At 34.0% G+C, this 144179-nt stretch overlaps 7 protein-coding genes, 1 long non-coding RNA gene and 1 pseudogene across 17 annotated transcripts in view; 4 read left to right on the forward strand and 5 right to left on the reverse strand.

The window, feature by feature from the left end:
- Window positions 1-12400: 12400 nt before the first annotated feature.
- LOC148624675 (uncharacterized) lies at window positions 12401-14171 on the reverse strand. The gene is made up of 4 exons (XM_088571171.1): window positions 13994-14171; window positions 13321-13409; window positions 12820-12922; window positions 12401-12562 (listed from the first exon to the last, which is right to left on the reverse strand). The coding sequence occupies exons 1-4, from the start codon at window positions 14145-14147 to the stop codon at window positions 12462-12464; spliced, it is 447 nt and encodes a 148-aa protein (XP_088427297.1). The 5' UTR covers window positions 14148-14171; the 3' UTR covers window positions 12401-12461.
- Window positions 14172-36763: 22592 nt separating this feature from the next.
- On the forward strand, window positions 36764-50131 carry LOC148624676 (NFX1-type zinc finger-containing protein 1-like). The gene is made up of 4 exons (XM_088567511.1): window positions 36764-36903; window positions 40206-40270; window positions 42817-48128; window positions 48512-50131. The coding sequence occupies exons 2-4, from the start codon at window positions 40245-40247 to the stop codon at window positions 48712-48714; spliced, it is 5541 nt and encodes a 1846-aa protein (XP_088423637.1). The 5' UTR covers window positions 36764-36903; window positions 40206-40244; the 3' UTR covers window positions 48715-50131.
- A 2621-nt stretch (window positions 50132-52752) lies between these two features.
- LOC148624677 (NFX1-type zinc finger-containing protein 1-like) lies at window positions 52753-72582 on the forward strand (annotated as a pseudogene). The gene is made up of 7 exons (XR_015919734.1): window positions 52753-53016; window positions 53964-54010; window positions 56659-56730; window positions 57189-57293; window positions 58783-58896; window positions 59509-64744; window positions 66367-72582. The product of XR_015919734.1 is annotated as an NFX1-type zinc finger-containing protein 1-like (transcript).
- Window positions 72367-89983, reverse strand: LOC148624678 (NFX1-type zinc finger-containing protein 1-like). Of its 4 annotated transcripts, XM_088567510.1 has the most exons (5): window positions 84419-84742; window positions 82239-82292; window positions 76370-81723; window positions 74538-74669; window positions 72367-73938 (listed from the first exon to the last, which is right to left on the reverse strand). In XM_088567510.1, the coding sequence occupies exons 1-4, from the start codon at window positions 84436-84438 to the stop codon at window positions 74539-74541; spliced, it is 5559 nt and encodes a 1852-aa protein (XP_088423636.1). In that variant the 5' UTR covers window positions 84439-84742; the 3' UTR covers window positions 72367-73938; window position 74538. The 4 variants fall into 4 exon arrangements, with proteins under 4 accessions (XP_088423636.1, XP_088423634.1, XP_088423633.1 ...); XM_088567508.1 differs by lacking the exons at window positions 74538-74669; window positions 84419-84742 and adding an exon at window positions 89904-89983; XM_088567507.1 differs by lacking the exons at window positions 74538-74669; window positions 84419-84742 and adding an exon at window positions 89590-89713.
- On the forward strand, window positions 89828-104023 carry LOC148624679 (uncharacterized). 5 transcript variants are annotated; one of them, XM_088567516.1, is made up of 9 exons: window positions 89828-90284; window positions 91805-91863; window positions 92776-92856; window positions 93602-93678; window positions 96613-96696; window positions 98730-98803; window positions 100057-100097; window positions 103123-103167; window positions 103806-104023. In XM_088567516.1, exons 1-8 carry the CDS (start codon window positions 89863-89865, stop codon window positions 103125-103127), a joined length of 843 nt encoding a protein of 280 aa, XP_088423642.1. In that variant the 5' UTR covers window positions 89828-89862; the 3' UTR covers window positions 103128-103167; window positions 103806-104023. The 5 variants fall into 5 exon arrangements, with proteins under 5 accessions (XP_088423642.1, XP_088423640.1, XP_088423641.1 ...); XM_088567512.1 differs by lacking the exon at window positions 103123-103167 and adding an exon at window positions 100822-100970 and having other exon boundaries at window positions 89830-90284; window positions 103805-104023; XM_088567514.1 differs by having other exon boundaries at window positions 103123-104023.
- Window positions 104024-104608: 585 nt separating this feature from the next.
- On the reverse strand, window positions 104609-105986 carry LOC148624680 (uncharacterized). Its single transcript, XM_088567518.1, has 2 exons — window positions 105772-105986; window positions 104609-105316 (listed from the first exon to the last, which is right to left on the reverse strand). The coding sequence occupies exons 1-2, from the start codon at window positions 105970-105972 to the stop codon at window positions 104834-104836; spliced, it is 684 nt and encodes a 227-aa protein (XP_088423644.1). The 5' UTR covers window positions 105973-105986; the 3' UTR covers window positions 104609-104833.
- A 1494-nt stretch (window positions 105987-107480) lies between these two features.
- On the reverse strand, window positions 107481-110616 carry LOC148624681 (uncharacterized). The gene is made up of 3 exons (XM_088567517.1): window positions 110505-110616; window positions 109725-109827; window positions 107481-109322 (listed from the first exon to the last, which is right to left on the reverse strand). Exons 2-3 carry the CDS (start codon window positions 109822-109824, stop codon window positions 108487-108489), a joined length of 936 nt encoding a protein of 311 aa, XP_088423643.1. The 5' UTR covers window positions 109825-109827; window positions 110505-110616; the 3' UTR covers window positions 107481-108486.
- A 9635-nt stretch (window positions 110617-120251) lies between these two features.
- LOC148624682 (uncharacterized) lies at window positions 120252-127647 on the reverse strand. The gene is made up of 2 exons (XR_015919735.1): window positions 127513-127647; window positions 120252-122003 (listed from the first exon to the last, which is right to left on the reverse strand). It is a non-coding gene; the product is annotated as an uncharacterized LOC148624682 (long non-coding RNA).
- Window positions 127648-133714: 6067 nt separating this feature from the next.
- The window catches only part of LOC148624683 (tetraspanin-7-like), an 11725-nt gene continuing 1260 nt past the window's right edge, over window positions 133715-144179 (forward strand). Inside the window, exons 1-7 of one of the 2 annotated variants that reach the window (XM_088567519.1) lie at window positions 133715-133916; window positions 136054-136242; window positions 136692-136766; window positions 137765-137860; window positions 140196-140363; window positions 141370-141453; window positions 142327-144179. The exon at window positions 142327-144179 is cut by the window's right edge and continues 1260 nt beyond it. In XM_088567519.1, the coding sequence (XP_088423645.1) occupies window positions 133827-133916; window positions 136054-136242; window positions 136692-136766; window positions 137765-137860; window positions 140196-140363; window positions 141370-141453; window positions 142327-142398 (774 nt within the window). In that variant the 5' untranslated portion in view covers window positions 133715-133826 and the 3' untranslated portion in view covers window positions 142399-144179. Of the gene's footprint in view, window positions 133917-134220; window positions 134239-136053; window positions 136243-136691; window positions 136767-137764; window positions 137861-140195; window positions 140364-141369; window positions 141454-142326 lie in introns of those variants that run through there. The other variant, XM_088567520.1, reaches the window with a different exon arrangement.

Raw genomic sequence — 144179 nt, forward strand, 5'->3', positions numbered from 1 at the left:
TCTGAAGATATTTGGGTTTTTTCCTCGTCACGTGCTTCATATGGACTTTCATTATTTTAAATATGCATGTCAATTACATTTGCCTTTTTGTTGTAAAATTAAGTATACTTATCGCTGTATATGACAACAACATTGCAAGAACAATTTCAATATGATTTGTACTATCGCAGACCCAATGCGAGAGAGAAATAGATAAGGTAAGCATTATTAGCGTACATTTCATGTTATATCAACCTATAATGTAATGTCACCGACAGCGAATCTTAAACCTCTGAGAGATCTCAGACACTTAAGTATAATATTTGAAATTTTGTAACCAGTTAATACAGAAATAATTCTATCGTACATTGCTTTATCATTCTAATCTCAAGATAAGTAAGCAACTTTTAAGAAAACTGTCTGCTGGTTGTTACGTCTTTTCAAAATGTGATATGCGCTTTTTACCTGGACAAAAGTAATTTTTTAGAACAAAAGTAGTAAGGATTGTGTGTTTTAGTTACAAAACAGTTTCGTGATAATTGGTTTTCAAAACGATTTTGATTTTGTTATCTTTGACCGAATTGTTCGTTATGAAACTCAAAATAGCGCCTTCCAAACAATCATATACAACTAAATATGTAATAAGGGGTGACGACGACAACTTTCCATCAACATATTTTGTAACAGTTTTCAAGAACAGAAAACCTATCTCAAAGGGTCTTTTACTATGCTGAATCTATTATTCCAACTTATAGCAGTCAATTTAGACAACGTTTTCGAATGAATGTGAATACTTTTTACAAATTAGTTGAGGATTCAGGGAATGTAGATCTATTTGCTCAGATAAACAAGTACTAATATATCTCAAATAGTTCAATTATTTTATTTTGTACAACAACCTTAGTCTAGTTAAAAAAAACTATTATCATAGAATCTTTTTTTTTCAAGACTTCTAAAATACTTATATCGAAAGCAGAAAGCTCTACTTCAATATGTAAGTGCAAGTATAAGGTGAACAAGAATCGTCGTCCGGAAATGGAATGTCACGGAGAGGATGCAATTAAATAACTATTAAATAATAATAAGAATCTCCAAAAATATTCTTAAAATAAAAATGATGTGATGTACGTAGAAAAAAACTCAAATAGCAAAAGAGACTTTAAGGTATCTACATTGTTAATGGTGTTCACAATGCCCGAATTATGAACAGCTTGAAACGTAAATAAATAAATGTCATTGCCGACTAAAATATATATTTATATATATTTTTCAAATTTCATTTGCCTAACACTATTCGTCATTACTTGAAGCCACATACCGGTAAAGGAAACTGCTGTGTTCTTTTACATAGGAAATGTCCATATTGTGCATTTGTTTTAATAAACGCATCAATTTAATGGGCTATAAAGATAAAGAAATATACAAAAACTTACTTCTAGAATTTCTATGTGGTTTTTCACTATGACTGCAGTCGCAAGGATACTCAGTAGTTGTATAAGGGTAATGTGTAGGTGGCGGAGCTCTTACTCTTATCCACAATACAAAGAGAACAAATAACGGCAAAACTTCCATTATGTAAATTTTCTACGCTGCAAAAGCTCGAAATGTCTCTCCAACTAATAATAAACGTCCACAGATGAATAAAAAAATACCAAGTTATGTGATATAACTAATTTCTGGACAAACCGTGATACCCTTTATGAACAATAGTTATATGTCTCAAAGTTGGTTATGCAAGTATAACTTGTTAAAAAAAAATGATCCTCATTACTTAACTTTTAATCGATTAAGGTCATTAATCTTTTATCCTTTGTCAAAACAGTATTTAGTTTTGGACTATTTGCAATCACGGACAGCGGATAAATTAACGTTATGTACCATATTACGTTAACCAAAATAATCTATGTTGCTAAAAAAACCAAAATCACTCATAAGGGCTAACTAAAAACCAAATTAATACATATCGCATTGCATTATATAAGGATAAAAAGTTTTTACCATTAACTTTGAAACGTATACTGTATGCATTAAAATAAAAAAAAAACAACAAAAAAAACAAAAAAAAAAAAAGTTCCATTATCAACACAATATGCAAATAGAAACACATTTGATTTATCAAAGGAGAGCTACTTGACTTTGCTCGCTATGAAACCAACTTTATTGTAACAAACAAATTCCCCTGCTACTTCTAGTCAAATTCGCTTACCTTCAATTTCCATGTGTCCATATTCACAGGAGAGTTATGTTGCCTATTTATACAAACTGAATGCGAACATATTGTACGATTTGTAAAAATGAATTTTAATCAGTACTACAAGTTTTGTTTCAAGGTTTTGTAGAAGAATTTTGCTGAACATTGAATAAAAGTGTTTGTGTCGTTGATCTTATGACAGGGATGTTCTTGGATATCTTTGAACGATAAGCTTGCCTTAAAACAACAATATAATTATCTTGATGTCACTAATGAGAATGATGATAACTAAGTCAGTAAAATAATCGGAGTGAAACCCACCGGCAAATAAATCTTTTTTTTTAAGTAAAAGCTATCGTAGGGAATGAGAAAAAAAATACTTAATACACAGCCTAGGTACTTCAATATCTAACAGGTGCAATGAGAACCACAAAAAGTATAGGAAACCTTTAAAGTCAATATACATACATATGATGAATTTATTTTACAAAGATCCAAGACGGATAAGGAGTCATTGCCATCGCCCTATACATCAACTAAGATGCATAATGTTTTCATAGATGGTCTTCTTCCTATCATACAAAACCTTTTGCACTTCATCACATTCGAACTAAACTTTATTCTATACCTCACACTTTACTACACTTCCTTTACAAAACAAGTCTTGACACTCTTGCTTCGGAAATTACCTCATCATTTTACAGACTTGTGGCCATCATTTTTTATATTGGTTTTCACTCTTTAAACCAGTTTTTGTAAAAGGTCAGGAGGAAGAAAAAAGATAATATCTTCCACTACCGTTTGTCAAAGGCTTAGATGCAATCAATTTAGCTAACACACTCTATCACAAAAATATCATGAACAAAATTCCCCCGTAATTCATAGACAAATCAATACCGATTATTTTATTTTTCTATAACTCACCTATTGCATTCAAAAGTTTCAATTACATGTATAAAAGGCTATTGCAGGACCTCGAAATTGAGGACTTCAAGGCTAAAACACCTGAATATACTTGCAAACACTCTCCATTCAAATATGATCCTTCCGAACACGTCATCACTGGAGATTTAAACATCATCGAAAACGAATCACACAGTAAGGTCTTTAATTAAGGTCCAAAGTACCATGACGCACGCTCCATAACTTGGAATTAAAATTTTAAAACTCCTATGGATACCGTGGAAAACTATGCAAAAAATGGATAGAAAGAAAACACGAAGACATTGATTTTCAGTAGGAGTGATTAAAAGCGGCGGGGTCTTTAATTTTGAAACGTATGAAAGTCTAAAAATAGGTTAATCAGTGTCAGTGTCGTACAAGCAGACAAAATCCAATTCAAATTGTCTGCAAAACACATTATATCAAATGTTTATTGTCGGAGGTAGACGTAGAAAATAATAGTAGTAGTAAGACCTTTTGTTCTACTACACTCTATAAAGAAGAGATAGCCGAAAACTATAAATCTGTACTTTCCTCTTTCGGTTTCTCTGCCAAAGACGGTGATTGGAATCTACCGTCTATGTAATGAATTTCTCCACAAGAATCAATACAAACAACGCCACACAGCTGGATCGGCAAAATGTACTACCAAACCGCTTTCAAAATTTTACTCAGTTACTGACTCAAAAACATGATACATCCTTGTTACTTGTAAAATAAACGGTACACCTGGGTACAGATATGTAGTACTTGGTAGAGATTCTTCATATTTGTAAAAAAAAAAAGATTCCAAATCATCTTCCAAATGAATCGAAGATGTTTTCTGATGCTAGAACTTTTTATCGACACCACATTTGTCCAGTGTGGTAGACGCGTTTTTCGACAAAAGGTCGGCATTCCAAATGGAACAAATTGTGCTCCTCTACTCGCTGACCCATTCCTTCACTCTCATGAGGATGACTATAGCTGATCCAATCCAAAGGAAGGAACATCTTTTAGCCAGATCCATTGATCTCAGTTTCCGCTATATAAATGACGTATTATCGTTAAACAATCCTATATACGAGGATTTTATACATCGCATCTACCCCAAAAACATGAGATAAAAAATACTACAGTCAGCCTAACATCATGACCTACACTAAGAGATCGATTGTAGACTATTGATTATTCTTTTATCTGTGGCAACGTCCCTTCATCACCTTTGTTTGGAGTTTCCATATTACGACTCATTCGTTATGCCTGAGCTTGCTGTAATTACACAGACTTTTGTACCGCGCTAAGCTTCTAACATCTAGGCTTCTGGAACAGGGTTGTGTTGCTACAAGATTGAAATCATCACTACAGAAGTGTTTTTGTCGTCATCATGAACTCGTTGATCGTTATGGTGTATCCATCTGCGCCATAAAATGATTTGTTCAACGTGTCTTCATTTTTTTTCCTCTTTCGTCTACCCAAGATTTGACTTCTTATGAGCCGATCGGCGGGTGTTTTTAGAAAAGCAGAGGACGCTTACCCTACCGGTGTACCTGTTGCATACTCCCAGTTTTTAGTGGTGTCCGAGTAGCTCATTTACTTTTGTTGCTCTGTACTCGTTGTTGTGTGTGTCTGTTTGTTTTCAAAGTCTGGTCTTTGTCCCTGCTAGAATCTTCGTTCCCTTGGTTACCATTTCATCATAAACATGTTTGCAATACTTATATGATTAAAATGTTTGTTTTTATGACTTCGTCCTTGATGCATTAAATTCAATTTGTACACCAAGAGGCAAAACTGAGGTTTTATCATAGTTAAAGTACTACTGCTTTACCGTTATAATAATATTCTTTTAAACATATAATTTTATTTTCACAAAATGTTTTTTTTTTAACACTAGCAAAAAGATGACACTAGAAATGGAAAGAAAAATACACACAGAAAATACAAAGGCCGTTGATTAAATATACAGTTAATTTACCTAAAAGCAACACACTTTTAATATTGATTTATTGATAACATATTAAACTTGCATGTGAACCTAATATGACATTTAACTCATTATTTTAATACTTTATGCATTCAAATAACCCAATTAGCAATTCCAAGTGAATAAGAAATATTGTCAATTAACTGGTGTGATTTTGAATTTTCCCTTTTAAATGTATTTTTTTCCATCCGAATCATGGATGCATCTCCCACAATGTTATTTAAAGGAGATATTCAATTTCCTTCGCCAACATCACAAAAGCTGACTTAATTGAGGTAGTTTTTTACCATTATATGTCAATTAACATTCCAGGGAAAATTAAATGAATTCAGGCAACTGACTTTATGACATTTCCAAATTCAGCACTTTTTAACCTAATATAAACATAACAAGCTGTTGATGAGTAACAAAATGTTGATGCCGGAAAAAACTCCTGGATTATATGTACCATATTAAAATCAAGCCATTTGAACATGGTTTTGTTGCCAAATCACTAAGCTCATCACTTTAAGGGGTTAACTACCATAATACTCTTGATTAGATTTGTTCATAATGTTGCATATATCCTGCTCTTCGCACTGTATAAATATCCCTCTTTGATTGCATATCTTTTAAAGACAAATCAAAGGAACTAGGACAATAAATCAAAATGAAAGTTTATGTATACACATAGTAAAAAAGTTAAGCTCTCCTTACATTTTTGTTACTCTTTAACTGTATTTAATAAAAATTAAGTGAGTACTTTTCAGACTTAAATGGTGAATGCAATCAAGTGTGAGGGGAAGGTCGTATGCGGAGTTCAACAGAGAGTTAAATATATTTTCCATATATAAGGCACATTTTACTACTTTTGCGCGTATAAGTTATGTACAATGTATTAAAATTGAATGCTGTCAATTAAAAGTTAATAGTCGTTTAACATGGTTCAAAGCAGGATATCGTAGGCACAAAAATGGCAAATTATTGTAATACACCCTGCTGGTATGTCTAAAAATGCAATAGGAGGTCGACTTGGATAACACTACACAGTTGTCAGTCGACTTGTTAGAAAGTATGCAGAGAACAATGGCTTTAAAGTCCTATCGAAACACGGACAACAAAAAGTGACATAAGCTCGAGAGGTCAGGACACTTGGTCTGTTGGTACGAAGAACTTTAAATGCTATCAGTACAGCCCTACAACGTCAATGGATGCTGCACAGTAGCCTGTTCACCACAACCATCAGACGTCGCTTGAAAGCAACTGAATAGAGGTCCGGGATTGTCATCAAACGTCCACTTCTAGACCAATACCATCGCAGGAACAGATTGACATGGTACATGGTAAAAACAGGGTGGAATTTCAGAATATGGAGTGCAACGGTTTGAAAAAAGTCGGTTCGTATTGAATGTTACAGATTGACGAGTTAGAGCATAGGGAGAAAAGAATACAGTCATGATCAATACACCGAGAAACATAATGCCAACTTTCCTTTTCGGCGGTGGTTCCATTGTGACGTGGGGTTGCATTTCCCATGACTGTAAGTTAGATTTCATAACAATTAGAAGTAATTTGACAGTGAAACACTTCATCATGGAGCTACTCGAACCAGTAATTGTGCCTCACTTTGAAAACCACCCACCAGCTAGTCAACCATTATTCATGGATAATAATGCCAGGCCACATCGTTCAAGAACAGTTCAAGCTAATAAAAGAAGGAGTCGGTAGACAGGATTCCCTTGTCAGCAATCATTGGATGAATCCGATAGAGCATCTTTTGGACCCGCTTAGTAGATCCACCTGCTCAAAATCTACAGCAAAAGCATTATACCGAGAATGGCAATAAGTGACTCGTAAACAAATCCGTGGATTGACTTGATTTGTGAGACGCAGGGTTGACGCAGTCCTTCGCGCAAAGGGCAGCAATACGCACTATTGATCTATCTGTAAATGATACGGTCGAAAACTTGACTTAATCCACTGTTTTCAGATAAACTTAGAACAGACATTGTTTTTATGAAATTTGTGAGAAAATTGTTTCTGTGCTTTTCTGATAAGTAAAAAAGATATGTTCGTAGTTTTATTGTACTTTGTTAATGTGTAATAAGCATATCAACTCATAATATTTTAAATTGTTTTTTACGGTCATTTGATTTCACGGTACATATGCTTGAATAAATATTTTTGCCAAAAAATCAGGAATGCTTTACTTTTTCCGATGTGTATTAATGTACACCACACCTCTTATTTACTGTAATAGTCCAGATATTGACCTTTGACAGAGAAAAAACATACAACCAAGCAGCAGGTTGATAAACATGAGTTACAGCTAATGAAAGCTAACATATTTAGACACCTTTAACGTCATGTGTTTTATTAATTTAATACATTAAACGACATACTTGTATGATTAGATACGCACCTTAAACGTGTTTTGAAATAATATGATTTGACGTATTATATTCCGATTAATGAGTTCATCAGCCGTTTAAAACAATACAGTTCACCTCGCATTACATTTGCTTTATATTGAAAGATAATATTGTTTATTAAGTGACTGTGCATGTATGATTTGTTTAACAAACTGATATTCGTTCTAGCCCCCGTTGAATGCAAAGTGAAAACATAATGGTGAAAACTCAAGGCGTACTCACTATGGAAATACCTAAGTATTCAAACAAGGAAACTTGTTTCTATGAACCTTTCTTTACAGTCAAAAATGATACTTAGTGTATAAAGATCCAGTCTGATTTTATTTAAAACATCCTCTCATTGTGTACATTATTTATGTTTCTCTAATTTTGCTTTAATTTTTATACCGCTTGACCGGTGTGGAAAAAAAGTTCTCATCACTAGTGACTTTTTTTTTCAGAGTTCGATTGGCTTAAAAGTCGATTGTTTTGGACTTCATCTTGAATCGCTTCCATTGCCATTGTAGTTATATTTCAGTTTAATGAGATAATTTTGGTGTTTTCATACCTTAAATAAGAATTATGAAGGGACTCGGGAAGATTTGAAGTGAAAAAACCTTTGAAATCGTCTGGTGTCTTTTGTTTGAAAGTTTGCGTTTGTGTGACGACAACATGTTTCCCAAGAATCGGAATCATAACGTTTCGCGCACTTTTAATTTTTGGTATTTTTGACGTTTTTAGGGCATTAGAGAAACAAAATCTACACTCAAAGCTTGTTGATTATGAATTTCTCACATTTCGTGAAATAAATTTTATAGTTTGAATAGCTCGGCAAGCCTTGTGATCAAAGCTATAAAATTTTTTTTCACTTGATGTGAAAAATTCCATAATCAACTCATTATCGTTGCAGATTCTTTATTTCTTATTTTTCTGCTTATTAGAAAATAATATTTAAAGATTTTTTCAAACATATAATTTTGAAATCAACGAAACCCTGTTTTAAGGGTCTAAACTGAATGATACGTTAAGGTTAGTTTATTTAGTTTTATTTATTGTACATGAATTTTTTTTTAAATCAACACATTTCAATTATTTCGTATTCATTGCAGGTTTGGTTTTTATTTTGGAATCAAATTTTTCTGAGAATGACGGACAGATGGCAAATTTAAATATGAATAATAAATAAGGGTTACAACAAAGTTATCGAACACTTATCCGATTCATAATCAAGTTAAGTCCAAAATTAATCTGGCAAAATAGATATTACACCTCCGGAGCAGCTGGCACCGTAATGGTCCTGACTTGGTACATGCATTTCATACGAAATGGTGGGCTCAATCTTTGTTTAACAGCGTGCAAAGTCAACCTCTCCCTCTTTTTCTGTGACAGAAAACATATTATTATTTTTTTGCATTTGCATCGATCAAATTAAAACTAGGAAATATATCAGGACCTTCAATTATTATTTACAAGTTCCAAATTTTGTCGCTTTTAAAGTGTAAGATTACACACGTAAGCCAGTCATAAAAGAGAGTTGTTGATTTCCATGTCGGTGCATACAAATTACGAAAAAGATCTTACAAAACCTATTTTACCGTTACTTTGTGTTATTCTGAAAAAAAATCATTTTGGGTGAATTAAGTTCAATTCTTAAGACATTTTACCGAGAGTATACAAATAAAACGCAGTTTGTCAGTAAACATATACAGAATAAACAGCTGCTTTAAATAATGACGGGAAACAGATCATCAAGGATTTTTCTGATTATAAGCACTAAACTAAAGAAACGAGCTTCAAACAGGTGCGGTAGAGATCATACATACTGTACAAGCAAACCAATTTATAAAGGGCATTCACAAATGGAACTATGTCCATTAGAACACTAATATAAAAAAAAAAACAAAACAAAACAAAACAAAACAAAAATAATCATTCAGATACTTCAAACAAACCTAATGCATCTGAAATAACAATGCAGACCAGTGAAAAAGATTATTAAAGTGCCTGATGAAAAGTAAAATATTTCATTTAAAAAAGAATTTTCATGTTAATGCTGAAAATCGATTATTTAAATTAAGCAATTCTTCTCGGAAGCCTGTTAATGCGAAAAATCGTTTATTCAAAAAGATGTTCAGGCATACAGTTGGTTCCCTTAATTACTCTTTCATTTAAATAAAATATGAAGTGATTGGGGAAAAGATAGTGTCGCTGTGTTAACAAGTACCTTGGATACATCGACTAATTTATGAGGAGTTGAATAGCAGAAAAAATCTACGACTAAAAATGTTAGACCGACTAAAGTTAATAAAGGGGTACTATGATGAGAAAATAAGAAGAAAACACCAGTCAAAGCCTCAGGTATTTAAGAAACAAATATATTTTATGCCAGACACTTTAATGTTCTCTTAGTCCATGAACAGTCAAATGGCGAATTTCAGAAATACTTGGGCAATGTATCTAAAAGGTTTAGTGCTGTACTGTAGATTTGAAGAGGCCCTAAAAGTCTTAACTGCACTCCATCACAACTCTGAAACTCCAGTACGCCCATTGACATGTAGAAGTGCACTGAGAGCGGTAGGCGGCTCCACAGACAGTCCAAAAGATACCTCAAATGCAGCATATGTTAGTACACCTGTAAGCTTATTTGATTAATAACCAAATTACATGTTTGAACGTCATTTACAGATATGGAGATTTCTTTCTTAATATCTGTTTAACCATACAAGCATGACATCTGTCTTGGGAAGTTAAATTTTACATTGAGAATTCCCGAAGAAGAAATTAAAAAAACGATCTTTATCAAATATCTGCTTTGAGAAAAGCTCAGAATCAATGCACCTATCTATGTAATCCGACAGATTAAGATTATAAATGGATGGAGACTCAGCTGCGAGCCGTATTTACAACCACAAAACAATTAATGTACATTCATTTATATTAACCTTAATAAGACAAACACGCATCAAAACAAAGAAAGCTGGTTGACCATTTCCAATCACGATGGAAAGGAGAATATTTATTGTCACTTCGAGACTATCATCAGAGGACATCGATCAAATTTAAGCGAGCTTTTTTTGGAGAGTTGAAGTCATACATAGCGTCATCACTTGGAAGAATAGATTTGCCCGATTTCCGAAGGTCCGTGAGAGCACTGGTGTCACCAACAGACCAATAACGAAGTTGTACTCACAGAAAGGTAACTTGATGGATTAAACACTTAGACGTAGTGTGCATAACATGCATGAATTAGAGACTCGAAAATTCCACTTTTATTTCATTTATTCATGAATTTTATATGTTAAGTTTTCTTTTTGAGAATGATCTTTTTATTTTGAGAGGGATTCATTTTTTTTTATATTTTAGTAACAGTATTTCTAGTAGATGCCACATTTCTGTAATTACCGCTACCATGGCGGGCCAGAATATGTCGGTGAGCCAAGAAAAGTATACTCATCTTGGTGTTTTAAAAGCGCGACGTAACTATATACCCTTTGTAATGTCACGTAATTATTATACGTTGTATTAGTTGAGTATACATTATGTTTGAGTAGAATACACACATGAAGAGAGCTACATATACGTCTTGTACACAGTTTATATACCCGCAACACATGGTATGCTTTAATTTAAAAATAACGCGTGATATAATAATTCTCTCTAGTGCCGCATTCATTTATCTCAAGTTTTTGTAATGCATACGATAGGTTATGTTCCTTGGACCAGATGACATATACTTGATGAAACCTTAAGTGAATTCCAATACTCTAAATCTGTCTAATTAGGAACACAGTTACCAACTCTCTAATTATACTTATACAACAATGCATAAATCAAATGGCAGACCCATGTTAAAGGAGACATGACACAAAAATATTATTTTTTCACTTTTGTGGTTAATTTGATTTATTACATATATATGGTCGTCATCATGAACTCGTCGATCGCTATGGTGTATCCATCTGCACCATGAAAACTGATTTATTCAACGTGTCATAGTTTTCCTTTCCTCGTTTGTCTACCCCGGACTTGACTTATTATGAGCAACTCGGCGGGTGTTTCCAGAAAAGCAGAGGACACTTACCCTACCGGTGCACTTGGTCCATGCTCCCAGTTTTTAGTGGAGTCCGAGTTGCTCATTTACTTTTGTTACTTTGTATGTATGGTTTTAGTTACTTCATGTTCTTAGTTGTGTATGTCTATTTTCATATTTTCAGTATTTAATCTTTGTCCCTGGATTACATTCTTTTGATTACTGCTGGTTCCCTAGACTATTCTTACACCTACTATATATCATAAAAACTCTCCTTGTAGTCACTTATATTGTTTAATTGAAGATGAATTGATTCAAAATCGACGAAGACCCAAGCCATACGAATTGTAATGAGCCACGTGGCCACGTGACTGTATAACGACATTGGTTCTTAATTCATAAATCGAGTAGTTGAATGCGTGGGGCTTCTGCACTTTTAACACGATTTCTTCAACTGAGAGTGAAAATTTTTTTTTTGTCAGCGAATATATACCTACCATTGTATCAATTTAAACCCATCGAGAAGACAATGACAAAAAATGACAGAAATATTTAACTATTATATGTATGAAGACTAGAGTTCACAGAGAGACGACAATTATGAGGTTGTCTTGATAACACAAATAAATCATTTTTAACTTTATTAAGCGCTAATCTGATGAGAAAACGTTTGTTACACTCGTATCTAAACATACTATAATTTTTTATCAATATAAAAGTTTAAAAAATGATATTTTTGTGTCAGTTTCCTTAAAAAAAAACAATTCTTTCCCAGGTATGGGTAATGACATATTTTTTCAAGCAGCAAATTTTCTTTGAGGTCTGCTTATTCACGTTGCTGTAAAATGTATGAATTAAGAAGAAAGCCTTCAAATACGTATGTTTTTAATTCTTTTATTCTTCATTTCACTCGATTATGGATGGCGTCTGCCCAATTTGAAGAAAAAAATGTTGCTTTTTAAACGACTATTTATAGCAGCCTGTTGGTTTGGGACACTCAATTTCTTCGGGTGGGTAACATCTATCAACAATGAAATGATTTATACCACGGATACGTTTACCAGTAACTGAAAAAAAAATTATATATATATTCGTCAGGGCAAAAAGCTTAATACCTGATAAGCAATGCTGAAGATAGGTAGTCATAATTCACATAAATACTTCGAAAGTAAAACAATAGATTGATAAATAGGCTTCCATAGGCAATGCACATTTGTAAAAAAATACGTAGTCATAATATGTTTAAAGGTTGTAATTTCTGTGTATATGTTTAATTGCTATTGCTTACTGATATCTTGACCGCTGTTCAGTAATTAATAAATACCTTGAACTCTGTATGTACAACCAAGTTTTAAATGTGCAAAAGGGCTTTTACAGTTGTCAAGTTTAGCATTGATTCTGGCATACCCACCACTTGGACGGGCACCCTAAAAAGAAATTGAAATAATTACTTGCGTTAAAGTGATAAAAATAGATTTATTATATAGATTTCATTTGATGCTTATGTGTTACACTTCTATTATTATAACCATTTGAGATTCTTGATCATTTCAAAACTTTCTTTAATTTCAGAAAGTTTATCAGAAATGAATTATTAATTTATGAATGGCAACAAATATTATATGCATCTTTGAATAACATTTAAACAACGGATGACCAAATTAGACCAAGCCAACCAAACCAATACTTGCCAAACTAGACTTTTACAATTTGAAAAGGTAGTAATTATTAAAAATTGCGAAAATTCCTACTGGTGAATAATTATATTTATAAACCGTAATAACCCAAGATGTTTCTACCAGATATATAATGGTGAGTGCTGTACCTTTTCTGATTTTATAACACGAATTATGACACCCTCATAACCTGATGGAGGTTTATTCTGTTTTCCGGTTGCAAGTTGGGCTATCCAAACTAAAACAAAACATTAAAGAACAAAATTTAACCCTAAAATATAAATAAGTCAGTAGAATGTATTAAGGAACATGGTTAAAGCATTGACACCTCTTTAAGACTTTAAGACATCCAATCTCCTGCATTGATTGCTACAAAAACAAATGGGAGAAAAAGAAATAATTTTTATCAAGAGATAAAATCAGTCCTTTGGTTTCTCTGTTACTTAAAAACCACTACATTAGACAATATCTCAAATCGTTTTTATCAAATTTCAGATCCAATAGAATAATACTTTCACAAAACCACATAACAAATTATAATTTTATTTAACAAAATATAACTTTGGCGGAAATTCACTTGAACATGATTCAGGTGCTTCTGGGACAGAAGTATCTTCTGCAACATCTTCTCACATAAAACACAAACCAAAACACTGGTTCACATTGATAAACAACTGATTGATAAAGAGCAACAATAATACAACGTTTTAATTACAATATACAAGTATTCTAAGAAATGAAAGTATGGTAGAAGTCTGCATTATGATTTTCTTTGCCCAATAACATGAATAAATCTTATATTATAAATCATATGATATTAACTTCTATTATTGCGTTTTGGTTTTTCTTCGTAACTGCAGTCACAGGAATAATATGCTGTCGTGTAAGGCGGGTATGTGGGAGTTGGTGGCCTTGCTATTACTGCATTCAACAACGTAACGATGAATAGAACAAGGATTGGCATGATAGTTTTCATCGTATGGATCTGGATGTGTTATAAATACTGAAAATAAAAAGCCTTATAATCAATAACCATCTCTCTTTTTACGGTAATTGAACATATATTGACATCTTAAGGTGGTAGACCTAGGGTAAGGGACATAAAAATCAAATTGAAATCAGTGATATATTAATATCATATTCAATTTCACCAAAGCCTATCAAGCTTTCATTTTAAAAAGAATGAAATCAGTTACTTTGATGATTACATGAGTTTGATATAAAATGCTGATTACAAACGTCCCAATGATTTGTGTCCCTTATCCTAGGTCTACCTCCTTAAAGCAAATTGTTGATTCCGGTTAGCGTGTAGGTAAAAGTACAACGTAGTTCAATGTATATCTTACTTTCCAGCTTGTTACTGGAGAAATTATTAAGTTATTAATAAACATGACGTTTAATAAGTATAAAAAGGTAATCCATATAGAAGTTTTTTTTTCAATATAAAACACTAATGTATGCTAGAATACGATGACAATGCGAAATTATGTGAAAATAACTACGAAATATTTTATAAACAAAGCATGTATCGACGAGTCCTGTTGGCTTATAGATAAATCATAGTAAAACACATATTCATTATGTAACTTTTCAAGAAGTAAATTGGCAAGACCCTGGCAGGTTATGTGGTAAGGCCCAAAAGAAGAACCATTCATTTAATTGTAAAAATAAAAATTGTTTTTATAACTTCTTAATGTCTAAATGACTTACCTTTCTTGAGTATGTGTTCCGGAAACCTGATGCCTAAAACAGCGAGTCATTACCAATATATATACCATTACTGGATAAGAACAGATGTCCCGACATGAGAAACTTTAATTTTGACCCGTTATTTCCTATGTTAAACAGGGGTCAACAATCAAGTTTAAATCGTACTGTGAATAAATTTGTTCATGGTAATGGCTTTACCGATAAATTTAGAGAAAAAAAACGTATTTATTAAACTTAAATAATTCCAATCGAAGCAAATGCCTTTTTCGTGCATTATGATTGGTTGTTAACCTTTTACGACCTCAGCTATCATCTTTTTTTTTGCAACAGTGTATTCCGTGTACATAGCGTAAACAACATATCTACCATGTCTTCGACAAAAGATAGAGCCATGTAGAGGCTTCAACTGGTATCATCTGCTTTATTTCAATCATTTTCGACATTGTAAATGCAAAACAATAATTTTTGAAAGAAAACAGTTATCAGTGGCTCGTAAATACTTTAAACATCAGACAGTTAGTGATTGGAATTATAGGGATTAAACATTGTTTTGCAGAATTTATGTATAAAATCGGACCATTCACCCACAAACCTGACAGAAATGCTCTTTGGACTCTATTTGTTTTGTGAGTGAATGGTCCGATTTTATACATTCTGGAAAAATAATGTTCAATCCTATGATAAAAACACAGATCACTTAAGATAATAGAACAATGGAATATACAAGTCTATGTACATAGTTTATCGAACCTTAACTTTATAAAATAAATTATAAATAAAACGTTTCCGAATGACAATTTGATATAAATATTGTACTTTACTAAATGTTAGAAGGTCATGTCATTGATACTTTATATAGAACATATTACAACAGATTATGATGAACTGTAAGAGATTGTCCATCAAGAAAGCAGGCTGGTCCTGAGATATGGGCAGCGCAAAGTAAATTTTATTCCACCAACGTTTGTTTTGTTTCAATGCAATGTTAAACTCATTATTATGTCAAAAACATGGGTTGTTCTGTATCAAATGTGGGTGACTCAGAATACATATACAAAGTCTTTTACTTTAAATTTTAATATTCAAATTTAATCCGCTTAAGGCCTCCTATGAGGAATATTACTACAATATATGAACTGAACTTAAATAATGCACGAATAGATGTATTTACAATGAAGATTTGTGAATACCGATGAAAGTTTTATCGTTCATAGCAATTAACATATATCAGCTAAATATACACATAACAATTTTCCAAACCAAGAAGGGTAAATTTATCATTACTATTCATTACAACTAACAAAATTTCTACAATTATGAAAAAAACAAATTGTCTATTTAAGTACCTATTGTCCAAAAACTTTCACCCGACGAAATGGTCAATATAATAACGATATCTGATTAGTTACCGAATTTTAAAACATCTTTTAAAATTATTTTAAAATTCAGTGTTCCACTGTGTAAGAAGAATGTTAAAGAAACATCCTTGAACCAGACGTATTGAGACCTTATTGCCTTGAGTACTTATGTTATAAAAATAAGTTTGAGACACCCATTTTTCAGACTATACATGTATAAATTGATTAGTTTACACACATTATATTAACTCGGTGCATGGTCTTACTTAAAATAGTGCAAAAACTATCGAATTAACTTTTTTATTTTTTTTTGGTTGAATATGGAATACGTGGTAGCAATGAGAATGCAAAGCATACTAGAAGAAATTAGCTGTATACATTTTTTGTAAAACGATTTCTTTTGAATTTCCGTTGATATGCAAGATTACCAACCACTGTCAATGCCATACACTACGTAGAAGGTGCAAGCCAGTGCAACCAAAACGTAGTAACATTTAAAAAAGAACCACTTTTACACCATCAGAGCTGCCCGAAACTTGAACTTTTACAGTGAAGGAATACACATTTCGGCAACAGGTTGTTGAACATGACATGAAGTTGGTATAGAAAAAAAATCTGTCGTCAAATTAAGATAAATCCCTTTACATTATTAAATAAATTTGATGTAAAATCATTCAAAATATTCATCAGAGGAAATATTTGTTTTGAACTTAGTGTGACATTTAATATACTTATTAGATATATAAACACTACTTTTTGAAAATGTGATGGTGGCTGCTTATAAACAGAGACTTATAATATAGGACACTACACTTTACTATAATTAATAACATCGACTTGAGATTGAAACTTGTCTATTCATTGTATTACATTACGTTAAAAATAAAATCTTACTAAAGTTTTTTGTGGCGACTCTTTCGACATTTGCAACATATGAACAAGATAATTCAGATCCCTTCATGCATGAGAAAGATGTAAGTATAAGTCAACACTACCATGGAAAATTGTTGTTCTTCAAATACAAGAAGACACGGTTTATGCAAAAATTACCGACCACATAAAAAATGTAAATTGTAAATTTAGAATTAAGTGAAATGAAGAGACAATTAAGGCACCAGTTCCTGATTCATTCATAGATTTTGACTTGTACATAAAGCAATAGCACGTTTGAAATTGAAACCCTATGCCAAACGTGATGATTTTTACTTTTAATTGCAATCTTTCCTTTTCTTGGTGGCAATATATCAACATCTCCAGCCTATGGAGTATACATTTCTCAATCGATCTGTGCAAAGGTGTTCTCTGTGCAGCAAAATTGTCAAATAAACCTCTGAATTAAAGATATGTTCAGCCTTTTTCAATGTCATCTTTACTGTCGTCATCACAATTTGATTGGCCAATATGAAGCGGAGAAAATAAAATAAAATATGTCCAGTTATCTTCATGTCTTGCAGAAACAAGAACCTACCGAACTTGGCTCTTACTACCTTCAGTAGTGTTGTGGTTCTGGTTAAAACTGTCAACTCTGCTTTCTTTTTTACCGTTTGAAATATAATTGTTTTTAAATGTACACGTTACAAAATTTATAACACCGGTTATATGTTTAAAGAGTAATCAAGGGAACCAAGATTCTAACCGACATTCTAAAACACACACACACACACACACAACATATAATAACCAAAACAAAAAACAAAAAAACAAAAAACAATACATACAAAGTAACAGAAGTAAATGATCTCCTCGGTGTCCACTAAAAACTGGGAGCATGGACCGGTAGGATAAGTGTCCTCTGCTTTTTTAGAAACAACAGCCGAGTTGCTCATAAAAGTCAAAGTCAAATATAGATGAAAGAGGAAAGGAAAAGTATGACACGTTGATCAAATCGGTTCTCATGGTGCAGTTGGATACACAGTAACGATCCACGAGTTGATGATTGTCAACCATAAAACTTCTGTAGTGCTGACTTCAATCTGGTAGAAACATAACCTTGTTCCAGAAGCGTGGAACAAAAAGTCTGCGCAGTAATGGTAAGCTCTGGCATAGCGTATGAGTTTTGATATGAAAACTACATACGCAGGTGAAAATAATTTATAACTCGTTCTATTTATCTGATAGTAGGATATCAGACTATCGAGTTTTGAGAATTTAATGCATCGAAATATAATACGGCTAAATTATATATCGAAGGAAAGCTAATTTCAAGTTCCATCGAAATATCGATGTCGTACGCATTGATTGTTTGAAAGTGTCAGTTCTCCGTTAGTTCAAATACAAGTTCCAAATTGGTCGTTTTTGTGAACATTTCGTATATTTGCAAAGATACTCATATAATACTAAGTAGTACGTCTCAGTTTTGGATTAAGTTCTTGATAAACATAAGTCTGTATAACTCAAAAGTCAAAAGAGCAACGACGAACCTGCCCATAATTTCTTGTTGTGCTGGCTACAACAAAAACTATCATTTTGTTGAGAAACGGAAAGCATGTATCAATTTTGAAAAAAAAGACAATACCAATAATGCAATAAATGCAACTCCAAGAAAATAGTAGAAATAACACTTCTTTATCGGTTAAAGTTAATTGTATTGCACATAACAAAAAAGTGCATTAATGTAATCCTAATTGATTTCGTATTATTTTTTGTTTTGCTGCATATCGCCGATATTCGTTTTAAAAATGTCAGTCAAGGCCATAAAAAACACTACACTTTTCTGGTCAGTTTGATTATTTGTGTCAGCGGCAAGATTTTTATCGGTTTGAAAAGCTCATTATCCATTGACTTGAACATTTAAAAAAAAACGTAACTATTACTAATTGTACCCAGGTGTCCAAAACAATATGTTCTTAATAGAGTTAAGCTGTTGTTAATCAAAAGCGAGTAAAAATATTGAATATTCTGGCAGGTAAATACGTACCTTTCACAACTAACTCCTAGTTAGTTTGTCTCTGCGTGCTCAGTTTATTTCCCCCTGAGTATAATGGTAAAGCAAAATGACGTCTGCTACAGGAAGCATCAAGTACAACAATATTACGATTTCAGTCTGACATAGGTCTGACAATAATTACTATGGTTTTGATTGCTTAGTAAAGCGTTCGTTCGCCTAGGTATACAGTGGGTTCCTGTTAATCGCATAAGTAATTTGTCAGAAAAAAACGTTGGAATTAACAGGAATATGCAATTAAAAGAAATGATCACTTTCCAGAGATTTTACCTAATATTTTCATTGTTTAAGAAGGATATATTCTTTTCTCATGTTTGATAAGATTTCTGTCTTAGTGTCTATTTTAAGGACAGAGAAAATATTGTTCTAAAAACAACATTCTTCAGAAAACTGAGCTAAATTCTGATTTAAAAAAAATCAACATACATTATTCCAAGCAGAATAAATAGTACACAACATGTCATTAGCAAAAAATGCGTACTAGTTTTTGAGTGGCCACAGTATGCGGTAGATTATACACGGATCACGTGAAATCCTACATTTAAGAGGTAGCTTATACCACCGATATTGACCTTTTTGTTTACTTATTGAAAATACTTCTTATCATTACAGAAAAATTAGAGTTCATTCAGAAGGTACCTGGTTACAAAATCTATACATTTAAACCAACGAGTTGATGAAAATTGGCTTAAAATTACCACAACACCACGCCAATATTTTTTGTTTTGCATGACAATATATAATTCAAAAATCCAGCTTCAAGTAATCCTTAATGCTTACTTTGAAAGACTCTTAGATTATTAACAATTTGTTTAACGTTTTCATAATCAAATTGACTTTTTAACGCTGTATTTGTGAACGAAAATAGGGCGCCCTCACAACACTTTGTGACCGCAATTCTGATTTGATAGTAGAATGATTTTCCTAAAAACGATACCAAATTTAGCCGTATTATATTTCGGTGCATTAAACTTCGTTCTTTTGAAATCTCTGCTATCCTACTTTGATGGATACTATGTTTGAGTTGCAAAGCAGAGACTTTTATATATAATTTAAAAGATTTGTCTATTTCAAACATGTACATGTTTTTTTTTTTTCAGTATGAGCGATTTAAATAACTTCATGTAAATGCTTAGATGCAAAAGTTTCCGAATCAATATATTTAACTATTGTTTGTGCAATACACATCTCATTCACCTAAAAAAAAAAAATAAATAAATAAAAAATATAAAAAAAAAAAAATGCAGAAAACTCGGAAAATAAAAATGTAGAGAACTCCAAACATAAAAAAAATCAATCGCACAAATTAAATATTAATAATTCACTGACTGTTGGTATTGTTTGGCATACTGCTTCATTTCTTTTGGATGATTTATGTTAAATTTTAAGCAAATGATGTATGTTTAGTGCATGTTATGTACAACCCACAACTTCTTCAACAATTTATGTGTACTCTAAGAATACATGTGCAACCTTTAAGATGAATGCTTAATTAAAAAATGAAATAATTAAAGAAAAACAAAACCTCTCATAAACATACAATTCAGACTAAAAAGTAAGAGAAAACATACACATTCAAAGAATATGAAGTCCGACTGTGATACATTTTTGTACTGTTATCACGTCTATAGTATAAGTACATATCAATTTGTCGATAAGGGTATGAAATCTAACAAGATTACATAACCTATATTCTAGGCTACTAGCCAATGTTCAAAGCTGAATTATTACAATATACATTTAAATATTTGATTTTAGTCAAAAGTCTTCAATAGAAATATTTCTATTATCAAAACGTCTGTATCGCCGACCTTTGTTACACTCAAGACATTTCAGTTCACCATTTCTTTTTCGTTTAAAAATTATGTGACCTAAAAAGAAAAGGCCAATTTGAAAATCAATGTAAGTCAATATGTGAATGATATATATCTTTTGATATTAAGGAATTTCAGAAAATAAATATTGGTTTGTTTTATGCTGAAAAATGCAAATGTGTTCAATTGTGTTTTGCTTTGTAAATTTCTGTTTTAATCATGACAATGTCTTCATAAGTTAACATGCTCCATATCATTGTGCGGTCGTCGGATTTAATGAATGTATAACACATTTTATATAATTACATCACAATTAGTCGGTTTCCAGGAATTGACGAATCATTTATTTTTCTTCTTCAGTGTTTCTAAATGTTACCACCAAAAAAAATATGGTTTGTCATTTTTTATGTTCATTGACTTGTTTCCGCTAATTTTAATTTTGAATTTAAAATAAACTGCTGTATTTTGAGATTTAACCTTTATCGAGAAAAAATACTTCTTGAAAGCCGTTGATATACATTAGCAATAACTTACCAAATTTACATTGAAACCAAAGGCCATGTACAGGAATGAGAGGTTCATATGACGACACGTCACTGATAATGCTTTTATCGTCATATAAAGTGAAGACATGGAGGTCATTTCTTAGAAAGTTTTTAATGAGCACTTGCCTACTAATGTCATATGCCTTGCCATCTGTAAGAAATTCATATGGTTTGTGAAACTTTGCTTCAAAAGATATATAACGTTTGCCTAAATGTTTATCGACGCCGTCTTTTTTCATCTTAAAGAACAAGTTAAGTTTACTCATTCTGTCCAACTCTGAAGCAATGTCTTCGATTTCTTGACTGCTGAAACATATGCGATTCTTCAAAATAAAGCTTTCCAATTTATCAATATCATAATCATCTATAACTCCGCGCGTTGACTGTTTTTTGCCTTCTGAAGCTTCGACAGAAATTCAACCTGGTTTCTAATTGTGGTTACCTCGAAACTTGAAAATGATGTTTTGTCTTTTTGTATTAAAATTGTTGACAGGAAATCTCCATCTGTTGATTTTAAATCATAAAAAATTTCTTTGGTGTTCATTTCACTTGAGTTGTAGGTTATGTTTTAACCCTTTCCAAAGCACACAGCCTTTCTTTGATCAAATTACCATATATATGACTTTTGTAAATTGGCTTGTCACAGGACGGACATCTGAGGAGTTCAATTAGTGCAAATTTCTGTTTATCATCAATTTTTTTGTCTAGAACGTTTACATCGAACAAATGACCACACTCTTCTAGTTGAATAAAAACTTTGTCACCGAAAGGCTTACCCTTAAATATTTTTAAAAGTCTCTGTTTATCACAAATTACACAAAAATTTGGACATACTTCACCACAAATACCAATGCATTGGTGCTTACAAATTAATATTTCACTGCAACGCATATTGCAACGAGGACAATCGCATGGTTCGAAGCACTTTTTTGTACATTAATAGTGAGAACATTTCCATGTACAATCTTCGATGCACTGAATACAAGGTTCTTCGCATGCCTTCAGACACGAACTATCTTGACTGCATGTAGTTTGACATGGCTTTGTGCAAGAGAAACGGGTTGAACATTGAAAGGAACATCCATGGTTACAAACCAACTGCTGTCTACAAATATAATCACACTGTGTGTGGAATTTTCCTTGGATGCAGGTCCCACATGGGCATAAGAATAGTTATTTTGTTAGATGAATAACCTTGAAGACGAGGATATTTACAGAGTGAAGCGATGTACATAGCTTCGTGATTGTTAGAATGACTCTTCATGTCTTGCTCAGGTGATTCCTTCTGCAATTGGTTTATGAAAAACACATTTTTTGAAATACCTTTAAAGTCGTTGTATCCCATGACAACTTGATTATTTTGAAGATCGGGATATATTGTCTTGACAATTTCGCCTATCGTAGGTCGCATTCTGTGCTGGGTGTTCAAACAACAATTTTCTATTTTATTATTAATCATTCTTTCAAACAAAGATACCTCGAGGCCAAATTTTCCTGCAAGCTTATAAACTGTTGGAGACGGTTTTAATTGCTGATGATCGCCAATCAGAATCAAATGCTCGCATTTGTTACTTAAAGTTGCTACAATATGGGCCTCCAATACTTCAGCGCCTTCTTCAACAATAATTACCCTAGGCCCAATGTCTTTCCGAACGTTTTGGTATTTTGCAGCGCAGGTTGTAGTCATTCCCAATACTCCAGCTTGTTTCATCATTTCTTTGTCTTCTTGTAATTGTACCTCCACATATGCTTAGCAAGCGTCCCTTATTTGATTTTCAAACTTACTTATTTCTCTGTTTATTAATTCGCAATATCTCTTTTTCCATGCCTTATACAGACGCCATCAATCTTTCGTTGTAAGAAACCAAACATCGCTTATCGCTTCCTCTTCTTCCTGGCTCATTTCGTCAGTGTTGCTCAATTCATTCCTGATATTCTTTCTTAATCTTTTTCTTTCATGACCCTGTATTTGCCATCCTCGGACATTTTCAAACTAATCATTACCATTGTTCTCCCCTTCTTGTGATACGTTAAAGATGACTGTTTTCTTTTCTAGTCCTAATTGCCATAGCATATCATGCACATGATTAGTATCCTTATTTGTATCCTTTTTTGTTAAATCAATGTCGTCTGACTCGTTTATATCTACATCTGTTTGCCTCGAACTCGTACCTACGTCAACGTCATTTTTAACTTCAACGAAATCACTTGCATTACAGCTTTCCGTGTCTTCATTTTCTTCTTGGTTATTGTTCGGTCGGTTTTCGTCTTCACAAACATCCTGAATACTGTCTTTCTAGAAAAAAAAACCCAAACTGAAGCCATTTACTTATTGCTGAATATCTGCTAGCTTTTCCCAAGCAATGATTGGCAGATAACAATATGTTTGCAAACCCTCTAACAAGACTTTCATAGTGACACCAACTTATTACTTCCCCGAAGCAATCTTCGTGAATGATTTCTAATTATGCATTTTTCACCCTTTCAGCTAGTTTATTTATGGTAAGCCTCAATGTATCAAATCTATCTCTCGAAATTAGTTTTTCTTTATGTATCAATTGTTGCAATGCACGACTGAGAGGAAATTGGCGCCGTCGATTTTTTAGACCGTAATTCTGCATAAGTTTTGAAGAAATTCGTCCTCTTACACGAAGAAGATTGCCCTTGCAGAAGGAAATAATACCCTCTAAAAACTGATCTAAAGCATGGTTAATATAACAGACAACTAATATTGGTCGTCTGTCCATCTTTTCGAAGCTGGGACAAAATTCCAGGAGTGATAGTTATGGATAAGAGCTTTTGCTATTTTCAATCCCACATATGTTTTGCCTGTACCAGGCGGGCCTTATATTAATGCGAATTCTTTAGTTAATGCATGTTGCAGCGCCTTAAATTGAGACCTGTTGAGTTTTAAAAGTTCTGACTCAGGCCACAACTGCAGATTTAAATGTTTGATATCGTCAGCCTTTTTTGTAATTTCTAGGAATTCAGTTTGCGTTGAATCTAGATTTTCTTCAACCCGTCGTCCTGGCTCTTTTGTCTCATCCCTAATCACTATAGAATCATCGACTAGAGGTCTTAGATCAAATGCATCTTTAATTGGATTGTTCATTAAATATAAGGGTGGTGCTATTCCAGACTCACAAGTTACTAAGTATTTTTCAAATGACATTTCTCCTGGTTGAATGCTTGTAAGACTCTGTAAAATGTGTCTGTAAGCTTCAAAATACGCATTCGTTTCGGCCATAACAGAAGTTAACTCAGGTATCCGCGGCCTCGACAATTCTGATTGCTTTCCAAAACTAAGTACAATTTTTCACCCTTTTTCGCATCGTCTCGGTTGACGACTGTGGCAAAAGAGAACGTCTAAAAATTGTCAGTTGATATGCATAACAGCGAACCGTAAATAAGTCTTTTGCTTGGCTTCCATCTGATACTCGAAAATCTATGACAGGAAAACCGAACCACGTAAGAAAGCCCATCATTCTGAAAAGTTGGAGTTATCACCTGAGCATCTGTGTATATCCTCAAATCTCTAAATTTTGCCAGTTTTTCGGTACTTTTGATTGCCTGGAGATATTGTTGGACGCCTTCCCAGAGGGGGGCAATGAAGTCTTCCCGTAGAAGTCGATACTGTACATCAAGATAGTGATCTAAGTCTTGATATATCTTCCACGTTCTATATTCCTTCGCAAAAAAGGCCTTGTGTCCATATTTAAATCAGCGTCTTCCGGTAAAACAGGTATGGTAGAATAATGTTCTGGTGGCTTTCTTTTATCGTCTCCGTCCTCTTCGTTTGGTACGTTTTTTTGATAGAGTTTCACTCAGAGAATTCTCACCGATGGTTTTCCATTTTTTTTTTGGCTCAGACATTACCGTGGGAATGTCGATACTGTATTGGTTTTTCATGTTATCAACCACTTTTGACACTATTTCTGTGATCGCATTCAAGATGAAAACAGCATCGGGTATAGCTTCTTTCATCGTAAAGCATATGGTCATAATATCAAGAAGTGATTTTTCAGCAATGAACTCATGTTGATTTGAGCATGCTATAGAATTAAGAAACTTAAATAAAGTACATGTAATGAATCGAAAATTTTACAAACGTTTCCAGAACACTGTCTTTGTTTTGACGCTGAGCTGCATTAACACGCCTTAGCAGAACAAGTCAGTATAATACGCGTCATGTCTTCACTGCGTTTTTTTCGTCTAGGAGTTTTTCTAATGCATTCGGTTTTGAAGTCAAACTGAACAAAACTTCATTTGAATCTTTCTGTTTTAATTCCTGTAGTCTAGTGAATCCATGGCTGACTTTCCAGTATTTTTCTTCTTCGTTTGATTCACTTCTCCCACCATAGTAATGTCTGTAGGAAAATGTGTATAAAATTAGTAGAAAATCACATTGGCATTTATATAATACTTCTGTATTAATAGAGATGTTATTTGTTCTTAACACTAAATTTGGTTGCAAATTATGTTATCTATTAAAGATAGTATTTAGTTTAACTTATTTTTCATGTCAAAGGGATGCTTATATAATGTCTATATATACATACATCAATCAAGATATATTTTACAAAGCTTAGATAAGAGGTCAAGAACGTTGGGCTTAGGGAGTGTTGATTGAGATGCCAGAGTAGGTATTTCTCTTGATTAAAGTCTAGATTTTGACAAATCATATACATATGTACATGTAAAATACCGCGTACAATATAGACACACTCAATATTTGCAGTCGTTAAGACTTCCGATAGAGAACGTTCACTTCATTTAAAACCAAATTAAATGTTAATCTATAAGCACAGCCAATTAAAAATAAGAATTGAACTTTAAAAAGATATCTATCAAATATCAAATTTTTATTTACAAGACCCTTTCATAATAACAGCAAGCTGTTATTTTTGGTGTAAAAAGAGTAGGCACATACCCTTTCTTTTAATTTTGCAGTCACAATACAATGTACTTGTTTTTAAATTATTTGCTAATACCATATAAACGGAAAATTTACGGCTCCACACTAATCCTATCAAAAGTAACGAATCTGCAAGTATTCTGAATTTTAAATTAAAGTCATGTATAGCTTGAAATAAAGCCTATGCAGTAATATTTCATTCATGTAATTAAAACACATGATTTTATTCCTTGGAAAAAGTATTTTGAACAAAAAGTTGTTTTTCAAGTAATAGAATATACGAGTTCTGGTTAATCACAAGTTGGTATCAGTTTAATGTAATTATAAAGTGCTCATGATAAAAACCCTAAGACTTTTCTACACTTATAAGAAGCCGGATATCCTCATTTTGAAATGTTTAAAGTATTTTTCTATGCTTGATTTAAATTAAGTGCATTGATATAAAAAAAACCAAAGACTAAAGTCTTCCAAGCCACTTATCGTCAAATATTCTAAGCCACTGGTTTTGACTTGCTTTAACATCAAGGCGAATTCAATGCTCTACTAAACTTAACTCCTAATCAATCAGTGTTTTTTTTTCATTTTCACCATAAACCCTGACGTTACAGAATGTTCAATGCTAACCGATCATTTCATCTTATAATGTAAACTTCCCGCTCTCATACAAGTAAAAAAACACATGTAGAACACGCGTGCATGGTATTTAAGAGGTACATTTTGATCTCGTGTAAAGCTAGAAATGCCGGTTCTGTAGCACCTATCTGCAACATAAGGTGGTGTCATAACATAATTATAATAATGAAATCACAAACAAATGTACAGTAATTAAATTACGAGTGCAAAAAGTCGCTAACAATATTAACGACTTAAAAAGAATAAACTTTTATTCAAAATCTCGAAAGTGCAAAATCGACACTGAAAGTTTAATTGTTTATCCTATTGAAATGAGTGTATCCAACTTCAGACCAGCATAGAATTATAAAGTATCTGCATCTGTTATTTTAAATATGCTAATTTGTTATGTAAATTTGAGAAAAAAAGTGCGCTGTATTTCCATGCTTTAATAGTAAATATTGTGTTTTTACTGTATCGTCTTTTTAATTTTTACCGTTCTGTCCTTCTTCCTCGATCAGGCCCACGATATGGTCTCCTAGCTCCTCTTGCATTCCTTCAAAACATCGTTTCAGCGAAATGTATGTTATTTTTTAAGCTTTAAATAAACTGAAATAAAGTATTCTAGTATTTTGTTCCTACGTTTTCGATAAAGTTCAAGTGAATAGTATACCAGAGTTGAAATCGGAGTATCAACAGAATGAAAATAAATAACTGTTCTGCCGAAAGTTACCTTGTATTTATGTCTCTTTTTTTACCCAATTTTCGCTAAGAAATGTTGAAGATTTTTTAAGGGACATTTTACATTCAAGTATTCCATAGATGATTTTAAATTATAATAATTCTATAAGTAAGAAAATTATCAATATAATTTTAAACCATAATAAATTTACCCTCTTCCTCTGTTGTATTCTGATTCCTCCATGAGTGGCACACATCACATATTTACCTATGACAGGAAAACAAAACCAGAATATTCTCCATGTTTCTATCGTGTGATATATGTTTATTGTATAACTGTTTCTTACACAATTTACCTAGCAGATGAATATGTCACATTCATTTGTTTGCATAATTCATACAATTTGTAAACAAAAAGCACTTAGCAAAATGTCCGACAGCGTTCACTAAAATGCGAATTAGATTAAAAGCCAATTGTACTGCCATTTGTTCCGATTATAAAACTCATTCCGTAGCCTTTATCATATCTTTGAATATTACTGATGAAAAGATCAACAGACAATGAAATTGGAGGGATATGAATTAATTTTATTATATAAAATCTGATAGCAGTGTTTTATCGGATATTCCGAGTGTAATAAATTTCGATAATTCACACTGTGAAACTAAGTCGGTTATTTCACTCTCGGAATTTCTTTCGCCAAAACTTTCGCGGAACAAACTCCGCACACTCGTGAAATCTAGGCGTTCTTCGGCACTCATGATAATATTTTGGTATTAACTCTTTCCAAATAATTATCCTATTAGTCTCTGTTTTTACTGGAGTTTCTGCCTGTTATGGTGTTAATCTTTGAAGTGAGTCTGGTCGAAGTAAAAGTTAATACTTCTTTTCAGGAGCTGCTAAGAAAATTACGAAATTCATAGGACAAACAGAAAGTTAATACATGACCGAGCAAAAATGTATTATACACATTACTATCTATCATAATGATACTTCTAAACCCATTTTCATTTCTTCTCATGATGGATTGCATACATTTCAGACCAAAAAAAAAATCGAACCCCTACTTAAATAACAATGACGTACGCAAAACACGAAGAAATGCACGATCGAGACTTCCGTGAAGAATATGATAAAATTATGTGTAAAACCCATCGTGGTGAAGCGGATTTAAAGAAAAAGATTATAGTGACAAAAATCAAATTTACGTACAGCAAATAGAAGAACTATGCTGAAGTTGTATATACCAAATTTAAGGACGTTCGATGAACCGATGAAGAAAAGTTGGTGACAACGAAACCATGTATGGATCAAACGTATATATAATAAGTGAAAGTGAATGCTTAATACTCTTGAGGGTAAGGGTATTGAAACCCAATACAAATAAGTTGCAGCTGAAATGATATTTTTAAATACAATGATAAGACTACCAGAATGTTAATTGAAATATCAAATTAGCTTACAAATTATACTAGGTAAGCGAAATGGATGACAAAAAAATATATATCAAGGGATATATTTCTAATTTATTCTTTCAATTAGTTCAACTTCAATTTAAATTTAAATGCCAAATCTTTAAATACCAAATCAAACTGAAAAATTCTAAAGATCTTTTGGAGACAATCAGTTCAAGACTATTATCTGAATATAATATCATTAAAACCTATGATTTTTCAACACCGTATACTTCTATTCCCCATTCTCATTTGAAATCCCGACTTAAAAACATTATACATCGTTGTCTTTCCAAGAAAAGATGACACACATAGATGCAAACATATAGTTCTTGTTTAAGATTCTTCATGCTTTGTAAGAAATAATTCCAAACCATCTTCCAAATATACAAAGGAAGATGTTTACAAAATGCTGAAATTTTTAATCGACAATATATTTGTCCAGTGTGGTGGACGTGTGGAAGACGCGTCTACCACACTGGACAAATATATTGCCAATCAAACATTCCAGCATTTTGAAAGCATCTTCTTCGGTATATTTGGAAGATGATTTGGAATCGTTTTTTTTTTACAAAGTATGAGGAATCTCTACTAAGAACATGTATTTAGGTGTTGTGTCTTTTGTTTTGTTGAGTAGCAACGATTTATAGTGTTTTCGAGTCGAGATTTTAACTCAGTTATAGTGAATAGAAGAAAAAAGAGTTAAAGGTTTTAATGCTATTGTATTCAATCTGATAATAATCTTGAACTGAGGGTTTCCAGAAGATCTTTCAATTTTTTCAGGATCCACATTGAATTAATACCACTTCGGTAATAAAAAATGTGGTAGGACAGGAGACCCTTCTTTGACAGATGTGAGTATAGAAGTGACAAGTTTTGAAAAAAGTTTGTACATTTTGCAGATCCAGCTATGTAGCGTTGTTCTGCAGACAAAAACAATGCTTCTTTGGGCTTTGTCTGGTGGTACGACAACATATTTGCCATGTACAGAAGACAATGGTTTTCCTACATCGGGATCTTTACAAACTGATGTAGCATTGACACTAAATGACCTACTTAAAGCTTTCAAACGCTTCAAATTAATGACCTCACAGCCTTTACCAATTTGACAATGAATCAATGTCTTCATGTACTCGTTTTTGTTTTTTTGTTTTTTTTCTTGTATAGTCCATCCATAAAAATGTTTAAGTTATAATTCCAATTATTCGTGATTCACAGTACATTGAACCTTTGGAAAGGACGTTACGGAGAGATTCGTTTTCTATGATGTTTAAATCTCTGATAATGACGTGATCGGAAAGACCATTATTGAATGGAGAGTTTTTCAACAGTCATGTGGTTCAGCCATGAAGTCTTCAATCTCGAGGTCCTGCTATAGCCTTTTAGAATTGAAAATGTTTGATGCAATAGGTGAAGTAAAGTCCAGAATATGCAATAATCGGTATTGATTTGTCTTTGAAATAGTAGGAATTTTGTTCATAACGTTTTTGTAATGAACTAATTGTATCTATACCTTTGTTGGCAAATGGTAGTGGAGCAACTGATCGTTTGTTTTTCATATTGACCTTTAACACAAACTGGATTAAAGAGTCTGTGGAAACCAATATCCAAAATGATGGCAACAAGTCTGTATAATGATGAGGTAGGTTCAGAAACAGGAGTGTCAAGTTTGTTTTGTAAAGGGGTGCAGTAAAGTGAAAGGTATATAATAGAGTTTAGTTCGCATGTGATGAAGTCCAAGAGGTTTTTGTATGAAGAAGACGATCTACAGGTATGGAAATATCATGCATCTTAGGTGATGTATAGTGGCGATGGCTATGAACCCTTATCCGTCTTGGATTTTTGACAAATTAATTCATCACATTTGCGTTTTTGTTATATAGGCTTGTAAAGTTTTCTATACTTTTGATGTTGTCAATCAAAATGTTACAAAAATGATACATGTACATATAAATGGATATAACATGTACAGATATTTTTTGACCACCACCGAAACAAAAAATATCTCCAGCGCCGAATCCCAAAGGGATTAAGGACGAAAGTAAAAAGGACGGCATTAACTGCAATGTGACGTTCTCATAATGTAAATATTGTATGTATTTCCAATCCTTTTTTGTTATGTAATATATATTTTTAGACGTTCAAGGGTTCGTTTAAAATTTTAAAACAAGAGCCTCTCGAAGAGCCTGAATCTCTCACATTGCAAACAACTGCCATATTAACTAAGCAAGTAAATATCATGCTTTTTTACCATGTTTGACAAAAATTGTTGAAAAAGATTGCTGTAAGTTCGAAAGAGTACCTAAGACACTGTAAAATGTTGGAAAAGTTTACAAAGTGTATTTTTTTAACTTTGGGCAGGGGTTCCCTATGCCATGTCATTCCACCGGGTCTAAAGGGGCATTAGCCCAGTATACATTTGCTAAAAAAGAACACAGAATGAAGTTAAACCATGGCTATCCAACATTTTCATCATCACCATTCAAATCAAGAGACCATGTTTACAATATAAACCAAATATCGTTGAAATCAAAGCAAGTATAAAAATTTAAAAAAACCAAAATCATTGGAATCTAAACAACTGGTAAAATGGTCGCAAAATGGCAGCCATTTTGATTATGGCCGCCTAAAAAAATACATGTAGTTTCAATATTGCCAGTCATCTCAGAATATCATGTTTATCTTATGAGTAGCTTTCATTTTCATTATTCTTCTATAGTGGAGGAAATAATAGCAAAACAAAAACAAAACATTTTGACCTCTATGTTCTATTTTAAGTAACGACGGCCGTGTTTTTGACCGATGAAACATTTTAAATGATCTGTCATTTTGTACAGGATCCTCTAAGGAACAATCATATTAAGCTTCATTTCAGAGGAGAAGATGTTTGAAGAATTATTAACGACGACAACGACAGACTACGACGACGAACGCCCAGTGATAACAAAAGTTCATATGGCCAACGGCGAGGTGAGCTAATAGTTATTGGGGACGTTAATTATTGATGCTCTGTGGAGTATATCACTTCCGGACGATGAATTGTTTTTTCTCATCATTCCAAAGGGCAAAGCAAATTTAGCATTTTAAAAAAGCTTGCCGCCTTTGTGGCTTCTTATTTTTATATTTGAAGTATATCAATGAAAATTGCAGTAAAGATTTTGCATTTTGTTTTCTGGATGTTGAATATTATTTTCGTTATGTTTGCTATATGTATACGATTATTCATATCATATTAATGTAAAGTTAACTGTTTGAGCCATATTAATAGAAGGTGGTGTCAATTTGATGCTTTAGTGTTGTGTTGATCTTAAATGTGCGATGCCTCGACTTTGATATGAAGTTCAGCTTTTTACCTTGACCTTAAAGCTTATTTATGGTACATCTTGTTTTGGTAGAAAACAATCATGCCGTTAATGACCTGTGTATTTGGACCTCAAAGGTCATATAATACAAATTTTTTAAGGACATGCATGAAGTCTGGGCATAAAATTTAGTATAGGAGCTATATTTCCTTAAGCATGACACTATAGCTGCACATTCGACAGTTTATTCTGGATATACCTATGGTGTTTGTTTACAGTATCATTTATTAAATTGTAATAAAAAGATATTTTATAGTTATCATTGATAATGTAACGATTTTAAACATGAAGAGATCTAGACTTAATTTCCGCGGGAAAAATTGACAAGATGATGAAACGTTATGACTTTCTAAATCAAAAAGTCAGAGGGAATTCCGAAGTATCGGTATAGATCCCGAAAATTAATAAAACAAATACTGGTGCTCTCTTTCCGACGAAGTCGGCATATTTTCGCTTTTTACCCTTTGACCTTAAAAAGCTTTTCCATGGAAACGCAAGTCACCTGATCGCAATTCTGTCTCCCGATTGGCCAAATACTGATAACTTAATGGCGTTCGAAAAAACTGTTTCGAAATTGCGTGCCATTTGTTATTTCCTGAATGAAATATAGAATATTCTAAGTAGAAAGAACAAAATTTTACCGCGTCGACTATCTTTTTTAAAGATAGTACTTGTTTTACATTACCTTTCCCAGTCCGATGAAAGTTATCCAATGAAAAATTAACTGATCAAAATTGTTATCCAAAGAAAAATTGAGATCGTTGATTTTTATCGAAATCCCTGTACACTATTGCCGACTTCCGTTTTCCGTGACAAGTCAGAAGCAATCAATTTAAGTTGAATGATGGGTACTTTATTCATGAGATAGTAATAACGTGATCCCCTTTATTGTAAAGGGAGCTAACTCGTCATATGCTGACAAATATAATAGTCTTTACTTCTTTTGGTAGTATTTCAGTCAAAATCGTTGACAAAGCAGCTTTTAGATTATTCTCTATGACAAATGCAAAATGTAGGACTCCACGCTTCGATTTTGTTTTAATTCAAAGGGAAAAGCGAAATGAGTACAAATGATACTGAAAATAAGATCAAATACAATTGTTAAAAACAGTCCATATGCGGACAAAATGTATCCAGACTGAATTTATTTAAGTTTTTTTCAAATTCTTTATTAATAAGCCTTTGGTATGGCGATCGTTGACAGAAATCCAGTATGGCTACTATGCATATTAGTAAATTGCCATTGACTCTGCCATATGCTGCACCCCGATAACTTGTACGTGCATGTTGCCGTAGAGTTTCCCGCTCTCGCTGCGGCTTCAGCTATCCACCAAAAGTCAAGCAACGTACTCTACAGGTCACCACACGGTCTTCAATTGTGGACAAAACCCAAAACATAAAGCAAGTTGTAAAAGACACTAAAGTAAATGAAGAGCAACTATTCATGAAAGACGAAACTCTACCTAATCTATAGAAAAAAAACGTAAAACGAATAATAATGAACATAGAAAAACAATGACCACCACCAGAATACAGGTTCCTGGCTTGGGACAGGCACATAATATAGTCCACGTTTTGAATCATGAAACCCCAAAAGCCATTTTCTTTGTCAAAGACCTTTTATAGTTCTCCGAAAATATTTTCTGTTTAACATTCGCTGGTGGATTTGATGCGTTTCATCAACATATCAGTCCTTTTTTTCTGTTAGATAGAAAACAAGAAAAGAGGTGTACAAAGGCATCAGGAAATAGAAAGTGTTACAGCCATTCATTTCTACACACATGAAAAAAAAACAAACAAAACAAAACGTCCATTACCATTACTTTGAGGTACATAATCCAACCCGCCTGATATTTCTGAATACCATCAATTAACAAGTATACATGTGTACTTACAACTTTCTAATCAATAGCAGACTTGAAATAAGGCATTATAATAAGCTTAAATTGTGAAAGCCGAATCCATTGCCCAACAAAGCAAGATGGGTTTCATGAACCATCTAAATTAAGGAATATTCTCAAATCTTTCAATAATTTAAATACAGGGTCTAGTAAAAGATTTTATAAACTTAATTAATATATAGATAGCAATGTTTTATCGAATGTTCCCAGTGTAATAAATTTCGATAATTCACACTGTAAAATAAATTCCGTAATTTCACTCTCGGACTTCCTCCCGCCAAAAGTCACAAATTTTATATCATTCCGCCATTCACATAATTTGAAATTCATGTTAAAATATTGATAAATAATGAAGAAAATCTATATAATAATTAGGATAATCAATCGGTTATCGTGGATAACCAAAATATGATGACTCGTGCCAAGAACGCTCGAAGAAAAGACTCGTGCGCGGAAAAAGTTCCACACACTCGTTAAATCTAGGCGTTCTCCGGCACTCATGATAATGTTTTGATTATTCACTTTTTCCAATAAATTATCCTATTATGACATAACGCTCATGAACCTACAACACAAACATCCTGTCATGTTGAAACAATAATAATGTACAATATAATTAGAAACGATATCGGTGTGCAAACTTTTTGGCAAACTTATACTCGTTCTACAAGTTGATATGGTCATAGAATTATCCTAAGACAGTAATCCTGCATGAGGTTTGAAATGTATTAAAAGTTAAAACTGAAATCAATAAAACAATCAATCGTCCTTTGACTTTCGAAATTCAATCCAGGCATCATTCCCCAAGATTTTCTTTGAGCGAAAAAAAAACCAGAACAAAACAAACAAACATACAAAATCAATGAAATAACAAACAGCAAAACAAAGGCCACCCATGGGTCTGCATTGAACGACGAGGAGAGCCTCACACGTAAAACCGGGCAGGCTGTAGCTGGCCTCAAAACACTATTACACCACGGGGGCCCCCGGGTGGGGGTGGTTAAGTTAACAGGTAAAAGAGTACGGTTTTGCGCAATCTAATTAATTTGTCCACCACATTTCCTTGAATGCGGGAACGTAGTGGACAAATTACAAGATCTAGTTTTAATTAGATTGGGTTGTGCGGCCCCGAAAATTTTTACCCACCCATTCCTATATTTTGACAATGAAAAACTGACACCCGTTTATATATATATATATATATTTTGCACTTATGTAACCCATTCATATATATGCATGGCATTTATCTGTATCTACATATCACAGCAGGATGCTTGTCAGAACATATTATGACATTGTATCTACGGACTTCATTGTCATGTCAAGGTTAATTGGATCACTTCCTGCAAAAAAAAAATCATGTGTTAATCTTAATTATTTACTTTGATAATTTTAAGGTTCATTTAACCAGTTAATGCCAGATCAATAACCATGTGTAAACACATTGTGTATAGCCTATTTGTTAACCCTTATCACAAATACTACAACTATCTTTTATACCTACCCTTTTCAAATATCACTAATCATAAAAAGTAGACCGATATGGGCCGTACATCTGTACCTATCCATTTGACATAAGTTGCCCCTTTTGCATTATACTCAGGTACAGCCAAATAAATATCTGGAGATCTATATACTACAGCAGCATAAAACTAAACTGAAAGTGAAAACGAACAAAATATACATAGGCCAGAAATTCCTGACTGGGACTAGCGCAAAAAAAAATGCAACGGGGTGAAAGTACTTTGGCGTAATTACAACCCTTCCCCTTTTAAAACTGGCTACTGTGAAAATATACATGTTTGATCCAAACGATGATATTCATTTTCGGAATGTTACAAGCAAATACTTGCAAAATGATGTGATTGCGGTTCTCTTAAACCCGGGGAGGGGGTTACTTTTTTTAAGGTTAATTTTTTGGAATATTCTTCTAGAGTGGGTGCAATGTAGATATCTTTTAGCGAGAAATTAAAGTTTCAATATAAAACCGCCTAAATCTACACCTGACAACCCATGCTTTGCAAATTTTAGGGGACACGCCCTCCACGCCCCGCCCCTGAATAGTAGGAAAAGAATTAAATGCTCTGACTTCAGATTGAAGTTTATAATTGGTCATATAAACTATGGTAATTTTAGCTTTATATTTGAGTATGGTTATCCAGGCTTGGGCTTACAATCCCAGGTAGTTGTTTTTCTTTTATAAGTCTAATAATAGTCCCCCAATAATACGTTCTTTCTATTTTTTTCGATTGAAAAAAACCGGAAGTTTTAGTAAATTGTTGAGGCTTTTGGGAAGTTCAAGTTCTATTTATAGAAACGAAAGTAGAAATTCTTTCCTCGTTTTCTGAAAATTATATAACGTTGTCTGAGTTTGCACAATAAATATTTGGCAATGTTCGAATCGATTAATACTAAAGGATTTTTTTCTAGAAAAAGTAAGTATAGTATTTTACTTATTAGTATATTAACCATGGTACAATAGAAATGTAGATTGTCGTAGTTAAATCGAATGTAAACACTGTCAGTGTCACATATTTTCTGTTGCGATGGATTTTATAATTGTACCTTTTTGACTGTCTGATAAAAAGCGATCTCGTGGTATTTATTATATTAATATATGTGTTTAATTATAAAATCATATGTTTTGCTGACGTGGACTGAAGATCAATGAGGTCCATGTGAACTTAAATGTTATCACTGGGTATCGTTTGTAGTCCATCCATCGTCTGTCATCTGTCATTAACAAGTTCTTCATAAACACCATGGTAGTTATTAACTCATTATACAGTGAAACCTTGCTAAACCGAATCAATTTTGGATTAATTTTGTTCGGTTTGCACAGAGCCCAAATATATTGAATTTTGGATATGGAGGAGTTCAGTTAAGATGTCTGAAATAGACAGGTTAATGGAGTAATGACGGTTCTGTTTAGACAGCTTTCACTGTAAACTACCAACGTCACAGGACTGTCATACTCACGGTACTAATTACATTACGTTTTCTGTACCGTTTTTTTACATTACTCTGTTTACATTACATTTACATTACTTTTTCAGTAAGTTGAGTTTTACATTAAATTTCAGTACTATTTTTTTTTTCATTAATTTTTCAGCAATGTGTTTTACAGTGTATCATTTCGGTACTTCATTTTCAGTATTAATACAATAATACATTGATAAAAAGAAATGATTTGTGCAAGAAAAAAAGGAAAAGCGGGTGATAGCCTACAGCCTTTTAAAAAATTTCTGGATCATAACGCCTTGTATAAATTTCTTTATTCGTCCCAGGTCCCTTATATCGATTTAGCGGTTTGGTCATACCTTTCAGGTAGGAGAGGTCTCCTTAATTGCTCATTTCTGTTGGTTGCTCAAATATTTTGATGGCGAAGGTTGATTTTTTCCCTTTTCTGCGACCGCGCAAAAATTGCAGTCATATAAAAGTATATGGCGCTGTAGTCGTCTTCCGCCTCGTCGTCGTCCATAGCAGGGGATTCAGAATGTCAGGTTAAGGGGACGTTAATAGAATAAAAAAAATTTGGAGGAACAATTCATGAAAATCAAGATTTATAGCAAAAAAAATTCCTAATTTTAAGGGAGGGCATACGATCGGCATTACCGTCTCCTTGGCTCATTGTCTGCACAGAAAATTTGTTTTCGTGTAATAACTTAATATTGGTTGTTTGTTCTTTATAAAGTTTTACGACAAGGTTTCAAACGACGTAAGGAAGATGGGTATTGAATTCAAGGGTTATGGCCTCGAGTGCTTTTTGAAAATTAGGCGCCAAAAAGTGCCACACCAAGCATTTCATAGAATTTATCTGTTGTACATGTAACTCAAGTGGAAGTATGTGGATATTTATAATATTGTTACACAATAGTGTATACCACTAAGGTCATTCTGAGATTGATTTTGGGTCTTTAGATTTGAATTGTTTACGAGTGAGGGTCTAAAAGGGGACAGAAACACACATTTTCATGAAGTCTGGACAACGAGTTCACTATAAGGAACGGATCCTTGGAACAAAACCACAAGGCGTCATGCAACCAAAGGAAGGCGGGGATTTAATTCATCCATATTAGTAATTGTGGGATAAAAGAGGTCTGAAACAAGCATTTTCCAGATGTCTATATGGAAGTTTAATAAGTAAAATAGAATGGACCTCTATAAAATTATGCCAAGAAGTGCCATTCATAGGATAGGTAGGTAGGATTGCATTGAATTACAAGGTTTTGAAAAGAGACAATTAGGAATTAGTGACCAAAAAAAAAGAGAGCCACGTTGATTCTGGTTAAATTCTGATCCTGTGTCTAATGTCTACTTCAGATCTGTTTCAAGCTTGCATGGTGTGTCCATACTTGGCCTATCTGTTAAGGGTTCCATCTCAGCGGTGATATCGAGCTGTGCCGTGGGAAGCATTTTATATAATTGGTCCGTTCAAGGATCGGGCCATTTATCTTTAGTTGATATTTTAGACATTTTATTTTGGACATTGTTGTTAAAGCCATTTTAATTGGTTGATTTGAAAGGTATTCAACTCCGAGATCAAGAAAATTGACCAGGAAATTCGTATGGTAGATGCAATTTGTCAAGCAAGTGCTAAGACATAATTAAGTAAAGGCATACACTTTTAATAACTGTACGCTAAAAATTGATCATCAGGATTTCCTGAAATAGTTGCTCAACGACAATTAGTTTATTTCATACCACTTTTTTTCTGACTTATCCAAAGGGTATGGTAAGGTTGACCTTCCAATGTTTTTAAAAAGCCAATACTTTTTTGTCGTTGTTTTTCGTGTCGGCGAAAACAATGCATCCTACTTTCGTTTTACTAAGTAGCCCGTATAGGATATGTTACTCAGTGGTGTCACGAGAATGGATCCCAATCTAAGTTTAGTAAAAAAGGTATGAATCTCCACGAAATTTGTACTATAAGGTTTCACTCACGCCATTCAAGGAAGGTTTTCATTGATTTAAATGGGTACTAACCAACGGTAGAAGAGGGTTGAAAATGAACATTTACTTCATCTGTGTTTCAAGTTCCAATTTCTTTCGTCTAATTGTAGAATTGACCACTGTCATTCTGGTCAGAAACTTGTACCTTGCGAAGTATTTTATTTATATTAATAAATTTATGTCAGAAGAGTATAAAGAGGGCACTTCCAGAAAATATAAAAAGTCATGAAACGACACAAGATTTAGATATTTATTATTACTTTCAATTGGATTCAAAAATATAATGTAAATCTAAACTCGAACCACTCTCGAATTCAACCACATGAATTGCTAAAAAAAGAAGTTTCTAGGGGCTGAAAATAAAGGTTTTGAATCTCGAAAAGTACTTATAATGTAGTTGGTATCCAATATGTTTATGACATGTACGACTGTAAATTTCTGGGCTGCACAGACATCGGGATTGAGTGGTTATTTTGTTCGATACTTTGCATGAATATCAAATGCATGGACTGAGTATTTAAATCTATTTTAGTACTAAAGTAAACATGAGTTTATTTTCCTGGGAGTATTTGAAGTCATTATATACACGTCACAAATTCATGGCCTCCATTAAAATACAATAAAGCCTGAAATGATGACATATTCTAGCAGTGTACTCCAACTCTTATTTCTACATAGTGAATGCCCCCCCATTTTATTGCTCCCAATTTTTTGGAAAGCGCATGTCGTGCATCAGATATTTCTTATACTACATGCACATCTATCATGTATGTTTTCATTTCAGATGACACCATGATGATGTAGAACACAGAGAAAACGAATTATGGCCGAGGGCTTTGATATCTATAAGTGAGTTACACACTGTTTAAATACTCAAATTAGAAATTATGGAGGAAAAAAACCTGAATTTACACGAAGAGTACATAAGCCACAATTACGAAATCATGCATGAATTATATTCCTTTTACATGCTTGTTGATTAAGTACGGATATGTGAACTCAATTCATCTACTAAAGTATATCAGTGACTGCGGACATACGGGATTGTCCCGAACCCCGCCTAACCTAGCTGTTTTATAAATTTTTAAATGTAGTATCATTACAGATAAAAAGAAAATGACAAGAGCGTATCCAGAGATTTTGAAAAAGGGAGGGGTTCCAGGCTATTATTTGCTAAATCACCCCAAAACAAACAAACAAACAAACAACTACAAAATGTTTCAAAGAAGGCCTCTGGATCTGTTACTGAGCAATGATACATTTTAATGATATTAAATTATTATTATAAGTTTAGGTTGCACTTTTTATAGTAGTTGAAGACATGCTGTAAATATAAAAGAAATGAACGCATATGCACTTCAATTATGTTAATAGCAAGGAATAAATCAACGTACTCTTGTACTGAATGCATTTATATCGTTCGTTTAAATTTTTATGCCGCAAATAATCGTCCAATTGCAAAAATTGGGCCGGATAAAAGGAAAATATGGTGAACGAATTCAAACGTATCTAAACATAAGCTTATTGTTGTAAATGGTTAATATTGAACTCTTTTATTTATTATTAAATTCACCATTCTGATTACGAGGGTCTTTACGAAAAGAAAAAACACACCCTATTCATTATGCATCGTAGCAGTGCGCCAGTTTGCCTAATATTCATGTTCGAGGTCGGTTTACATGGAACGCCTAGATAAATGAACACAAAGCTCTCCGACATACTGTGTAATTGAACAACAAACTACTGGTTGGCCTTTCCCAATTTCTAATTTTTTTTAAGTCGTATGGCCTTTCCCAATTTATAATTTTTTAAGTCGAAATTCAATTTATCGACCTCCATGGTCGAAATTGTCTGTCAAATCATTCAAACTAAAGCCGCCACGATCATTGAAATACATCATCTCCTTTCATACATGTCCCTCTCAACTAGCTACATTCTTCAGTTGATAAGTTATCGCATAGACATCTATGTGGCATTTAAAGTGCTTAGTTTCTTAGGCATCTAGGTCCAGATACATGTACATTAATATAAGCGCCAAAGTCTTAGAATATAATTGAAGCAATTATGCCTGGTGCAGTTACTAGTCATGCCCTTTTAGGGCCCTGGGATACCCGCAGCTCTATTATCTTCATAAATGGCTAAATTAGTCCAATAGAATGATTATTGCAAAAAGCAATATCACCAGCCCACAGACTGACGCCATCCCCAGAAGTGCATTAATTATTGAAATTTCTATGCTATCGTCTGAGCAATGTTTCATTTTTATTTTTCATCTCCGGGCTTCCGATGTCACGAGGCCGTAACCGTAATAAAGATACACGATACAGTGAGTGGTACATCGGGATAGTTTCGGGGGATTATACTACCCTTTTGTACAACATTTGGTCAAACCAAAGAGTGGCAAATGATAGCATGGAACCCTTTTCTCAAAGTCTCTTGATCGGATCCAATGCCGTTTTTTTTTTTTTTTTTTTTTTTTTTTTTTTTAATATTTTGATCCGCCAGGGCCTGCGCATGCATGACATATCAGAAGACAGCTTCAACATTCATCTTTATATTTCATTTCTATTATCAATGAACATTTATAGCCTCGCAGGGTTTTCATTTTTAGCTTAGCATTAAATAGTTTAAAAATAAATAGACAACTTGAATATATCGACAGTGAACGACTTGTTGCATAGAAACAAACAGGTACTGATAAGAGGTTAGAGATCAACTGTTTTAATTGGATCTTTGTTAATACAAATGTACAGTCCTAATTAATCAGCATATTTAGTTCACAGTAAAAGTTGTTGATTGGGTTTGTTTATTGGCGCAAATAACATAGAACTAAATTGGATATATTAGAAATACCTGTAAAATTGACCTAACTATCTGTATTTGATCCTAAATTGGGGTATGCCAATGGGACTTTTTTACTGCGGTAGTGTCAATTAATTGCAGATGCTATCAGGCTTTACGAATCAAAAGGCTCTGGCGACTGTAAATATCAATAATTCTGATCTTCGATCTAAATTGATAAAAATCGAACCCGTGTTAATCCCGGTAAGCAGCTGTACATACACACCAATGTAAACATAATTATACTATGTAAAACAGTTTCTTCTAAGTTTGTAAATATTGGACTTCCGACGGACGTATTATTATGGCACATCGCGTCTACTTCATACAGTTTATGTCGTATGACAACTGAAAACCATTTGAGATATTTTATCATCTTAGTTCTAAAAATATGAAATGGAAGCTTTCTTTTGTTCTCCTTTTTCCCAAAATTTTTGTGCAGAATTTTTACTCTTTATTAATAAAAAAAATACCCAATATGTTTTCAAAACACATTAATCACTTACGTAATTATTTTTGATAAATGTATAGTATAACTCGGTATAATTTTTCAGAAAACTCGGAAGAGGAAGAGGTCGTGGAAGAGGGGATAAAAGGCAGAATGAGAACCTTGACGAAGTTCCATGGAAACGTCTCATGGGATATAAAAAGTTAGAGGAACTACAAGAAAAGGATGCAAACGCCATTGTTTTAACATTTGACAAATACAAAACGGCATTTCAAAAAGCGGTTGATGAAACAAACTACAGCAGCAATAATTGGAGGAAATATATTCTTTTGTTGCGGTGCATGGCTAAATGCTGTGAATGTGAATCGTTGCGTCAACAAATTATTGATATATTTACAGTGGTCGAAAGATCTAGTTTCTTTGACGAAGTCGAAGGATTTATACTAAGTATTGTAAATATTAGAACACCAAGACAACAACTTCAATTTCAACAACCTCTTAGAGATATCTTTACTATATTTTTAAAGATGAAAGTTATGTTACCTAAGTCAAGGATCAAAATCCAGGGACTTTTATCCTTTATTGACACGCCTATCAACGTGTTGAAGTCCGATACTACTATTCTTGACGATGACATGTGGGAAATGTACGAAAACCTCACAAGACGAGGAAATGAAAGACGACCAGTACGAAATGTACACCAAGAAAATAACCAGTACGATGATGAAGACGAACCAGATGGTGACTTTCGCGAGTTTCCACTTTTTCCTACCATGGAAGAAGTCCAATCTGCCAACCCCCCATTACTTCGTCGTAACAAGGTTTTTGGCGGGTACCGAAATCTTGAGCATTACCTTGACGTGCAGTATCGTCTGCTTCGAGAAGATTTTGTTGCCCCTTTACGAGATGGTATTAAAAATTATATAGAAGCAATACACTCCCATGGGCAGAACACAAACAAAAAACTAAATGAACTCAGAATTTATCGCGATGTTCAGATCATCAGTCCAATATGCAATTACCATGGGCTTTGTAGACGAGTTAGTTTTACCTACCCAGGGATGCACAAGATCCGATGGGAACAAAGCAAACATCTTATATACGGATCATTGGTTTGTCTATCTGCCGACAACTTCCAGACTGTTTGGTTTGCAACCGTTGCTAATCGAGATCTAAAAATCGTTCAAAAGGGACTTGTAGATTTGAAATTCGAAAAAGACTACGAGGAGATATCCCAAATTTCACCAGATACTGTGTTTGTTATGGCTGAAACAACTGCCTATTTTGAAGCCTACAAGCATGTTTTGACAGGTCTACAACATATGCAAGCTGGCGATTTTCCATTTGAAGATTACATTGTTAGGTGCTTGAGTGATGTAAAGGAACCAGCGTATTTGCAGCGAATCCCGAATATGACATACGATTTGCGCCCCCTTGTTGATGAAAACATTAAGCTTGATGATCGGAAAGTTGAAAATAATTATACATTTACTGACGCTTCTGAAGAAGCGATGAATATCAATGTTAAGGACCGAGCATCATGGCCTACATCTATCTGTGATCTATTACATTTAGACACATCGCAACTTAAAGCATTAGAAGCGGCATTGTCAAAAGAGTTCGTTGTTATTCAAGGCCCACCTGGGACAGGAAAGACTTATATCGGTCTTAAAATAGTAAGAGCGTTGCTTCATAATAGACACATATGGAGTATCAATCCAGACACGGGGACTGAAGAGAAACGACCAATGCTCGTTGTTTGCTATACTAACCATGCTCTCGACCAGTTTCTAGAAGGTGTCGTGCTGTGTTATAGTGGCAGTGTTTTACGCTTGGGCAGTCGGAGTTCAAGTGAGATATTGAAACCACTTAGTATTTACAACAAGCGAATGACAATGCGCGACAATAGACAGATACCTCTGGAAATACATTCGAGCAAAATGGATGTTAAACACAGCATTATCTCACTCCAAGTAGATGTAAACAAGATTGCTGATCGCATTGAAAAGGCAAAAAGAGAAATCCTTCATGAAGACGCTATTAAACATGTTATGGGGAATCTTTATGACCAGATAAAGTCTGGATATGAATCAATCATGTACGACTTTTATGGAGAAGACACCAAAAGGGAAATGCTAGCTAAGCAGTCAGCTGTTCTTGAATGGCTTGGATTTGGAGAATTTCTTGGCTTTGAACCAGATTTCGAAGGAGGGTCCGAAAAAGAATCAAAACCACCAGGTTCTGAAGAAAACCAAGAAGGGAACGAGGATCAAAGAAAGGAAAATGCTTACCGGGAAGAAGCTGAACGACGACCACAAGACTTCGTCAACGTACACGACGAAAATGACGTAGAAATTGCCCAAAGGCGTGGTGCAGTTGACGATTCGGACACTGATGATGAAACATTTGAAGATCGTCTTGAGAAAATCCTTCGTGAAAACATACCTTTAGTAGCTTTAGATGTATCAGAACTTGATTTGTTACTTCGGAGACCTAAGGAGGAAGGTATGAGATGGCAAAAACCTAAAAAGAAGAATAAAGCTCTGAAGAAAAAAATTAGACAGAAACTTTCGTCAAAAGATCGAATGACAGAGGAGGAAGTTGAGAATTTTCCATATTTTGTTTGGGATTTAGATCCAGACGAAAGATGGCGTATGTATCGCTATTGGGTAAAAGTCTACTGTGATGATCTACAAGAAAAGATCAAGGACAAAGAAATAGAGTACGAAAATATTTGTAAAAAGTACCATGAAATCATAATGCAAGAGGACAAGACAATTATGCAAAGTTCAACAATTATTGGCCTGACAACGACATGCGCAGCCAAATATCAATCTGTACTCCAAGAGATTGGACCACGAATTATCATCGTTGAAGAAGCAGCTGAGGTCCTCGAAGCACATGTGATCACTACGTTGAGCAGGCGCTGTGAACATTTAATTCTAATTGGAGATCACAAGCAACTGAAACCAAAACCAACTGTTTACAAGTTGGCTAAGGACTACAACTTAGATCTCTCCTTATTTGAACGGATGGCTAATAATAAAATTGAACCAAAATGTCTGTCACTACAACACAGGATGAGGCCAGAGATTTCTGACATGATGACAATCATTTATCCTGATCTTCTTGACCATGATGTTGTCAAAACCTACGACAGAGTAAGGGGTATATCAAAAGATGTTTATTTTATTGATCATGTTGAGCCAGAAACTCCCGAGAAAGATATTAGAAGCCATTCAAACAAACACGAAGCTGACTACATCGTACAACTATGTAGATACCTCTTGCTTCAGGGATATTCCCCGTCCCAAATTACAGTTCTAGCAACATACTCTGGTCAGCTTTACGAATTAAAATATAGAATGCCGAAAGCAGAATTTGAAGGAGTACGAGTGACAGTAGTTGATAACTACCAGGGCGAAGAAAATGATATTATTTTATTGTCCCTAGTGCGAAGCAACCCTGATGGCACTCTTGGATTCATCAAAGAAGAGAACAGAATATGTGTGGCCATGTCCCGTGCAAAGATAGGACTGTATGTGATTGGTAATTTTGAAATGTTGTCTGCAAAGAGTGAGATGTGGAGAAGATTTGTTGATTATGCACGTAAAAAGCGATTCATCGGCAAAAAACTTAGACTTATCTGTGAGAATCACCCTAATTCTCCGGAATCGACCATAGATGCTGAATATCCGTCTGATTTTGAACGTTCACCTGGTGGAGGATGCAAGAGACCTTGCGAATTTAGACTCAGATGTGGACATACATGCCCGATGGTTTGTCATCATACCGATTTAAAACATGAAGAGGTCATATGCACTAAGCCTTGCACTAAAACGTGTGTTCGAAACCACAAATGCACACGTAAATGCAATCAGAAATGCTCGAAATGTGAGGTCAAAGTTGAGAAGTGTCTTCCTAAATGCAGACACACTCAAATGGTGCCATGCTTTTATGATCCCATAGATTTTAAGTGTGAAGCTAAATGCGACAAAACACTTCCATGTGGGCACAAATGTGAAAAGCAATGTGGAGAAAAACATACCGAGGATTGTAATGTTCATGTCGAAAAACAAGGGCAATGTAGTCACACATCTAGTATACCTTGTCATAAGAAAAGAAAGGAACCGAACTTTTGTCCAGAAGTCTGTAAAGAAGTTTTGGAATGCGGTCATGGATGCAAAGGTTCATGTGGAGAATGTCTAAACGGAAGACTTCACAAGCGGTGTGAGGAGCCATGTAAGAAAGTACTTGTCTGTGAACACATTTGCAGGGAGAAATGCAACAACTGTCCTCCCTGTAAAGAAAAATGCAGCAACCGATGCATTCACAATTATTGTGGAAAACAGTGTGGTGAAGAGTGTGATTTCTGTGCTGAAGACTGCGAATGGAGATGTGAACACTTTAGATGCGATAAGATATGTAGTTCACCGTGCGACAGACCCAGATGTAGTCAACCATGCAAAAAGTTTTTACCAGACTGTGGTCATAAATGTATTGGTTTATGCGGTGAACCATGTCCTAAAATATGCAGAGTATGTGACCCAGAAAGTGAGGCGTTTACGTTATTTTTTGGAAATGAGGAAGATGAACATGCTAGGTTCGTTCAGTTAGAAGACTGTAGTCATATTTTAGAGGTAGAAGGTTTAGATAAATGGATGGACGAAGTAAATGACGAAAGAATTAGATTAAAAGAATGTCCAAAATGTAAAACTCCTATTCGTAAAAACTTGAGGTACGGGAACGTTATTAAGGAAATACTTCACAATATCGAAATAGTTAAGCAACGCATGATGGGTAGCAAGTCCAACATAGATGATCTAGAGAAGGATATTCAAAGAGGACTTTTTGAAATAGACATGGCTGATGCAAGGCAACTTAAACGCATACACAATGATTTGACAACAGGAGCAAAAGATGAAACTACCTTACGAACAATTGTAGAGCAGATCAAGATTCTAAAGTATATCAAAGATATCTCTGCAAAATTTGAAACAAATGAAGGACGATCAGGCCGATACGGCGAGATGTACAAAAAGATCTTGAGTGAGATTGAAGCAGTTCGGACATTCGCATTATTACATCGACGATACTTTACAAGGCAGGAAACACACGATATTCAGAATGAAATAGAGCGCTTAAGGTTGCTCCACAAATTTATGCGGTTTAAAGAACGGAGAGTTGTATTAGTAAAACCTCTTGATAGAAATCAAAGTCTCGATTTTATGGTGGCTGAACAAAATTTGACGGACGGAAGGAAACTGACCGTCAAGAAAAGACGAGAAGTTGAGAAGACTTTATCAACCTTGAAAGAAGTTATACCACTTACAGGCTTGGGAATATCAGAGGAAGAGCGGGTTGAAATCCTTGCTGCCATGGGTTTAACAAAAGGACACTGGTTTAAATGTAGTATGGGTATGTGCAAAATGCATTTGTCATTTTTTAAAATTAAAAATAAAAAATAAAAAAGAATGAATTTGAAACGTAGCTTATACTGAAAATTAGAAATATACTAAAATTGTATAAAAAATTGTATAAATAACCTACGTTTACTACATGTAATTTAACAATTGACAAAAAATTCGTTCATAAATTTTGTCAGGCTCTGCCTGTCAAACTGAACTCTCTAATTTCAAACCTGGATATACCTCCTGGTTAATCATGTTTGTATTTACATCATAATACCTCTAATTTGTTCATCATTTTCCTTGTGACATTTGCTTTAAAATGACATATGTAACGCCTGAACTTTGATGAGGACAATGATGCGTAAATTGAATACTTATTTTATTTTTTAGGACATATATATGCCATTGGTGATTGTGGTGGAGCCACAGAAGAAGCGAAGTGTCCTGAATGTAAGAGTGACATCGGTGGTACACAACATCGTTTAAGAGAGGATAACACTTTGGCAACGGAAATGGATGGAGCTGCGCATGCGGCATGGTCAACACAGGCGGACTTAGGCAATTATGACCCTTTTGAAGTTAGATTTCACTAAATTCTGAATGAGGTTTATAGTACAATTGTGAATATTCGAGTTATATTTAATTATGACACTTGCGTGTCGCTCGTCAGGTCTATATGATAATGTTGTAGTGTTTCATAATTTAGATGTGTGTTTTGATTAATTGTTTGTGGTTTATGTCTTTTGATGGTATATTTTTAAGTTAGATAGCCACTTCATGTACCAGTACTATCTAACCAAACTTAGGCGGACTTTTTACACAGGTTAATTTTACTTACAAGTCACTTTATATCATACATATATATATATCATACTTTATTCACATTTTTTAAGTAGAAAAATTAACCCCCCGACAAAACTCTATAAATCAAACACAGAAACTAGTTCCTCGTCAAGCATAATTGAGATCGGCTTAAAGTTTCGTATATTTTACAAAATAAACTCCCCTTTTTGGAACTAAATATTTCATGTTATTTTTTTTCAATTAAATATGTAATTAAGAGATGGAAAAAAGTTTAAATAATTTGGATTTTATAAGCGATTAACTCGATTGGTCGGGTACCCATTTTGAGGAAATCCTCCATAACTGCTGGATGGATTTAAATAAAACTTTCGGGGAATGATTATTTGGTAATGCCGTACACTCATATTATAAATAAATTCAAGTTTTTTGTTATTTCATAAACAAATATTGTTTTACTATAAATGGAAATTTTCTCATATATCTCCAAAACCGTAAAGTTTAGCCAAAGTTTGACTTTGGTAAAAGTATAAAAGTGCTCAGCATGATTAGATCTATTTATGGTCAAATTTTGGTTTTAATCTGTTAAGCCATGTTGGAGTTATTGTCCTTTTTAGCTCACCCTGTTAAAGGCATAGGGGTCAGACAGTAGTTTTTTTTTCATATATATCCAAAATCTTTAGGTTTAGCGAAGTTTTAATGGGATTTAGGTGTTCAGCATACTGAGATCTATCTGTATTAAAATTTTCGTTTTAATCTGATTAACCATTTTGGAGTTTTTGCCCTTTTTCAACGGTTTTTGCTAAAGATCTACGAAAGTCTCCGGGGATCGAAGTTGTCGAACGACTCCTTGTAAGATTATTGTCCTTGAAAGGTGAAAAATAACTTGCTGAAATGATCCTTATGTTAAGGCCTACAAAAGTTTGCTTAGATAAAAATTGTAGGACATTTCGTTGTTAGAGATATTGCCCTTGAAAGGCCAAATATTATGTTTTTTAGCATTTTCAGAAAGAAACGATGGAATGATCCTTATGATAATTTCTAACATTTCGTCTTTGATGCAAAATTGTCGGACAGCTCCTTTTTAGAGTTATTGCCCTTGAAAGACAAAGATTTAACCAGGTGAGCTATTCAGTTTCCCGGGAGCCTCTTGTTTTATTGAACATTTGCTTTTTGTGCTTTTCTTCTTGATAATAAAAATAAAACCTCTGTATTGCTTTGTTTACATTTCAAAGAAGTAGATTCGAAATTTTATTCAGCAATAGGCACAGTTTCATTCGGAACAATGTACCTGTCTCAAGATCTTTCAAGATTTGTATCGTGCGCAAATCGTCTGTACAATGGAAGGAACGGAAACGATCGTTACTGACTCTTAAAAGAAAACAAAAAATAAGTTTAAGTTATTTTAAAGAAAAGTAGCCACAGGTAATGTTAAAATCGATTAGGTAGTGTCTTTGAAATTTGTAAGAATTATGAAAAAAATGAGTCCATGAAAGTCTGTCGTGTTACTAACAGTCCCTAGACTTACGGATCGGGGAAGGCATTTTATTATTCCCTTGCATATTTTTCTATAGGTAAGTGTAATTTTACATGATACTAAACATTAACCACGCAACATAACACAAACAAACACAATAGACACACACAAACAACAAGAAAAAAAAACTCATCATTGTTCACCGATAAATATCGGCACCTGTACTTATGGTCATATCTGCACCTTGATTACAAGTCAAAACTCAACAGGCACTATTAATTAAGTCTGTACCAATCCCTGTTTGCCCACAATTAATTACACCAATTATGAATTAGTTGAATAAACAAAAAAGACAAAGGGTTTACTGACCACAAGATTCAATAGTCTGTTCCAAATATATAGGTATCATATTTGTATGTTTCTGTGTATATAGAAGATTTTGTTTTCACTATGTAGTTTCTTTTAAACTTTGGAATTAAGCATATTTTATTAAACATCTTAAAAGTATTTCACCGAAAGCATAGGGTATCTCGGGAAAATTGTACAAGTTTTATTTAAAAATCAGCATATTTTGTTAAACATGTTAAGGAGTAATCAAGGGAACCAAGGTTCCAGAGGCAAAGACCAGATGTTCTCTTGTCGGATCAGATCAGCTAAAAAGTCAGCCTCATAAGAGTGTTGGAATACGTCAGCAAGTAGAGGTGCACAATTTGTTCCCATTTGGATAGCGACTGTTTGTTGAAAAACTAATCTTGCATACTGGACAAATATGTTGTCGATAAAAATTTCCGGCATTTTGAAAACATCTTCTGTATATTTGGAAGATGACTTGGAATTATTTTTTTTAAAGTATGAGGAATCTCTACCAAGAACTGTATAATTGTCTCTAGGTGTACCATCTTTTTTGGAAAAACAACGATGTAATATGTTTTTGAGTCGGGATTTTAACTGAGTATGGGGAATAGAAGTATACAGTGTTGAAAAATCATGGGTTTAATGCTATCATATTCTGAAAATAATCTTGAATTGAGGGTCTCCAAAAGACCTTTCGAATTTTTCAGGATCCACATTGAATTAATACCACCACGGTAGTAACAAGTGCTGTGGTAAATACCTCTCCAAAATCATACATATTTACCAATTCGTAAAATATTTCGTCAAAATTGCATAAGTTTTGCAAATTTTGTTGTTAAAATTAAGCATACCGTTTTCAGTTTGTGAAAGATTTACAGTGACTGTTAAAATGTGCACGATTCACTTGATTCAAAAATAAATTAAAAATAAAGATTATTTACAGGTAAAATACAGGTTTATTTCAGAAACAAACTTTAATTGTTACAACAAGTCGGCAAACCTGGATGACACCACCAAGACCAATTAAATCGCAACCTGGTCAAAATCGGCATCTTTATTTTTTACTCTTTGAGAAATAATTGTTTAATTTACAAAAAAAATGTACTGTGCTTTGTCCCATAAAATATTTATTGGAAATTCGGATTGAACGAAAATGAAGGTCACAATTGCATCATTTAATAAAAAAAATGTATAATCCATTTCATTCAGCGGTTTTAGGGGGGTTTCGGATTTGACGTTGGTATCCCACCCCCTAGTCAACCTGACTAAGTCAATGGTATGTGTCAAGAAATTCGAAAAATAGCTGTTTGTAACATAATGTGATAAAGAATTAGTCATCGGTTCAAGGGTAGCGGATTACATAACCACCCTCATTGGTCGCCAAATGACAAAAACGTTTTTTGCTTCAGGAAACGTCAGAAATCATTTAAATGAAAAAACAAAAACAAAAACAAAACAAAACAAAATAAAACTCAATGGCATTATGACAAAGAGTGCGACATTCTTTCATTTGTACAACAATAGAGAATAAAAAGTTCATTACCACAACTTTGAGGTACAATACTCAACAATTAGAAATGACCAAACACATCTTAATACTGTGTTTCTACAACTTCTTATTAAACGGAGGTTGGTAATAAGACACTAGCTTAAATTATTAAAGCCACAACTAACAATACAAACTGGGTTTGTATAGTTTCTCAACTATCTTAAGTTGTGAATATCCTCAAAATACTTCAAATAAATGATTTGATAAAATCAAATGACAAAACACTCATCGCCGCAATTACACAAACAGAAATGTTGAAAACAAATCCTGCACCACAAAAAAATTAAATGATAACGGTGAGCAAGCTTTGGTAGGCAAATCTTGGTACCATAGTTGTCCCTTTTAAGCTCAACGCACAAATGTCATACAAAAGTTTTTGACTATTTCCGTTTTTCACACACTTTCTTCAGTTTTATAATTTTGGTCAGCAGTTTGCTTTTTTTTTTATTCCTGTAGTTCTTCAACATATCTCACAAATGTGAGTGACTTGCAGTTCGATCTGCATTTTCAAAGTCGTTTCATTTTCGTCTAACTTTCATTTTAGTTTTGGTTTCAGTTTTCTGGAAAGTCCCTTCGTGCAATGATCACATGATTTATTCCAACCATATATAATTTATTGGTCTAGAGACTGTTGATAGCACGACGAAAACTGAAGAAAGGAATATGAAGATGACATAAAGGCTACTCATTGACCACATTTAAATTATACATACAGTAAGAAAGTTTGTAGCATTATTTCTCTTCATTTACATCAGATTGTTTTTTTCTACCATCTCATTATTTTAATAGATTTTTAATGTTTTATTTTTCCTATTCATTTGTAATGAACGACAACAGAAAGAAATCATATTTCTATTTTTGAAAAAGAGGGATATATTTACCCAAAATGTTACGCTTGCAATTAAAAATATATTAAAAATGATTTTTTTCTTCACTCGTAATGGCTGTACTTTCATTTCAAAATCATGAGAAAGGAGAAAATGTTATGTCATGACTATACCTAGAACTTAGGAAGGGGGGTTATTTATGGTGTCTCTACTACTGAAGCGGCGAAAATATTTTTTTTATTAATTAATTTAAGTAAATCGACATAATACAGGAAATGTATTACAGTTTAAAGTCAGTTTTTTAAGTATAGAGACTTCTTCTGAAAAAAAAGGGCGACACCACCTGATCTGTGCACAATACGTTTAAAATTTTCTGTCAATGTATTTATTTTTCTGACAGCCCATTGTGTTTAATGTCAAATACTGTCAATTTATAACACACACACACACACACACACACACATGAAAAAAGATAAGATCAAAAGCAACCCAGTTTATTGGTTAACGGAAAGAAGTACACCTTTTTCTTTTTTTTTTAATTCTAAGCCTGGACCTTAAACGCCCGTTTTTGCTACATCTTATGTATCTTGTAATAGGTGCATCCATGTTACCATATTAAGATATTCAAAAAAACTGGAGAAATTCCAAATGTTTAAACCTTTACGTCTTTATTAAATACTTAGATGACTATGATACTAAATATAGATGTTTACTGTGAATAAGCCTATGGTTTGAAATGATACATTCATACATTGAGTTTGCTAGTTGCTTGGTTTTGTTTGTTATGTTTATATCTTAGACGTTTTATTTTATCTTTTTTTTTTTGGTTTTCAGTTTTGTTAACGTACCAACACAATAAGACTTGTCATGAACACAGAGAGGTGATTATACATTTTTTGGTATAGATTAAACAAAAGTATAGTACATATTTGCATAAATTTTCATTTAAAGAACAATATATTTGGAATGTTTTTATTTAAAACCTTCAATGCATTAGTATTTTTCATTAGAAGGTATGTACTGGTAAGAAAAATATTATAATCATTCCTAAAGTAATCATTATTATTGTCAAATAACCAACAATTACTCACTTTAGAAATCAATAATTGTATACAATATAACTTTATACTGTGTGCCAAATATCTTTTCATTGATAAACGACCACAAAGTACAATTCAAATTAAATTCGCAGTTGGTAAGAGACTTTACGTCACTGTTTAAAGGTAAATATGCAAGTTGAATAATGCAATTTTCAGAAAACTCCGTATCTGTAACTTTATCTATCGATCTACGTTCTTTCCTTTTATATCATCCATAATTTTGCAAATTGACAATTACTCGTTGCATAAAAATTCAAACAATATATATAAATTGATTTAGTACATGAGTGCTTTGATTTAACTTCGTTAATCAACAAGAAAACAGGTATATTAAAACGCTCCACTCCGTCAATTTGTCCGTCTGTCTGCCTCGCGTAGGGGTACATATTTTGTTAAATCTGTTACTCAAAAACTATTAAACCAATATTATTTTTATATATTAACTTACTACAATGAGTATTAATAAATTGAAGTTGTGAACTTCCTATTACAGAGAAATTAAATTTATTTTTCGTATATTTTCAGCATGTTTAACTTTGAGATTTTTAGCTGTCAATTTTAATTCGAGTATTTTAAAAATCATACGAAAAGTTACATTACATTATGTGTTTAGATGATCTCCAGTTATCTTTACAATCTCATCTCCATAAAAATAGAATAAGTGATCCCTTTTCATAGTCAACATTGAGAGTATGTACATATGTAAAGTCAACAACCATGATTTTTACAAATGCATCCTATCATATCAACAAAGGGATTCATTCTAGAACACAGAGTACTCCTAGCAAAGTGTTCTCTCAAAGTAAACAAGGTAATTATGCTTATAACAAACAATGAGGGAATTTATAGCTCTTGTTTCCTCTTAGTTCCCTGTTTCCGTCTTGCCTATCGAATTACTCACTTGTATGCTGATCATTGTAAAAGTGTGATTTCTGGAACAAACATACTAATCATATAAATATTGCAAATTTCGATATAAGAACCAAATTTCGGAAGCAAAAAGAAGTCTAAAAGCAGTTCGCACAACCAAACATAGCCCATTTTCGGAAAAGTGCACATAGCACACAAGAAAAACATTATAAACGCAGATTGTGCAAATTGGTTTCAGGGGCGGATCCAGGATTTCAGGTTGGGGACATAAAAAGAATTAAGTGCCTGCCGAGCGAAGCGACGCAAGAAAATTTTGCGGGTAGAGTTTGTGAAAATCAGTGTTTCATGCAAAACCAATCCAATTTTAGGGGGCGTATGTCCGTTTCACCTCTTTGAATCCGCGCCTGCATGGTTTGGTTTTATAATCAAAATATTACTATAAACTCATTCTCATTACACCCTGTTTGTCTGCGTCTGTCCAAAGTAATTTCTAATAAGCAGCTTGTAGCCTTATTATGAACCTTTGTGGGATACAATATAACAACATGGAGACACATGTTTGGACACAATTTGTAGAAATGACGGTTGTTGAGCTTATACGTTTTTTTTTTCTCAGCAAAACATGATTGCAACTCCTCCTCAACGACTTGCAGGATTGTGTGTCAAAAGTGCTTAGTCTATCCGCCATAAATTATTGTATCCAACATGAATCAAATGTCCACAATGGTTCCTTAATGTACAGGGTTCAGCAGGCTGCTACGGGGATACTAGTCCCGTTAAAAGGCAATGTTTACGAAACGATATACTCACACACGTTAAAGTCCTGCAAAATACAAATGTATAAATATCGAGATCCTTACTAAAGCACTATGTACAGTGTTGTACTGGGTTCAGAATGTCGTATTCGGCATTTTTGGTTCCTTGCACTCTGCGACGTTTTTAAGTACATGTACGCATAATTTGTTTAGAGGTTCAGCAATTCGAGCATAAGTACCAGTAAAGAGATTACTTAAAGATAATACAGATACGATCTGAACATGTACAGCGAGATAAGTACCTATTAGAATGAAGTATTAATATTTACTTGAACATGCACGCCTTTTGTCTTTAACCCAAAGAAACAAAGAAAACAATCTAGTTACCGACAACTTAATTTTGTCTGTTGTCAAGTTACCGGTTACTGTCATCTTTGGCTATCAATAAATGCAGCCAAGAAAGGGATTTTTTAAGGATGATGTACGTTTCAAATTTGTTCCAATGATGAATACTGATGTACCTAATATGAGGTTAAATAAGCCATCTAAACTGTAGAATAAAGTAATCGATCTTGTCTGTATTTGCATCCGCCATCAGTTTACCCCCAGTGATGAAGCAGCCGGCTTGATTTTTATTGGCTCTCAAAATTACCCCCCTGTTCCTCAAAATTACAGATTGACTTACTTTTGTTTTGACCACGAATCCCCTCAATATTCCGTTAACCTTTTTTTCATTTTGAGTGTTCAGTAGCAGTAGATAAGGATTATTTAGGGCGAAATATTTACAGCTATCGTAAATTTCAGTGGAAGAGATAAAGGACCAACCAGAGAAAGGGATAGACGACGTGGTAGAGAAAGAGGAAATCACGAGAGCAGGTAAATGTAGAGATTTTATTTAAACAACATGCAGGTTTAACTGATATGGAATGAGTATGTTCAATTTTTATCACTATGAACATTGTAAATCAGATTTCAACGACAGTAAAACTTATCATAACTTTCCTCATTTCCTAAGATTTTGAAGAGGACGAGGGCTCAATATATTCAGTCGATTTACACGAACTTGTTTTTATATATAAAACTTCTCTTATCGTACCAGCTTAGGTGTATAGATTGTAGAGAGCACAGGAAAATTTTTTAATGTCATGCTACCCATTAGATTTGTCTGATATATTTCTTTATTTGGACGAAGAATAGCAGACTCATTTGAGACGTATCAATATGCAAGGTTAGCGTTCAGGAATACGCAAATAATTGGTACATTTCAAAGTCAAACAGTGCTCAAAGCTTTATTTGCCTTTGACACTTTGTTATCATTTATTTAACAACAACAGAAACCAACGTGGTATTGAAGTTGATGACAATGGAACACCTAAGGGAAGAAAACACACTTATAGAGGAAGAAGAGGAGGAAGAGGGATGTTTAGAAATGGTCAGAGGTATTAAGTTCAAGTCGTTGTAAGAATCATAGAAAAAGGAACAAATATGGTGAAACACAACAAATACACCATCGTAGAATACCTATAAACATAGTAAATGCTTACAGAGATCACCGGAAGGTCTTCATTAAGTGTCAACAGCTTCAAGAAAGCTCTGAAAGGCACCGAAAAGTAAAGAAATCCAGGGTAACAGAACGATGATAATCCTTCAAAAATAACATAAAAAGTTAAATAGTAACAGGAGACACATTAATGACCAGCATTGATATTAGGGCGAAATCGTTCATTTCTAACCAGGTATCAGCAGACAACTTGGAAATAGTGAAAAATAAAACATCCGAAGTTAGATTAAGGCAACGAGAAATCAGTCAAAACATGTTTCATTCATAAATTATTTGTTGAAAATTTGGATTTGATCTTGAACTTGATCAATCGAAATGAGAAAAATGTCAAAAACCCACGGATATGACGACACATTTTCATCCAAGAAATGTTTATATATCTAAAATGACCACCATTTGATCCCTGCGTCATTGTTTTTCTAAGAAAAATGTTTATCAAAATTTAAGAACGAGTAAGAACAAGCAGTTATTTGACTTTAAAGGGTTCATTCGAAGTGCATTTCTACTCATTTGTGGAATCTGACCTATTTCGTTAGTTCAAATAGTCAAATTATCGAAATTGTTTTTTTCCTACCATGTTTCATCCACTAGCTAATTCTTACAGAGACTGACTCTTAAAAAGAAACATTACATGACTAATTAGATAAATACGGAAGCTTATGTTTTTAAGGTTTTTCTTCCGTGTTACCACAGAGACTGGCATTTACAGATAAGTAAAAAAAGCTCGCCTTCTTTGTCGTCAGAAATGCCGTTGTCTGAAAAATCGGAACCTTTTGACTTTTTGATTACATGGGGGGATTTGGTAAATATTTGCTATCGTAAAGGGGTTCATTTTTGGCCATCTGACATCATGGAACGTAGAGGATTGTAGCTTTAACTTTAATCGGTGAAGTAAGATTTGGCTTGTTGCATTACTGAATTGACGGTCCGATTCGATTAAACTTAAATTTACCATAACCTGTTCACGCAATAATTTTGACTATTGCCCTACTACCAATTTAAATTCTCATTGATTTTTCTTTTCACTGAAGCTGCTGGATAAAATTATTAAGTTTTTGAAAACTCACTTAAGGTAAAATGTTTTAAATGTTAAACTTCCAGTGTCATTTTGTACGAATTAGACCATTTAATTATGCCATGTGTAGCTGTACCAATCGAGACACTTGACTGACGCGATCCTTTAGCGTCTTTAATTGAATGACTAGAAAACTATGTAAAGATTCTTTCATTGCGGATACCTTCATGGTAATGAGTAGATGGAGAAAGTACTATGTATATGTAATGTGTAATTGACCTAACTGCATGCATCATATATATATATATATATATATATATATATATATATATATATATATATATATATATAGTGATCAAAGCAATGAAGAAGAGGATGACAGTTACGTGCCTAGAGGAAGAGGTAAATCAACCAGAGGAGGTAGAGGGTATAGAGGAAGGGGTGGTTCTGTACGAAATGATGAGAGGTAATTTACACAGAGAACAAAGATTAAGTTGACAGAGTAGGTTTGTAAGAGCGGCTTCTTAAATATATTTTGTATACACAGTAATATTATTTAGAAATACTATCTGTCAAAAATTGTTCATGACTGGTTTCTATTCACCATGGTGCCATATTTTAAACGCGAGTTTGCGTATACTTTTTTTTATCATATTTCAACGTGTTTAAGAGTAATCAAGGGAACCAAGGTTATAGCGGTAATCAAAAGAATGTAATCCAGGGACAAAGACCAGACATGGAAAACAGACATACACAACAAAGAACACAAAGTAACTAATATCATACATACAAAGTAACAAAAGTAAATGAGCAACTCGGACTCCACTAAAAACTGGGAGCATGGACCAGGTGCACCGGTAGGGTAAGCGTCCTCTGCTTTTCTAGAAACACCCGCCGAGTTGCTCATAAAAAGTCAAGTCCGGGGTAGACAAACGAGGAAAGGTAAACTATGACCCGTTGAATAAATCAGTTTTCATGGTGCTGATGGATGCATCATAACGGTCCACGAGTTTCGATATGTCTTTTTTAGCACTTTAAAGGAAAATCATGATAATCATTATGCCTCTTCTTATTTTAGGACTAAACATTGGAGAAAGGTCTTTGGATTTACGAGGTTGACTGAGTACCAAAATGGGGAAGCAAGCGACTTAGTGCTGAAGTTTGTAAGCGAACAACAACTATTGAAGGAAGTACTTCAATGTGACGACCACAGTGATGAAATGGTAGAGCTTTTATTGAAATGCTTATCAAAAGCCTGTTGTTATAGTATCTTAAAACAGCATGTGCAACAAATTCTTATTATACTCCAAGCCTCAACATTTTTTAAAATGACTATACTACAATTAATTCTAAAAATTACAAAGCTGCCAGTTTCTGAATTAGACAAATATGAAGCATCATTAATCAGCATAATAAATTTAATCAAAGAAATGAAATCAAAAATGCCGAATACTATGTTTGAAGTTATTGGTATAACAACAGTTCTGGAAAAAGTTGTGTCTCGTGTATCAGCATGCAGCACTTTACAATCCGCGGAGATTGTTGCGGCTTTTAAACGTTTGGAACTATCGAACGAAGAAGAAATGCAAGAAATGTCATATGAAAAAGATCATTCCCATAAGCGTACATTTAGACCTGATGAGGAGGATCAAGAACCACCAGAAAATTTCCATGAGATTCCAGTGTTCCCAGAGGAGCATGATATTTTGGTTAATATGAACCCTTTCCTCCGTATGAACAAACGTTGTGGAGGTTACCAGGACCTTAATCATTACTTAGATGTACAGTTTCGACTGCTACGGGAGGATTTCATAGGCCCACTTAGAGATGGAATTCAACAGTACATTGCGTTGTTAAAAGGAACAAACAATGGCGATAAAAAAAGTAAAATGCCAAAAGACATACGAGTATACACGGATGTCCAAGTCATAAGTTCGGTCTGCAATAGCAGTGGCTTGTGTCGCAGAATTTCTTTTTCTTGCCCAGGATTCAAGCGCATTCATTGGGAATCTAGCAAAAGATTGCTTTTTGGATCACTTGTCTGTCTATCTAATGACGATTTTGACACATTATATTTCGCAACTGTCGGGAACAGGGACTTTAAAAATTTGCGAAAGGGTTTAGTAGACATAAAATTCGAAGATGACTCAAATACGATGGCGTGTCTTCCAGAAAATGCTATTTTCAAAATGGCGGAGTCTAGTGCATTCTTTGAGGCATATCGTCACGTTTTGTCTGGTTTGAAGACATTGCTGAATGGAGATCTTCCTTTCGAAAAATATATAGTACACTCTAAAGCCAACGTGGATGAACCGGCTTACATACGTCGAAATCCGCATGCTATGTTTGATCTCAGACCTTTAGTTGATGATGACGTTGTATTAGTAGAGAAGACAAAAGAAAACATAAGATCACGTTGGAATGGATATAACTTCTCACCAGAATCAGCTCAAGCGCGAAATGTTCCTGTTATGAATTATGACCAGTGGCCTTCCGCAGATGCACTTCATCTGAACGAATCTCAGTATAGTGCTGTCCAAATGGCACTCTCTAAAGAGTTTGCAATTATACAAGGCCCCCCAGGAACGGGTAAGACATACATTGGTAAGAAGATAGTCAAGGCGCTCTTACACAACAAGGATATTTGGTCTCCTAATGTAGATGAAAATAAACTCCTTCTTGTTGTTTGCTACACCAATCATGCCCTTGATCAGTTCTTAGAAGGAATTGATGAGTTCTACAAAGGAGGTATACTGAGACTAGGAAGTCGAAGTTCAAGTGACGTGATGAAAAGGCATAACATCAATACAAAGAGATTAGAATTGCGCAGGAACCGGAGAGCACCAACAGCGCTGCATCGTGAGAGAGTGAAAGCTAGGGTTAAAAGGAATACACTAAAAATACAGATTAATGCAATAGCAGATAAAATAGAAAAAGCCAAAAGAGATGTACTGCATGAGGATACACTACAACCCTTCATCGGAACGCAACTTAGGTTTCAACTGACACGTGGCTGCAATTTACTTATTAATGAGATGAAGGCTCATGGAATTTATCCAAGTCGTGGATTTGAAATGTGTGCAATTTTAGAGTGGCTAGGGTATGGAAACTTGACTTGTGGTAAACAAACGCTTCATTTACCCACGACGAACTATGATCCCGAAGAAGATGATGATGATGATTATAATGATGATGAATACATCGATGCAGAAGATGAAGTAGACCGAGAAATGTTAAACAGAATTCCAGATATATATGACGAAAGGAACGAAGAAATTGACAAAAATGCAGCAGTTCTCGAAATTTCAAAGTTGTTTGCAGCTTTGGGCTTATCAAATGACAGGGTAGCATTAGATGTCTCTAGTATTGGATCAAAACGTTCATACACCTCTGGTGAATGGCAAATGGATGCAAAACAAAGAAAAAGGTTGAAAAAAACAATACGTTACGAACTAGCGTCTTCTGATAGAATGTCAATGCGAGATGTGTACAGAATTCAGAACATTTGGACATTAAAACAGAAAGATAGATGGCGACTTTACAGATTTTGGATTTTTCTTTACTGTCAGACGCTCCAAGAACAGATTCGCGACGCAGAAAAGGTATTTCAAGATGCATGTGACTTAGTAAACGAAATTCAATTACATGAAGACAAAGAAATCATGAAACGTTCAACTGTCATTGGAATGACCACAACTTGTGCGGCACGGTACCAGTCAGTTTTAAAAGAGATAGGACCTAAAATAGTCATTGTCGAAGAGGCTGCTGAAGTTTTAGAGGCACACGTTTTAACTACACTTAGTAAATATTGTGAGCATCTGATATTGATCGGTGACCATCAACAGCTGAAACCAAGTCCAACGGTGTACAAGCTAGCTAAGAACTACAACCTTGACTTGTCACTCTTTGAAAGATTAATTAACAACAAGATGGACTTCCGTTGCTTAGCTTTGCAACATAGAATGAGACCAGAGATTTCAACAATCATGAAAATTATCTACCCAAAGCTACAAGACCATAATTCTGTAAAGAAGTACCCGTCTATAAAGGGTGTTTCTACCAATGTGTTTTTAATAGACCACAGTGAACAGGAAACTTCAGATGAAGACATCGTCAGCCATTCGAATACTCACGAGGCGGAGTTTATTGTAGCTTTATGTAAATATCTATTACTCCAAGGATACAAATGCCACCAGATCACTGTTTTAACACTGTACTCGGCTCAGTTGCGCGAATTAAAAAACCGCATGCCAAAAAAATATTTTGACGGGTTACGGCTCACAGTTGTTGACAATTATCAGGGCGAGGAAAATGACATAGTCTTACTCTCATTAGTAAGAAGTAATACAAACAGAATTTCTGGTTTTGTCAGCATTGAGAATCGTATATGTGTTGCGTTTTCTAGAGCAAAATTGGGACTATTTATTATCGGAAATTTCCGCATGTTAGAAAGAGCGAAAGACAGAAAAAGTGATTTATGGAAAAAAATTGTGTCTTTAGCAGAGGACAAAAATATGATCGGTCCAAATCTCTTACTTAAATGTCAAAACCACCCAATGGACGAGGGAATTGGTGCGAGTTCTGCAGCGGACTTTCGAAAAGCGCCAGAAGGAGGATGTATGAAACCTTGCGAGGCCCTGTTGAATTGTGGCCATGCCTGTACTAAAGCTTGCCATGTATATGACAAAAACATAAGGAATATACATGTATGAAACCCTGCGAAAGGCAGGTTTGTGGAATTAAAGGCCATAAATGCACTCGCACTTGTGGAAAGAAATGTGAACAATGTATGATTAAAATTCCAAAAGTTATTCCGGGCTGTTATCATGAACAGGATGTACCATGTTCCCAGGATCCATCGACATGGAAATGCATGGCTCAATGTAGACGTATACTGTCATGTGGTCATCCTTGTCAGAGCAAGTGTAGTGAACCACACACAATACAGTGCCAGTTTGATGTCAAGAAAACTGCCCCGTGTGGTCATTTCATTAAAGTTAGATGTTTTGAAACCTTTACAGCAATATGCTCTAAATCTTGTGATGCATTTTTAGATTGTGGACATCCCTGCACTGGAACATGTGGTGAGTGTTTCAGTGGTAAACTGCACAGACCGTGTAGACAAAAATGCAAAAGAACGCTTGTTTGTGAGCACGAATGTTCAGACAACTGTTCAAACTGCCCTCCCTGTTCAAGAATTTGCCAAAATAGATGTATTCACAGCGTCTGTCAAAAATACTGTGGAGAAATATGCATCTTATGCATTGAACAATGTGAATGGCGCTGTAAGCACTTTGTCTGTAATAAGCTTTGCTATGAACCTTGTGAACGACCTCGTTGTAATAATCCCTGCCTGAAACAGCTTCCATGTGGGCACGACTGCATTGGTTTATGCGGGGAAATGTGTCCTCGCGTCTGCCGTGTCTGCGACAAGGAAAAGGTTAAAGAGATACTTTTCGGAACAGAAGATGATGATGATGCCCGATTTGTCCAATTGGAAGACTGTAAACATTTCTTTGAAGTTGGTGGACTAGATCAATGGATGGATCAACCAGTTGAAAGTGATGAAAGAAAAGTTTCAATCAAGCTTAAAGAATGTCCGCTCTGTAAAACTCCAATCAGAAGAAACTTAAGGTATGGCAATATGATAAAGAGTACTTTGAGAGATATTGAGAAGGTAAAAAAACAAATCCAAGGCGGTAGGCAAAATATAACTGCAATACGGCTTTCGATCGAGAGAGATATCCAGAGATTTGGAACAGAAGATCAGAAGGCAATTTCTGAAATATATTCAAGAAAGAGACAGAATGGTTTGTCTTCAGTCCAATCCTATGAAACAGTGAAGAATCAGTTACTGTTTCTGCAGAAGCTACAAGATCTCAAAAGACAACTAAAACACAGACATTTAGAAATTACGCCATGCAGAATGTTTCAAATGACTAACCAGGCAGTTTCAAATCTAAGGTACTTCATCGTCCAGGAACGGAACTATTTCACCGACCAGGAAATAGCCGATATTATGGAAGAAATCGATAGGTTGACATTTCTGTTGCAGTATTGTGAGCTGGAAAAGTATATAGAACGTACGACGTTTAAGTTTGTCAAACACAAAGCTGCAACATATGATATGACAAAGGATTGGCTAACTAAGGACAGACGACTTTCAGAAACAGAAAAGACATGTATTAAACAATTTCTAAAAAGTATGAAACATTTGATAAAAAAAGATGGATTAGGAATAACAGACAAAGAAAGGGAAGAGATTGTTCGTGCCATGGAGCTGTCAAAAGAACATTGGTTCAAATGCCCCAGTGGTGAGTTGTATTAGGATTAATTGAAAACGTATATATATTAATTTCACTGTTATTTTTTCCATTTTTTAAACGAACAGTAAAACGCATAAAAAGTATCCACAAAAGTCGAATTATAAATTAAAAACATATTTATCAAACAAAACAAGTTTACGAATATGATAAATAAATTTCGTGTTATACAATTAACAAATTATTTTCACTTCGAGAAAAATAGTAGTTCAAAAGAAAACTGTTGTCGACGCAATCGGTATAGTTTCGCTTTTTACCCTTTAACCCCAAAGACGCTCTTTCATGGAAACCTGATTGCATTTCTGTTTCTCGATTGGCCAAATACTGATAACTTGGGGGCGTTCGAAAAAACTGTATCGAGAAATAAAATTGCGTGCCATGTGTTATTTCCTGAATAAAATATAGAAACTTATAAGTAAAAAAATCAAATCAGATTTTAATTAGTGCTTCGTTTTTACAAAAGCTATAAAGTCTAATAGAAATTCGTCGCGTTAAGGTGCTGCGAATAAACGTTGCTCGCATATCTAGTACTTTTTCCCTGCGTAGACAATATAATATAAATGACATGTAGCTAAGAGTGTGATAAAGCATTTTTTATCCCGAGAAAATCGTTGACAATCCGAGGCGTAGCCGAGGGTGGCAATGTTTTTTTCAAGGAGTAACAAACTATCACTCTCTAAGCTATATGTTATTTATTTTATTATACTGAATGTTCAGTTGTAATGCTTTTTCAAAGTAAGCCCTAAAAATCAGTTTTGTATATTTGGCTTTTGTCATTATTTTCTTCATTAAAATTGTTTTATTTTCTTTTCAAGTTTGCAGTCATATGAAATTATGAACGTTAATTGTGGATCGCACTCCTTTTTTTGTGACCTCAATGTATCGTTGATGGACTTTTTCCTGCTTACAAACAGAAATGTCATTAAGATTTTTTTGTTGTTTTTTCTGTTTTCAAGTTTGCCAGTTCACACCTCAATCACTTTTTAATTTGACAATACACTAAGAAATGTTTGGGTACAGATTCGTAGTTGATTTGGCATCATGAGTAGAAAGATATATTTATAAGTCTGTTAATCGATGTTGTGTAAGTTATAATGGTCGTTTCGCATATTGATTCCTTCAAACGCAGGAACTGCTACCTAATTTTTACAGCAACCGCTTTGACTGCCCAAATGTAATAGACAAAAACCAAAAACAAAAAACAAAAACGTGTGTTAGAGCAGATTATTAAGCTCGTATTGAACCAATCAAAATTCATCAAATTGACATGAAGTATAATAATATGTACTATTATTCTAACGCGATTTCCACGTGATTTTCATTTGAACTGAGCAAATAAAATATATGGCAGTGCTCATGTGAATCGGGTGAAGGTACATTCACACGAATTTCACGTTAACAATATTTTGCATGTTTAATACCTTCTTCATTTTCTTTTGTTTTGGGATTCAATTACCTCTTCAGCTTAAAGGTATGAATGCTTACATGTATTTCAGCCAATGCAAAGTAACTGTGCTAAATATTGTGAGTTTTGCCCCAAAATATTAAACGATATTTCACTATTCACTGCGGCTTCCAATATTTTTCCCAATTATATAATTGTTTTCTTCTAGGACACGTATATGCTATAGGAGAGTGTGGAGGAGCAACGGTAGAAAGCAGATGCCCAGAATGCAATGCGACGATCGGTGGGGCAAGCCACAGATTGAGAGAAGACAATGCGCTTGCTTCAGAGATGGACGGAGCAACTCATGCAGCTTGGTCGGAACAAGCCTACATGGAAAACTATGACCCATTTGAAATTAGATTTTGATTTTTATGATAAAGACACTTTATACAGTGCACTTATGAAACAATTTATCGTATTAGCTGTTAAAAGTTCCTTATATGTCAACAATTTTATGTTCATGCAAGTTTATATAACTGAATATTGCTTTTAAAAATTATTGACCTACATGTATATGTCTTTTCGGTTAGAGCTGCCGGGTTATGGTAGTGATTCACATTTTATTTCTATACTAGGCAGCAAAGAAACGATACAAATTTAAATCTATGGTTTATTTATATTATATATATTTTTTTTCAATATGCATCTTCTTTAAAAATTCCAGTCTTTAATCAAGACCAAAAGAAACTTTTAATCTATATTCAAAAATATACCAAAACGGATACGATCAAAATCCGGAAAGTTACTTTTCCGACTGATCATCGAGTTCACCGTGAATCAATAAAGGGATTAATTTTTTAGAGTCAAACGGAAATTATGACTCGAGGAATACCTAAAAGTCCCTGCTGATAGTCATATTAACATGACTTCGGGTCAATTGGCAAATGCGATAATTTCCCTATTCAGTGATTTCGCAAATTTATTTATTTATTTATTTATTTATTTTTTTTTTTTGGGGGGGGGGTTCCAGATACGGTCTTTAAGGTTTTTATTTTGCATTTGCGTCACGTGGTACATTGACAACTTTATTTTAGATCCCAAACATGGGATTTGGTTTGAACAAAGGGATCTGGTGTATCAGATGCTTTTCATTAATACTCTAGAATGTAATGAATTATTTAAGTAGAATTTTTAGACTTAAGGATAAATTGTAGTATATGGACTGGTTAATTTCCTAATAAATTAAATAAACAAATGTAGGAATTGATCCTAAGTGGCATGATTGAGTGATTTATTACTTCCAATATTGCCATTCGATATAAAGCCTGTAATATTTTTTGTCTTCCATTCATGTTGTAATAGACGGGTCATACATATGTTACTTTTAAAGTTGCAATTCCTCATAGATTTGTAATGCTGAAAATTGTGAAGTAGGAGAGAAGAGATTGAGGGCATAGCATGGCTCCTCAGGATGTCGTCTGCCTCCCTGTCTTTTAGATATAATTTGTTACATGGGGATAACTCCCTCATGATAGAGTCTTGGTGTAGTGGTGATGCTTTTTTTACTATGTCTGGCATTGGTTTTGTTTTGTGTCCATGGCAGTTTGGACACTGCGCTCTTTTGAGGTTGTCTATTTCTGGCATTGTTTTTGTTTTGTGTTTGTAGCCGTTCATACTCTGCATTCTTCTGAGGCTTGCTATGTCTGGCATTGTTTTGTTATGTGTCCGTGGCCCGTCGGACACTGTCTGCTTTCGAGGCTGGCCTGGAAAATAAAGATATTAAGTTTTACATTTTATTGGTCCAAAATGTACACAGTGATCAGTGATAAAAATATATTATTCTAATAATTTTAGTTGAACTTTATCTAAATATTTCTTTATTTAATCACTGCTTTTCGTTTATTTATTTTAATTAATAAGAATTTAACTATTTACTAAGTTGCATTAAATGAAACTTAAACTATAAACTTCATTTCTTAAATTCTAATTATAAAAATAAAAGTTAGAAATCCAATATTAAATTTAAATTGTTTACGTACCTGGTAAATAAAGATATTAAGTTTTACACTTCATTGGTCCAAAACGTACACAATGATACCAGGGCTGGGTTTAGCTCCTTTAAAAACACAGTATCACATGCTGTCGGACCAGTCTTTACAAATGAAATCCCTTAATTTTATTCAATTAGCAAAGATGAATATTCATTACGCCTTAGTATATGAGACTTTTGTATCTAAGATTACGTTTACTCAAACTTACTTTATCTTTTATGTCTAATACTGTTTTAATTTATTTATCCTTAAACAATGGATACTATTATTTATAGCAATTAAATACACTTTACCAATGTTTGTAAAGTGTCAGTTGTTTACAAAAAATTATTGGCAAGACAATTAAGCAAGTACCAAAGAATTCAAACCTATTTAGTCTCTTGTCACAGTTATATAATATACAATATACACATATTTCTTTCTTTCGGCTACATTTACAAATATGTCAAGACTTTATCAATTTAATTGAACTAAAATGAAATTTTATTTTTAATTTTTGTTTAATCATATAGAATTTTACTGCATCACAGATTACCACATATTTTTATTTTCGTGCTGTTGGCCTGACCTTCGTATACTTAAACGAAATTTGATTATTTAGGTGTTTCAGCATAGTTTTGCTTTTACAAATATTGATAATCTAGTCATTTCAGCATAGTTTCAGCATAGTTTTGCTTTTACAAATATTGATAATCTAGTCATTTCAGCATAGTTTCAGCATAGTTTTGCTTTTACAAATATTGATAATCTAGTCATTTCAGCATAGTTTCAGCATAGTTTTGCTTTTACGAACATTGAAAGTTTGAAGTTCTCGGAGGTCAGTAACTATAATAAAAAATGATTTCATTATTAGTTGTTGTGATTGTTACAAGGCGGGTGTTTCTAGAAAAGCAGAGGACGCTTATCCTACCGGTGCACCTGGTCCATGCTCCAAGTTTTTAGTGGAGTCCGAGTTGCTTATTTGCTTTTGTTACTTTGTATGTATGATTTTAGTTACTTAATGTTCTTGTTGTGTATGTCTGTTTCCCACGTCTGGTCTTTGTCCCAGGATTACATTCTCTTGATTACCGCTATAATCTTGGTTCCCTTGATTACTCTTACAGACTTTCATCGAGAAATAGTCTGGTAAAGAAAATAATACGTAACGGTTGTAAGTTATAGAAGTTCTGAAGAATGTTTTATGTTTTTGTACAGATTCTAAAATTCATATTCTTACTTTGTTGTTTAATCAATTTAGAATGAAGATCAGAATTTATATAGCAGTTACCAGAGCCTTTAAATATAATATGTAAAGCCTGTTAGCATATGCATTTATCTTGCACTTCCGCAGGAAAATAGTCCCATTGGCATACCCCATGAAGGTTTAAATGCATAGAGTAAGGTCCATTTTATAGGTTACACCAATAAACAAACACAATAAGCAACGTTTACTGCGAACTAAATATGCTGATTAATTTGATTGATCCAATTCTAATCTCAGTATCTGTTGTCACTGTCGATATATTCAAGTTGCCTATAAATGCTTTATTCTTATAATAAACCATTTTATGTTAAGATAGAAATGAAAACTGTACGAGGTTATAAAGAGTCATCAATCATAGAAATTGAAATATAAAGAGGAATGATAGCATCCGGGCTGTTGGTATTGGCGGATCCAAATGTTTGCCAAAAAAAAAGCTGTGGTTCAGCTATTATTTGCCGATCATTTTATTCGTCAATTTAAAAAAAATGGTAGCATAATTCCCGAAACTATCCTATTATAGGTTACAGACCACCAATTCAACCAATGAGCATTTGGAACGTACGCAAAAATAGTCCTACGCAGAAATTACCCCTGTTCCTCATAGTGCTGTGAAAAAAGTTCTCATCTTATTTTAAAAATTTAAACAGTTTCTGAAAGGAAAAACATTTCTGTACATTTTATAGGTGCATTTTGCTTCTTGTGATGTGAAGCCTAATCTCCATAATGATTTTTAAATATACCCCTATCTTGTGAAAACACTGGGATTTCCCATGCTATTTATCGACCCTTCACTTCCGGTGACCAGTACTGCACTGCAAGTCTGCTAACCCCACATGCCATTCTGAGGATTGTGAGCTGACATATGTAGAATCATGCTGATATATAGTCATCTGCAGGTTAAAGTTAAGGTAAAGTCCAGAGAAGCCATTGAATATTGTGAAATTAGCATAGAAGCCTATGGGAAGTGGAATTAGTGGTTTTTAGCCTATATCACCCAATGCATCGTGTATTTTTATTTCGGTTAACGCTTCGTGACATCGGAAGCCCGGAGGTGACAAATAAAAATAATAACTTTGCTTATTGTGTTTGTTTATTGGCATATGAATTTCGATAATGCATTTCCCAGGAATAGTGTCAGTCTGTGGTCTGGTGATATTGCTTTTGTTTTGTAATTATCATTATATTTGTCTATTTCGTCATGTGTTATGATAATAAAGATGTAGGTATGATTTTATTCTTCCAATAATTTTATAATCTAACTGACAAATAGTGTGTCTTTTTCGATCGTCAACGACCTGATTAACAAATAGTGTGTCCTTTCCGATTCTCAACACGACCTGACTGACCAGTTTCGTCTCCTTTTCGAATGTGAACATGACCTGACCGACCGGTTTCGTCTCTTTTTCGGTTGTGAACAAGACTTGACTGACCGGTTTCGTCTCCTTTTCGGATGTGAACATGACCTGACCGACCGGTTTCGTCTCTTTTTCGGTTGTGAACAAGACTTGACTGACCGGTTTCGTCTCCTTTTCGGATGTGAACATGACCTGACTGACCGGTTTCGTCTCTTTTTCGGTTGTGAACATGACCCGACTAACTAATATTGTGTCCTATTCTAATATAATCAGCGACCTCAACTGCAATACCAGTATCTTGTATTTCCTTTCCTACAGACGTGACCATCAACGAACAGCACGGCTTGTGATTTACACGAAGCAGGAATTGCGAATAAGGGCCGCGCTGTTCGCTTTTTGGTGTCTTGTGTTTTACGATTTGTTCATGTTATTATTTCCGGTATTGAATTCCACTTGTTTGCACCTTCCGTATCAACAAAATAATCCATAATTACATGTATTGTAATGTTTTGTTTGTTATTATTTGTGATTACATCCTATGTTTCTTTCAACATATTTGGTGTACGGTCAATTTTTCAACTGCTATGATTATTCAGTTTTTGAATGTTATTAAATGAATTCTTAGCGTTAATGTAGTAACTGTCCACCAAAGAATTGTACAGAGAATTAATATGTCGAAAGGTCACATACTTTTATTGAATTTATAGATTACTGTGCTGTTAAGAATGCTCCACAGTATTAAAATCTAACAATTCAGAATTGCCTTTTTTTAAAGGAAGACTTTGCACTGTACTCTGATTGTGCCATCATATTCTGTGTCTTTCACAAGTATTTTTTGCCTATAATTCCATTTTGAATTAAATAATTTAAATTATCTTACATATGTGTCTATATTTGAACTAATCACTCCGTTCTATTTTCGCAAGATTCTTGGGATGATGTACAATTTCTTTACTCTCAAAACATAAATGGTGTGACGTCGCTCAATACCGTGCATGTAATGACCCGCTTTTATGTCTTGATAAAACACCCCCACCTCCCCCAAAAGAAACATATAAACGGAATACCAAGGTAACATTCATAAAAATCTAGAATACCGACCTGAACATATCGTTTCTTATGGTCAAATTTAATAGAAGTTTCAGTCGGAATTTGTATGCACTTGTAGAGTGTAGAGAAAAAACACAAAGTTAGTAGTGATTGTAAAATTTTAAAGCTTCTTAGAAGCAAATATTTCTTTTTCATAATGACATAGGTGATAGGGAGTGTGATCCTCCATAATGTCCATACTTGACATGGAATACAATACAAAAAATACTTAAAGTGAGGAAAATATTTGTTCCTGAAATCACAGTTTTCCCTAAGTCTGAAAACGGACACAATGGTTGCTGTACTGTGACATGAAGGATGTTTTGAAGAAATTCGGTTAATACTTTTTTATTATCTTATTAAAGAAGAAAGAAAATAAAATGGATCATTTCAAAAACGGTGTTCGAACAAAAAAGAAATGTCCGTCACTCATAAAACAATGGAACATTACTGATGTAATGCAATAGATACATATAAACTAAATACAATTAATTATTACTTATTTATTGTTCAAGAACCCGGAACCAATATGTGGCATCTCAACAAATAAGCTAGAAATGTACCCATTTGAAATGTACAACCTTGCAGTGTAAGAGGAGCGCATTTTAAACCTTATTTGCCACACATGCTGCTCTTATATTACAAATTGAATATTAAATCCGTCACACTGTATAAACAAATTAAGACATCACAAAAACAAATGACTTAAACACCCATTTTCCATACAGTACAATATAGTTTCTATTTAATCTAAACAAATAATACACAATTAAACGATGCACAGAAGATAAAAAAAAATAGTTAACCATTGCAAAATATCAAACAATGAGATAAATCAAAATGGGTTGTTGAACAGTTTTTGGCAAGCAAAAAAAAGTATGTACTAAATCGAAATTCGAAATTCTGGACATTTGGATTATGCCAGAAAGCGAAATGTCCATACAAGTTTATGATGCAAGAAAATCTGTTCGAAATTTCAAACAACCCATCAATAGTATAAATCGAATCGTTTTCAAATATACCGTACCCAACTAACAATCTTTTACACGGTGACTATGAAAAGTTGCATATTTTAACAAAACTGAAAAAAAATGCAATTTGGCCACCACAAGTAAATAGACATTACATGTACATGTATTTTTTATTATCATGCAGATATTTATGACATTCAAATCGACCACAATTCCATTTTTCTTGCTTTTTCGGCACCATTGCAGTTTGAGTATTCAAACTCCTAATTTGATCACAATTCAAAACAGTTCTTACATTTGTTAGATCTAGTGTTCTATTTCATCCAAAAATGAAGATATTTATATACAATCACAGACTTCCCTTTTGTGGTAAGGACACCATGTAGTACAATTTAAAAGAAATATATTTATTTCAGTCAAGTTATTGTCCACATATCAGAATACACTTTTGTCCGACCTTTTCTTGTCCCTCATCCTTGAACGGTTCAAATTTTAAACCCCAATATCAATCCTAGTAGGACCTTATTAGTATGAAATATTGTGGAATAATATCATAGACACTCACATACCTTTAATGGAGTAAAGTTATAGTTCTTTTTTTTTTAACTTGTTTTGTGAATTTTTGGCCCCTAATTCTTAAAAGATTGGGGCAATAACCCTTAAATCAATATAAACATCCATTTAATTGTTTGCAACATCGTGATAAAATCTTATAAAATTCAACCAACTAATAGTCAAGTTACCGTCAAGACGACGACGACACGGACGACGACAGACTTATACCATTATACGACCATTAATTATTTACGGTCGTACAGAAATATTATCGTTCATATTGGTATCAGCAAAAATAACAGCAAATTCAAAGTATAAATGATTGTAAGCATGACTAAAATCTTATTTGAAAAGGGTCATAATTTCCCATATTTGCTAGTTCGGACCATGCTGGGTGAGAAGCACCATCCATTTCTGGAGCAAAACGATTATCGTCTCTGAGTCTGTGCCCAGACCCGCCAATTGTAGATCCACATTCAGGACATCTGCTCTCAACAGTCGCACCTCCACAATCTGCTATCGCATAAATATGTCCTGAAAATGGTAGCAAACAATCGCTATCAAATCTGGATGAAATGTTCAAGGATTGACTATATTTGCAAACGGATTTAAAAATGTTTGAAAATTTCTACGTATACGTTTCTAGTCACATGTCATCAATTTCATTCCATTTTAATATTTTTTTAGTTAAAAGCCAAAAATTTACCAACTAAATGTCTTTTCTTCTCATATTACGAGTATTGATTCCCACTAAAATAATGAAAAATAGTATTGGGTCGTAGGTAATTATAACTCATTATTCTGCATTCACATAAACGAATCAAGTGAGTTTTTTTTCGTACAACACATAACCCGTTTCCGGTCTAAGCATTTAAACTGACAGCAGCAGTGCGTATTTATATCTGAAATGGGAGACAATGATATCAACTGCAGTTTTGGGCAGTACAACTGCTTAATCCCTACTTCAATATAAAGATGCATCTCGTATTTAAAGACACTTTCGAAATTTTATGCAGAACATGGCTGGTAATAGTTCCGCTCAATTAAAAAAAATCTAGATTAAAGCCTAAACTGTGAAGCGTCATAGCCATGCAACAACAAAAAAGCTATATATTCGCACAAAAATAATGTACCTTATCGGATCATTTCATTGGCAGCAGTATTTCCCAATTGTAAATGGCCCATTCCCCCGATACGAGATTTACATTCAGGACAAATTCCGTGTTGATTAGCCTGGCCACAATTACCAATGGCATATATGTGGCCTAAAAAAACAAATAGTTTTCCGTTTTCTTTCTTTTAACAAATACACTGATCAATAAACATCCAAGATATATTTAATTTGTTTTCAGTTAAAACTAGAACACTGTTTTTAAAATTTACCTTGATTTAGTCTAATCAGTAGGGATATTGCATAATACTTGGTAATATGTGTACTTAATTTACCAACAAAACCTTTTTTTTTTGCAATTCATACACGCATAACACGAACACTTTAGTACAGAATGAAACCACAATGGGTATTAAAGTTCTGTCAAATTCCGTAAACACTTAAATTCATTACATTTTCTTTTGGCAGGAATTTTGGCAACATGTTTCGACAACTTATATATTCCAACCAAGAAATTCTATCATATCGGGCCAACTTTTGACAAATTATCTAAATGTTGGAACATGTCGTTGAAAAAAACAACCGAAACATCGTAATTTAATAAGAAATTAACGAAAGTTGCATAGAAACAATACTTTGAGAATCCATTTTGCCAAATGAATGTTGCCACAGCTCGTAAGCCCTGTATGTCCGGATTTAGTCATCTTTTTAACACCAAAATATACGTCTTTTAGTAAGCTAAGGTAGTACTAAACGGATAAGTCAATTCTGAAAATTTGGTCCCATTTTGTTGAAATAAAGCTTTTTAGAGGCAGTCCGCACAGAAATTTAAAGTGTTTTGTCATGAAACAGTACATATTTTTCTAATCCATGGTGTGTGCATGTTCAAGTAATTTATAAGTAATTTAATTATTATTGTTATAAAAGCCAACAGCCATGGTAACATACTGAAAAAAATACACATATTACTGTGTTTTAGTACAAATCAGGGGTGCCTTTCCAAAACTAAACAGCCAAATATTATGTTTATAAAACATCAGGAACTTTATAGACACTAGCACAGAGTGAAAGCATACATTGAGGAGGTGGAAAAAGGGTAAAAATAGTAATACCCTTTTCGATTCATGAACTCAGAGTTTTAATTCCAAAAGTTCATGCGCGATAAGATAATTTGAAAATCAGCCAGCTGATGCTGAGGAGAGAACCTAAAAGAGCAGAAGACTGAAACGTTCCGGCTACCATTCTTCATTTAAACTACACCTGTTTACCATTACACATATTGCTTCGGTCTATGTATAAATGCTACATTTACATAAAAACTACATTTAAACAATATATCCACCAAATTTCAACTTGTACAATTTTGAGTTTTACAAAATTTGACCGGGTCAACTTGCTGTGCGAACAGTGTGTCTAAATGTAACTGTATAGTGCACCCTAAAACTAACAATAAATAACATGACCAGAAACTAGTTTTAACGAATATAACGGATCGTTTATGCTCTTTAACATACAAAGAATATTCAATATGGATAGCTATACCCTCTTAAACTGTGACCTTTCATGCTTGAGCTCGTGTACTTACAAAACAAAGGGGAATATACTTGTGCTACAATTGGTTTTAAGATTTCAATGTCATTTGTACATGCTTAATAGTATCATTGGTTTAAGTTTACGCCCCGTTTTTTTTTTTTTTTTGAGATTTTGACTTATTTGAACCTTCAACTACTGACGCTCCGGTATTTTTTGCCGATATTCCGCAACTCAAATGGGGGCAGTATCATAAGAATATCAGATTTTTTTTTCATAGAAATTAGTGTTATGATAGCATGAGAGAACTTAATAGTGACTTACCTTGAGGACATTTAAACCAATGACCTTGCCCAAGTCCTATTGCTGACACTATGGCTTTTCTCTCTTTGTCTGTGATTCCTAACCCAGACAAAGGTAAAACTTCCTTTAGCTTTTCAAATGTCATGTTCACAAACCCATTTCTTTCCATCTTGTACGGACCTTTGGTAAGATATTGTTCGACTGTCATGAAATCGAGGCCCAAGTCTCTTGGTAAAGTTGTGTCTAAGGTTCGTTTTCTCTCTTTGAATTTCAGGAATTTTCGTAGTTTTTGCAGACGTTCCAACTCAACGTTTATGTCATTTATCTCCTGAGTAGTGAAGTATCGCCTTATCTGAAGGGTAAAAGAAAGACAGTCGTCTAGACTCCCAAGTGCTTTGTTGTACATATCCATGTAAGAAGCCGATGCTTTATCTTTCTCGAAATCTCGTTTTAGATCTTCGACTTGCCTTACAATGATAATTTGATTCTGAATTGCCGAAAGGGTATTCTCATCATAAGGTCCTTTGGTCAGACAATCATAGAATTCTTTTATTTTCCTAGCATATTTTACATGCAAGTGTGGCATTTCTCTTGAAATTGATCTTTCCAGGTCCCTTTTTATAGGGTCATTTCCGAGCATGCGTTTTTTAACAGCTTCTATGTCTTGTAAAGCCCGTTTAATCATGTTTCCATAACGCAGATTACGTCGAATCGCAGTTTTACACCGTGGGCATTCTTTCAGTTTTACAGCCGTATCACTACCTTCATTTGTAACATTGTCCATCCAATGATCGAGATCTGAGTATTCGAAAACATGACCACAATCTTCGAGCTGAACATATCTTGCTTTGTCTTCATCTTCACTACCTAGAAAGACTTCTGTTACGATATCATTGTGGCATACTTTGCAAAGGGTCGGACAAGGTTCCCCACAAAGACCAATACATTGGTGACCACACTGAAGCGTCTTCCTGCAGGGTTTGTTGCATCGAGGTCTCTCACAAGGTTCGCTGCATATTTTCTCACATCTGTGATGCCGACATTGCCACTCGCATAACTCTGCACAAGGTACGCATAAGTCGCCACATTTCTTTCCACAGAAGCTGTGTTTACAACGGTTTTCGCATTTACGCGTACATGGTGGGCAATTTGAGCAACGATCTCCACATGGATGTTCACACACTAACGGTCGCTTGCATAATTGAGTGCATGGCTTGTGAAGCCTTTTCTGGAAACAATCGCCACACGTTCCTCCGCAGACATCTCCACATTCCAGCACCACATTGCATTTAACTGTGCACCTTGTTGAAATTTTCTCATAACAATTAATGTTAGCAGTATGTCCACAATCCCAAGTCATTTGAATTTTAACAGTGCAAGACTCCGTATGTCCTTCTCCGCACAAATTTTTGCAAGGGTGACCACAAGGTAAACGTTCTGGGCATTTTGATGTACATCTCCAGTGAGTGGGATCAACATAGCATGGCACATATTGCTTATGTCCACATTGTGGTAAAAACTTTTCCACCATTTCATGACATTTTCCACATTCTTGATTACACCTTCTTTTACATCTGTGTTCCTTTTGACAAATAGTTTTTGTACATGGCTTATTGCATTCGTACTCTTCGTGGTCTCGATCGTAGGTATGACAAGCTCTGGCACAGGTATGGCCACATGGTAAACGGAATTCACAAGCTTTCATGCAGCCACCTTCTGGAGCTTTCTTAAAGTCTGAAGGTTCTGCGGCCATAATCATATCGTCTTTCGGATGATTTTGGCAGTAGAGCGGTAGCGCTTCGCCTAGAAACTGTTGACGCCTTGCATGGTCGGCAATACCACACCACAATTTGCTTTTATCAGACAATAGGGAGAAGTTTCCGATGACAAAAAGACCCATTTTAGCTCGTGACAATGCAACGCAGACTCTGTTATCAATGCTTAAAAATCCAATTTTTCCGTCATCGTTGCTACGCACCAGTGACAATATAATGATATCGTTTTCTTCACCTTGAAAGTTGTCAACAACAGTCACTCGAACGCCCTCGAAAAAAGTTTTGGGCATTTTTCGTCTAAGTGCAAACAGCTGTCCTGAGTACAAAGTGAGTACTGTAATTCTTTCTCGGTCGTATCCTTGCAATATTAGGTATCTACACAGGCCAACGACGTACTCTGCTTCATGTTCATTTGAGTGACTTTTTAAGTCCTCATCATCAGATTCGAGATTTTTATGATCAATAAAAAACACATTATTGGCAACACCTTTGACATTTTCATAGTGTTTGACAACATCATCATCTCTTAGTTCGGGATATATTCGCCTCATCATTCTTGATATATCAGGTCTCATTCTGTGCTGAAACTGCAGACAATCGTATTCAAGCTTGTTGCATATCATTCTCTCAAAAAGAGATAATTCCAAATTAAACTTTGTGGCTAGCTTGTATACCGTGGGATTCGGTTTTAATTGTTGGTGATCCCCTATCAAAATAAGATGCTCGCATCGCCTGCTTAGTGTAGTAACGATGTGAGCTTCCAAAACCTCTGCCGCTTCTTCGACAACAATGATGCGGGGTCCAATTTCTTGGAGAACTGACTGGTATCTTGCGGCACATGTCGTTGTCAAACCAATTACAGTCGAATGACGCATAATTTCTCGGTCTTCTTGCATCAAAACCTCATTGTATTGTCTACACGCAACTTCAAATTGGTCTTCTTTCCCACGTATCTTATCCTGAAGATTTTCGCAATATGCGTTTACCCAGTAACGATACAAACGCCACTTGTTCTTTTGTGACAATGTCCACATATCAAAGTTTCTAGAAACTTCTGGTCCCGTCATTCGGTCATGAGACAAAAGCTCCCTCCTTATTGTTTTCTTCATTCTTTTCTTTTGATCTTTAGTCATTTGCCACTGGCCCGCAGTGGTCGGTTTCTTGTCCTCTGCATCTAAGTTTGATACATCAAGGGCGACTAAAAGCCGTTGGGCGCCTAAATCGACCTGTTGTAACTGCTCTTGAAGGTCAGCTACGAGTGGGTCATCATCTTCCTCTATATCCAGGTCTTCAATGTCCAACTGTCTCATATTCATTTCTGCATCGAGTTCGTCTATCACATTAATGAACTCGTCCATCAGTTCATCTTGTTCCTCTTCATTGTTGTTACCTTGGTTTTGTACGTTGTCGTGTCGAGCATTTACATTCTCCTGGTTTTCGTTTTGACCGACTGGTTCATCTTGCTCACCAACAAGCAGCATCTCACCATATCCAAGCCATTCCAATAGCGCCGAATGATGTTTCTTCTTATTCCACTCAAATCCATAATTCATCATTTCTCTAACTCGGTATTCAAAACCAGATATCAATCGTGAGTAAAATTTTCCCATAACTACTTCTAAGCTGTCTTCGTGCAGAATTTCTCGTTTTGCCATTTCAATTCGTCCAGATATTTTGTTAATCTCATCTTGAAATGCTTTCATTTCATGTTTTGTGCGCATTCGTGCAAGATGTACTTCTCGTGGAACCTCCCGTCTCCTCCTCATTGCCATTCTCATGTTATTGATGTTTAATTGCTTCATTACCTCACTCGAGGAACGACTTCCCAACCGAAGTATGTCTCCTTTGAAAAATCTTAAAATTCCTTCTAGAAATTGATCAAGTGCGTGATTTGTATAGCAGACGACAAGTAAAGGTCGGTTGTCTTCAGCACCGAGGGCTGGGTCAGTATTCCACAAAGATCTATTATGGAGAAGTGCCTTAACGACCTTCAAACCAATGTACGTTTTTCCAGTCCCAGGTGGGCCTTGTATGATAGCAAACTCCCTGGAAAGAGCGTTCTGAACAGCTCTATATTGCGACATATCTAAATGAAAAAGATCGGCTACTGGCCAGGTCTTTAAGTCGTCGACTTTAACTCGTCGAGCCCCAATTGACTTCGGGCTAAAGTTGTACGTCGTATCTCTTGCATCTTCTTCTCGGTTTCCAGGTATATTTTTGCGTCCTCGTAAGATTATCTCCTCATCTACAAGAGGCCTAAGGTCAAATCTTGCACTGGGGTTACGTCGTAAATATGCTGGTAGTGACATTTCTGGAATACACCTAACTATGTAATTCTCGAACGGTAAGTCCCCCTCATTGACATTTTGTAACCCTTGTAAAACATGCCGGTATGCTTCGAAATACGCAGTCGTTTCGGCCATTACAAAAACGGTATCCTTTGGTATATTTGCAATAGTTCTATTGCTAGCTTCAAATTTTAAATCAATAAGACCTTTACGAATAGTCTTTATGTCTCTTTCAACAACAGTAGCAAATAATAGGGTTTGGAAATTGTCTGACGACAGACAGACTAGGGATCCATATATTAGCCGTCTACTAGATTCCCAACGTATCCGTTTCATGCCTTTACAATCAAAACTTATTCTCCGACACAACCCACTACTATTACAAACTGGACTGATTATCTGGACATCGTAATATATACGCAGTTCTTGAAGTCGTTTCGATGCTCGACCTGACGCATGCATTGTTTCTATATATTCTTTTATACCTTCTCTCAGAGGTCCAATAAAATCCTCCCTAAGAAGTCGAAACTGTACGTCTAGGTAGTGTTCAAGGTTTTCGTATCCACCGGTTTTCTTGTTGCGTCTCAAGAAAGGCTTAGATTCAATCTGAACATCCGTTGTGTCTGGGAATATGGTTAATTCTCTAAAGTTGTCGGGAGGATCATCTTCATTGTCAACCTCTTGTCTTGTGTCTGTTTTTTTCTTAACCTGTCTCTTTAATGACTCTTCTTGAGCTTCTTTGTATTCCTGGTACATATCCCACAGCTCGTCATCTATAACTTCACTAGACATCTCCCTTAAAGATGTCAAAGTTTGACCGATTATAGCATTGAGACCCATTATTGATATTATTGACTGTGGCATTTTTAGTCTGAAATCTTTGACGATTGCCATCAAGTCACGAAATGGTTGTTTGTAACTTATTTGTTTTTGAGGAGAGGTTTCATTCATTACACTCATGATGTAAATAGATAAAGACATTTTGAAAAATATTGAGTCTTCTAGAATGACGAAAATTTGAATTATTGTTTCTTTAAGAGAATCGCACTCAGTTGCCTTAGCAATGCATCTCAAAAATAATGCCGTGAGATTCGCATCATGCTGTTTTTCATTTAATGCCTCTTTCAGTGCGTGAATGTACCTTCCTAAGGTTAAGGCAACTTCGTATGGCTTTTTATCCTTCAGTTCTTGGAGCCTTCGATAACCTAAAAGGAGTTTCCATGGAACATCTCTCTTGTTATCGTCTCTGCGTCGACCAGACCCCGGTTCCCCTCTTCCACCACGAAATGGACCACGTGGCTGACCAAGTCTCCTGAACAAAGGTAATTAACTTAGATCCAAATTTTATCCTATTATGCATATGTAAATGTATACATAGAGTAAATATTATCAAGTCATGTATTTCATGCGATTTTCAAATTATGAAAAAAGTGTATGTTTTGTGTTTATTTTGTATTTTATTTGTAAAACTTTGATGCCACCAGTTCATCTCCTGCGTTTGTTTTGTGTTTTATGGTTCATTAAAAACATATTGTTAAGTGGAAATGATACTTAGATATAGCAATATATTAAATAAATATAATAATATAAATAATGACATAACGATACTGTATGAACTGTTTTTGAGTTGTTTCATCAATTTCCACCATTAAAGAACCAAATACTGCTTTAAGTCAGATAAGGGTGAGTACAGGTACTGTGCCCTTTATAAAATGATGCATAAAAGCAGTCTAAATTACTAACAGAACAAAACATGAAGAACTGTTATTTAGATATACAAGTACTACTTCTAATACTTGTAGATACCTACAGATAAATAATAATTACCTTGGTCTTTCGGCCATTCCTCTTTTCTGTTCAATATGATTCCTTACTGTATTCCTGAAAAAAAAACATCATATTTTGCTTAACATTGTTGTATTAAAATATAATACTCAAAATACTGAGCTAGTTATTTGAACATATGATATCTTAGACTTTAGGATTACTGGACGAACAAACCTGACATAAACAACATTACACATGTCAAAATAATAAACTTCCCATTCAAAAAATGATTGTTCAAAATGAAGGGTTGTGAAATGAGTTGGCTTTGTTCGTAAGAAAATTTTAGGTATTTTAGCCCCTTGTATTATATTATTCCACTATTAGTTCTTGTGAGACTTTCGCTTTGAACAAGAATTGATCAACTCATAATTCAACTGAAAGCCGCACCATCTCAGACTTTCATTAAGAAAATTAGCAATAGAATCTCTTCAAAAACAAGAAAACTAGGAGGGTAGACTTTACGCACTGCCAGGTTAAATGTTGTTTTTTTCTACGCCGAGTTGCTCGTGTTATTCGGTATAACAGTATAGAGGACAAAACTATTGTCTTCCATTATTGTGATGATGCTAAACTCCATTTTTGTAATGATGCTAAACTATATCGTTTCTGCACATTACAAATTTTCTGCTTTTATGCAACATTAAATTCTGGCGCGTTTCTAACCATGCCTTGAGTAGCAAAATAACCATATCTGGACTAACTATTCTTTGCGGTTACTTAGTCTAGATTGAAGACTTGATACGAATTTTAAGGGAAGTTATAATTACACTTCAAATTAAGAATAAACGGCCATTCTCATTCGAGCTACACACGTCGCACGGGTGTTATTGGAAAGCGCATGAGAATTTTCATCGAGGTCAATTTGTATAGTAGTTTTGTTATTATACGGTGGAGAGAAAATGATGAAGATTTAATTTGTCTTGGTTCTACTTGTTCAATTTGATTAAACGAAAGATCAATTAATATAATAAATAAAATATTTCGCAGGGCACAGCTTGATACGAACGTATAGGTTAAACAATGAACGGTTTGGGCAAGTATGGACACACTAATCAAACTTGACACAGCTTTGAATATTAATTGGGATTTGACATTTGACACAGAATAAAAAATTTGACCAGTACCAATGTGATAACTTTTTCGACCTTATTCCTAGATGGTTCCAGGCAAAACTAATCCCAAACGTCCTGTGTAGATATGGCACCTTGTTGTACGATTTCAATGCAAACAATTCCCTTTCACTCTTGAAAGTTTTTGTCCAGATATCAGAAAAAATCTGCTGGAGTTGTTCCTTTGTCGGCCCTAATTCTTACCTGGCTGAAGTCACAACCCCACTAATCAATCCCAGTCTTTCTTTTGTAGTATGACGCCTTGTATTAAACTTTACATGAGAATCATTCACTTTAACTCTCGTTATTCTACAGACACAAGGAAGGTGCTTGGTTCAGGCCCCTTTTAGTCTCTTATTTCTACAAAGATCAAGTCTATATCCCCAAAATCAATCTAAGTCTCCCTTTGGTAGTGTGGCACCATGTAATACAATTTCAAAGAGATACATTCACTAAACGTCAAGTTAATGTCTGGATATCACGAAAATACATGTAGTTCAAGTCATTGATCCAAGTCTGAACATTGCGGTATAGAATACTGTGGAACAATTACATCAAATACATTCCTATGCTTTATTGGAGTTATATAGTAATTCGCTATGAAAAGCTTGTTTTAGGCTCTTTTTGTTGCCCCTAATTCTTAAACGGTTGTTGCCAAAACCCCCAAAATCAATACCTACCTTCCTTATGGTTTGAAACTTATGAAGTTTTATAAATATCAACCAATCAATATTCAAATTATCACAAGGTCTACGAAAGACAGAGACGACATTACCATACCAATACAATACTGCATTTTTTTTTGGTCGTATAAAAAGGCATAGTTACGTGCTCGCATTTGTCGTTGGCTTTAAACCTTGAATTACTTGTTGGGAAGATATTTATTTACAGCACAAAATCACCTAATATAAATGGCTGAAAATAAATGTCAGACTGTTTTTGGCAAACAAGAAGACAGATCCATTTAATCGGGGGATACAATTTTATGAACTGACTATTTTCTAGTGCATTTTCTAAAGTGACATACAATAACTTAGACTTGTCCTCCACTATCGATATACAGTCATTTACCAGAGTTTTGCTGGTTGCATATTTTAAGTGGGATCCAGCCCTCTTGTGTAATTACATGCTCGTCTGCTGCTGTATGTGTTTCATATAACATTTTCAGGTAAATAGCATCAATCACAACCATCCCTTGATCACGATACAAAATGTATGCAGCCCGTGCTTTTAATGGACACTTCTCGACTGTCGATTATGCAAGAAAGTGGGAGAGGTTAATTATGGCGAAGCCTGATAAAATAATCCACATGGATATGTCTGTTTTTGCAACAGTTATTAAAAGTAACTGTAACATGTAAATAAGGGTTTAAAAATGTGTTTTCATTAAATGGAAAGAGCCGTAATTAATCTAAAGAAGTCATTGTAAAAAGTCACAGAACAGTTATCGTTATTTATCAAGCAGTCTTTATAAATATATCGGACAGCGATACATTTGTACATCCTTTAAAAAAAAGATAAAACTGGCTTTTTCAAGAGGCATATTAATGTATTTATGGTTTGGTTGTTTCTTAAAACTATGATTTTTATATACCAAAACGACAATCAGTTCTGGTGATCAAAATATTAAGCCTGCGTTAAAAAAAAACATGATGGACATGTTTTGTTTCTTTACCCGTAGCCTAGGTATCCTTCTATTAAATGTTGAAAAGAATTATTTTGATTGTACAGGCGCGTAGCTGCCGTTAGGCAAAAAAGCTTTTGCCTGCACTTAATTTTGCCAATTTTTTTTTATTTTAAAGATAAAATACATCCAGGAGAGGCATAAATGATGCTCTAAAACGCTATCTCCGTGGAGCTTCGGAGGGGGGCTTCGCCTCCTGGACCTGCTGGAGGGCCTTAAGCGGCCCCTAGACTCTCTGTCGTAATTTTGCCTACACTCCAATTTGGCCTCAGCTAGGCGCCTGTTGTAAATGCTGACGTATTTTAAAAGGAATGGATGAATGGCGTCATCGGTCGCCAATTTTGTTTATATTTTAATATTTCTGTGCAAAGGTGAAATTCATTTAATTATCTGCACCATGAGAACCGATTTATTCAACGTGTCATAGTTTTCCTTTCCTCTTTTGTCTACGCCGGACTTGACTTTTTAAAAGCAATTTAGCGGATGTTTCTAGAAAAGCAGAGGACACTTAACCTACCGGTGCACCTGGTCTTTGCTCCGAGTTGTTCATTTACTTTGTTGCGTTGTACGTATTGATTTGGTTATTTCATGTTCCTTGTTGTGTGTGTCTGTTTCCCTGCTAAGTCTTTGTCCCAGGATTACATTCTTTCGATTTCTGCTAGTATCTTGGTTTCATTGGTTACTCAATATTTCTGGTTTTAGTGGGGAATGTCTCCTAAATAGCAGACCATTAATCAGTTCTGTTTATTTCATTGTACATAGGTTGAAAATCAATTTTAAAATATATGAATCTAATTTTGAACGCATACACGGTTTTTTCGGGTGCACAATAAATCACAACCAAAAAAATAATATACCAATTAAAATGTTAGTGAATACCTCTTGACCTGACCTTGATGACGAATGATCCACACGTGCATGTCATTATTCTTTGTTACAAATATGTGATGTAAAAGATTGCACCGGAAAAGGTAAAAACCTTGTTAAATGTTAAATGAATTGATACTTATATTAATAATTACTGTGTGTCTGCTTATTTTATAACTATGTTTAGAAATGTTTAGAAATGCCTCCTCTCGGGAGGAGTGCGATTCTTACTACAAGGCAGCATATGAGAATGTGTAGTTAGGATTGTCTTAAAGAGAAGACATGGACATCATCAATACAAAAGGTTGGTCTGATTTGGGTTCTTACACCAGTACTTGTACAAGTATGCTCCCCTTTTCTCTTTTTACAAAATATTATTGTTTATCCTTTATACATCGTTTATTTATTCATACATAAATTGGTTTTCAATAAACAGCGAAAATGTGCTTGTTTACTATCACTGACAAAAATGGGGGTTTATACCGACGTTTCAATGTCCAAAAAGAGAGGGAGAATTAAGGTTACGTTGAAATGTAAAAGGAAATTCGGGCTTTGGTACAGAGTCCTGGTTTCGTCCTAGTAAGTATATGAATAGGTAGGGTTCAAAATCTGCAGCGGAAAGAGTATATACCTATGTGAATTACCAGTCAGCTGAAAATGTCATAGGATATGCCGTAAAAGCCTCATGCATAAACAAGCGAAACTTACCGGTAAATGGGGAAATCATAGAGCATTTCAAAAGCACCGTAAAGAGAATTTAGAAGATTGGGAGAGTGGGACTACACGAACAAGATCATTGAGAAAGGATTAGAGCAAAACAATACAAAATCTTTCTGGAAATATATCAAATACAAAAAAGAAGAAAGTATTAGTGCATCACCTCTCAAATCATCTTGTAAACTACACAATGATAACTTGCATCTAAGAAATTGTGTTACAATTCAGCTTCGTGTTTACAAAAACAGATAACAGTAGCATGCCATCAGTCACTAAAACAAGCATATGCCTATTATATTAACGGTTTCTGGACACCAGTACGTATACTCTACCGCCCGACTGGGTGAATGCAAACGTCTTACCAATACTCAAGATGGGAGACCGTCACTTAGCCGAAAACTATAGCCCGGTATCACGGACTTCAGCCCTCCAAATCCTGTGATACTGAACTGGCAGTAATAATTGACGACTTTTCTAGAAATTTTGATCAAAAACTATCAAAAATCAAAAATTAAACTGATTTTATAATATTGGATTTTTCAAAGGCATTCGATGCAGTGCCGCACGACAAACTCTTTTCATAAACTATAAAACTACGGAATCAGAGGACCACTCCACTTATGGATAGAGTCGTTCTTATATACACACCAATTGAAAGGAGTGGTGGAGGAAGAGACATCATCCGAAGCCACGGTGTTCTGCAGGGTACAGTGTAGGGACCTATTCTATTTCTGTGCCACATTAATGATCTTCTTAAAGCTGTTACATCTCAAGTATCCCTTTCTGCTGTCGACGACTGCCTTCTATACCTACGTAGACGATCACTGTCCGACCAACTCAAACTTCAGAAATACCTTCAAGACCTAGAAATATGGGCCCATAAGTGGGGAGTGAAATTCAACGCCAAAAAAAGTGCTCTGTTCTTAACATAAAACACAGACTTCAGTACATGTAGGCATTTGATAACACCATCGGTATCCCATACTTAGGCTTGATGATATCAGAAGATCTAAAATGGAGCACCCATATTAACAACATCTGCAGCAAATCTAGCTCGACTTCGGGATTCCTACGCCGTAAACTCCGTCATCGTAAATGCAGGAAAATGCTTAACTCTCCTTAGTTCGCTCTACATTAGAGAATGATTAAATAATTTGGGTCCCCTTCCTCAAAAGTGTTATTGACAAGATAGAGCCTCTACAAAAACGAGTCGCACGGTTCATCTGTTGTCACTACAATAAAGTCAGTATAACATAGTTCCGTCACTACTATGCTCAGGTATCCGTCACTACTATGCTCAGGTACCTGTACTTGCCAATCCTGGCCTACAACAGCAAAGTAAAGGTGCTACGCTTGACATTGAGCAAGTCAGCCAAAACAAACGTCGATTACGTACGTACATCTCGTTTTAGTGACTTTTCCAGAAAGTGATAATAGCATAGCATGTCATCAAATAAACCATAATAAGTGTTCTTAAAAACTTTTACATTGTAACGAACTTCATTATATTATTTTCATTTTTTGCATTTACTAATTTATTATTTTGCCCATAGTTTGAAATAGATGATGTAGTTCACAAATATCTTTGCATTTTTTTTAAGGTAAGTAATACCCGCTCAATGATTTTCCCGCCAAACAGGTGCGTATAAGCACGGGTGATTTATAGTATACAGGTAAAGCGGTTAGGCAGAGCACATTTAGATTTTGAAGTGACTGGACGTGTTGAAGAAAACAACGTAAATATTGTCAAATGCTATCGTCCTAGTTTTTGACACAGATCTACCTAAATACCGTATGTTAATGTCAGTTTTGTACGGTGAACAACGACCCATATTTCCGTAATTTAGCGGATGGTGTAATATTTAGTCAGCGATAGTTGGTGTTAATTTAGCTGGGATGTTGCATTAATATATTCTACAGTTCCATTTGTTACACAGTGAAATTTGCTGAATTTAGTTTTCCGTCGGTGTATATGGTGAAATGTTGAAATATTGTGTGGACGTTCAGCACAAGAATTGTGTTAATTATTTCTGAAATTTATATTGGCCGAAAAGTGTGTATTGGTCAATTTGAATGATAAATTGGGTTGATTTATATGAGAAATGAAAATTATAGTGTGCCATGAGAATCAGAAATGAATATATATTGAAATGGTGAAATTTAGTTTGAATTTATATTGGAAGTCTACAGAAATCGTTGCGTCCTAGATTTTGACCATCGATTATGGTGTACCGTAGAAGCTATGGTGAGAGATGATGATTGAATAATCTATTAGATTTTACTACACCAATTTTTAGTTTGTTTACTGTGTGTGAACTGTGACTTTTGTTTGCTTACATACTTTCATTTGCATGCCCATTTACTTATGTTCATTTGCATGTTGTATATATATATATATATGTTTAGTTTTGTTTGATTTGTTCAGTTTATTTAGTTTTAGTAAAATATTATTTTTTGCTTTTGTCTCTATGAATGCTGGCCAACTGACAATCCGACTATCTTACGTCTTTACATACATGTAACACATGCATGTTCAGCCATTTATAGAAACTCTTTTTCCCCGAAAACTGTACAAGAGTGGAACAAGCTGGACGAAGGACCAGCCATCAGAAGCATTCCGGGCAGGTTTGCGCAAATAAAACACCGAGCGCTCTTCCCCGTCTTTAAAACAGGGACGGATCCAGACACTTTGAAAAGGAGGAATGTCAGCTAGGGTTCCTCAGAAAAATGGGCATGGTAGAACATTATTGACCATTTTGTTGGTCAAATTTACGCATGCAAATGACATACTTTCTAATAAAAAGGAGGGGTGCCAACCCCGCACTCCCTTTTGATCTGCGATATCCGCAACCAACACAACATCCTACTTTACATAAAAACGAAAGTTGCCGGGCTGCATATACATGATATTTGTATGATTGTGGAAGCACGCCATTAGCAAAGCCAGGGCTTTTGTCAAATTTAAAGGACTTACCTGTTTTACTAACACAATTCCAAGGGATATACCTGTATTTCAACTGAACATTTCTGTTTGCATCTATGCAACTATATTACGTCATAAATGATAATTTTTCGGAAAACACCTACTAAGTCTACTTTCTGTTTCAATTTATCTAGAAATTTTCACAGATAAATATAGCGACATGACATATTGGATGCCAGAAAATGTTTTTGCTTTCGTTATAATATATATTAGTTTTGAAGAAAAGTGAAGATGCGTGTGGAATATTACTGAATAAAAAGTAAAATGTTTCATTCATACGTTCAAAATCGACATATAAATCCTACCTTGGTTCTAAGTTTAACAATCCATCGTAGCTTCCGCTGCGCAACGAACGTAATTGAAAGTGAAACTGAAAGAAGATTTTTTAGGAAATCCAAAATAAAAACAAATCTTTTCATTATGAGTAAGACGTTTGCTAGTAAACCAACTGTTGCAAGGACGAGAAACCCTAACACAAGCACCACTCGGAATCAGGGTACTGGTACTATTCCGAGAGTAAACCCTAGTAATAATAGAGGTCGTAGTAGAGGGATGATGGCTTCTGGAACTTCATCAGGCTTAGGGAGAGGGAGCTCTATAGGAACAGGGAGAGGAGAAACCACGAGAGATCCTACCGAAAATTTAGATCCACAAGAGCAACAACAGCCAGATCAAAGAATGTGTTAGTAAGGCGATCTAACGTTAAATATACACGTACATTTTTTCACTGACACTGGATACACAGTGACAGAGATTGATGGAAGCTTAAGAATAGCTTATTTCATATGTTACAATGCACGATACATTTTTGTTATATGTAGATAATACACTTGCAATTATTTTGAACAAATACATATCAGAGGTTGGTATAACAGAAGTTACAAACACTTCTATACTACTAAGTAGAGGAAGAGACTGATTTCTTAAGCCACAACTCCTCTGAAACCATACAAGGTCAAACATATTTGTGATATGAGGTATAAATTTAATGTTGTGTACTTCCTAAATTTGTCTTTGAAACAATCTTTTTTCTACAGAAAACGTAAATTTTTGGGAAAATATCCCAATTCGGAGACCATCATTGGTCCGTGTGCTATAATACGCTTTCGCACATGCTCAATCGATGTACTGTCCGGATCATGTGTACCAGGGATCTCCATGGATCAAAATGAACACATGGCTCACTTTCCGGTTGGACAAATTTTCATTGTGGCGCATGTCCTTTCACGTAGAAAATAACTTGCCAAAAAAAGACAAAAAATAATTTAGAGGAATAGTTAAAAAATGTGAATAAAAAAGTTAAAAAAATAATTCAACTACATGTGTTTGGAAAATGCATATTTTTGTGTTCTGCATGCAAAAAAACCCTAATTCTGGGTCAAAAGAAAACTTAGTCCCCTGAAAAGTTAATGGTCAACTCCTCTTGAACCACTAAAGCAATTTGAACAAAACTGTACACCATTGATATATGGTTGATGATCGTAGATTCATTTTGTTTGGATTCGTCAAATTAGTATTGTGTCCACACTTTGCTCAATCGACCACGATTTCGCGGGCATCCTCTAGTATGTTAGAACTCAAATTATTAAAATACCGAGTAAAATACACTTCTGCTATGGCCCTGCATGTACAGGTGAAAACAACAATATGCTGCTGTCTGCTGACAGTGAAGAACTGGATCATTCATTTGATGGTGGGAGCATTAGCTTATAGGGTACTTCCTCAACATAAGAGGTTCCTTAGTATTGTCTCGAGGCAGAAAATAGCTTGACATACAACCTCTAGCATTGCTTGAGTACATGTAGCTAAAGGACAATTTCCATGTCAGAATGAAGTTAATTTAAACTAAAAGAAACAGGACTGCATGAAACTTCTTTTCATACATGTATACTATCAATTGTACCCCAAGTCTCATAATCTGTCAGCAAAACAGTCAACACATGCAAAGTTGTTGCAGTCAGAAGGTTTGACAGAGACAATGTAGTCATATCATTAATAAGACTTTCACTGGACCACTATCATTCAAATACATAGCTAAACTACAGTACATAATGCATGTAATATTAATACTGTACATGTAATTACTAATTATAGGCTGCATATTTTGATCTTGTAAAAAAAGATTTTACCAGTATTAACAGTGCTAGTACCATTTAAAATGTATTGATATTTGTAAAGTATTTTTTTCTTTACTTTTTCATTACAGTCAAGGAGGTTACACCATGATTTCTCCCAATGAAAAGAAAAGGCAGCAAATTCAACAACGTAAGAATTTTTCATACATGTAGCATTGTTATTAGGCAAGCTTAAAGTATTACTAGATAACTTGTATTGGTTATGTTACAAACAGCTCATGTTTAACATAATCAAGGATTTTGACTTATCTAGATTTCTATCCAGACTTTGAAAGGGTGGGCCCATATAAAAGGATTTTTCAGGATTTTATTAGTATTTTTTAACAAAATACTAGTATTAATAAAATTAATAATCAGCCTATGTACAAGGAAAAACATACCAAAAGTCTATGTTACATGAGTCCTTCTTGCATAAGGGTAACTTACTAAGCAATCTAATGCCATTTGGTTTCATAATCTGCCGTATTAATGTTTTATGGAGGAACCTTCAAGTCATAAGATAAACTACATGTATAAATATCACAATACATATCATATTCTTTAACAAAATATATTCAGTTCAAATAATGAAATACAAAACAATTTATGTATACCAGTATGCTCTATGTATTACCAATTGAAGATTGAAGACTTTATATAAAGATGCAGTCATAAATTCCCAGTTATTAGCTATTCCACTGCTAACATAACTTGGAAAATAATTAACTATCAAGAGCAGAAAACAATAGAATGTGCTGCATACACCATTTATACACCTATTTCTACCAGAAAAAGAAATGGTGCATACCTTGTAGTACAAACGTACTGTGCTTCAAACTTTGCCAAACTGGCAATCTGCAGAATGTGGAAAGTCCCTATAAAAGTGAAATGCATATGATAGGGTAATAAGTACATTTGGTTTCATCAACTTTCTTCTAGTGTATGTTTATCACTTGAAAACTTTTATATTAGGCCATTGTTTTTTAATTGCTCGAATACTAAAGTTGCATTAAATAGTTATTATTATTATTATTATTATTATTATTAATTATTATTATTTCAGAGGCAGAAAGAGGAATGCAGAGTTATCAACAACATAAAGAACAGAACAGGATTGGTCAAATGAATTATGTTGGAACTGCTGGTTTGTTAACTTAAGTAGTTGATTGGGTGTGATTGATCTTGAAATTTAAAAAGGGGTAGGTCCATCACAGAAATTTACAAAAAGGGGAGGCTTTCACATTCATTTATTCATTTTTCCCCAAATTTTGCAAGTCATTTACAAAATTTTCCAACAACTTTGGTGATTTTCAACTACAGAACCCACCCACTGGATCTGCCATAGTTTGATGTTAAAGATTCAAGTGAGTCTTTAGGAAAGATACTAATAAACCATTTGATTGGACTTTGTAGCTTGCCAATACAGATATTGGTAGGACTGAACTTAAATTTCCCTGACAAAAAAAAACAAATTTATGCTAGACATGCTAGATTCCAGAATTTTGGTAGCCTGACATTTGTTCAGATACATTACAAAAAAATCCTAGAACAACCCATAAGTTGTCTGTCATTGCCTAAAATGGTTTAGTATACTTTCAGAAGACTGCAAGCTCTATCTAAAATATACCTATGATAATATAATGAGTCAGAATTAATGGAATTAGAAAGGAGTTGTTCATTAGTATATTTAAATTGACAGGATTTAAGGATTTAAGGATTTAAGGTTAAACCAAGAACAATCATGGTTTAAGTATTTCCAGAATTTAAAATTCAAGTGACATAAATCAAGCTGAGAACAACATACAAAACTGAGTCAAAATAGAAAAAATTGCTGATATAAATGCAACTGATACATAAAATTTGTACAATTAATTCTTGTGTTTATCTAGGAGGTGGAGAGGTGTCAGAACAAGAAGCCAGAAAGAGGTTGATTCAAGAAAATAGAAACCCCAGTATGACACTAAGGGTAAAAAATTTTAATTAAACAATATGTTTGCTCCTTTATAAAAAATTATGGAATCCAATGAATTTTGATATGAAGATGAGTATAAAACCATGGCATGTAATTATTGTTGGATGCTTTGGTGCTCACTCATAGATCTACTTAATGAAATCATGCTGCTGTGATCATCTGTGATGGAATCATCTTGTGTCTTTAGACAATTTATTCCCATATGATAATTTGGGTATAAGTGTATAGATCTTTATCATGAAATTATACCACAATATACCATACCATGAAAGGAAGACCTTTGTTTGAAGTTTGAGATTGTGACTTGCATTGTTTAGGAATTGTGGGCCAGAGAGAAGTACATTATTTTTAACATGTTTGTACAATTTAAAACTGACTGCTCGTATGAGGAAATATATATCTTTGAAATTGAAGCACAAGGATTGTGACTTGAGCTGTTTAGGAATTATGTGCCAAGAGTGGGGCCAGAAACAAGCATTTGTGTGATGATAATAACTTGACTTTATGTGAAAGGATTCTTAAAAATTGCACCTCAAGGTAATTCCATGCACATAACTACCCACAGGCAAGATATTGCAGACATGTCCAAATCATTTTTCAACAACAAAAATAAGATATAGGCTGTTGGAGTATATTTCAATAAAATACATTTATTGTTACTGGTGAACTTTGGCAACAATTTCAAGACAAATGTAAAAAGTAACCAAAGTTAAGGGGAAATAATTATATGTTAATTCCTTACAGAAACAATCATGATCGGAATTAGGTGAACTTTTTTGTAGACGTTCGTAGAAGCTTCCTTCTTTCCTTGCATTTAACATGGGGCTACACTTATGAAGCTCCTTTGATGTACTGTGATGGAATTTTTGTCGTTGCTGGCTTCCTATTTTAATATTTTTGGGTTTGAGTACTTGTTTTATACAATTTATTTTGGAGTCATGAACTTACTACGTATTTGGTTTTAATTCTGCTGAAGAGAGGCTCTTCTGAAACGTGTACAGCATACTCAAAGGATCTGGTACATCAAGCCATATTGGCCCCTTGCAAAAATGGAAATTGGAAAAATTAAAAATATGATGTTTTAATTCGAAATTGGAATGATTAAAAATATGCTGTCTTAATAAGGCAAATCTGCAAATTTTCTATTGAATATTGGGCACTTTGGGAACATTTTTGCTGTTTTTGAGTGCCTTATTCATTCATAACAATGTCATTTGGCAACATCATTCTTGAAAACAATCATGATTTGGGAAACTTGTTCACCTTTTCCAGCAAAATAACTCAATTAAATAAAAGTAAAAAATGAAATAATTTAAAATCTTGGAATGTTCAAATTTATTAATGTAGATTAACATTATATTAACTTGGTTTGTGATAATTTCTTGTTTTAATTCTTATTTTTGATTTTTAATTTGTTGTAGGTGATTTTTCATTGATGTTCAAATGGATTGCAAGTTAAAATTTATGATGAATTCCCCCTCATCCCCAGAAACAAAGCTTTGGGGTATATATGTTTGTCTGTCTGCAACTATTTCCTAGGCAGCTTGTAGCATTGTTATGAAGCATTATGGAATGTAATATAACCGCATAGAGATGTGAATACTGTCAGAACTGTTAGGGCTTTTTAGAAATGACGGCTGATGGACTTAGGAGTTTTTGAAAAAAAACTTGGTCTCATGAATTTTCCACAACTTCTCCAGAATGACTGGCAGGATTATTATGAAACTTGATGGAGTTTTAAATTACCATAGTGGAAGAATTTATGTTTGGGTAAAAATAGTTGAAATGGCACTGTTAGACTGAGGTGTTTTTTCAGCAAATCTTAGTCTGATGCATTGTCCCCAACTTCTCCACAACAATTGCAGGATTGTGATGAAATTCAATCCAGTGTTAGATTACCATATTCTTGTGTGCATATTGTCAGGAATTTAAATTTACAGTAAATTTGCATACTCTGTCATTGTGCTGTCAGCAACAACAAAAAAATAGTACTGATTTCTGTTTAGAATTTGTTATTTTAGTATGGCAGTAAAATTGTGTATTAAAAGTGCTTAGTCTGTCTCTCATAAAGATTAAGTCCACAATAAATCTTGTGTCTATATTGGTCCCCAAATGTACAGGGCTCAACAGGTTGTGGGGTAAGGGGCAATGTCTAGTTGTTTTTTGCCTAACATTATTTTTTTTTATATTAGAAATTCATTTTTATGTACATTGAATTGTAAAATGTGCTTTTCATTTGAAATGATGATTTAGACAGGATATTTTCCATTTGTAAATGTCTCTTCTTCATGCCAATGGGGCATTTACAAAATGTAGTATCACAGATATCTGTTCATCCGTGTTTAATGCATGCTTGAACTCAGTGGCTTGGTTACAATGAATAATTTTTTTTCTGGTCTGATTAACATAGGAACTTCACAACAAAACTCATTCACTCTGCTTTGAAGTTGTATTTTTCTTATTAAAATTTTATTATACCTGCTTTTTGTTCAGTCTAAATCTGCCATGATGTTCATCAGCCACTTATATAGAGCCCCAGAGATAACATTTATTTAAATATCTTCTAAACCCACATAAGTGAAGGGTTTCCCTTCTGGATCACCCTGATATGGCTTAACCGTAGAGCCACAATGGCTATCAACAGCCTTCTATAGACTCCATCCAAATTAAGTGTACACTTCAAAGTACCGCTAGTTACCCCTGAATTCCATACTAAAATGGAAGGCTTTGATTGTCATTAGGTGGGAGGACTTGAACCAACGAGGAATGGGGGAACAAAAAAGGACCAGAAATGTTAATTTTCCTGATGTTCAGATACTTTTGTATACTTGAGTAAAATTCAATGCCACTATTTGAAATAATATTGTGAAGCATCATACATTAAAGGAAAGCTTAAGAAATTTTTTTATTTATTTTATTTTTCACTAGAAAAAGCGTGAAGAATATCGAGCGCAGCAGAAGAAAAAGGAGGAAGATGAAATAAATGAGAAGCGGCAACGACAGAGACAACTAGTGAGTTATTACTTGAAAGTAAAGAGTATTATTTTCCATTTTCTGGGGGATTCTAATAAAGTAGAGGACACTTACCCTACAAGTGCACCTGGTCCATACTATCAATTTTTAATGAGTCTATGTTACTCATTTACTTTTGTTTCTTTGTATCTCTTTGTCCTTGGATTATATTCTTTTGGTTAACTTAAGGATCTTGGTTCCCTTGACTGATCAAATTAAAATTCCTTATCTATAGGGTATGTAAGTCTCATATTGTGACCACGTGATTTCACAAGAATTGGTCCTTGTCTACCATTCAAAAGCATGGAGATTTGTCATTTAGAGAGCGTTAAGTTCAGTGTTGAGGGCAAAACATCTTTTTGTGTAAAAATGCAGATAATAAATGAAAAATACCTATTTCTACATGATGAAGGTATTTAGAAAACACATAAAATAAAAGATTTTACATTGCTATACAGCGTTTCAAGTACCCGGAAATAAACCATAAAATGTAGGTGGGTCTTCGGTTTTCAATATGTTCTACGGTGTAAATTTTGGTAAAGAAAATGAAACTAGAACATGACTTACATACCCTATATCCCTGCTGAATAAGATGGGTATTGAGTATTTTTTGTGTCTGTCAGTCTAACTACCCTACCTTAGATTTCAGGAAAATGGGAAAACTAGCATTTCATAAAATCAGACTTTATCACTCAAGTGCAGTGGTCCTTTTCACAAAAAATTGTAAGAGTAAAATTAGTCATAAGTTATGACGTCATAGTAAATGAATGCATTGTGATGTCATAACTTACGACTAATTTTACTGAAATGAATTTTTGTGAAAAGGGCCACAGCAGCCCTTTTCACAAAAAATAGTAAGAGTGAAATTAGTCATAAGTTGTGACGTCACAATACTTAACTCTATTATGACATCATAACTTATGACTAATTTTACACTTACAATTTTTTGTGAAAAGGCCCGCTGGTCTTTGGAATTAAATGATCTTTTACTATAATGTTCTACTCCAAAAAATGTCATCCTGGGATTGATTTAGAGGATTATTGAATGAGCTGTTTGGGAATTAGATGCTGAAAAGATCAAAAACAAGCATTTTTCTTGTTTCCAAATTTATCATGATTATAGTATGAGTTAGTCTAGGGATCTCAGTAAAAATGTACAACAATGCTTTATATCTGAACAGTATGGGTTTGATTGCTTTTTAGGTCACAGTTTTTGTTTTTAGAGAATATATTCCAAAAAGGAACCAGAAGGAAGCATTTTTATAAAATCTTACTATATATATATATATAAATTTATAAAAAAAAACTTGAGTATAAGTGAATGGATCTCTTTTAAATTTTACTGTAAGGTACATTGTTGTGGGTGGAGATACTGACTCCATTCAACTCCACCTCCACCATGTAGAGTGGAGAAATTTATGCTGTACCATACCTTCAAATGTAGATTGATTTTGATGGTTTTGGCTGGAACTTTTATGAGTCAGGGGCTAAAAGCAGACCATTTTAAAGTCTAGTCAAGTTTAATCCTTTATGGCAGTGTCAAATGTCTTAATCTCTTTCAAAATTCAAAGCTGTGTGAAGTTTAAATTGTGTGTTCATGCTTGCTTCAACTGTGTAAGGTTTGACCTATGTGGTTGTTTCAAGCTGCACCCTGTAAAAAATTATTTACTTTAAGAAAATAAATCCCAGTGTAGTCCGAATTTCCTCTGACCCTGCAACCCTCCTCTTTTTTAACCAGACATATCAATATCCAAATAAAAAGGAGGAGGGTTGCAGGGTCAGAGGAAATTCGGACTAGTCCCAGTGAAGACATCCAATTATATTCTGTAATATTACTGGTATTTATCTTTTTATGCTGTTTTGCCTGTAACATCATTAAAATTTACAAATTCATGTTGTCTTTAGTTTCTAATAGTTCTGATTTCCTTTCATTTCTCCACTTTCCTGAGAAATGAAATAAGTTGTTAAGGTTAGACAAAAAGTATATGATTCATGAATAACTCATCAAGTTAAAGATTCAATTGTATTTTTAGGCAGAGAAAAACAAATTGAGAGAAAGACAGAGTGATGCAGATAAAAGAAATAAATGGGATGAAGATAGAAGACGGTAAAAATTGCATCACACTTTTACGATGCTTACACTACTTCTAATAAACAAATAAGAATGAAATTACATTCAAATCTTCAACATGAAGGTAACAAAAAATGATTCTTTTTTTATGTGCCTGGGACATGCATGATACATGTATTTTATTAGCAACTCAACAGTTGTTTGCAGAAAAGAAGAGGTCACTTACCATACCATTGCACCTGGTCCATGCTCCAAGTTTTTAGTGGAGTCTGACCATGGGTTGCTTTTTACCTTTGTTTCTTTGTAAATTGTATTGTTTTGTTATATTAGTGTATTTATTGTTTTTTTTTTATGTGTTTGTCTACTTTCCTTGTCTAGGCATTGATCTCCATTTGTATCCATGTTTCCTTGGCCTCCCTTTCATGCCTGATTTAGACTTTTTCCATAAATGTATTACATTGGATTACATAATTTTGACAAAGCATGAAGCTATACCCACACCATATTACCAACCTGAATAATGTTTTACACCAGTTGGATATATGTATAATATACACCCATTGGACTCTATCAGAATGTGGAAGGCATTTTCTACTTGTACCAGTATTTTCATCTTTTTTTTTATTGATCTAGAGGTTGTATTTGAAGATTAGGTGTAGTTCTTACTGTATATCAAGGAAATCTCTCATTATATTTGCCATGCATAGCTATTGGATATTAAATTTTTTTTTCATCTTTCACTGCAAATGAAATTTTTCCGATGTTATCTGAAAAGAAAGACAGCATACATATGAAATACAACATTTTGGATCAGTAATACGGCGTGAAATTCTATTTATTAAATGGCATCATGTTATTGTGTAGTTTCGTTGCATATGGGAATTAAGGTACTGTTGGTCTTCTGATCAAGAATGAAGAAAGGGCATATTGTGTTAAATCCTCAAGGAAGGAAAGATGTTCTTCAAGACAAAAGCGATTTATAAATTATTATATTAAATATGGTGTGTTGTATCATGATTTTCATTGGCATAACCAGTCGCATGAATATAAGATTATTTTGTTGTGATTTTGCTAATAGAGACGAACCAGACATTTTTTTTTCTATTTTTACATATTATTATTGAGTCAATATTACTAAAAATAGTTTTATTAATTATACAAATGTTTAAATGAGAATTAATTAAATTAAGTCACTGACATTAGAAATAGTGGTACTTTGCTATATGCCAGTTTCTGTGTAAGGCAGTTACTATAACAGGAATTAATTGTATGTATACATACCGTTTCAGGAAAACAGACGAGTTTTTGAGGAGGCTTGAAGGAAATACAGGTATTACAGTATAATGCTTTTAGGAGTAAGGCCATTTTAATATTTCTTGGTTTTCTGGTCGTTTTTAGAAGGGAGAAAGGTATCCTTTTTAATTTTTAACAACCTTAAATAGTGATAAGGATGCATTTTACATTGTTAATAGCCAGGAAAAAAGTAAAGGATTTTGTTTTACTTCTATTATGATGGAAAAATTAGATATCCTCAAGAGAGACTGAGTAGTGGCTATTGACCAAAAAAAATTTGGAATGGCCTAAACAGTCTAACTTTAGGAAAAAAAAGGTTTGGAATCCTGATTTTAAAACTGAAATCCTCAAATTCAAAATTTTTAGCCTCACACAAATGGTGGTTTTATTTACCATGGCAAATATTTTATTGTGTTCTTCTTATTTTTTTGTGCTGATATTGTGTTTTGGTTTGCATCTGTATCATATTGTTTGGAATAGTAAATTGATCTATGTAATACACATTTTTTTACTATCATAGAAGTTCTGATATTGATTTTTGAGGTAGTTGTTCTAACATGAAATTACTTAAACCAAAAGGAACCAAATAGAGCATTCTCATGATTTTATAAGAATTTGTATAAGTTACTTTTTTCCAGTTATAACATGGTTTTAATTAGAGTCCACCCCCAACATTGAACCCCTTCCTGATGTCCTTTGTATTCATTTTATTTGATTAATGTAAAGTTAATGGGCTTAAATTTCAATTGTTTTGTATTAAGGTCAAACTTCTGCTGAGTCTAGAGTTCCACCACCACATGTGCCATCTGCTGGTCAGTACACTCCAAATCCTACTTCAAGCATTTCAGACCTTCCCTCTGGAGGTTACAGACAACCTAGAGGAGTTCCAAGTGATATAGAAACTTTGCATGATATGTTCCCACACTGTGATAGAACTGTTCTAGAAGATATTCTTATTCAGGCTGGTTCAGTAGATAATGCCATCAGCATGTTGGGTTAATCCATGCATACCAGTCCTTTATAATATGATATTTAGTGTATACCATAATTAGATTGTCTGTGACTCTTATGCTTTCTCAACAAAGTGGTGAGCATTGGGGATATTTTCACTCTGTGTGTCTGTCTTCATTATTCTATAATTGCTTTTGAAGTTTCATCATTTATACAAATGATGACAAACCAGTTGTGATTTATGTGTCCCTTTTTGAAGATTTTTACATGGAAAGCAAATCATAATAGAATTTAACTAGAATTTTGTGAGTTTAATACATATATGCTTACAATGGTTGTAATCTGACAGTCCTGAGTGGAATATCAGTGTAATGTATATCTTTTTTAACACCTGTGGTACATAGGCTTCACCCTGTCCGTCTGTCAGTCTGTGTCCAAACTATCTCCTTAGCAGCTTGCAGCATTGATATGAAATTTTGTTGGATGTAATATGACCACATGGAGATGTGCATGTTTTTTAGGCATATTTATGTTGGGACAAAAATTGTAGAAATGATGGCTATTTGAAATTCAGTGGGTTTTTTTCTGCAATACTTGGTCTCATGCATTGACAACAATTCCTCTGATCCTCAAGGAATTGCAGGATTGTTATGAAACTTGATGGGGTGTCAGATTACCATATTTGGAAGCCCATATTGTCAGGACTTTATGTTTGAGCAAAAATTGTAGAAATAACAGCTGATGGACTTCAGGCTGCGGGGGGTATTAGTCCTGTTAGTGGCAATGTCTAGTTATATTTAGATTTAACTAAGGAGGCATAAAGATCTCTTTTAAGCCACTTCCTATTTTGAATTGTGAATTTCATTTGTCTGTAATGCTTTTCACACACTTCAGTAGGATATCTAGCCAATTTTGTTATTGAGATTCATTTTTGCATGTCATAAACCTCTCTATTTGTAAGTAACGACTGTTTAAGAAATCCCTGTTGTCCTTTTCCAAAAAGGGATCTTTCAATTGCCTCGGGCTCTTATCAAGATTTAACAATTTTTCAAAATTATTTGATGGTGAGCAAACTTGCATGATTATTTTGACTATACCAGTTTAACTCTGTGTACACTAAAATAAAAGTGCATCAATGAGATGGTTCCAGAAATTAATTAAAAGAGGAGGGTCTGATGACTCTGATCCACATAAATTATATTTAAAAATGGACAAGGCATTTCTTGGAGAGATATTTCCAAAGAATGGTTTTATGAAATGGTCAATATTATTGCAGCAATGCAATGCATATCTTATTTTTATAAATGAAAAAAAATGTTTATTGTATGTTTTTAATGTGCTGTTTTATCTGTTGTGCAATGTCTTTACAAATTAAAGTGATAAATATAGGACATGTAGAAAACAGTGACTGTTTTGTTGTAGTTTTTTCTGTTCTAATCTTACCCTGTTACATGTTATCACGTCTGTTTTGATAGAAACAATTGTTCTTGCTGTTCCTGGTAGAGAAAAAAGTCTTAAAATTAATATTTCCTCCAACCAGCCTTAACTCCCATTTCAACCAGTTCAGATTATCATAAAATAAAGATTTGAGGAAAATTCCAATATGAGCTTTTCTAAAAGCAGTTGCATTCTGTATTTAAATTTGAAAGGTGTAGGGGCAGTAAGCTATGAATATGGCCTTAAACTATCAACTTTGTTGTAATAACATGAAAGTTGTTCATAAAGTAGTCAAATATATAAATATATTAAGAAAAAATAATATTTTGTGGCATTATATTAGTTCATTGTAATGGCATCATAATGGTGCCACAATTTTACGTCATTTTAGCAAACACTGCTGAAAATTGTAAATTTTGTTGTTTTTTTTCATTACTTATTAAATTATGTTGATTTTTATGGATGATCCATCAAAAAAAAACGTGACTTTTGTACTTTGTTTTCATGTAAATAATGACTATTTTATGATTGATAACTGTTATTGTAGTGTTATTGATTAATAACTTCTTTACATTGGGGAGTCTTGTTCCATAAGTCATACATTAGCTGGAGAAATGAAACTGTGCAATGATGTTTCTTGTCAAGTTAATGATTCAGACTCAATTTTTTTTCAGTCTAGAGTTGTAAAGCTGATTTTATTTTTATTTATCTCCATGTTGGTATGTTCATTGAAGTATGCATTTACTATGCTCTTTACAAGCATGTTGTTCTTTACTCTTTATAATTACTGGAATGAACTACATTGTGTTATATCAGGTTTTCCAGGAGCCCTAAAATTTCTTTTTTCAGTTTTAATGTCTATAATTCCGTAAAAAAACTTGAAATTCAAAGGAAATTCCTAAAATAGCCCTTATTAGTTATTTTTCATGTGAATTCGTATTTTTTTATGTTATGTTACTGCTGTCTTAGGAGTTTTGAAAATTATCCTTGCAGTTTTTTGTTTCAATGACTGCTCGTTTTGTAACTAAGAGAGCATCCTAATGGTCAATAAATGATTTCTGCATCTCGGGTAATTAGGTGATTCACAAATGACATGATCGATTGAAAATTTTGTCAGCGTTAGTTACTTTTATGTCGTTAAATTCCTAATTTTAGCCTTAAATAACCCCAAAAAAATTTTTGTTTTTTAGCCCTAAAATTGGCCCTTATTTTTTGTCATAAGGTGCTGGATAGCCTGTATTATTAGACATAAACTGTGTGTAGTTATTTACTTTTTTTGTTTTTTTTCCTAGTATATTCTTTTCTTGAAACCGTCATATTTGAAAGTACAAAATGTACTTATATTGCATTTTCCCAGGCTAGCTGACCAAGTGGTCTAGGGCGCTGGACTTTGTGCAGGCGGTGTTGCCATAGATGTCACAGCGGTACGAGTTCGAGTCCAGCGTAGGGAACGACCAAAAATTTGCATCGCAAATTTGACAGTTCTTACATCATTGGGAATTTTTCAGACCTTACTATATAGCTAATCTATAAAAAAAATAAATATGAATTAAAAATTGACTCCGTTGCACATGATGTCAAAGTCTCAATCTGCCTAAAAACGATTCAAAGTCTGTTTTTTATTAAAAAAAAAAATGATATTTAACACAAATTCTCCATCTATAGTTTCAAGTATTTGATTGGTCGAAATTTGATATGAGGAAGGATTTGAGGAAAATCTTAATTTGAGGATCTTTGTGAAACCAGGTCTTGACAATAACAAATTAGGAGTAATATCCAAGGATTGTCACCTTTTAAATTATCATATTATATTATACTATAATTAAAGCCAATTTAATTGAAATTATTTAATAAGTATGTCACCTGTTTTAACGTAACTCAACAATAAGTATCATTTATTATTCAAAATATGTAAAATATCCAATAAATGTTGTGATGATCTTGACGTTCATATAAAATTTAATGATATGAACACACTTCATGAAACTGTTTCATTGAAATGGTCATTTTAATACTCTTTATTTTGTCTCTATCTCGTTAGTCACTGAATTGGTTACTCGTAGAAGTAAACAAGACAAAATACGGGAATTATAAAGAAATTTTTAAATACTGTATATTCCTTGAAATAGTTTCGATGACAAAAAATATTTTTCACTCCCATCATATATAAGCATGTTTATTGAAAATAACAAAAACAGTATTATTCTTTTAAAACGATGTCTGTTCAAAAGTTACATAATAACAAAACTAAACAAATAAAAAAGAATCACGCAATTAACTCCCAAAATAAACAGAATTGAAAAATATGTAATTACTTCTCACTTAAAATGCATGTATATGTTGGGCGTATTTAAATTCTTGTTACAGAATTTTATTGAAAATGATTTATTCGTTATTATTCTGGTCACCGAGGGCATCCTCGCGACCTTTATAACAACGAGCAACAATCTTTTTCAAGACACAGCGGAGGGATTCGTCCAGTTCATCGCGAACTTGAAGATAGACATTAATTTCCTGTTGTAGGACGGTTGGGTTGGTGTCGATACCTTTTAACTCGTACGAATTCATGAGTTTTGTTTTGCGCTGAACTCTAGAATGGATGAGTGAAATTATTATATTCACGTCCTTAATTTCCTCTTCGGTGAACCCCATTTCTTTAAGTACAGTCCAAAGGCTGTATCTGATATCATCTTTTGTCAGATCTCGCTTTAGGGACTTAAGTGTGCTGTATCTAATATCCTTGTTTTCAAGCCTGGTCAGAACTTCGTCAAAAAATACGCACACATGGTTCATCAGTATAGTCGCTCTCTTGTCCCCTGGTCGAACTAACGTGTGGAGTAGACTGAACATCCGTTTTTCTTCAGTAACCTTTAGCAACAAAATGGAAAGTTAGAGAATTTTACACAGTAAATGTTTCTTCACAACGCCAGAAGCATTTTCAGTGTCAATTTTTCCTGATCCCTAACAGGTGCATTCTTATGATACTGAGCAATGTTTATTGTAGATAAATCTGAAAATTATAGCTTTAGTGTTCTAGATGTTTTAATCCCTTTTGGGTTAGTACAAACTTAAGTGTCTATATATCATATTTGATTGGATTTGTATGTTTTTATGTCAAATTTGGCAAACCACGGAAATTGTTTGATGCATATATATACGTCACGGGCATTGAAACCGACGTATGCTTGACACTTTGGGGTTTAAAATGTAGTCACATGCGATGCTTTATTGCTAATCTCCATTGATTCATAAACATGAGGTAACACAAGGGTATTTCTTTCTTGCTAACATGAATCCCTACTAAGACATACGTTTACATGTACCTTTCTGTCATATTGATGAACCCAGGTTTCAATTTCTGCAGTCCTTTTCAGAATCCCATCAAACTGCTTCTCAAGTTCGATCGCCTTAGCTTCCAGAGCTGTAAGCTTTCGTTCCAATTTAGGTGAAGAAATTTTCTGTGCATTCTGTGTTTCGCTTGAGCTCTCAGACATTTCTCTTACATTCTGTTTTTCATATGACATTTTTTGTGACGTCGGTTTAATGAACGCTAATCTCTTGTAAAAGAAGTCCCGCGGCGTTGGGATGTAAAACTTTGTATATGTAATACACTAAATTTACCTTTTAAATTATATACTTATCAGCTGGAAACAGCATGACGTTCCTTCTTCTGACATGCCCGTCGTTTCATAATTGAAGAAATGGCATTTTACATGCATGTCGAACGCTTCTTTCAAAAGTTTTTATTACATCTCTGAACATGTAGCCTTAAATATCGTGTTTTCTTACTACGAACAAGTTCATATTTCGTTGCTCTCTTCCAGGTACGCTATTAGCACTATAAGGGGTGTTTCTGAAAAAAAATATAAAGAACGCTCTCTTTATACTTCTAGTACATGTAGATTTGTATCTGCGACCCATATTCAGTGTTTTTATGCTCCCACAACTAAAAGTTGGGGAGGGGATGTTGTTTTACTCTCGTCCGTACGCGTCCGACCCGCACGTTTTCGCACGATAATTCAGAAATGCTTGCAATTTCAAATTGAAACTTGAGAAGGAGTATATATATATCTACAGTGGGAAGCGCCCTTTATTTTTTTTTTCAATTCCAATTTTACGTTTTCGAGTTGTCCATATTTGTTCATAAAATGGGTGGTGTTTTCCAGTTATCGCACACTTCATGTAACTAAAAATAAAACGCTTCCAACAATTTTAATGAAATAGTAATCAAGGGAACCAAGGTTATAACGGTAATCAAAAGAATGTAATCCAGAGACAAAGACCAGACATGGAAAACAGACATACACAACAAAGAACATAAAGTAACTAAAATCATACATACAAAGTAACAAAAGTAAATGAGCAACTCATTATGAATTGAGTATGGGAAAATATATTTATCTGTAATAGGAGGCTTCCTTTAATTTTTTAGAAAAATTCGTTTTTGTTTTCGAGATATTGAAATTTATTCATATAAAAAGGTGCTGTTTCTAATTTTAACGTAATAACTTAAATACACCTTCACCAATCAAATTAGAACCTTTGGAAAAGTGTTTACTATAAGCTCCTTTTATTTATTTACTTATTTTTGAAACATTTAAACATTCCGTTTTCGAATTACGGAAATTTAGTCAAAAAAGGGGAGGGTGTGCAGATTTTGCACAAAAACTAAAAACAATGCTTACATATATATATTAAAATGAAACTTAAAGAAATTGTTTATATCTTTAGTGGGAAGCTCCCTTTCATGTTTAATTATTCCAATTTTTTCATTCGAAAACATGCATCAACTTGTGTGATACGTCAAACGATTTCGCGATGGTATTTGATCCAAATTTAGCAGATCCTCGGCTCAGTAAAAAGTTGTTTATTTTTTGTGTTGACATATTTTTCATGTGCAGTGCAGCATTTGTGTGTACCGGACATAAAAGATGTCTCTTCGCTAGTCCTACATGATTGTTTTTTGCATAACAGTTGTGTAATGTGAAGTGCAGACATCACTTTGTCTAGTTTATTTTGAAAGTTATCAGTTTTTGTCTGTCGTTTTATACCCTCTTGTAAGCCAATGCCTTGATTTTCATGTGAATGGCATTCTTTTTGGAAGTGAATTCAATATTTGGAGAAGGATGTTCTGAATTGAAGAAAATGAACTATATAAAGCCGCTTTATGTCTTCACAACTATTTTATTTAAAAATATAAAAAAAAAATATTAAAAGAAAATATTAAGACAAAAAGTAGTTCTTAATAAGTAAACATAAACAACGAAAAAATGTAAACTAATATAAACACAAACATGACACGAGGAGTTACTAGCCTTCAGTTCGTACATGTACACTGCCTAAGGTTAGTTAGATTAAATGCTGACAGAGTAACGGCGATAACTAAGTAGTTGGTTTGATTTAGGTAATGATAGTGTATTTTAACAAATCCACCAAATTAAAGATTTTTTTTCCAATTTTGCTATATTGTAACAGTGGACATTGGTCTATGTGCGATTGTAGGTCTTTACTGAAGTTTTAATTGAATACAAGTTGCTTATTTTGATTTTAAAGTTCTAGACAAATTAATATACGATATATTATTATCATATCAATAGTATTAAAACTAAACTGGTGAGATGAATATGAGAGCATTAGTCAATGAATTTTTATAAATAAAATTACATACTGAAAAAAGTAGACAAAAAATGGTGAAAACATAATGGAAAAATATGAAAAAGAAATTCACTTATTTAAATACATATATTATGCAGTCTTCTAAAGCAAATTTAGCACCGTATTTGTTTTAGGTAATGTCAGACTTTGACTTAAATTGTACACGTGTACCATTATTTCCGTCAGAAGTGAAGAAAAATAAACAATGATTTAGCACTCGTATCTTGTAAGTTATCGGGTCGTAATTTGTTTGTTGTAAGTAATTCTTCCAATAAAAATCCAAATCTGACACACTTAATGAATACATTTAACAAAATATACAGAGACTTAAATAGTCAAATTTGCTTGACTGATCAATATTCTCCGAGAGTACCTAGTAATATTTAAATTGGCTGTTTCTTCAAATCTTCTTGAGAGTCGGAAATTTTCACACCTAAAATGGGAGACCTAATGTGTCGGATTATTGTCAAAACTACTTTCACGAGGAACAACAGGCTCCCAACAGTCAACAGAACAAGAGTGATGATTGTATTTCTATTATCAATGTTGTAGTTTTCGCTCAAACTTCCAATAAGGGCAACAATAATCACAAGATATGGAGTGAGTGTATAACGAGTGAATTTGTCCCAGAAGAAGAAGTCTAATGTAACGAAGACAACAATTTGGGCTGCAATAATCGACAATGCTACCGTGCCGCCATTTTGGACTGAAATATCGATAGTTGATCTGTACACCAAAACCATGTTCAGATTCAAATTTGTGGCAATGGTGCACCAAGTAGCATAAACAGAAATTCCATTCTGTACAAGAATTCTTGTCAGCCAAATATCCCATTTCCGATCCGATTTTTGAAGAGTGTGCAAATTGTTATTCAATGCTCTGTAAGTCAGGAACAAGCATGCGTAGAGAGTAATATACATCATCAGCAAGACAGCAAAACAGGCTTCGAGATGCTCCCTATCAAATAGAAAAATCCAACACAGATTTAACGCCATGTTGACAATAAAATTAACGAAAAATGGAGCGCATAATAATTCCGGGTCGTTGAACGCATAACCAGATTCCGTCTTTCTGAAGATATTGGCAATTGTATAGATAAGCCACAGCGTTTCCCACACGTAGATCACGCCCCAAATGCTAAATGTCCACCCGGCTGGTGTTATATCCAAGTAATATTTGTCCGAAATATTTCCAGTGCTGCTTTTGAAAATTCCTGATTCTGGAAATAAAAATGTACATATTTTAAGGAATTACTTTTTACACATTAACATGTGAATATGCTTAAAGTTAACGATAATTTTGTCCAATAACCAAGATATTATCATAATAAAACTAGATATGGAAATCAACAAGCCTTTTTATATAAATAACTGGGTACAAGGTTTTATTCTTTAAACATTTCAATTACTTGATACATTTTTGTAACTGAAGAACAACACATCTTCATGTCGGCTTCTGTTTTTGTGCCTGCTCAAGGGGGTGCTTTAGAAGTTTCAGTAAATCATAAAATTGTTCATCTATAGCATGCCTGACTGATTTATTAAACAGCTGTAGAAATTAATGGACTTGGAATTAAATCAGATAGTATATTTCAAGAAAGAACTGACTGTAGTAAACCCACCTCTACCAACAGAACTTCCAGACAAAGCATTAAATGATGTCGCCACTGCATACATGAGGCACGCGCCTATCACGAGCCCGACGTACGTACAACGGTCCATTTTCTGTTGAAAAAAGACAATAAGATTACAATAAAAAAACAAACATAAATGAACAAAAAAAACCAAAAAAACAACAGAGCAATCACTAGAAAGTTTAGAGGTTTATAACGAGAACACATTTGAATCATCAAATAAGTTTAATTTGCCTAAGAAAATTAAATTGGAATTATTTAACTGAAAACTTGTGTTATTTTTCTTTTTATAGATAACAAGATAAATCAAAATCAATCAGGTTTTTTTTTCGAGGAAAGAAGTTGAATAGACTAATTCGACTTATGAGCCTAAAATGCTAACGGTGACCACGTAAAGGTGATCCACAGAATTATGTTTAACAAGACTGTTTGGTCAATTGTAAATACTGAATTTGGACTCAAAACTTTATTATAGTGCAGCCTGAGTTTACATTTTGTTACATTAATATATTCTACATTGTCAGCCAGCCTTCGAAGTTCTTTTAAATTCTAGATTACATTTTTCAATAAAACACAAATGACAGATAAAGCAATTAAATAAATGTTTGTTTTGTGAAAATATTATATTATTACTAACAGAAAAACTTTCTGAAAATGAATTAAATTATATTAAAATAAACCTTAATTAGACGATTTCATACAAGTATGTATATAAATATACGGTTATTCTGACAAAAAGATACATTTTAAAACAATAACAATTCCTACCTTTATTGTGTCGAATTAGCCTCTCGTCAATGAATAAAATATTTTTTATTCTTGTATTTATTTGTAACTGTTTCATAACCAGCTTATACAACCAACCACGTGAGAAAACACGTGTTAGTTATTAGTCTTAAAAGAGCCTTTAAATGACACTGTAACGCAGATGCGAGTCGGTAAACACCTATTCATAAGCTGAGATTGTAGATCGTTAATAATTTATAGTTCATTATAATAATAGAAGTTTTTCGCAGACATATAAAACAAAACGATTTGACAGTTTGGTAATCGATGGCAAGAACCCAAATATTTATTATATGTTTTTATACGAAAATAATTTTATCAATTCGTATGTGGAGCTCCAACTTTTTAGCCCGAGGCACTTAATCGGAAATGTACTTAATCGGAACTTATGCAAGCGTCCATAGGCTATACATAATACATTACGGTTCTGGGTTATATCCAATACATATTTTGCAGTTTTCTATGCACTGTTTGAAAGTACCAACTTTCTTTTTTTAAACTACATTTAGTTCAGAAATCAAAACTACATATATACATTTAGTTCAGTAATCACTAATACTGGTACTCCTTTAGACTCATCTTTCCAACTGTTCTATATTCTCCTCCTCTTCATTACACAGAAGAAATTGCGGATCTATTTCGTTCTTATACAAAAAGTCATTTTTATTTTCTTGCTCAGCAGGATGTATGAACATGTCAGTAATTTCAAATTTAACTGGCAGTCTGGCAATATCAAGTGGCGAATAACATTGAATTTTGAAAATCGGACGAATCTTGCCGTTAGTAAGATTGTCTAAAAGGGCTGTAGACAGGTTTTCTGAATGGGGGTGCGAACCAATCACTGATAAGCAATTGTACTTTGTTATCTGGTATGATTTCTCTTTAATTACAGGCTAAGAAGTACATCAGTTTTTTTTTTTTCAAGAGGGGATGCGATCGCACCCCATGGCTACGACCTTGTCTAAGGATAGGTAGTGTAGCCCCGATTATTGCGGTAATATATCCAATGTGACATCACTCCAAGTTTCCAACAGTTTTTTTTTTTTTTTGGACAAGCGAAGTCCAAATTGATTTCTGGAGCGTGTTATATTAATGGAGGATAAATTTCATTGCAACAGACCAGCTGGAGCTTTCATCATTTTCACTATCAACTGATCATGACATAACATTTATTTTCCATACTTTCATCCGCCTGATGACATTTGTTGTTAAATAGGCCAATGGCTCTGATGATCGTGTGAATTTGTGCACCGACTGGAAGTATTCCCGTTAGAGTGTATATGACGGCACCTGCTACATTTGGTGGAAGAGATAAAATTAACTCAACATTTTCTTTTGAAAGTTTTTAAATTTTATCAAATAGTTTGAGAAATTAATGATTAATAATTTCTTTCCATATAAAGTACAGGTGTAGCGTATATTTTGTACAAATGAACTATGGCGCCACCATTAAGTCCATTTTGTCCGGGAAAGCCGCTGCCGTATTTACTTGCCTCTTTTATGTTTTGTCCGACTTTATTCATATTGGTTTTCAGAGATTGTGTTCTTATAATCACTAGGTGTGTATCGATTTGTCTATACAACGGGCATTTTTGTTGAACCTAAAGTGTATTCTTGTATGAGTGGCGATTCATGTCACAATAAGAACAATATTTCTATAATGATGCTTTTTTTCTATCATGATAGTTTCAACTTGTATCATAATACTAGTAAGGTGTGTAATGATACTTACTTGAAGTATCATTATACTAATTGGAAGTATCATGATACTTGTTTCAAGAATCACGATACTTTGGGGGAATGGGGTTATCTTTATAAGTAAAAGGATGTTTCGCGGAAGTATCATGATACTTGTTAATAGTATAATGATAATAGTTGAAAGTATAATAATTTCCAACAAATATCGTGATACTTTAAACTATCATGATACTTCCAATTAATATAATGATACTTCAAGTAAGCACTATTATCTCATTACTATACACCTTACTAGTATCAAGATAGAGAAAAGCATCATTACAAAAATATCCTTATTGTGCATGAATCGCCACTCATATTCTTGTTCTGATGAAAGTACTTTTCGTTTGAAAGGTTTTGGAAGTACGTTTATTACTATCTTTAATTGTTTGCTGCAACTGGTATTCTTCCATGTAGAAATAATCGTATAAATATTTGCGTAATAACTTCCTATGCGCTGATTAATGCAATACACGCTATATAATTGGTGCTAATGTTTCCTATTCTAAATTCTATGCCGGATGCCTCAAATCGGTCGAGTAGCTGGTTGATATATGTATATACATGCAGCTTGTACAAGTCTGTACTATACAATGGCCGCGAAACCTTTAACGTATGAGTTGTAGCTAGGATTAAGTCATATAACATACTACATTGTCAATGATGTGGAAGCAATCCCTTTATGGGTAAATCGTTATTAAACATTTCCTACCCTTTACTGCAGCAAGAAGAGGGGCAAACGAAGACAAGAGGTGTTGTGTATTCATGATATTGACCAAGAACCCAGGTTACGTTGACCATTGAAATCATTCACCTTTTTCCGACCTTGCAAAATACTGTGGGATCCCGAGATTTGCAGAGAAGTTGCGATTGCTGCAGCCGTCTGCAGCGTCTAGACTGGGTTTTGAACAGTTAATTCGAAGCTTGCCATCCTTGATGCGCTATATATACTTATGATAAGTTTTTTAATATACATTTAATCAAAAACATCATCACCTGTCTATTATATAGGCAGAATGTAGTTTATTTGAGGCATTTGCTGTACTGGAGAAGAAACAATCATATATTTAAACTATCTTCTATTGATATCCTTAAGGCTATTTCTAACCTTTAACACGTTTAAACGGACAGAAACCTCTGTATACTATAATTACGCATAACGCCTTATTAAAAACAAGACCACATGTTTTTTCACGTGAGTGTGCTTACTATAATTTACTAGATATATTTAAATTTACTAGTGGCTTGTTTTCGCCTCCACTCAGCTACAGTTCAAATCGTTCTATTTTGATTAAAAACATCCATAGACAAAAAAAGACATCAATGAGATAAAAAAAATGTAAAAGTTATAAATACTGACGTAAAAGCAAGAAATCCATACATAATTAGAACAAGGAAAGGATACTTGTTTAAAATTGTAGTTTAATTTTTTTCTTATTCATAAAGTATGAAAATTTGGTGAATTAATAGTATAATCTTCTGCAAATATGATTACATACATTTTATACAGGGATTCTCCTGTGTTACACCGGTTTTGAGACACTACATTTTGTTGATCGCACCAAGAAATCCTGACGTTTCAAGGTTTAGGTACATGTATCAGGTGCAGGCGTAAACCACATCGTAATTAAGGTAGCTTGAGTGAACATACTTCTAAATTATAATGTAAAAAGCAGATCATAGCAATTTAAACCGAGATAATTGATCCGTAGGTTATGGTCCATCTTAATTTGTTTACTTTCTAGCATATATTTAAAAGCTATTTTAATCATAAATAGTTAGACCCTTAAATACTAGAAAGTAAACACAAAATAAGGTGGGCTACAAAGTTAAAACCACTGGGTTAAAACTTGTAGTATGAACAATGTGATACATTAATATTAAATTAACCTACCGTAAAAACCGGGTTAATCTAACTTATTGTAGCTATTAAATGTATTTTTCAGTTATAATCGAGAAATAAACGGGGTGTGAACTTGTTTTTTCTTATGACTCTTTATACGGAGCCCTATAACGTTATTCTAGTGATGCGCCCGTTATGTGTTAACTTGCGCTGAAAGTAGATTTAATGCCCGCAAAGGGTCGACGCGACAATTGTGACCTCGAATATTCAGCAGTAGGGCTACATTTTCCGTTCGTGTGAGGTTAAATACGTTGTCTTCTGGCTATTCCAAGATGGAAAAAAATTATATATAGAATCTACACGATAACGAGTTGATTATAGAATTTCTCACATCGAGTGAAACAAATTTTATCGTTTTAATAGCGTGGCTTGCCGAGCTATTCAAACTATAAAGTTTATTTCACGAGATGTGAGAAATTCATAATAAACAAGCTTTGAGTGTAGATTCTGTTTCTCTAATGCCCTAAAAAATGTCAAAAATACCCAAAAATTAAAAGCGCGCGAAACGCTATGATTCCGATTCGTAGGAAACATGTTGATGTCATGCACACAAAATCAAACATTCCAAACAAAAGAAACCAGACGATTTCAAAGGTTTTTTTTTACTTCAAATCTTCCCGAGTCCCTTCATAATTCTTATTTAAGGTAAGAAAACACCAACATTATATCTCATTTAACTGAAATATAACTACAATAGCAATCGAGGCGATTCAAGATTGAGTCCAGGACAATCGATTTTTAACCCTTACTATGCCAATGAGCCTATAAATAGGCTTTTCATACTCCCGTGTTTTGCCAAGAGCCTACATATAGGCTTAGCAACTGTTGTCTTTACATTCAAGATTCAAGATTTCAAAATTTTAATAAGATAACTCGGACATAATGAATATGTAACATGAGAGTATTGTCATATATACACATAAAATAATACATTCAATGTAATAAAATAATAATATAGTATTCACAATAACAATAGACAATATAATTATACATGGTTTCAAAATAATGCAACTATTCTTTTTATAAAAATACAAAAGTGCTGGAGACGAGGACCAGTCACCGGCATGCAATTTAAGTACAGATGGGTCCATCAAAACTATAAAGTCTTATAAACAAGATGGTTTGTTTTTGAAATGGAATATTTCTATGTCGAAGTTAACTGTCTTATTGACACAGGTTCCACTACATTTATTTTGCACCCCAGAAAATATTGTGATTCCAAATGACATGAAGCCGGAATTGAAGAGGCATAATTCAAGATTATGCTTACCTGATGGAGGGTACATAAAGACTATGGGTTATGTAAATTTACCGATACGTGTAAATAATTTGGTCATAAATCCACAATTTATGACAGCAAACATTGATGTTCCTGCTGTTATAGGATATGACTTTCTGAATAAACATAAATGTACACTTGATATGGGTAGAGGTGTACTTTCTTTGAGTCAAAACCAGGTGCAATGTACCAAAGAGAGTCAAATTGACTCCATTTTTCAAAATTGTTTTAGGGGGAAAAGTTACAGTTCGGCCGAACTCGGAGATTTTCACGCAAGGCAAAGTTGTGGCCTATGTTAATGCAATAGTTGAGTCGGTCCACACCAAAAACGTAGAGAGAGTCCTGATTGCTAAGGCTTTGGTTGATCCTTCCTGTGGCCAAATTCCATTGAGGTTAGCGAATATTACTGGGGCCACGTGTGAGCTCGCTGAGTCTGATTTACATCCTCATGAAGCAACAGATCGCACATTAATGAAAGTTATTGAAAGTACAGACGATGATTTTCCTGCACATCTAAAATCCTTAAGACAAACGAGCAGTAAATTACTGTCTGATTAACAGATGACGGGATATGCCAAACCATTTAAGCAAGCCCCAAGACTTATACTTATAATTAAAAGAGAGGCGGTCGACAAGGAGATCCAAAGGCTACTAGACTGTAACATCATAGAACCGTCGAAAAGTCCTTGGGCATCCAATATTGTTCCTGTAACAAAAAAAAGATGGTTCAATACGCATATGCTTTGATATGATAGCCCTGAATAACTTTACCATAAAAGATTCATATCCACTTCCACGTATAGACGATTCACTTGATGCTTTGAGAGGGTCCAAATGATTTAGTGTACTTGACCTTTCGAGTGGATATTTCCAGACACAGACGGACGAACATGATAAAGAAAAGACTGCCTTTACCAGTACAAAGGGTCTGTTTCAGTTCAAAGTTATGGCAATGGAATTGTGCAGCGGAGTTTCCACATTCCAAAGGTTAATGGAGTATGTCCTGGTCGAACTCAATTGGCAAACATGCATAATATATATTGATGACATTGTCATTTTTTCAGACTCATTTGAATCCCATTGTTCAAGACTCAGTAAGGTTCTAGAGAGGATTTCAATGGGAGGCTTGAAAGTTTCACCAAAGAAATATTTTTTATTTCAAGAACAAGTGTCTTTTCTAGGGCACATAGTATCATCGCTTGGAATTTCTGCTGATCCACTGAAAATAGAATGTATAAAGTCGTGGCCCAGTCCTACCACAGTTAAAGAAGTAAGATCCTTTCTGGAAACATGCTCCTATTACAGGAGGTTTATCCAAACTTTTGCAGTAATAGCCAAGCCAATGCATAGATTAACAGAGAAAACTACCCTTTCGATTGGACCACTGAATGGGAGTCTGCATTTACAGTCCTCAAAGAAGCGTTGGGAACATCTCCAATCCTGGGGTACCCAGATATGTCAAAACCCTTTTTGCTCGACACGGATGCGAGTGGATATGGGGTGGGAAGTGTCCTGTCCCAATTTTCTGGTGACAAAGTTGTAATAGCTTGTTACAGCAAAACCCTTAGTAAAGCGTAACGCCAATATTGCTTACTAGAAGGGAGCTGTTGACAATCATTTTAAGCATTAAACAGTTCCACCGTTATCTATATGGTGCAAAATTCCTAGTACGTAGTGACCATAGTGCACTCTCATGGATTTTACGGTTCAAAAAAAACCCGGAAGGTCAAATGGCCAGATGGTTAGAGTTTGTGAATATATACAATATGCTGGTACAACATCGACCAGGAAAGATACATGGGAATTGTGATGACCTCTCAGGCCGCCCTGTGTTGACTGTAACCACTGTGATAAGCAAGATCAGAAAGAGATTGACGAGGAAGATGCACCTGACTTCTGTCGAAGAACGAAGAAGACAAAGGAATCCATTGAAGACGAAGAAGGGCCATAACTTTGGTTAAGCGGTAAAACAGATGAGCAACTGGCCAAAGCTAAAAAAAAACGAGACCCAGTTCTTTCACTATTCCATGAAGTGAAGACGAAGCTGATTGGGAAACCTAGTTGGTCTGATATCTCAATTGAGAATACAAATTTTAAAAAGTACCAGTCCCAGTGGGATCGGTTAGTGCTAAGAAATGATGTGCTGTACCGAAATTGGATTCATTCTACTACGGAAGGGACGATTCTACAATTATTGATTCCGTATCCATGGAAACAAGATGTACTTGAAGTGATGACGAACAATGTGGACATCTAGGTATACATAAGACGACTGCAAGAGTCCAAAACCAGTTCTACTGGGTTGGAAACAAGCGGGACGTCATTGCCCACATTCAAAACTGCATAATATGTGGTTCACGAACACAGCCTCCGAGACGAGCTAAAAGTAAGATGAAACAATATCATGTTGGGGCCCGCTAAAGAGAATTGGTCTGGATTTGATTGGGCCTAAGATGCGGTCCCATAAAGGTAATAGATACACGTTGATTATCTCGGACTATTTTACCAAATGGGCTGAAGTCTATCAATTACCAGACACGGAAGCGCAAACAGTTGCTGACAGTTTTGCCACAAATTTTATTTGTCGTTTCTGTGTCTCTCGACAGGTTCATGCTGATCAGGGTAGACAATTTGAGTCCAAACTTTTCAATTCTGAATTAATAAGACGAGGACGACTTATAGGCCACAAAGCAATGGTCTTGTAGAACGGCTTAATAGGTCCTAGAGGACATAGTAAGTAAATATGTAAATAAAAACCAAAAGGATTGGGATTAGCACCTACCATGGGCATTAATGGCCTATCGCTCATTTGAGAATGAGACGACTAAATTATCCCCCTGCATGTTAATGCTTGGCAGGGAAATTGAAATCCCTTGATTCAGTGCATGGTCCTCATCCCCAGAAAGACGATTGTCCCACTAAAACAGAAGCGGTCTCTTCTTATGCCAAGAAAACTCAAGAGCTGTTATGGAACGTACAACAGAAAGCACGCAAAAATCTGGCCAATGCCAGTGATAAGCAAATGCGATCCTATGACGTAAAGGCTCAACAGAATTCGTACAAGACCGGAGATCCTGTTTGGTTGTACTCATATACTAGAACCAAACAGATAAGCCCGAAGCTCAAATGTCCATGGGAGTGTCCTTTCATTGTAACTGAAGTCATTTCAGATGTGATATATAAGATTAAAAAATGTCCTAATTCCAGAATCCAAATTGTACATCATGACAGACTGAAACCATTCTATGGGAGAGTAGACAATTGGTACAAAACTCAGTCTTTGACAGTTCAAAGCTCACAGAGCATAGTTGGCCCGTCATCACAGTAACCTGAAAAATAAAAATAAAATATCAGTTGATAATTTGTTTGTTTAACTGATGAAGTAAAAAGTACGTAATGTTAAATACAGAATCTAAAACTGAACGTGTTAAGCAAGCTCAGAAGTCTCTGGTCAGGTGTTTCTATGTTGACAAAACACTATATAACATTAAAATTTAAACACAAACGCATACTTATGTCTAAAAATGTTGGTTAAACTTTGTACTTACAGATGCTTGAAAACAACTATGACTGAAAAAAGTGTGGAGCTCCGTATAGAAGTTTTAGAACTCTTATGCGCCACCTAAAGACAATGCACCATAATAAAAGAATCATGTGTAACAGATGGGATTTTTCTGTTGTACTTTCAGATCAGTGGCCAATGATTCAACATCAGAAAAAAATGGGCTAAGGGAAGATGACTTAGATGTCAAAGAGGTTGAAATCCTGGCGTCACCTCCCAAGCAGATCCCGCACACACAGAGTTGGGAAAATCCTGAACAAGAAAACTGCAACAAACAGGAAAAAGAAGATGAGAGAGAAAAGTCCTGGAAAGATGAAAAAGGTCGGTCCAACAAGTGATCAGCTAGGGGACACAGTAAAAAAGGATGACGAACAAACATCATGAAAATTAAACAAAGAAGTAGGAAGTGCAAAACCTAGCAGAGGTCATCAACACAAAAGTAAAGATTCAGATAAAATTAGACCAATGGGACCAAAAGTTAAAATATACTACACCAAAGAAGTCACCCAAGAAGCTGACACCAATCTAGCCATCACAGTACCAGACCTTCCCTGAGGCCCAGGAAATTCAGAGAGTTCGTAAGAGGGCCATAGATCAGAAAACCTATAGTGGCTCTGTAATTCCCTATGGGTATGGATGCGTAAAGAAGGAAGAACGTGTAATATTCCCGGTGCTTATGAGTAAAATAACAGAACGTTCGAATGAACCTATGAACATGTCCGTAGTCCAAACAATTATTATAGATAGCGACAGTGACTCAAATATAAGAACCGATGATGTAGTAGAGGTGAAAAATGTTGATATTGCCAACGAAAGACATGTTCAAGTACAAGGTCAAGAGAACATCATTGAGGAACTGGAAGAAGAATGCAAAGTAATTGTAAAGATTGAATATGAGGATGTAGATTATTCTGATTGCAGTTATATGAACTAACAATATACACTGTTTCTTAAAAGACATTTGTAAATACTGAACAATCATGTAACATGGTGGGAGGGTAGATATTTATTATGTAATAGAACAAAGTATTTCTTGTCCGGGACGGACAATATTTTCAAAGCAGGGGGCGGATTAAAAAAAACGTAAAGTTGTCATCACTCATGTTTATGAAATGTGTTGAATTATTTATATATGCCATTTGTAGGGCAGCCTGGGCAAGTTTATATTGTGTATACTGTCGCAGGTCAAAATACAAGGGCCGGGACATCGGCAAAATATTTGTATTATGGCTGCATAAAAAGTCGTCCTGGTAATTTAACTTTATTCGTCTGAAAATAAACATATACATGTTTGCCAAATACAGCGTAACCTGAAAATAATGCACAAGATCTACACATTCCATAAATGTGTATTTACGGAGTATCGATGCACAAAAACTATCATTTGCCGATATTGAATGATAAACTAACATGAAATGAATGAACTATACGAATTTTAACTTTGCATAAATTTGTGAAAATGAATTACGGAAATTGAAATGAAATATTATTAAACTAAAGAATAATGATTATTGTCAAATTGAAACTATATGAATTCCAAATAGCTAAAACGTTTATCCAATTTACTTACTATCAATCTTATTAAACTTTATCTCATTGAATAATAAAGTTTCCAAATAAAATATTTTAGAAATGAAATAAATTTCTTAATCAATAAATATTCGTACCTGAACGGCGACTTGCGTCCTCCGTCGACTATTGTGGAGTGAGCAAATTTTCAATTGTTATTGATTTTATAATATTTTGTTAGTAAGACATGCAGTGCCCGTGGCGCGGGAATGTCGATACTGTATAAAGTCAAAATATAGTTCATGTCGTATTGATTAAATGTACGTCATGATGATTACAAATACATGTACGTCATGATGAATATGAATGAATGACGAATGATATGATGAGTGATTGATAACATATAAACAAAACATCCCCCTTCTAGATTATAAACAACTAATAATCTATCAAATTCAAGTACGGATCATATATGCATACGATCTACATAATAACTATATCAAATACATCCCCCCTTTACAATCTATACGGTGACATACACCCCCTCCATAAGAAAAATGGGATTCGTCCCCGAAACCAATGACAAAACAATAAACCTATAATACATTCGAAAATGCATAGTCAAATATTCAAAATGAAATTTGGCCATTCCCAAGTCAAACATGTGGCAAGCGCCTCTATGCGATTACAAATGTCCAAAATTCATATGAAAACAAGTATTTATTTATACACATGTAAAATATTGCAAACAATACAATTTATCAAAATATCAGACAGATTTACATCATGTTTGTGAACCCATTTTGTTTCTCAATTATTCAACTTGGACTCATTACATCCAAATACAGAATTCAAACGTCGAATCCATACATCACGTAATTCGATTCCCGGATGTACACCATCAATCAATTTCGAATAAACGTATCGAATTCTGCCTTTATTATATTTATGAACTGGTGTGTGCAAAAACGGTGTGACAAATCCGTTGCCGGTGTTATATTCTGTAATATAACTATTTATTTTGTTTAAGATTTCGTTCAGCATCTCTTGCATATTATTATAATGCGTATCCAATAGAAGATAAGAAGTTTTTCCTTGTTGAAGTCTTATATTGTTCCATACCACGAAACTCATAGTAGTAATAGTTGCCATTACTATTTTGCAATCTATGGAACTTAACTTCTCTTCTATCATACGGATATTAGTTTTAAAAATCTGCATATGATTGATCTTTTCTCCTTTTGAATCTCTGATCTCTAAGCAAGATTCTTGATAACGGTTTGCTCTGCGAACGGAGCATATGTCCGGTATACCCGCTATAAAATAAACGATTTTGTTACCATCTATATCTTTTAAATCATCGTACGCTTTGTCACATAATTGTCTCAAGTTTGCACCCGGTTTTACGTATAAATGTTGGCAAAACAATTTGCCTTCCAGTGTTCTTCCTCTACTGGAGGTGTATGTATAGGTCCGCGGGTTCATTTCAATCTAAAAGAAATGAATATATATTCTATATGGAAATTTCCGTTAATATAAACAAAATCGCAAAATGAAATATATATAATTAATGAATTAATAAAACTATGTAATATAATCTCTAAATCTGATAGGTGGTCTGACTTGTCTAGTAGACCTACGAACTGGGATTTCTGGTGTAACATCCGGTTCACTAACATTTGGTTCAACGACGGACTCGCTACTTTCTCGTACATCGGAAATCGAATTCTCTAATGTCGCACTCGATCGGGTATCAGTTAAACTCAACAGTTTATTATAACTGCTCGAACTTGAATCGGACGAATAATTGTCACGCCTAACGATTACTTGTGGATCAAACGGAACTGCCAATGGATTCAAAGGACTAACCTGTTTCTGTGATCCGTCATGTCTTACAAAAACGAGTTCATCCTCGGAATTAGACTCCGGTTCATACTCCACATCGTCAATACCAACTGAATAATCATTCTCATTCGATTCTGTAACGTCGACACAAACTTCCGTCTCCTTTCTTTCTGGGCGGTTCCGACTCGTTTCCCCAGAATCCAGAAATTGGACAGATGTAATCGGTAATAACATATTTCTATGTACCGTTTTTCGGATTCGTCCGTGTTCTTGTCGGATCACATAAACTGGAATTTCAGAATCGGGTCGAGACATTACGATGTAAGGTTCTTTACCCCATTTATTTGCCAATTTATGTTTTCCTTTGAATGCTACATTCTTCAATAATACTCGATCACCCGGTTCAAGTGTTGATTGACGTACCTTGAGATCGTATCGAGATTTATGACGTCTATTAACCCTTTCTGCTGTTTTCGCTGCCGTTTTATATGCGAACTGCAATCTTTTCTTCAAACCATAGACATACGAATTTCGATCGGCTGTCGAAGAAGAGTTGACGTCACTACCTAAAAATGCATCAATAGCAAGACGTGGATGCCAACCAAACATTAGAAAATGCGGACTATAACCAGTACTTTCATGCTTAGTAGCATTATAAGCATGTACTAGCGGTGCTACATAACTCTTCCAATTCGCCTTTTTATCATCTTCGAGAGTGCCTAGCATATTTAACAGAGTTTGATTAAATCGTTCGCATTGGCCATTACCTTGTGGGTGGTAAGGGGTGGTGCGCGATTTCTTAACGTCTGCCAAATTGCATAGCTCTCTGATAACTTTCGACTCAAAGTTTCGACCTTGGTCGCTATGTATACGAGATGGAAACGAATAATGTTGAATGAAATGTTCCCATAAACTTTTGGCTGTAGTTTTAGCTGACTGATTCCTTGTTGGAATTGCCTGAGCATACCTTGTGAAATGATCAGTTATGACTAATATATTTTCATAACCCCCTTTGGATCGTTCCAGTGTTAGATAATCTATACATAGAATCTCCAAAGGCTGAGACGAAGATATATTAATCAATTCTGCGGATTTCGTTGATCTGGTTTTTCTTAGAATGCATTTTGCACATGACGACACCTTACGTTCAACGTCTTTATCTACACCTGGCCAATAATACCTGGATTTTACCAACGACAAAGTCCTATCTCGGCCCTGATGACCAACATCGTCGTGAAGACCTACAAGAGCGATCTCACGGTAGATATCGGGCAACACTAGCTGAGAAACTGACTCGTTGTTGATAAAACTCTTTCTATATAAAACCTCCTGTTGCATATATAATTTATCCCATTCTCTTATATATTTCTTGACGTCATCGCTTTCCTTCGAGATCTGCCGTTTCGTCGGTTTATGTCCAGTACTAATTAATTCGATAATTCTACTGATTGCAATGTCACATTTCTGTTCTTTGGACCAGTCAATATCGGATAAATTTGACTGATAATCCATATTGTCGACAATTTCTGCATCTTGTGATAACAGTAAACTTTCTACTATTGGTTGTTCTGACTGAGCAATAGTTGCTGAACTACATACTGCCTTAATGACGTCACAGTCTATGTGGTTTAGATTAGTATGATTTCTGGACAAAATATCGGCATCAATATTCGATTTACCGGTTCGATAGCTCAGATTGAAATCATAGTTTGACAATGCGGCCACCCACCTATGTCCTGTAGCATCAAGCTTAGCTTTATCTAAGACGTAGGTTAATGGGTTATTGTCAGTTCTGACCTCAAACTTACTACCTGACAGATAATCATGAAATTTGTCGGTTACTGCCCATTTAAGTGCCAAAAATTCCCTCTTGTGGGCCGGATATAACCGTTCTGGACCACGTAAACTACGACTAGCGTATGCAATGACCCTCTCTTTACCTTCTCTTCTCTGATACAATATAGCACCAAGACCAGTTCCAGATGCGTCTATATTAAGAATAAAAGGCAACGAGAAGTCTGCAAAAGCAAGAACAGGTGGATTTATAAGCTTGCTAATGATTGCATCCATCGCATTTTGCTCATTGGTACCCCACTGCCAGGGAGTTGGCTTTGCTCTCTTCTTAGGCTTAGCCTTTTTTTTGTTAGTGTGGTGACCAATTAACAAATCATTTAATGGCTTTGCAATCTTAGCATAGTCCTTGATAAACTTTCTGTAGTATGATGTAAAACCAAGAAATTTTCTAAGATCTTTGACACCACTTACTTTAGGCCAGTTTTTTACGGCGGATACTTTATCGGGATCGGTCTTAATACCGTCGGCAGATACAATAACCCCAAGGTACTTAATCTCACTCTTGAAAAACTCACATTTATCGCCGCGAAGTTTTAAACCATTCTCTTCAAGACGCTTAAACACAGATTCCAAACGTTCGAAATGTTGTTCGATCGTACTCGAGAACACGACTATATCATCTAGAAAAACTAGACATTGTCTTAAATGAGCCTCGCCCATGCATCGTTCCATTAACCTTTGAAACGTCGCACCGGAATTTGTCAATCCAAAAGGGAGACGATTCCACTCGTAAAATCCCAAAGGGCCTAAATTGAAAGCGGTCATAAATTTATCAGATTCCTTGATTCCACAATTCCAATACGCCGAACGGAGATCTAGGCGGGAAAAGAACTTAGAACCCGACAGACAATCAATCGTCTCGTCTATCCGCGGTAGAGCGTACGCGTCTTTCACGGTACGTTTGTTTAATTTTCTAAAATCGATACAAAAACGAAGACTACCGTCTTTCTTTCGTACAAGTACAACGTTACTCGAGAACGGACTATTCGATTCGCGAATACAACCCGCTTCTAGCATTTCCCGAACATGTTCGCGAACTTCATCAAACAACGCCGGTGGTATACGTCTATACGGCTCTTTAAATGGTTTATCGTCGGTCAATTTAATTTCGTGTTCTAACAGTTTTGTATACCCTATATCAGAAGAACCTTTGGAAAATACTGACTTCCATTTTCCAAGCAAACCTCGCAATCTATCCTTTACCTCATAATCTAAACTATCAGATATTTTAATACCAAGTTCCTCTAAAGGCATATCTTTCGTAACATTTTTCTCATTCGAATCTAAGTCTATGTGACGCATGACCTTGACCTCGTTCAGACTACATATAGTTGTTTTAGGTTTAATGGCAACTGTTCTCGCTGTCATATTAAATATTCTGACTGGAACTCTACAAGTTTTACCCTTCAGATTAACAACTCTGGGGCAAACTGCTAAAGAATCAGAGTTATCGCCCTCTAAATTCTCTGTTACAACAGTTGTATCACATGAAACCTTGGATTTAGCTAATCCATTAATCGTCATGACTGACATGGGTTTTAGCCTTAAGGGCTTTCTGTTTGTAGATTTAACTTTACCTACAATTGATTCGGTCAGAGTACTAAATGCTAAATTCCATTCTTTCGGAATACCTTGAGTATTATCCTCAGACATACACATATGGAAAAGCTTGATTATATTTGTCCCTACTACAATGGGAACATTCTGATTGTATTCAGTCGGAGAAACAACTAATAGAGGTACATAAACCTCATCTTGTGACATAAAACTGACCTTAACTTTGGCCTCGATATAACCTTGGTATGGCAAAACAGCGCCACCTGCTACATTGACAGTTAGACATAATTCACTCAGATCCCGTAATTCAGGTACTGGTTTCAATTTATTCAACATTGAGCTTGAAATTGTTGAAATCATTGAACCACTATCGATCAATGCCCTACATTTAACATTATTGACAATGATATTTGCCTCATTAGCTTTTCCAACCATTCTATCTAACAGACTTTGTTGATCTTTATCATAACTTTCTTTAGGACTAAAGGTTTCTGAAACCTTTTGTGTAAAGTCACGTGTTCGTCCTTCAACCGAGACCTTTATCCGTTTAAATTATCGGATTTATTCTGACCTTGGTTGTTGTAACTATTATTATAGTTTCCTCTACCTCCGAAACTACCTCTCTGACCTCTATTCGTACCTCTACTATTATAACCTCTATAACTTCTATAACCTTGTCCTGACCCTTTTCCATTTTGATTTTGTTTTTCATTTCTATTCGACTCTTTCAACTTTTTAAGTTCATCTTCAATAGATTCTATTTTCTTGTTCAGAGATTTCAACGATTTCGATACTTCATCTAGTTTATCTGATTGAGTAATCGAAGCTTGTTGTTGTATCTTTTTCTCAGTACTTTTAGACCTTTGATAATTAGATAAGTCAAGTTCTATTGATCTTATTTCTTTTCTTAACTGATCAAAATCCATTACAGTATCATACTTATATCTACTAGCATTTTTCAATGATGGATCTCTCAAACCAGACCAAAATTTTGACCGAAGCATCTCATTCTTAGCTGCAGGATTTATTTGACCCTTTTCAACAGCCAATTGTATCAAACCCTCTAATTGCATACCATATTCAGCAACTGATTGATTTGGTTGTTGATTTTCACTATAAAATCTCTGCAGTAATGCTTCACTACTAAACACATTCCCATAGACCCCTTCAAGTTTATCTATAATCTGGGACGGTGTAGCGTCATCGGACAATGAAAGTAGCAAACTTCTTGCTTTCCCCTTCAAAGACCCACGTATACTCTGTCGCAAAATAATATCGCTATAATTCCCTTCTCTAATAATACATCTGACTTCGTATTTCCATACGTCAAAATTCACTTCGCTTTTCTCTTCCCCAGAAAATATTGGTATTCTAGGTTTAGCTTGAGACACACCAGGATTATCATGTGCCATTGTGGCATGAAAATCATGAATAGGGGGTGGGGTATGTGTAGGCGTTTGCCTGCTCCTTACTGCTGGGGTACTAGTTACAAATGCAGAAGGAATATGTTTCATTCTATCGAACTCTTCAGATGTAACAACTTTGTAATCTGAATGTCGATTAATAATATCGATCATAAGAGCTATTTTCTCTTCACTAATACTTTCAATACTACTCTTTTGCTCTTCCTTGTGTGTCTCTTTGCCACCCGATGCCATAATAACTAATAGAGTTACTAAACTCAAATATAAATTCAACATGCAAAATGATCAATGAAAATGAAATGAACAATGATGATACTTACCAATAATCAGTCAATGTCAGTCGAAACTGTCGCGGCAGACATGCTTGAGAGTGATTACATCTACAGTGCTCAGTGTGCGGATTAATTCATAAATCTGATAAATATAATTAAAATATCAATATTCATAAAACATCAATACATAAACACATGTACACAATATAAATGAATAAAATTGTAAATATTTATGTTTCGGCAAAATGTCCTCAGTTGACCTGTCGCTGGCGTCTATACATCATATCATGTAACGCAAATTGCTTATCGGCAAATTAAAAGGAACTGCACATCGTTCGACTCCTATTACGGTATCGGACTGACTCCAGTTGCATACTGTTTGTAATTTCTTTCAATGTTACGAAATTATGTTTTGTTGAAATAAAGTCTGCGCAAATACATAAATGGTTTGTAATTATGTTGACTTTCCCACAATTAATCTAATTTTAATACTTTAACCATGTCTTCTCATAATTATACGGACGGCTAATTTGCTGGAATTCTTGTATGGATCCCAACCATTTTACCAATACCGTTTGTCGTGGTTCCGGAACATATGTGGTTAAAGTTGAAATTTGGTAATTTTAAGTTGTACCAATAAAGTTGTACCATTAAAGTAGTACCATTAATAAAGTTGTACCATTAAAGTAGTACCATTAATAAAGTTGTACCATTATAAAGTAGTACCATTAATAAAGTTGTACCATTATTACCATGGACTATAGCTTATCTCGGTGGAACCTCCATTTGTCGCAGGTCAAAATACAAGGGCCGGGACATCGGCAAAATATTTGTATTATGGCTGCATAAAAAGTCGTCCTGGTAATTTAACTTTATTCGTCTGAAAATAAACATATACATGTTTGCCAAATACAGCGTAACCTGAAAATAATGCACAAGATCTACACATTCCATAAATGTGTATTTACGGAGTATCGATGCACAAAAACTATCATTTGCCGATATTGAATGATAAACTAACATGAAATGAATGAACTATACGAATTTTAACTTTGCATAAATTTGTGAAAATGAATTACGGAAATTGAAATGAAATATTATTAAACTAAAGAATAATGATTATTGTCAAATTGAAACTATATGAATTCCAAATAGCTAAAACGTTTATCCAATTTACTTACTATCAATCTTATTAAACTTTATCTCATTGAATAATAAAGTTTCCAAATAAAATATTTTAGAAATGAAATAAATTTCTTAATCAATAAATATTCGTACCTGAACGGCGACTTGCGTCCTCCGTCGACTATTGTGGAGTGAGCAAATTTTCAATTGTTATTGATTTTATAATATTTTGTTAGTAAGACATGCAGTGCCCGTGGCGCGGGAATGTCGATACTGTATAAAGTCAAAATATAGTTCATGTCGTATTGATTAAATGTACGTCATGATGATTACAAATACATGTACGTCATGATGAATATGAATGAATGACGAATGATATGATGAGTGATTGATAACATATAAACAAAACATCCCCCTTCTAGATTATAAACAACTAATAATCTATCAAATTCAAGTACGGATCATATATGCATACGATCTACATAATAACTATATCAAATACATCCCCCCTTTACAATCTATACGGTGACAATACAAAAATGGTGGTGATCCATTGAGATGTGTTTTTCATGGAAAGTCAAAATGGTCTAATATAGGGTAAAATTTGATTCTGTTTACTGTGTATAATGGTAACTAGTTAGCACGTATCATCAATATTGTATTGTTAATTATGTAAGAGTAGTCAAGGGAACCGAGGTTATATAGCGGTAATCAAAAGAATGTAAGCCAGGGACAAAGACCAAACATGGAAAACAGACATACACAATAAAGAACATAAAGTAACTAAAATCATACATACAAAGTGACAAAAGCAAATGAGCAACTCGGACTCCACTAAAAACTGGAAGCATGGACCAGGTGCACCGGTAGGGTAAGCGTCCTCTGTTCTTATATATTTTTTTAATAATTCATTATTTAGGAAACATTGTTTTACTGAAAACCTTGTTTTTCATACAAACAAAATATGGATAGTCACCACATTTCTTACTGCTTTGAATTGTTTAACTGATCCGGCGGTTGGAAAACTGTACCAAACTGTGTATCTCAATGAGAAGAATGCTAGCATCACTTGTTTCGAGATGAATATCTATTTATATGTCAGAAATCTTAGTCAGAAACACAAATTTTGACGTTGGCCATGTTTTTTTACGTTACCGTAAACGAGTCTTTACGTCATGATGTCATAATGTTACACAAGCTGTCAAGTGGTATACAAGGAGAAAAATCGATAGAACTGATCAGTCGTTATACGACATCCGAGGTGTATCACTTCTTCCTAATACACGTTATACGTGAGACTACTTGCCTAATTGAAGTTCGCATACCAGCCGACGTTTCTTATAACGACCAACACATTGTCTTTATGGCGCTGCTTCTAAACAACTAGAAGTCATATTTCAAAAGGTCATTATCAATAAAGAATTGTAGTTTTTTCCAGTATAAGAGACGCTTTACCAAAGTTTTTTTTATAAATATAAGAGTCTACAAAAGTTTATAACTTTGTCGAATTTCACGCTCACTTAGAGAAAGTTCCAGCCAAAATACGCACACCAGATACCAATACATTCGTAGTATGGATATTTTCGATGGATTAAATAATCCAATGATCACATAAAAAAACCATACCGGGTTAAATAACCACGAAATAACTCTGATGTCAGCTGAATAAAAAAGATAAGAACTGGGTTTCATATATCAAATGCATTAATTGACTTTATTTTTGCTATATATTCTTCTTAGTCGACACGAAGCGCTGACTAGAGCTATTCCTACATGTATACTGCTTGCAAATGTTATGAAGTTTATGTTAAACTATTCAAATGAATACAATTAAATAGTAATCTATTTTAACACGTTCGCATAAATTATGCCAGTGTGTTAAACCACCTCTGCATTACTGGGCCATTACTTGCATCTTTCGTTACAGAGGTACCTGTCTGTCGGTCAGTAGTCAGTCACTTCAGCCGTAGCGGTCAAGGTCGTTTCACATTTGTTGGTGGAGTCATTCAGTCACTTCTACCGTAACGACCGAGGTGGCTACTGTATCTCAACAAAAGCTGTGTAATATCGAATTTTTAAATTCACTATTCTGATTACGAAACACACACACCAAAATGTATGGTAGCAGTGCGCCAGTTTGTGTAATATTCAAGTTCGATATCGGTTTACATAGAATACTTGGATGAATGAATACAAAACTCTCGGACATAGTGCTTAATTGAACTACAAACTACTCATTGGCCATTCCTAGTTTTCTTTTTAATTTTCAGGTCGAAAATCAATTTATCGACCTCCACGTCGAAACTGTCTGTTAAATCATTCAAAATTAATCCGCAATCATTGAAATAAATCATATCCTTAAATGTTCCTCTCAACCAGCTATATTTCTTGATGAGCTTTATAGTTCAAGTGCTACAAGTTATTCCATGAACGTCTATGTGTCATGTAAAAGCGCTTAGTTTCTGGGCACCTAAGTATAGTTCCACGCGTTATTCCATAGACGTCTATGCGTCATGTAAAAGCGCTTAGTTTCTGGGCACCTAAGTATAGTTCCACGCGTTATTCCATAGACGTCTATGCGTCATGTAAAAGCGCTTAGTTTCTGGGCACCTAAGTATAGTTCCACGCGTTATTCCATAGCCGTCTATGCGTCATGTAAAAGCGCTTAGTTTCTGGGCATCTAGCTATTATAGCTCCACAAACACGTACATTTACATAAACGATAATGTCTTATAATATAATTTCACTAATCATGTCTGCTGCAGGAAACATTAGCCATGCACTTTTAAGCCCTGGACCACCTACATCTCTATTATAATAGCCAAGTAGATTGATTATTGCAAAAAGCAATAATACATGACCTCAATTCAAGAGAAATGCATTATCGAAATTCCTATGCCATCGTCTAGGCAAAGTTTCATTTAATTTGTCATCTACGGGCTCCAGATGTCACGAGGCGATAACCGTAATAAAACTACACGATACCGTAGGTGATACGTCAGGATGGTTTCGGGGGTTTTGCTACCCTTTTGTAAAAGAAATGGCCAAACGACGAGGAAAGTAATAGCCTGAAACCCCTTTCTTCATACAAGTTTCTTGATCGAAACCACTGCCCCTTTTATCCGCCAGGGCCTGCTTGGAATATCTGGTATTCCAATTGGTACTCGGCATTCCTCTTTATATTTCAAGTCTATGATTGATAACTATTCATAATCTCGCAGGTTTTTTTTTATTTTATAGCTAAACATCAAATGGTTTATTATGTGTCTAAACATAGATCCCAGACAGCATTCATACGTTGGGCCAACGTTGGTTCAACGGAATCATTTTTGTTGGGCCTACGTAGGGTACCCAATGTTGGCCCAACGTTGTAAGTGCAAAGAGAGCCAACGTTGCATGGCCCAACGCTGGCCCAACGTAATGTCAACACTGACCCAACGAATACGCAATGTTGGCCCAACATAAGCCCAACCTTAACCCAACCATATGGCCAGACGATTGTATTCCTTAAGATATTAGAACATAATTTTATTATGTATTTCCTGGTCATGCCGCAGAGTTCTGATGCTGTGCACTCCTACAGAGTAAGGGCTTTCATTTCCCCTCATTTTATCATATAAATTCTTTACAGTAAGAATATACCAATGACAATCTGATTGTAGTTTACAAGATTAAAACAAGAAAATATATAAAATTAGCAGATACTATGAGCATTGATATACTAATTATTGAAAATTTGCATTTTATTTTTTGCATTGAATAGACATATGATAACATCTGTCAATGTTTTGTGTTTAGGATGAATTTACATTGAAAATATGTATACATTTGTTTAAAATGAGAGACAACTTTTGTTTTAAAAAGGTGTATTGTGGTCTCAGTTACAAAGCTGCATAAGGGGGAGATAATCATGTACATTGTTGTTATCATAAATTAGATTTGTTTATTCATAATAATTATTCTGTGTTATTAAGTTCTAATTATTAAATGCGAATACTTTTTGCATGAATATTAAACATGCAGTTAACAGAACTCAAGAAAAGAGCCAACAATACTTTTTGAAAGAAGTAAAATAATATTAATATATATACTTTGGATTTTTAACGTTGGCCCAACGTTGGCCCAACCTAGTATCGCAGTTTAGATGCAATACAGTGTTTGCTTTCATACATCCTGATTTGCTTTCTAGTTTTACTTTCTTGAGACCGACATACATTTTTACATCAAGAATAATATTAAGTCTTTTTTAACACGTTTGTTACCTAAGTCGTTTCGACCTTGGTTCAGTATTGGCTTAATGTTGGCTCTGGGTTGGACAAATGTAGAATAATGCAAATAATGTAATCATGGTTTTGATTTAAAGATCAAAATTTAACAGTACTCTCACGCAGAATTCGCTTCTAAAACAAGTTTTTAAAGAGAAACATAAAATGAAATGGTTGTTCAAACATAGTCCGGCCAACGTTGGACCAAAGTTGGGCCAACGTGGAACCTTTTTATGATATGAAAGTATTTAAAATTTCAAAATGTCGTGTTTAATCATTTTGGTTGTCAAGTAAAAACCATTTTGCTTAAAATAAATCAAGAAGAAACATTTCCATTGGGTCAACGTTGTCTTGCCAACGCCAACTAAAAGCCAACGATCCAACCATCAGCCAACGTTGGCCCAATGGAGGCATGCTGTCTGTGATAGGCAACTTGAATATATCGACACTGAACGACTGGCTTAATCTGGTAAATGCATAAAAATAAACAGGTACAGTAGTGATAAGAGGTTAGAGGTAAACTATTTTAATGGGATCGTTGTTAACTACAAACCAAATTAATCAGAAGATTTAGTTCGTAGTAAAAATTGTTTAATTGGTTTGTTAATTGGCGTAAATAACATAGAATTAAATTTGATATATTAGAAATCCCTACGAAGTGGACTTAACTATCTGCATTTGAACCTTAATGGGGGTGACAATGCGACTATTTTCCTGCGGTAGTGTAAGATAATTGCAGATGCGATCAGGTTTTACAAATCTAAAAGCTCTAGATCTGGTGACTGGTATATCAATTCTGATAAAAATCACTGTAATCCGAAAAGTAATCTCTTTGTTGTCCCGAATACGGATATAGTTTTACACACGCCATAGAGTTTCCGCCACGTAAACACCCACAACAAACTTCGATAATAATATTGATTTTCATAAAATTATTGCATCACAGGGCTGTGACAACTTTTCTAATAGAAAATGGCTGGAAGGTTGAGTTCTGCCATGGCATCTGGACCGGCAGTTGCATGCATGAAAACACTAATGATGGTTTTCAACTTTATTTTCTGGGTAATATATTTTTCGTCATAAATACTTTCATATGTTTTCTTTTTGTTTACATTATAATTTGCAGCTATACTGTACATGCATACACGTTAACACTCCAACGTTAGGAGGAACACTCCCACAAAGCATATAAAAAATTTTGAATTTCCCCACATTAAAATTTATGTAAATTAAAGATTGGTAGAAATTTTTTGTCAAAATGAAAAATACTTAATAATTGAATTTTTACGCTCAAAAAACTCTGCTTTCTTTTTCAGTGAAACTCCTATATGGGACAGTTTCAATGGGGAGAATCTCCCACTTGAACTGTTCCAAAGGTTAACAGGTATGGTATATGTCCCATTTTTGAAATACTTGTCATTTTTAAAGAATGTGCAACTGTTAAAATATGTATTAGTCCCAATAACATAAAATATTTCATATTTGTATTCCAATATTTAAGTGTGCAGAAAAAAGTCTTATTCCATAACCATATTGTCTTTAGTCCTGCAACGGATTGATGAATTGATTGATTGTTGGGGTTTAACTCCCCGAGCTGCAATATTTGTGCTATATTCAGGTGATGAACATGAAATGGATGATAAAATGAACATGAAAAAATGATGATGATGAAATGAAAAGGGTCAACAAATTTTGATTGCCACTGTGGCACAGTGCAAAGGTTCCTACTTCTATTGAATACCACAGTAGGGTTCTTTAACGTGCGAGGAACATAGCATCTTTCCCAACACAGTGCACCACTATGGTTTGCAGTCCTCCTGCAACATATAATACTGTAGTTGTGTGATATTTCATATTTGGACATATAAAATATCCAATTATAAAATGTTGCCTAATTGCTTTTGTCTTTAGTCCCTGCAATATCTTTGATGGAATCAGAAAAAAATACAAAGAAGTTACAGTGTATGTTCAAACCTAGCGGTTGATTAGAAGCAGTTCATAATCAAACCTATGACTCATGTCAATATACATGTAAGCCAATGCTCTACTACATTTTGTACATCAACTAAAGCAATACAAACAATATAATTATATAACAATACACAGGATGATCTCAACAAAAACAGAGGTTACCCCTACCTAAATACATGGATGCATAGAAAGATATTCTGAAAAAATTAAGTACCAAAGTGAAAAAAGGAAACAGAAAAGTGGAGCAGTGATGCAAATGAGCATACAAATAGAAAAGTTCACTACCAGAAAAAAATAAGCCCATGTTTAATGTATATTCTAATTTCAATGGAAGAACCATTGGACCTTTGCACATTCAATTGTATTTAAACCTGTTTAATTGGTACAAAATTAAGAACACATGTACATGTATAACCAGGTAAACAAAATTTAACTGGCTGCTCTGATTCTATTGTACTTACATGTATGTACACACTCAAGGTATTTCAAATTACATCTTTTTGTACAAGCTGTAAAAGTTCAGTGTGAATTGCATTGTTATGTGAAGTGAGCTCCACAGACCTCACAATAAATGGAGTCATCCAAAGATTGAACACATTAGATATATCAATCAAAGAATCTACTCTGTTTGTGATGTTTATTGATTCAATCTTTGGTTGGTTCTGTTCATCATGAGGTATGATATCTCCAGTTGCCTCATGCAATAATGCAACAGTCATACCAAATTTTAACAGGTTGTAATTGGCATGAATCCAATAATCACATGCACAAATGATTGCATATTCAAAGATATGGAACGAAAACAAGTGATACAGCATACATTGCACAATTTGCACTATATTGCCTGTCTTGGCATATTGTTGATCCAATCTCTCAATATCAACTGAAAATGTTGGTAAATACACATGTATGTGGCAATAGATGTACATATGTTGTATTATAGATTTGTATTCATGTTTATTCATTGCCAACCAATGGAAATAAAATTATGATTATTATGTTAATGGAATATTTGCACTGAGATAGCATTTACAAGGTAAGATTACTCTAAATGGTAGATATATTTTATTGTATACTTAGTTTTTTTGGTTAATAAAAATCAAATCTACATAGCTAGTATCTCATATAATCCAGCTATTGTTTTAGTACTGGTCTCATGCTACATGTAGTTTCTTTCACTGGTTAAGAAAATAAGAAAATAATTGAATTATTCACTTTCTCCTTTCAGGTTACTGGTATTGCCATTTTGGCAATTGGTATATGGACTAAAGTTGATCTTTATAAGTATATGGAGTTGTCATCCATCTATTACAAGGAGTCCCCCTACATACTGATAGGAGTGGGTGTAGTTATCGTCATTGTTGGATCCCTTGGATGCTGCTGTACTGTCAAAGGCAACTCTGTGTTACTTTACATGGTAAGTATTGCATACAGCATCTAGTCTACCTAGTCCAACTCATCTATTAAGGCAATGACAATTTTTTATTGTTGGTTTCTCCTGAAATGTGGGATATTATAGGGTTGTGCCATATGCATAGTGGACAAACATATGTCATATAAGGTTAGTATAGCTGGTAAAAAAATACATGTGGAACAGAACTTAACCACTACATGTACATGCTTTTCCTTACATACATATATGAACATATTTTATGGCAAAAATCCAAAATACTTGTCAGTTATACATGTTCATGTAATTTATTTGAAAAATGTCTTCTACTTGGTTTACATTTTATCATACTGTAGTTTGCAAAGTTAAATGTTAAGATCAGAATTTTAAACACTTCAGTTTTTGTTTTAAATACTGTTCAATCAAAAATCTCTTTTTATTAATAGATATTCAGGTATTTTTTTTTACTATTTCAGTATGCAGGATTTCTAGTTATTGTATTTGTCATCATGCTTGCCACTGGTGCTGCTGGATTTGTCTACAAGGGAAAGGTATGCCCTTAAAAAAGACCAATTTATTAGGGGATGACCATTTAATTAAGATGGAGCTTAAAAGAATTGTAAAGTAGATATTTTTGCACCAACATTTTTGAAATTGAATAATTTGACCTTTCAAGTGGGAGAAAAACATGTTTTTGATCCTTTCTAATCACTCTGATCTTAATGTTATGCTTTTACGTAAAAGAAAACAATTTGACTACATGTATGTAAAATACAAATATCTGAGCCGTTGACATTGTCAAAATAAATTTTTTTAGCCAAATGAATCTACCAGGCTTCACTCAATATCAAATAGCTGTCCTTTTATTTTGCAGTATATCGATAAATGTGCACATATGATTGAGTTGATTTTGACCCTGTTGATAGTTAAGCACTGGCCTTATGCTGCAATAAATAAGAAATACTAGTTACATGATTTATACATGTACATGCACTGGTACATGTGCATTTTGTATATGTAAATAGATGTGCAAACTAGCTTACTTCATTCATTTGATATTTTCAAATACCAGTTCAAAGAATAATCTTAACCCCTTAAAACAGTTTGTAGGGTGCAGTGTACAGACATAAAGGGTTAAAGTCTTTAAGAAATGTGAAAATTAAGGCAAGTTCTTGTGTGAATTGGTAACCTTAAGGCCATCAAGTCAACAAAAAAAAATTTATATGGAATTAAGAGTATTATTTACCATGGTATTTCCCTTTTCTCTTTGTTGATTATTATGTTTGGAAGTTGTTGTCTTTCGCCAGCATAAACCTACATGAATCAAAGTTTTGAAGGAACATGTAAGAGGAAGACCAGGCAGTGGTTGGCACATGCCAAATTTTGTTTTCAAAACATTTTCATCACAAACCCATGTTTTCTAAGAAATGAATGTTGGTTTGTAATTACTGAATTGGTAAGAACAACATAAATTGCCAACTTTTTAAATAAGTTTTAATCTACAGAATGTCATGTAAGTTGATACTCAGCTGTTATTTGTCTTTTATAGCTGGAGGCAGGATTTAAGGAAGGTCTAGAACATGCTTTGAATCAATATGGAAATGATTCTGATATCACCATGGGGATGGATGATCTCCAGAGAAAGGTAGGCTGATGAATTCTGGGGAATCTTTAAGGCTAAGCTAAATAATATCTGTTTCTTTTTTACCCAAAACTTTTTGTTGGGAAAAAAATGTGTAATATCAAAACCAGATTTTCAGTAAATATTATGCTATTTATAATAATAATAATAACAATAATAATAGTACTAAACACTTGAATAATATGGTTTGAGAAAACAGTGTGTTGCCTATTCAACCTTACTTTTAAAAAATTCAATTTTTAATTAAAAGAAAACACACACACATAGTTTACTTTAACCTAAGAATATTATGATGCCATACATGATTAAAAGTTTCAAGATTACAACATAGTAAATGTAATCATGACAGAAAGAAACAGTAATAACGATAATAATATAACAAGTACTATAAAGGCAGAAATTTGTGTTTATTTTGTGGGTAGAACAGACCAACAAAAATCAGTCCCCATGAAAATTTATCTCCAAAAGTTTATTTTAATCTTAAATAAAAATATTTTGATTCAAATGCACTTATACTTATACTTAAACAAATGTATGTAAATAAAATCAATAATCCTAATCATTCCCTTAAAAAACACAGCTGTAATTTACTTCACTTATGTGTGTGTGGTAGAGGTGTGTAGTACACAATAATTGGAGTGCCAGGCAGTCCTCAAGCCCTTTGTCATTTAATAAACATATATTAAAAGATCATTTACACATGTGAAAACAGTTATCTCCAATTCTTTGATCCACTTGATGAGCTATTTCATTAAGTCAAAACGTAAATAAATGAGCTTGGCTTATTCAAAATATCTTTTTCATTAACTGTGAACAGTCAATTACTGGTCCAAATTAATATTGGGAAAACAAGAGAAACTACCTGTTATTTTGTACAAACTTTGTTTAAGAAAAAATTTTTGATGGACAAAATATGATTTGGATTAATTTTATTAAAATCCATATTTGATAACTGTGGATTGTCATACATTTGGGATACACACTGTCACAAAATTTTGTCAGTAATACGTGGCTTTATAACACTGTCAAACAAAAACTGACTGATCAATTTAATCAGTCATGGAATTCCCAAGTTCAGAACTCACCGAAGGCACTAAATTATCAAATTTTTAAAGAAAAGTTTGAGTTCAAACACTATTTGAAAGTTTTAGATCATAAAAAGGCGATCAGACTTTGTAGATTTAGAACTACAAATCATAACTTGCCGATTGAATATGGCAGATAGGGAAATATCAATCGAAATGACAGAAAATGCTTTTTATGTAACTCTCATGACATTGGTGATGAGTTTCATTACCTCTTTGAATAATTTGAAATTTAGATTTAGATCATGTCCAAATATTCTTGTTATGAGAGATATAATGCAAACTAAGAACGTCTTGGATCTTAGTAAATTATATAAATTAATTAATGCTATAATTAAAAAGTTGAATTCTCCAGGGTAATAAATATGTTTAATAATGAAACATTTTGATGTACATTAGTAATGATTTCATACACTGTGTCGTAACCTTTTGTACTGATATTCCTAATTATGTTGTATTACATATCATATATTTTGCCATTAGTGCTACATTGTAATGTTAACTGTCTCTGTACCACTGTAAAGAGGTTTATTGAGAAATAAAGATATATAGCCAAAAAAAAAAAACGGTGTCCTGCAGACGTCATTGTTTTAGTGACACCCTTGATTTGCAAGTAGTGGAAACGTGAATATTTGAGCTGAATGGTTTCAATATTGTATAATAATAATTAATAAATTGCTGTCAAAAACATGGTATCAGCAAAAAGTACTTTATTCAAAAGTTTCTCCCATCTGCCTTGCCAAGTGGGAGTGGAAACTGTGCAGTTTTTACGGAAGAATAGAGACTCTACAGCAAACCAGAAAGCTTGAATCAGAAGTGCGATCTCATTAAAAAAATAATCAATGAAAATTTGTCCCAATAAAATCAGTTTCAAACACAAAACAATGAAATATTATGCCCACGAAAATAAATGATTATATGAGTTTCACTTGTTTTTTTTTTTTTTTTTATTTTGATTTAAGATAGAAGTAGAAATATAGAAAAATAAACAAGAGGTAAGCCCAAGTATTGATGAAGAACAAGTCTCTCAAAGGAACCTACTAAGTATATATTATGCTGAGAAAAATAAAGAGCACGAAACCAGTTAGAAGTCAGGGGAGGGGGATGTTTTGATGGAGTTATATCAATACATACGTTCACTTGATTTTTTAAGGTAAACAATTAATGTAATGGGTTATACAGAGTTAGGTGTTTGTATAGTTAGAATGTCGATGATGAATACTGATCTATGGATATTTCTTAATTGTATACAGTTGGAATGTTGTGGAATGAACAGCTACACAGACTGGTTCACTACTGGATGGACTGGTACCCCTAACAGCGTCCCCACTTCCTGTTGCAAGGATGAAAAGTCAACATGTAAACATACAAACCTACCTAATGCCCCTGATGCCAATAAAACCATGGAAATCAACACTAAGGTTAGTTTATATATGCCCTTATTTTGGTAGATGTTATATGGTATACTGATGTCAGCTTTCTGTTTGTCCATATCTCCACAAGCATACAATACCACACACTTTTTGAGGGTTTCAAAAATTTTTTTTTGAGTATGTTTGTCGCTATGGAAAAAGTTTCACATGATTCTTTTCAAATTTGAAGGACTGTATAAATCATAAAAAATCTGATGGGTGTATCATGTTGTAAAGGACAGCTATGGAAGATTTTTTTTGTGAATTAAGTTGTACTTTTTGATGATCCATGATGTTTTTATGAAGTTTTTATATTACAGATGTGGGTGTCCTGTTGTTTTCACCTTGTCTTTCTCTCCATCTTCAACAATAAATAAAATGTCAAAAACTATTCACAGCACTTAATAGAATTTGTACATGTTTTAATGACCATTTGAATCTATTTACATATTACATGTACATGTTAGTCCAAATAGATGAATATTTTTACACGTATATAGTATGACTGTCTAGTTCATTTTTATAGAGAGAACTAATACTGAGGTGTAATATAAATAATTACACCTTGATTATGTACTTCATGTGTGATGTATGTGATGTATAAGTATTAAAAATGTTCCATGTGTCAGTAAATGTATATTATAAAACCAAAGTTAAAGGATTTGGTAATTTATACTCTGTGAAACATATATATTTTGTTTTTAGAAACAAATGCCACTTCTAGTGGACCATAGGTTCCTAAAGCTATTCACCAGTCTAGTAGTCAGACTTGTCTGACCATAATTATTAATTATATCATATAATATTATACCAAAGTTTGCACTATCTGAAAATTCAAAACCCTAAAAAACACTGTATCTTCTTTCCCTGCGTTGCATAAGTTTTTGGAGTTTGATTTGGTTCCTTATTTTAATGCCTTTGGTTTTTTTCTGATATACAATGTATTTATAGATGAATACCTTGCTATGTATAAGTTTTAATGCTGCTATTTACATGATTGATATTATGTTTGTAGGGATGTTATCATACAGTTTTAGACTTCATGCAAGGAAACATGGGATTGATAGGTGGAGTGGCACTCGGTTTTGCATTTCTACAGGTAGGAGTCATGTTTAATCTGACTTATTTTTTTAAAATTCTTATTCAACCTAAAAACATTACTGAGGCTGATAGGAGTTGTCTTTCTTTTTTTTTTTCAAGATTTGAGTGTATTTCGAACCATCCTTTTTCATAAACACTTGCTACAATCTCATTATTTCAATAAAAGTATGATTGTAGAAACTATATCAATATGGTTTTGGAGTACCTGATTTGATTCTTCTTTGAAATACAATGGAAAAGTCTCGAAATTAAACATTTTATATGTATTTCTTTAAGCCAAACATAGATTTAGTTTGTTATTTGCTTTTGTTATTTGATCATGGCAGAGTTACTCCAAAGACCTTAAAAATGTAGTTACTGCTTCTCAGTCAGGCACCTTGCAGGTAGAGTGAGGATTGGGTAGCTCAGAGTCAGAATAATGTGTCTGAATGGAATATCATTCCTACCTGTAGGCTAGTGCTTCTGTTGCCTAGATCAATAAATGTAGAATAATAGTAACTTTTGATTTTTTTACTGACAATATCAAAATCAAAAACAGTTATAATTATTTTATCATAATCTAATATTTGCATATATTGATCATCTGTTGTAGCTTGATGTCATTTTCATTCAAAACTCTAAAGAAGGTCTTATGATGTCACAAAAACACCCAAAATTTTGATGGATGACCATGTTATTTGATATCTTGTCATGTACAAGAGATAGAAAAACATATGTCTACAAGAGCAAAGGATAAAAGTACAGAATAAATGAAAGTGCAGCTTGCTATGTGGGATAATTGATCATGCATACTCATCCTAAAATGTGTGTAATATCTAACTAAAACTACAATGTATCAATCAATCAATAATACTTGTTTCTATCTTTTCAGTTGTTTGGTGCTCTGTTTGCTTGCTGTCTTGCAAAGAACATCAACAAATCTAAATATGAACAGGTGGCTTAAAGTTCAAAGGTCAAAGGACAGAAACAGTCTTATCCCTTCTTTGTTATTTATATTCTTCATTGTTGATTTTTTTTGTTGAACTTTGATGTCCTATATGCTAAAATGACCAAAAAACTTTAAACATTAGAACCCACTTTATATGCTTTAATAGTTAAATGCAAAACAGCTCACAAGGTTTTGTCATCCTAAAATACTCTGTACAAACACATATGAAGATATGCACTTTCAGAAAAGAAAAACATGTTCAGTGTTTGTAGCTAGTAAAATAACCTGGTTGCTGAAAGGCTGCAAATGCATGTAGAAGGTTCTGAATGAAACAAAAATATATAGTGTTTTGTGAAAAATTAAGTCACCAATTTGATCTGGATGACTGGAAGACTGCAATTTGAACTCTGCATGTCACATGGTCATTATTGGGCATTTGTATTAGACAAATTGTATTTTTTCAATTCTTTACATTGTGATTTTGATGTATTGTTGAATTTTGTTATTCTGCTGTTATCTGTTGGGCTTTAAATCTTTATTTATATATACATATATGTATGTAACTGTTACTTGTATTAATCGGACAGCTCTTCATAGTGAAACCTGTGTTTAATGAGAAGAAACTAAAATACCTTTATATTTGTTATTGATTTAAAAAAAAAATTCAATTAATAGCAAGTCATGAAATCAGAATGGTAAAATTAAGTGACAACAACAATTAAATTAATTTGACAATTTGGACTATTTATAAACTTGACCATATTTTACAGGTTTATGTTTGTGGTAGACAGGTTTAACTAGTTTTATTGTATTTTTTGCTGCATAATATCTTTCTGCAATTTTTTTAAAAGTTGTTTTGTCAAGATCTGCAATTCTGAATTTCTTAAGTTATATGTGAATGAAAAGTGTGTTTACAGTTTGAAGCTACAGAATGGAAATCAGTTTTTTAAGATGGCACTACTAGAACTCTCCTTTTTAATTGAGTTTTTGTGATTGACAATATGATAAAAATTCTTTACTGACAATACATAGAAAGTCATTCTTTGTGGCTTTTAGCTATGAAATATTTCTTAACATTTGATAAAACTGACTGAAAATGCATGATTGTAGTTTTTCAGTAGAATTGATTGAAAAACATTTTTTTATTTGTTATTGGTTATACTAGGACTTAATTTTTTTGTCCTGTCAGTTACTTTTCAGACTTTTAGGTATATTGCCCATTCTTTTTTTGTGAATATATTTTGTTTATTTTTAAATGTGCTGGTTATTGAAGTTGTATAAACAGAAATTTGAAATATTTGTTAACTTCTTTTTTTAAGACATTTTTTAAAATCTTATTGTGGCATGTTTGTACTTTTTTATAATCTACATGTATATTTTTAAATTTATGGTATGTTAAAATATTTTTTAATAAATTTTAAATCTATCATCTTTCTTTTTGCAATAAGTGATCAGAAATTTTACAGGGTTATATTCTAGTTTAAAACTTTGATTTTATAAGGTTAGAATTTGTAGTCATATTTTTTCAGTCTTTATAGATTATGTATCATAAATCAACAACAATGATTTTGCTCTTTTGTTTATCCTGAGAAGCACTTGCCAAAGACTAGAGAAGAAAGAAAGATAATATTCATTTTAACTTAAAGCATAAATAATCTCTAAAAATAGGTATTTGGTGATTTCAGAAAAAATGGAGGACAAATTTTTCATAACATTTATCTATACTAAGTTTGATTGTAAGACTAGCAAGAAGTTATCTGCTATATAATAAAGTTTGAAATATGGGACAACACAGT

This window comes from Perna viridis, chromosome 2 (assembly GCF_037379345.1).
Source record: "Perna viridis isolate PV_CMFRI_1.1 ecotype Kerala chromosome 2, ASM3737934v1, whole genome shotgun sequence".
Classification (NCBI taxonomy): domain Eukaryota; kingdom Metazoa; phylum Mollusca; class Bivalvia; order Mytilida; family Mytilidae; genus Perna; species Perna viridis.

What these genes read in the sequence shown, in the direction of transcription:
- LOC148624675 (XM_088571171.1), bottom strand. Translation starts at nt 14,147, where the DNA reads ATGAAAACTATCATGCCAATCCTTGTTCTATTCATCGTTACGTTGTTG. An exon ending in ACCAAAACGCAATAATAGAA is followed by an intron (nt 13,410 to 13,993) that starts GTTAATATCATA and finishes GTTTTGTTTTAG; the next exon opens with TTTGGATAGCCCAACTTGCA. An exon ending in TTGTACATACAGAGTTCAAG is followed by an intron (nt 12,563 to 12,819) that starts GTATTTATTAAT and finishes TTTTTTTTTCAG; the next exon opens with TTACTGGTAAACGTATCCGT.
- LOC148624676 (XM_088567511.1), top strand. Translation starts at nt 40,245, where the DNA reads ATGGCCGAGGGCTTTGATATCTATAA. An exon ending in GAGGGCTTTGATATCTATAA is followed by an intron (nt 40,271 to 42,816) that starts GTGAGTTACACA and finishes ATAATTTTTCAG; the next exon opens with AAAACTCGGAAGAGGAAGAG. An exon ending in CTGGTTTAAATGTAGTATGG is followed by an intron (nt 48,129 to 48,511) that starts GTATGTGCAAAA and finishes TTTATTTTTTAG; the next exon opens with GACATATATATGCCATTGGT.
- LOC148624678 (XM_088567506.1), bottom strand. Translation starts at nt 84,438, where the DNA reads ATGCAACCAGCAAAACTCTG. An exon ending in ATGCAACCAGCAAAACTCTG is followed by an intron (nt 82,293 to 84,418) that starts GTAAATGACTGT and finishes TTTTTTTTTCAG; the next exon opens with GAATACAGTAAGGAATCATA. An exon ending in GGAATGGCCGAAAGACCAAG is followed by an intron (nt 81,724 to 82,238) that starts GTAATTATTATT and finishes ACCTTTGTTCAG; the next exon opens with GAGACTTGGTCAGCCACGTG.
- LOC148624679 (XM_088567513.1), top strand. Translation starts at nt 89,863, where the DNA reads ATGTTTCATTCATACGTTCAAAATCGACATATAAATCCTACCTTGGTT. An exon ending in GGCAACGACAGAGACAACTA is followed by an intron (nt 96,697 to 98,729) that starts GTGAGTTATTAC and finishes TTGTATTTTTAG; the next exon opens with GCAGAGAAAAACAAATTGAG. An exon ending in TGGGATGAAGATAGAAGACG is followed by an intron (nt 98,804 to 100,056) that starts GTAAAAATTGCA and finishes ATACCGTTTCAG; the next exon opens with GAAAACAGACGAGTTTTTGA.
- LOC148624680 (XM_088567518.1), bottom strand. Translation starts at nt 105,972, where the DNA reads ATGTCATATGAAAAACAGAATGTAAGAGAAATGTCTGAGAGCTCAAGC. An exon ending in TTCATCAATATGACAGAAAG is followed by an intron (nt 105,317 to 105,771) that starts GTACATGTAAAC and finishes TTGTTGCTAAAG; the next exon opens with GTTACTGAAGAAAAACGGAT.
- LOC148624681 (XM_088567517.1), bottom strand. Translation starts at nt 109,824, where the DNA reads ATGGACCGTTGTACGTACGTCGGGCTCGTGATAGGCGCGTGCCTCATG. An exon ending in TGGAAGTTCTGTTGGTAGAG is followed by an intron (nt 109,323 to 109,724) that starts GTGGGTTTACTA and finishes TTTTATTTCCAG; the next exon opens with AATCAGGAATTTTCAAAAGC.